The sequence below is a fragment of the Mustela erminea genome, chromosome 13, assembly GCF_009829155.1.
Source record: "Mustela erminea isolate mMusErm1 chromosome 13, mMusErm1.Pri, whole genome shotgun sequence".
Lineage (NCBI taxonomy): Eukaryota > Metazoa > Chordata > Mammalia > Carnivora > Mustelidae > Mustela > Mustela erminea.
The window spans coordinates 34486661-34630839 of NC_045626.1; the positions used below are offsets into that span (position 1 = coordinate 34486661).

General features: G+C 41.4%; 1 long non-coding RNA gene across 1 annotated transcript; it reads left to right on the forward strand.

Moving 5' to 3' along the window:
- Window positions 1–16068: 16068 nt before the first annotated feature.
- On the forward strand, window positions 16069–83365 carry LOC116572306. Its single transcript, XR_004278207.1, has 5 exons — window positions 16069–16211; window positions 20535–20669; window positions 68764–68867; window positions 82558–82696; window positions 83108–83365. It is a non-coding gene; the product is annotated as an uncharacterized LOC116572306 (long non-coding RNA).
- The last annotated feature ends 60814 nt before the right edge of the window (window positions 83366–144179 follow it).

The window sequence follows — 144179 nt, forward strand, 5'->3', positions numbered from 1 at the left end:
TGGAAGAACTTGGTAAGTGGAAGATGCGGGTCTCCGCCAACAGATGGAAAATATTGAGAAGAAATGCCGGCTCTCTGTGGGGAACTCCGACTGTGGTCTTTTATCTCCATGTTCATCTGACATGATACAATGAGTCACAGAAATGTCCAGCCCTTATATTTGGGTGCCTTAATTACATAAGAGCAGACAGAAGGAAGTGGCCTGCTAGATTTGAATGTGAGTTTTTTAGGTGATACCTTTAGTGTAGTAGGTAGGACTGTGGAAATCCCAAAAAACCTAGTCTAAGTGGTTTTATGGTTGATACAGCAGGTCATTTCACCACTATATTTTAATCAACTGATAACAAATGACCACCATGACCACCCATGTTTCCTTGTGAGGTGGGCCCTCTGCAGAACCAAAGAATACTGTTTCATCATGGACTAGACAATATGTAGCCACCTCTGTTGTCTCTGTCCTGAGTCATGAGTAGCTGGGGTGTGAGAGAAGTTTTGTCCAAGGAAACCAGTGAGGGAAGTGTAAGTACTACCTCTGAATACAATCATTTGAAGTATGACAGTTTCTCCTGTCCCCAACTTCTAATGGCTTCCATATCTGCAAATTCTACTAATTCCCAGTTAATAATTATCTGAGTCCCCATCATACTTGAGTTCACTGTGAAATCCAGTATTTCACTGGATATTCATCTCCAAGGAATTCTGAGAATTCCCAAAGAATGCTTATAACTGTTTCACCATCTGTCCCCTCAGAAAAGCAGCTATTACAGAGAATAACACTGCTTTCTCCCATCACTTTTCACCAAACTATAACTGAATCTCACAGGTGACCACTACCTTGACTACATCACTTGAAACATGAGTGGAACCCACTGTACAAGATGGATAAGACCAGCTATAAGAGTTTAAATTTTTAAAAATCTTCTATCAGGATAATAGAAGAGATCTATAATAGACAAAAACCCTTTGACAATGGTTTCAAAATGGGAAAATTTCTAGACTGGATAGGTTGTATCTCCCGTATAGTCATCCCCAAAAGAAGAATGCTTTTGACATTGTCCCACTTGCTGAAGCACTGACTTTTCCAGCACTTCAGAGTCCAGAATATGGAGGGTGGGGGTGAGGGGGTTCTTCCCAACCTCAATCTCATAAACACACCTTGGTCTATACAATAATCTGTAAAAAACAAAGCTTTATTCATAGTGACACAGATTTACATCATGATGAGGAAAAGATTGTCTAATTTTTGTTATCTACATATAATCAATATGCTTACTAAAATACTCCCAACACTGAAAAATAATACCAGGTAACAGTGGCTACACTTTATTCAGACATTACTAGGCTCCAGCATTGCTCTGCTAAGAATATTACACGTGCATTTACTCTTCACAACACTCTTATGAGATGGGCATTTATTGTTATTATTTTTAAATTATTATTATTTAGCCTTTTAGAAAAATTAGATGTAGAGAAGTTAAATAGTTCCAAGCAAGAAAATAAAGTGACAGACTTCACACATAAGTAGTGAAAGAGGACAAAAACCGCTATAATTTTAGAATAGTAGCATCCCTATATCCTGTCATTCCAACAGCCTGCCATGTCCCCAGCTCTGCATGGTCATGAAGTATATATGTTTTTATAGAGCTGTGATCCAGACCTCACTATATATATATATGTATATATATGTGTGTGTGTGTATATATATATATATATATACATATATATATATATACTCTATTATCTTCTTAAAATCCAAAAATTCAGACACATATCTGACCCTGAGATTTTCAGATAAAAGATTGTGAATCTGTATCACATTATAGAAATTCGGTTAGACTCAAAGGCTGTAGTAGAGCTTCCCTGGCCAACCCTGATGAGTAACATGTGCACTGAGTCCCTGACCAACTTGAAGTGAACATGAGCACACACATACACACTTTGACTGAAAAACCCTAAGGAGTACAATAGCACTGGATTAGTGAGATTTGATAAGGAATGGTAAAGGGAATATGAAAATAATAAACACACAAAAAGCAGCAATGTGTGGAGTGAGATGATATAGAAGTAAAGGCTGGCCTTCTGATGAAATATTGTCATAGACCAGACATAACTTAGTCTTTCTTAAAAAAAAAAAAAAAAAAAAGTCATTGGCTTCTAAATTCCCTAAAGAACAATGACATCAGATTGGAGAAAGAAGGCACACTTTGACTCAATCATAATTATGACAATGTATGTCCATTATGGCACCATTCATACATAGTGTTAGCTGTGGATATTCTTATTTCCTGTATAGTTCCCATTGCAGAGTATGACTCTACAGTGTTAAATAGAATCTAGCACATGCAACCACCAAGAATAAGATGTCTTCAGCACTGTTCTCTGTCACTTTAAGGAAATAGATCACATTAGATCATGACAAGACTGTAACTGGAAAGACAGCATGGCAAAGAAGGAAAATAAATAAATAAATAAATAGCCATCCGAAGAACTCCCTCCATTCAATTATAACCCATATAACTTACTTGGAAATTCATACTATCATTGCCAGGCTGAAATTAAATAATGAATGTAAAAATGTTCTGAGTATGTTTGCATATTAATGAGCATGCATCTAATCTACATCATCATTTTTAATGACTGCATTATATGGATATACCAAACTTACTGAAACAATTCATTATTGTTAATCATGTACATGGTTTCTAGGTTTATCTCTCACAGCAATAATGAGATAGTTGGGTTTTTTTTTAAGATTTTATTTATTTATTTGACAGACAGAGATCACAAGTAGGCAGAGAGAGAGAGGGAAGCAGGCTCCTTGCTGAGCAGAGAGCCCAATGTGGGGCTTGATACCAGGACCCTGAGATCCTGATCTGACCTGAAGGCAGAGGCTTAACCCTCTGAGCCACCCAGGAGCCCCAGAAAATTTTATATTTATCTTTATATTCTTATCTAATTATTTTTTGGGGAAAGAATATGAAAATAAGTTTGATATATCAGAAAGATTTTTACTTAAATTAACTTTATTTAGGTAAAATTATATAATATAAAATGCAGTATTTGTAAATATGTACGGTTTTGACAAAAGTGTGCAACATACAACCACCATGACAATTAAGATACAGAACATTTTTATAACTCTAAAAGTTGTCTTGAACGCCTTGCCAGTTCATTCTCATCCCCTACTCCTGGCCCCAAGCAATCACCAATCTGTTTCTATCACTGAAGTTTTTATTTATATACAGTACAGTACAATAATACTGTTTTGTGTCTGGCTTCTTTTACTTGGAATAGTATTTTTGAGATTTATCCATGTTGTTTTATTTACTCTGAGTCTGTTCCTTTTACTACAGAATAGATGTGCATTGAATAGATCCACCACAATTTATTTATCCATTTGCCTCTTAATGAGCTTTTTTTAGTAAAGCTGATGATATTATTCATATACAAGTCTTTGGATAAGAATGTGTTTTCATTTTCAGGGGTGGGGGTGTTTGTGGAGAATACCGAGGACTAAAACTGTGGAGTCACATAGTAAATGTATACCTTTGTAATAAACTGCTTAATTATTTTCAAGAATAGTTACATCATTTGACATTTCTCACCAGCAGTGTATAAGAGTCCCATTTGCTCCTCATCTTCAATAAAATTTGAAGATTTTTTTTCAGTATTAGCCATGCTGATGTGTTAGTAGTGCTGTCTCATGGTATAAACTTTCATTTCCCAGATGACTAAGGATGTTGAGCATCATTTTATATACTTATTGGCCATTTATATCTTCTTTTTTGAAGTGTCTTTTCAGATCCTCTGCACACATTTAACTGGGTTATTTATCATCTTGGATTATTTGAATTCTATATATATTCAGAGTACTAGTACCATTCTAATATAAGAAATATAAATCTCCTAGTCAACAGCTTGCCGCCTCATATACTTAAAGTTGTCTTTACAAAAGCATAATTTAGATAGATAGATAAATGATAGACAGATACATAGATGAAATCCATTTTTATTAAACTTTTCCAGTTTTATGCCTTTTGTGTCTTAATAAATCTTTGTTTACCCTAAATTAACAATAATCTCTATGTCTTCATTTACATTTTAGTTCATAATCTGTTCCACATTAACATTTGTGTATGCTAACACCTTCCTGCCATAAAAGCCAAAAGTTCCAAATATAAAATAATTTTAAACCTAAAAGGTCTATTCACCCAAACTACCATTCAAATTTAAAGCTTTAAAAATATTAATGGGCATAGGAAGTTTTGTTACTCACAAAGGCTATATGGAAAATTGTTTGGAATAAAGAATTTAAATAACAGTGAAAACTAATGACATATATATAATAGATACATATTTTATATGATATAGTATATGCAATGTGATATATGTTATATAACAGTATTTTGATATTGACAGTTTCCACTTTAAAATAACTATGGAATAAGCAGTATATTACAAAATCTGAACTCTCTCTTTGAGTCAGCTCAGATCTTGATTGAATTGAGCTAATGTGCCCTCACTATTACTGCCTACCAAAGGAAAAAAGTCACCCTCTCTGGAAGAAGATAACATTACCCAGAACCTCTCTATTTTTTTTTAAATTAAAAAGAGTTCATCATTCAATCGAAACTTAGCATGTATTTCAAGAAATTACACCAAGAGTAAAAACAGACAATAGTAACAGACCCACAGTTATTCCAGGTATTATAATCAAACATAGATATTAAAATAATTGTGATTAGTATGTTCAGAAAAATGGATGACAAGATGTAACATTTTGCCATAGAACTGGAAACTATAAAAAAGAATCAAATGGCATTTTAGAATTAAACATGACAATATCTGAAATTAAGAGCTCAATAGATGACATTAACAGCCACTATATTACAGCTGATGAGAGGATTAATGAAGTGAAAGATAGAATAGTGCAAAATAATTATAGCAGAGAGAGAACTGAATGGAAAGTATTAGAGAGAGAAAAAGTATTAGAAAGAAATGGGTCGTAGTGAGAAGTTGTAATATATGTGTAATTGCAACCCCTAAAGAGAAATGAAAGAAAATGAGGTAAAAGAAGTACAAAGAAGTCATACCCAAGGATTTTCCAAAAATTATGAAAATTTGAAGCCACAGATTCAAAACCTCTACAAAACTTTAAGCAAGAAAATTACAAAGAAAATATATCTGTGTATTTATGTCATATGTATTTATATGTCATATGTATTTGTCATATGTGTTAATACATATGTTATAGCGAAACCTATGAAAACCAAACACCAAAAAGTAAAATCTAAAAAGCAGCCAGAGAAAAAAAGACACTACCTTCAAATGAGAAACAGTGAGTGAACCCCGACTTCTCATCAGAGGATACAGAAGCCAGATAATAACATAATATCCTTGAAGTTCCAAAAGAAAACACCTGTCAACATAAAACTCTAAACCAAATAAAAATGTCCTCCAAAAGTGAAAGCAAAATAAATGAGCTATCTGATGAAACAAAACTGAGAAAATCTGGGGTTCCTGTTAAGAATCTGCCTGTTGGTTTTGGCTCAGGTCACGATATCAGGGTCATGAGATTGAGCCCTGAGTCAAGCCCTTCACGACTGAGAAAATCTGGGGTTCCAGTTAAGAATCTGCCTGTTGGTTTTGGCTCAGGTCACGATATCAGGGTCATGAGATTGAGCCCTGAGTCAAGCCCTTCACGACTCTGAGTCTGCTAGAGATTCTTTCCCCTTCTTTCTCCCTCCCCCTAGGCTCCCCCCCCACCATGAGGGCTCTCTCTCTCTCTCTTTCAAACAAACAAATAAAATATTTAAAAGAAAAACTGAGAGAATTATTAATGAAAACCAGCACTAAAGGAAGCATTAAAAAGAGTTCTGGAAGGGTGCCTGGGTGGCTCAGTTGGTTTAAGCAACTGCCTTCGCCTCAGGTCATGATCCTGGAGTCCAGGGATCAAGTCCCACTTCAGGCTCCCTGCTTGGCAGGGAGTCTGACCTCTCCACTCTCATTCTCTCTCTCTCTCTCTCAAATAAATAAATAAAATATTTTTTAAAAGAGGTCTGGAGGTAAAAAATTATTAACGAGGGATTAAAAAAAAAACGATGGGAATGAAATGCAACAGAAAGAGTAAATATGGGGATAAATGTAGGTGAACCCATCTTTTCCTAACCAAATATCTTATACGATACACAAATTTCACTTCACAAATACAATCTTTGTTTGAATGAGCTCTATTTTAAGCCACAGCATCCTGATGGTTCCTAGTGGTAAGCAATCACCTCAAACACGACATGTTTTAATGAAGTGATGCCAATGCATAACTCCTCACGCTGCCCCTCCCTGAGTCTCCACATTTATACTGTATGTTTCTCATCTTAATCACCTCATGTCACTACAATGAGGTCAACACCAATTTGTTTCAGATTGACATGGTCCTAACCTCCTGGGTTTGATTGAAAAATACAAAGTTGCCAGGACTTGTATTGTAGATTTTCCATTATACTGTAGACTTCTGAGGCACATTTCCTTATGTTTACTGTCCTCTTTCTCTAAGGAAAAGCAGAGATACCTGTAAGTCATATAAAATCATAAGGTCTGTGCCAAAATACTCATTTATTATGTGAAAAGTAATTATACCCATTATTTATCTGGTATCTCACAGCCCTACATTGAAACTTCTCTGCTCTGTAATGCTGAGGCTCTGTGTTTCTAAATTAAATTTTCCAGTTTCCTTTGCCAACCAGTATCCTGTTAGTTTCCCTAAAAAGAGGCATTAGTGAGAAGTTGGGAAGAGGGAAAAAGAAATTCTTCTCCTCTCTCGGCTTCTGGCAGCATCTTTGGAAAAGTAAATGTCTCCTCAAGGATCTTGATTGGATCTTGATTGATATAATATTTAGTAGCAAGAGACTTAACATTTGTGAAAGTGGTGAGTTCTATCATATCACCCTTTTAACTATTTAATCACTAACTTTTTGGCTATGCAGAAGATATCTAGATCTTGAAAAATGACTATGGATTACCACAAAATAAATTAGGTGGTAGCTCAGATTGTAGCTGATACTCTGGATATATTATCTTTCCTTAAATAAAACAAGTCCCTAGAACTGAGCATGCAGCAATTTATATAGCAAATGTTTGGGTTTTTTTTTTTTTCTTATATATGCCAATTTCTAAATCCAACCCAAAACAGGAAGCTTTCACCTGACAAGTTAGCAATTTTCTTCAACTGACTTGCTCCACAGCTGTGAGAATCTTCCCTGGGAAGACTTGCAGGGATTTGAGCATACCCTACAGAACATCATTCTGATTCTCTATCTTGATGACATCATGCAGACTGACCTTGATGAATAGTTAGTAGTAACTACTGTAGATGCCTTAATAACATTCAAAAGAGCCAGAGATTAGGAGATAAACCCCACAGAAATATGGAGACCTGGCCCCATGGTGACATTTCTAGGAGTCCAGTGGGGAGTTTCCCCTTATATGGCCTGTCACTAAGAAATTGGAGCAATGCATGTTGGGCTTCTTTGGATTTTGGAGATATCCTAAACAAGACTGAGAAAATCTGGGGTCATTCCAACCCATTTAATGATAATCTAATAGGCTGAGCTGTGTGTGGGTTCTGAAGCTGATCCAGGTTGTGGTGGATGTTGCTCTGCTGCCTTAGTGACCAGACTTTCCTATGAAACCCAGAACAACTGTGGCAAACAGAAAGGCTGAATAGAGTCACTGGGATTCAGCAACAGACAAATCATAGTGCTGTTCCACTAAGATTAGGGAGCAAAATAATGCTCCCTTCTGAAAATACTGTTAACTTTACAGGGGGAAAAAAGTTCTTAGGTTGGTATTGGGCTCTATGGAGATTTAATAACTCATCATGGGACAAAAACTGACCCAGTAAGTTATGTCATGAGTTGAGTGTTTCTCATCCATTAAACCACAAATTTAGAGATGAAAGGCAACACACCACTATCAGATGGAGGTGTTACATATAGAAAGAGGTCTTAGAGACACTAAAAGACACAAGTAAATTGCACAAGTGGCTCAGAATCTTCTGGCACTTTCACAAAATGTGCCTTCTGTCATCATTCCTTTAACCAACTTCTATGGCCTCATGAGAAAATCTAAATGACCAGTTTACAGAGGAAGTACTAACTCAGGCTTAGTTCCATAGATATTTCTACATGACATGCTGACATCAGTCCTAAGTGATGGTTACTGATCTTCAGTCTTAATAAGGAATGTCCCTGAAAGACAGCAGTGGAAGCAAGTCTTCTCATTGGCCAAACTTTGTGCCTGGATGGATATATGGCCAGACCTGTGAATCCACAATGATTCATAAGGAACAGATAGCAGTTTGGCTTAAGGATCAGATAACTAGAAAGAAAAAAAGATTCAAGGATGGAATTTTGGGAAGAAGTTCAGGAGAAGAAGCATGGGATGACTTTCCCAGGTTAGGCATAGCGGGAGAGTATACATTTGTTCCATGTTATTGATTATTGAAGAGTACCCCAAGCAAAGGAAATCCTCCCATATACAAAGACAAAGTGACCCCTCTTGTGGGTGTTAGCCAACCTTTGCCCAGCCACCCTTGTGCTTAGCCAATGGACTCACACTCAAATGGCCATGGGAGCAGGAATAGAAAGTTATATATGGGTCAACAGCATGAGCACTCACCTCACTAGAAAAAAATCCTGCTTCTATCACTGCTGAGTATCCAAACCTTCTAACAGGCCCTATTGGGTTATCATTTGTCAAGGGGATCATCTCAGCTACCTGATGGCAGTCTGATTATATTTTATCCTTTTCTAAAACACTGGGAACTGTGGTATGCTCTTTGTGGTAAACCAAAGTTAATTTGATAAGAAATTTTCTTCTTTGCTCAAAATTTTTCTGCCAGTACCACCACCCATGAATTAATGAGATATCTTATTCACCATCACAGTATATACCATACAACAGCAGTTCCAACCAAACAACTCATTTTGACATGAAAGTGCAGCAGTTGGCCAACTCTGTGGCATTCACTGGTTTTATGCTGTATATTCCTTCCCCCCAGGAGGCACTTAGCCAACATAAAATGATGAAATGAAATGGCAAACTCACTTTCAAAATGTGATATGTGCTCTGCAACCAGTATGTGGTACTATTTCATCCATAGCCCAAATGCCCAAGTTTGGAAATGAAGAGGTTGAAATGGGACTGCTCCTTTCACTGTTACACCTAATGAACCATATTATTTTATATAGAACATAGATGGTAGTTGAACTTTAAATTTTGCCGTGTGTTACATAATATCCAGATGGGCTTTGCATTTGAAACTAATAGGAACTAATATCACTCAGGGACAGAGACAGGGAATGATCAATGAATCTTGGCGTCATCCCTTTAGAAGAGACTGTGTGGGTCTTCCTGCATACCTAGGAGGATTCGATTTTATGAGGCAGAAGCATGACATTGTCATTGCTGTGGTGCAGAAATCAAATACAAGTAGAAGGGTATGGGTGGGCGGTGAATAGCCCGATAAATGGACTGAGCCAGTTGTCAACCTACCTCTTCATCTCATGCCTGCCCTTTCAGCTCTGCTCAGGAATGCCAGGCCCAGGGAGTCTGTTTTTCCAGCAGGCTTCCTGGTAGGTTTAATGAGTAGGAGGTATCGGTGGGGTCTGACGCAGACATAGGGAAGAAGCAGCATTTCTTTCTTGCTCCCTCTAGGTGCATCTCAGGAAGTGGCTGCCATCCTGGTTCTACCCCTGAGGACCTCTTTATACCAGTACTTGATCATGTGGCCTTTACTTAGTACCCTTGAGCAACCACCACTTCCTCCTTTTCCCTCCATCAACCCTAGAATGGTGAGTGCTTCCTACAATCATTCATTTCAAGAATCTCTATAATTACGATTCGCTCGCCATCCCCATTTACTCTCTCTTTGAAACATACAGAGTGTTTTCTTTTGCCCTGCCTGACATATCCTTCCTTTAACGATTCCATTCATCTCCCCTAGACATTGAAATACCTCAATTCATCTGAATCAGTGCTTTTCACAGTTTCTTGGAGTCCGAGGGATTTCCAGGAGCCCCCTCAGAGCTGCTACTAAAAAAACAGGGGGACAGAAAGTGTTTGGAAAACAACCCCCTCACTTCAGCATATTACTTCTGTTTCATATGTTTTACTTATTTACATTCCTTAGAGGGATTTCATCAAAACAAAGGCTTTCACTTATAATAAAATGTTTGAAACCATGGATCTTTGCCACTGATAAACATGTTGAATAGAATTTGGTCAAGGATAAAAATCTGGCTGTTGCCTTGGTAGACGTTACTTTGTTCTCGCTAGAAAGGGGTGGGGGGGATGGACACATTGCTGGAAAGTTTATTCCCTTCCCTCTCCCTCACCCTACCTCATCGATTAACATTCTATTCCCATGGCCCTGACCTGGTGCCCCTTGTTTGCAGGATATTCCTACTCACCAGAGCCTGATTGAAAAGTTTCCCGAATGCATTGTGTTTCAAAAGTGTGAATTCATCCATAAAGCCTGCAATAAAAATAACCCAAACAAATGACTTACCACGTCACATGTCCTATTAGCGAAGTACTTGTGTGGGAACAAAATGTTGTTGTTGGTTTTGTTTTCATTTTTTTTAATACAGTCAGGGCCCCAGTGGGGCATGAATGTGGAATATCATCCCACTTTATAATATATGCACCATAATCTTCTTAAAATGAGTTTTCACTTCAAGAAACATAAGGACTTAAATATGAGCAGCCTGTTTTGTGCGGTTGTGTGTTTGGCATCTCATTACACTTCAGACCATTTTGTCTTCTTAGAACAATTGAATATCATTAGTGGAGGCATATTTTGTTGCCAGAACTTGCTTGGTTGCGATTGTGCTTGTTAAAATGTGTCCATTTGCCAGCTGATGGATGGGAATTCTGAAGGGTGCCTGGTGAGTGAGCATTTGAATATCAGAACTTTCATCTCTTTCTTCCAGGGAGAAAAATAGCTTTGTTACCAACCAACACAAAGCATGAATTGTCCTTGACTTCCCCTCCCTCTTTTGTCTTTTTTGTGTAACACTCTGTTTAGCTCACTGAGTTTCTATCAAGGACCCAGAACTATTGCAAGACATAAAAGCTTCAGAGCCAGGCAAACCTTGGAACAGATCCAGACTCCTCAGCCTTATTTGCATGGTGACTTTGGGCAAATCTCAGAACCTCTCAAGTCTCAGGGTTTTAATTTGCCAAATGAACCACCTAAGGCTTACTTTTCAGGGCCATTATGATAAAAATCCCACAACCATTTTGGGCACATAATAGATGCTCAATGATTGGGAGCTAGCCGAAGTGATAGATCAGAAAAAAAAAAAAAATGCAGAAAACAATTGGAGAAGAGCTTAAAAGCAAATATAGTGCAACACTAATTAGAATATAATTGGGCACTAAAGTAAATAAGGTACCTTAAAAAAGTATCTTTGGAGGCAAGATCTAGAAGTTATAGTTGAGTCTTAATATCTGTGATAGCTAATGTTCTATAAAGTCACCAGGAACCCTGAATTCACAAGTACTGAGCCATTGCTCCTAGGATAAAAACAAGGTTAGGTTCCTATGAGCCTCTGATTTAGCATTTTCACCACCTAATGAATGGATAACCTTGTGTTATATATGTTTCTACTTAAAAACACCTTATTTAGGGGTGCCTTCATGGATCAGCTGGTTGGGCATCCAACTCGTGATTTTGGCTCAAGTCATGATCTCAGGATTGTGAGATTGAGCCATGGGTAAAGCTCCAAAAAGTTTTCCCTCTCCCTCTGCCTCTACCCCCTCTAAAAAACTAAAAAATAAAAATACCTTCTTTAATATATATATTGATAATTCATTAACATTGAACTCATGTCTAACACCACTATAAGTCATGCCTGAATAAAGCTTACCTAGCATATGGATTTTCTCTAAGAGGCACATCCCAGGCTTTTCATTCAGGTACAGTAGAGAGTAACTCAGTACTCTTCTTAAGGGCCATTTTAAATAAATAAATCAACAACAAAAGCACAGAAATATTTAAAATGTCCCACTAAATAGAACATGATAAGGACACTCATTTACAGAATGAGAGCTAAAACAAGAAAGCAGAGCTTCTTGATCAACCTCAGCAGTGAATGTATACACAGGGCAACTCAAGTTTTTTTGCTGCTTTGTGCATGCATATGTCCACAAATGAGCACAAAAATGCCATGAGTATTGATTTGGGAATTATAAATAATTTTAGCAAGTAGGTGAACTGGCAAAAAAAGGATCCTGCAAATAATGAGGATCAACTATAAATACCAAGAGGGAACCTTGGACAGAGGAAGGAATGGCTTAAAATGAGTGATGAGAGGAGACAGTCCAGGGAGGAAGAGCCGAATCAGCATAGGGAAGATCATTAAAAGTCAGGAACAGTATATGAGAACAGATCATATCTGCCAGGAACTCTCTAGCCTAGATCCCATGTAATGCCCCTGTCATTTCCTTTATATCTGATTAAATGTCCCCTGCTCAGGGTGGCTTTTTCTGACCTCCCCATTAGAACAGCATCTATCTTCCATTGCTCTCTAGACCTTTCTTCTGCTTCATTCTTCATTCTTCTCTGGAATGCACTTCCATGAGTGACATATGTAAGTTTCTAGTTACAAATTTTCTGCCTGTCCTACTCAGAATGCAGAAGCCATGAGGTCGGGACTCTGTACTTTGTTCACTAGCCCAGGTATTTGAAGAGTGCCTGCAACAGTGTGGTCATTACTAGCTGTTAAATGAAGATGTTAACCTTCAAAATAAAACTGTCAGTTCGTTTGCCAGCAAAATGGGTTTATTTGGGGGAAGAGCAGAGAAATGCAATTCAGGACACACAAGCTACAATAAAACCATAGGCAAGTCAGGAGAACAAACAAGAGGAATGCTCTTTTAGAGAGGAAAGGGGAGAGTTGGGAGCAGTTGTCATAAACAAAAAGTCTCTTGGTGTAAACTGGGAGCTGGAAGTATAGTGGCTTTTCATTGGCTGAGTTGGGACAGTCTTTCATTCGCTGGGCCATTGCTGGCAAAGACAAAATCTTTGTTCCTCCTACTAGAGTAGTAAAGCAGACTTTAGTGCAAGGTATCTCTCTCTTCCTGTTGGGGTCTATAATTGATAGAGTGGTAGGGCTTTGAGAGCTCCCTCTGCTGGCCTCCCATCTCCATTTTAAATGAGCTTTCCTTTATTAATTTTCACAAGGACATGAAGTGTAATGAATCTGAGTAACACATTAAGAATTATACCTTACATCTCAGAGGAAATAAATAGCTATTTAAGTAAAGAGTCCTATTAAATATGGGAGATTTACAGTGCTTCTGATACTATATGCAAAATTTAAAAAGAGACATGCCTGATTATTCCATGTTGGCTCAAGGTCCTTTCCTACTCCAAATCTTCCCAAAAATCATAGCAACTTCTGGCCATTTTTCTGTCTGCCTCAACTGCAGACAGAAAAAAACACAACTTCTGGCCATTTTTCTGTCTGCCTCAACTGCAGCTGCAGTCTACTGGTATGATTTGAAGGTAACTAGAAAGCTCTCTACGTTGTTTTTGACGTCTAAAATGACAGTGTGACAGAATATTTGGGGTCTAAGTGCTTTCAAAATATCTGCTATACCTGAATAACTAAGTAAACTACTGTCAGTCACTAATACTTTAGTGTAAATTAGCTTATCCTGGAGTTTTAGGCAGTAATCATGTAATTCCAAACTATAATTTTAGAGAATGAGAAAACTGAGATGCATAATGGGAACATAGTTTTATAACTAATTTAGTAATTTGAGACATGACAAAAGTGCAGGTCTCCCAGCATTCAGTTAACTACAACATTCTAATTCAGAACCTTTCCAGCAGAGGTGTTTGAGACCGTCTCCTAATGAAATTTCCAATTAGTAAATCCTTATGAGAGAAGAGTATAAAACCCCCCCAATAAAATGCAAATATCTTAACTGACAAAAATGCAAATAACTTGAAAAGGTGTTATCTTCAATCGGGTTATCAAATTAGCTATTCCCAGAAGTCAGGTCCCATCTTAAGACACAATATCCTCATATGAAAGGCAAACTGGGTTTAAGTTTTCATGGAAAGTGAGGGACTCAGAAAAGGGCTGGGAATTCTGGGCAGATCTAGGGCCAAGGTGCAGGGGGGTACAAAATGTAGAAAGTTTAAAAGGGGCATCCAGGAGAAGTCATAGAAAAGAGTCCTCTAAAGCAAACATCGGCTTTGTCACTTTCCTACATTTGACTGGGGCACATACACAGGAGACTAGGGCCCATAGAGACGGGCAGGTGGATGTAGAGAGCTGGCTCTTTCTGAGATGATCTGGTGAGTCCCTGAGACTCATGTAGAAGCAACTTGCAATCCTTGTGACTGCAAACGCTAATCAAGAAACTGATTACACCCCACTGGGAGGAGAAAGATGAGCTAATGGAGGAGCTGGGTTTTGACTAAAATGCCCTTGGAAATGCGTCATTTCAGTGCTGCCCATTTCTTTAATACATTCCACAACTGCCTTCCTAACCACATCTTACATAACACACACACACACACACACACACTCTCACGTGCACACAGAAAGAATTTTATAAAGAATTACACTTAGCTATTAATGCTTGATGTTAACTTAAAATAATCTCTGTATCTCTGTCTTCAACCCATTTTTCCTGTGGATAAGTATTGCTTATACCTTCTCAGGAGTATTTAAGTTGTCAAAAGGAGATTTGCTTTTCCTACCCCTTGAGGGTATGAACAATTATTCTCTTCTTTCATTTGCATATAGCATCAGGAAACATATCAGTGCTATGAATTAAATTGATCTACTAAAGGTAGAATTTCTGACATGAGAGCAGGCAAATGAGTGAGTTACTTGGGGGAAATGAGATCCCTTTCCTGTAGCTTCCAAAAGAAACTATATTTGCCGCCACCGTTTTATACATCCATATCTCAGCAACCTTGATACTGAGAGATATTGAACACCAACAATAACATCTGCAAAACTGTAGGTGATTAAGAGAAACATCTGGCTTTCTATTTTGAAGGCCTGTGTTTTGCTAATTTTCTTTTCAAGATGCATTAGGCTACTATGTTGGGGGAAAGAATGACATTGCTCTACACCAGGGGTCAGGAAACCATGTTCCACAGGCCAAATCTGTCATGCCACCTGTTTTGTTAAAAAAATTAAAAAAGGTATTGGGACACAGCCACATTCATTTATTTACATTTTGTATATGGCTGTTCTCATGCTAGAACAGCAGAAGATGAGAAATTATGACAAAGACCATATGGCTAAAATACTTACTATTGGCCCTTTATACAAAAAGGTTTTAAACCAGGAGATTTACCTTTTCTAACCTCCAGATCAGGTTTTGGAAAGAGGCATTTATGTGTTTAACAAGGCTTCCAGGAGAGGCTGCTATCTACTGATGTTTGAAAAATTCCACGTGGAACTCTTTTTGAACCTGCTTCAAGGAGGGCCTATGGCATGAATGGAGAAGGGATAGGTTTAAGACCATTTGCCCACCAGTCAGGCTCTAAGGAAATCCTATGTAACAGATTCCTCTTAACTTCTTGAGTCTCATATACCCTCCAGCTTTCTGATTTCACCTCCTAGTTCCTAATGCTGATTGCAGCACTTTTCCACTGAGTTCTTGGCATCCCCTTATCAGAGAGCCAGTATTTATCCTTGGCATCACTCTTCGTTTCTAGTCTTGCCACTTCTATTGTGTATGATGTTTATCTGTCTGCTCCACTGCTGACTCCAGACGTCTTTGTGGTGCTGGTCTTCTAATTCCCATCTCAGGCTGAGTATAAGCAAAAAACAGTCAACATTCTTTTTATTCCAATGACTTATCCCTTAGGACGTGTCTAATTCTTAATGTTTGATCCCGAGACAAACATGAGATTGAGACACCAAGAAACGTTTTTATGCCATGCCTCAATGGCAATCAGTGCTCTTGGAATTACTAAGTGGAATGGCACAAAGGCGCAAAATTCCAGAGCCTCAGGAAAAGCACCGTAGCCATGGTGTCAAATCACCTGGCGTACTGTGAAACTCACAATCAGCATTGTTTTCAGATTCAGGAAAGTGGTGTTCTTCCCCAACTGTATCTATTTCCCCAAGACTAGGAAGAGAATCTGCATTTGGACTTGCCATTGACAGTGAAAAGGTGGGTGATAACAGCTTCTCTGTACACACTCCACCCACCCCTCAGGTAACTGAATGGCCTAAACTTCTCTGGGCCATTAAAAAAAAAACAAAAAACAAAAAAACAAAATCTTGGGGCCCCTGGCTGGTTAAGTTGGTTAAGCATCTGCCATTGGCTCAGGTCATGTTCCCAGGGTCCTGGGATTGATTCCCACATAGGGCTCCGTGCTCGCCAGGGAACCTGCTGCTCCCCATGTTTGTGAGTGCTCTCTCTCTCTCTAACAAATAAATAAGACTTTTTAAAAAAAAATCTTATTTCAACTATATAAACTTAGAATTTATATAAGAATTATATAAGAATTTATATAACATTAAAAACACTACTGACCCTTGGAGATTTTAAATCTCAAAATTGATGTCACATCTATTTTTACAAACTGAAAAAAGTATTTAAAGTGTATATATGTCGCTATATATTATATATACTCATACAAACATGAACCTTTTTTTTATTTCTTTTCAGTGTTCCAGAACTCATTGTTTATGCACCACACCCAGTGCTCCATGCAATACGTGTCCTCCATAATACCCACCACCAGGCTCACCCAACCTCCCACCCCCCTCCGAAACCCTGTTTGTTTATTATTATGATATAGATATGACAGTAAAACAATGAAAATAGTGTCTAAGAAGGCAAGCTAAGAATCACTGTAACTTGGAGTCATTGACAGTAATTTAGATAGCCCTACTTAGCTTAAAAATTCCCAATAATACCATGGTTAAAAGTGTAACATTAAGTATTTTGTTATAATGATGTTGACAATTCAATTTTTGAATTTTCAGTAACTCCTCTTAAAAAGGTAAAACAGATGTATAAAAATTTATGGACTTATGATCTAAAATATTTAAATAGGAACTTCCCTGGCAATAGAACATAGCTGTGCCTATGTGGATTCATTCCAATCTATTACAAAACAAAACAAAAAAACCACAAGATTCTTGCAGATAGCTATTTAAGTAGGGACTTACCATGACCCTCTGAGTGCCCCATGAGACCTGATCTGTGTCATAGTCATCATTGAGCCATTGATAACTTGTGTAATAACTGAAACCCAACTCCTTCCAGGAAATCTCTATAGCCTTGTCCTCTTGGATAGAGTACCATGGACTCAAACTTCATATTTTGTCAGGTAGAATTATTACTCAATTTCAAGCAGTGGGCCTTAAGAAGCATTCTGTTCCCACTCGGAACCCTAGGGTAGACTTAATTTCTCCCAACCCCGGTCATCCCAGCACTGGCTTCCTTCTCAATAGTGAGTACCAAGAGTGCCTCACAGCTGTGCTCCTTCAACATCTAACAATTCTCTCCTCTAAAATGTGCATCACCCAATTGCTACCACCTCTGGGAAACTGTATGAGGCACTTTCAGCAGTTCATTCTAGGCCCCTGGAGTTCCTCTCAGGGAGATAATGAAGATATGTGTCAAAGTTAAATGAGAGTAAAACCCCAAGGGGTGAGAGCAAATGCAGCCATTTAGAGAGATAGAAATGACAAAAGCTGTAATATGGGGACACAATGCCTAGGGCACTGGATGATTTAGATATAGGGAGGATCTGGGAGGGGGGATAAAAAAAACTGTGACAGGGTAAGGCTTTGGTCAAAAGAAAAATAATAACAGAAGCATAAAACACAGCAACAGATGGTTACTGCCCAAGGTGATGAAGATGCCCTCCTATCAGTGATGGTGGGAATACTCAGAACCTGTTATTCATCTGAAGTAAAGAGTGACAAATCACAACAGCCTTATTATTACTGTAACCTTCCGTGAGATGGTACCGAAAGGAGTTGAGACATCAGGTTGGCTAAACCAGAAGCAAAGAGGAAAAGATGGAGGTCTGAGTGAGATGAAACATGTGTGAGGATATATTTAGAAAAGTAAATTTTAATTGTTTCCATTGAGCAAATCTTGTTTTCCCATCTAGACTGCCAGATCCTAAAGGACAGGGACAACATCTTGTAAGTGTTTGAAAACACAGCACATACAAAATCACGTCCAACTTGTCTAAACAAGAGAAAACAAATTTGTCTAGAGTCACAGCGGTGGTATATGTCAGAACACTTTGACCCTAGAGTTCTAATGCCCTGCCTACATCAAATGTGTACTTTTTTGTATGATACACATTTGATATATGCTTCATTCTTAGCTTCATTTTAAATTTCTTCTGTTTTCTGTTCTTGTTCTTATCCATTCATAATATCTTATGTTGTTACAGTCTGTGAATCTCTGTAAGACATACCATGTCCTTTCAGGTACAAAGCAGTTAAAGGAATCAAGAATGTTATTTATGTGACACACTCTCTCTCTCTCTCTCTCTCTCTCTCACACACACACACACACACACACACACACACACACACACACCCTTAGGTGGAATGATTTGTGTTTTGTAGTTATAGGTTGGTTGACCTGCCCTTCAATCTCTGGGAATTCTGAAAGACAAAATTCTATCTTTCCACATTGCTTAATAAATAAATTACTTAGGAACCTAAGCAAATGGAAACCCCTATTAAAATCCAGAGTCTCTCTACTATCCTCCTTTTTCATATCATCTCCCCTTAATACTTTTTTAGTTGACCACTTCCTGTGGGTGTCTCCTTTCACACCAAGTCCCCACTCCCTCACACCAATTTGGAGGACTCAAAATGAAGACAGAGGCACCCCCTTGGGTTTTAAGTCAAGTGTTTCTGTTATTTACTGCAGTTTCATTTCTTTTGATCATTGGGAGACGTGTTGGCATATGGGAATGGAAATTTAGATTGAGTAACTTTCAGCAATGTCAAATGAGTTATTAACAGAACCAAACTCTATGGTGCCCTAGTTGCTTTTGGAATATGGCTTTCAGTGTCTCAGCACAAGATGACCTCAGAGTTTGATGGAAGTCTACCAATAAAAAATAAATAGATAGGAAATAATAAAAATGACATACTGAGGAATTTAAAATTATAAATACCTGCAAATTCACCTCAAAGAGGATTAATCAATCATTAAATAATTAATGAAGACTTAATGTTTTGTCAGAACTGTCCTATGCACAGATGTGAATGAAGGAACAGGGAAACTTTAAGTCTTAATTGTTGAAAACATGGAAGATATATGAAATGTGACGTAAAAAAGGGTGACACTGGGAGGAAAAATAAAAGAGGTAAAATGTATATGCATAAATACATATGTCTAAACATATATATTTACATCTATGGGTCTCATTACCCTAGGAAGTGATGTAAAATGAAAGTATTAATGCTTTTGTAATGTAACACTGGGACAATCAAGGGACTGGGGTGGTACATGAGTCCTGGATCCAGCCCCAGTTTAGCCACCAATAAACTCTGTGGCTGGGAAGTTCATGTCTAGGTCTAGTTCTTCACCTGTGAAATAAGGCAAATTGGATTATTTTTAAACTGGAAGATATTTTATGTTGTGTTAGATTATGGAATATATACTACATTTCTTGATATTAAACACTGACTTATTTATCAAAAGAAATTAGAAGTATTTGAGTTGCTCCTACATTGAGAGGTGGTATTAACAGAGGCAATGGTGGTATCCTCCAAGTGTCCTTTAATAAATTGAGAGATAGCCCTGGGAAAAAGGGCAATAGAGTCAAGTTCAAGAAGGATATTTTAGGGGGTGCCTGGATGGCTCAGTGGGTTAAAGCCTCTGCCTATGGCTCAGGTCGTGATCCCAGGGTTCTGGGATTGAGCCCCACATCAGGCCTACTTCCTCCTCTCTCTCTGCCTGCCTCTCTGCCTGCTTGTGACCTCTGTCTGTCAAATAAATAAATAAAATCTTTAAAAAAAAAAAAAAAAAAGGATATTTTAGGGGCACCTGGGTGGCTCAGTGGGCTAAACCTCTGCCTTTGGCTCAGATCATGATCTCAGCACCCTGGGATCTAATACTGGTAATACTGACAAGTATAGCCCACAGGAGCAAAAGGCATTGGGGTTGTCAGAACCTTATTTCACAGGTTAAGAGTAGAAAGGAGGAGGCGCCTGGGGGTGCTCAGTGGTTGAGTCTCTGCCTTCAGCTCAGGTCATGATCCCAGGGTCCTGGGATCCAGCCCCACATTGGACTCTCTGCTCAGCAAGGAGCCTGCTTCCTCCTCTCTCTCTGCCTGCCTCTGCCTACTTGTGATCTATCTCTATGTCAAATAAATAAAATCTTTTTTTTTTAAAAAAAGGATATTTTAAAGCATGCATATTTTGAAAAAATATGAACAACAGTATAAGTGAAAAACCATACTGTTGGATTAGAATTTTTATAACAGTTCTTCACTGTCTTTTACAGCGACAATGCATAATATGTTGACAAAGTCTCCAGGATTTGAAGTTAGACCCAAACCCAGCTATAGCATTTATTAGCTACTGCACTTCGAACAAGTTAACCTCTTTAGGAATCAATGATCTTACCAGAGAAGCACAGGTAAGATTATCATCTAAATCATTCTTGTGAGAGGAAAATTAAGTAAAACAAGTATTCAACAAAGTATAAACATTCTGACACTTGTACTTACCAGATCTGGAAAAATAAATAGAATGCTCGTTACTGAATTGGAAGAGGCATCACCACAACCTGGAAAACTTGGTTGTTATAACTACCTTTAAAAAGCTAGCATACTAGTACCAGCAGATCACCATTTAAATGCAATCTAAATTTTCTTCCTAAAATTAACATTACACAAAAGGTAGACATCAAGGACAGTGAATTTAGTCTTCACTTTATTTTTTTTTTAAGATTTTATTTATTTGATAGAGAGAGACACAGAGGGAACACAAGCAGGGGAAGTGGGAGAGGGAGAAGCAGGCTTCCCGCCTAGCGGAGAGCCCCTTGTGGGGCTAGATCCCAGGACCCTGGGATCATGACCTGAGCCTAATGCTGAATGACTGAACCACACAAGCCCCCCCTAGCCATCACTTTAATCCATCTTTCTGGGAGGAGAAATCTCTATGGTTGGCCCTATCCACGTTCATTGTCTGGCCTATGGACTGTGCTTTACTGTCCTCCTTAATGCACAGGTACAGGTGATTTCTTCATCTAAAAGTCTGCAAGGTTGGTTGTGTTTTTTTTTTTTTCTTCTCTTTTCTTTTCCTGTCAAACTCTTTGAGGGCATTGGGCTGACAGTTCTGGGTCGGACTGAGTTTAATCTTTTCCTTTCAAATCAAATTATGGGGAAAATGCCAGGGAAATGGCTCCCTAACAGCTGGCATTGTTCAGAAATCACGGAGCTTGGTGAATTTGTAAGATAAGTGTCTAAATTGTGGAGAAAGGCAGACAGCTTCCCCTCTTGGGCTGATATCTGAGCAACTAATGACTAAATGACTCCATTTTGCTCTCCACACAATGGCCTGTCCCGGAAGACTTAAGAGGCTCTTGGGGTTCAGTGGCCTCTCCAAAAATCAGTCTGCCTAAAAGCTGATTTGGGGTCTTCCCCACTGCCTTGGCTCCCTATTTGGTAATTTTATAACTTTTAAAACTAGTAAGAATAGGTGAGGCTAGATACCTGCCTTGAGTAGGGTGAAATCCACTGGAACCTCCCTATCAAGACACAAAGAAAAATGGCTGAGAAAATAGAAAGCCAAACAAAAGCCAAAAAGGGAGAAACAACTTTTAAAATATTATTGGAGAGACACCACATTCACATTAAATACTAAAATATTAAAATTGATTGAGGTTGTGAAATAAGTGAATTACTTAGTCTCCCATGCATTAAAATTAATTTTTCATCTCCTTCTCCAGGCCACTTCCCACTGGCTTTCGTTGAGCCCTCTTAATATTTTATTTGCTGAAGGGAAAAGGTTTCCTTTTGACATATTGGCATTCCTGGAGTTGGTTGACTATCTCACTGCCAACTCCATGAGAAGATTTCTCAGTCCTAGTGAAGCAACAATAAAGAATAAAAAATTTGCTATACTGCCTAAACTTGGCACATTTTTTTAACCAGACCCTCCCCTAAAGACTGTTATCCACGGGGCCATTCCCTTTGCATGTTACATTCCCACCTTTCTAACTCTCTTCAAACCTTCCCAACCATTATTAGTCTGTTGGTAATTTACTTAAAGGAAAAAAAAAAAAACAAAAAACAAAAACTGAAAGACAAGTTGAGGTCACTATATTTGAGCTGCCCAAACCGGTTTTTACATTTCTTTTTTTGGAGCTCTGGGGTAGGGGTAGTCTCTTTGGGGATTTAGAACAGCCTAGGCTTGGTGGTCTCTGAATTCTGGAGCTTGCGAACGAATATGGCAGACCCTCTGTAGTTAGGAGGTGAATTCAACAGTAGTACACTGGTATCAAAAGTGGAGTGCATAAATGGTCCAGAGAAGGCAAACAAGGCTCAAATCACTGGAGATGGGCTTTGGAGACTTACTAGGATATTAATCATAAAAACCTCCAAGTTTCTGGTCTCATACCCATAAGCTAAATGTAGACTCTTGGCTGTAGTGAAAGTTTACACACATGAGGAAAGAGGTAAGATAAGGAACAAAGTCTCTTCAGAAAGAAGTAGGATTCCAAACTCTCCATCATTCCCAAAAGTTCCCTCATGGCCATGAGAGTACAGTGATGCTTTTGTGCACTGTGGTCATACAGAGTTAGATCGAGAGAGGAGTGGTGACCCTGATCTAGTCTAAAATCCTCTTTCCAAATGTGATATAACTGCAACAAATGGAAGGGACCTGGCCTCAATCAATACAGAGTTAATCCCTGAGCCCTTGGTGTTTCCCAGATGCCAAATCCAGGACCTTTGCACCAGTCTTTTTTAGGGCATCTGGTGGTAGGAATATGTCTTTATATTTTTAAGGTTCATTCTTCATTTCTTAGGTCACTCAAGAGTAGAGGCTAAGGCAGAAGCCATGCTTTTTCTGGTCACTTGAGTCCAGAGAAGATGGTATAGATACATTATCTATTCATAACAGTAATACAGTCTTGACTTGGTTCAGTACTCAGACTAAAACTTTAGTTATAAAGCAAGTAACTATTGTTGTACATACAAAATTATCAGTATGTTAGATAAATCCTGTGGTGCTTATTGGAGAAGAATCAGAAGTCATCAGCCTCTTCATCTCTCAGGGAATGTTGATCCAATTCCATTATTTATACAAAGTCACACTATAAGCCACAGGGTACAGGACTCAGCTGCCACATTGCTAGTAGTGTGCTCTGTCTTCTGTCCCCAAAAGCAATAAGATATATTGTATAATTCATTTCATGAAGGACATCAATTAAATGGAAGTTTTCCCAATCTTCAACAGAAGGGAACCCTAACCCATGTCATGGTGATAGTGGTTACAAGAATCAAGAGAAATTCCATTAACAATAACAAAAAATATACTAAGTAGAGCTAAACACATTTTTGTGAAGCAGAAATTTTCAAAGCCCTTAATATCTTCTTAAGCTTTACAAACATTTAAGAGGGGTATATACTAGGTCTGTCACAAATGTATGTGACCCTGGAAATCAACTAAGGAGCATTTCAAGTGAATATTAAGACCCAGAATGCGGCATAGGAAACCAGTTTAGTTTGCATGGCATCTCACTATTCTCCCTCAGAGTTGCCAGATTATCAGGTAGGAACAAGGAGCCAAAGGATAGTCCTCTCAACCACCAATCCCCTTTGGAAGTCTACAGTGAAGATTTGCCAGTTTTCAAGGTTTCAACAATCAATTCATTATGAATGTGCCAAAAATCACAATATGTAATTTCTCTTCTCAGATCAGATCTTCGCTTTAGGTCTAAATCTCTTAACCTGTCCACAACCCAGCTGTGATCTATTTTTTTTCACCATCAATTGCAATCGTAGCCCTTGTTCTTATCACACTTGCACATTTTTTGTTCCCATAATGACCACGGCTCTTTTAAGATCTTGTCTTTGCTTATACTGTTCTTCTTATCTGGAATGAATTGTTTTCTTCTTCCTCTCAGTCTAGTACAATCTTCATTGAGGTGACCTGATACCCTATCTCTTCTCTAAGTCATCAGCATCCCCAATGCAGAAGTGAGTTTCTTTTGCTGTAAGTGTTCATGGTATTTCAGTTATAAATTATTTTATTCATCTTTTTTTCCTCTATCAACATGGAGCTTGACATCTGGCATTTAAAGTACCTCAAGTAATTGTTAAGGTTAAATGAAACATAGGAGTTGAAGTTCTATCAATAGATTTAGACCAGATTAGAGAATGCCTTTAAAGCCATAATAGAGGACTTTGGACTTAATCTGATGAACGAAGATGTTCTGGGTTTCTTCTTAAAGAGAAGAGGTATGAAAAAAAGACAGCCTCATCCCTAGCATCCCTAGTTGGATAAGCGATGTAGCTTGGTGGTCATGGGTAAGTATTCTGAACCATACTTCCTAGGTCTGAGTCTCAGCTCTGTTCCTTCTACCAATGTGAAAGTCACTAAGCTCTGTGGCTCTCAGTTTCCTCATCTATAAAATTAGAATACATTACTCCTGTAATCATTGTGAGGTTTGGATGAAGTAATCTATGAAAAGCCCAAAGAGCAATTCTTAGTACTTAATGAGCCCTCAAGAAACAGTATCTAACATTATAACTACCCAAACGGAGAGGTGAAACGAGCATTGGTCTGAGTATTAGGAGACCTGGACCTTGCTACAGTTTGAAGAAAAGGTGCAAATGAGGTCAAGTATTGCTGGTAGAGGGGCTTGACAAGTATTCAAGAAAAGTGAGCATGTGTTTTGTGAATTTACCATTCTCTGCACCCTAGGCTTACAGGCTTGAAATCAGATGTGTAGCACAACGAATGCGTTAATCAAGCTTACTGAGACAGTCTATAAACACAGAAGCCCAATTCATTAATTTACAATGAGAAATATAACTATTAAGTAGATGGGATGTCAGTGTTTGTGGATAAGCATATTCTCTCCTGTGGACAAGTATATACTGGAAGCCAAATCATAATCCTAGAATTGTTTGATGAAAGTAAGAGAGCAGGAGAGAAAGGAGGTGACCTCAAGATATAATCAGGTTCATAGCCAGAGGTATCCCGCTCTGCTATAGACACGTACCTATCACTCCAGAGATGCCAAAACACATTCCACATCTCTTTCTTCTAGGGACACAGAACACTACATTGCCCTAGCTTCTGATAGGTGCCATGCATACCATTGTTTCTTTGCTACAGTGCAATCATTTGGATGGATGTTTTCTAAGAGCAATCAACATTTATCTGAAGTTCTGCCTGAATGCTGTGATTGAATTCTTGATATTCATAGATCATTTTTTAAGGACAGTTTTAAGATAACTGTCTTCTCCTTAAACTTTTCTGGTGAGCCTCTGGCTTCCCTGAGAGACTCAGCAGAGGGATTCTCTATCCCTTCTACTTCCAGCCTTCCCAAGTGGATCCTTCCATGCAAATCAGTTAGCTGGGGTTGCATAATAAACCACCTCAAAAGGCATTGGTTTAAATGCTTATTTTGAGCCCCTTTGTTTGCTAAAGACCCTATGGATTAGCGTTTGGGATTGGGCTCAGCTGAGTCCACTTCTCTCCACATGGAGTCAGCTGTCTTTGCCCCAGATATGGTGGAGGCAACAGGGACAGTGGGGAGCTGGGATGTCTCTACATATGTCTCTCCCCGTCCCTGTTCAGGTTAGGTCAAATCCAGTGCTCAGTCAGGGGAAAGAGACCCCACCTCTTGACGAAAGAAACTGCAAAGGATCTGTAGCCAGATTTCCTGAAACCCACCATGAATATAGGAATACATTTTGACTGAACAAAAGAACGAAGGAATGAACGAATAAATGAATGTGTCTTCAGGGAGAGAGGTCATACCAGTCAAGCACTCAAGGCAGCTGAACCAGCAGCTCTGTAACCAGTGAGACCAGCAAACCCACACACATAAGCCACAATGAGTGAAAGATGTTCCAGTCCCAGAAAGAATTTCGGAGCAGGCAGCATGCGCTATTCCCTCTCGACACTCAAACTTTATGATCCTAAGAAAGTAATCAGCAGGGGAGGTGAAAGCCCCTGAATGGAGGCTGACATCGAGTGACCCTTGCTGAGGAAGCTGACGCTGACCACTCCTGCCCAGTGATCGAATTTGATGGGTTTCATCATCTTCCTCCTGTGCCCGCTCCGGCTCCATCGATTGCATCGCCTTCAATCTCTCTTCTGTGGTTAAAGGCTGCTCCTGAGACTGCCCTCTCCGAGTTGCCTAGTTTTGTCAATTCCAATTCAGCCAGACATCCTTTTACCCTTTCCTAGACAACAAAGCTTTCTGGTCGATGTTTTTAAAAAAAAAAAAAAAAAGGGAAAGAAAACTCACAGGAGCCTCAGAAGCCTCAGAAAGTCTTACTAAACCCTTCTTTCCTTAGGATGCATTCTCCCCTGCCTGGGTTAAGGAGAGCAATTGTCCTTCTCTGCCGATAGCTCATATTTATCTTCCCTTCCAGCCTTTTGCGTCTGCCTTGGGATCTCAGACAGAAGCCTCCTTGTTATTTTCCCCGTTCTTTCTTCTTTCTGAAAATTAAAAATGCTTTATTGTACATAAAGATGGCCTGTACATTTTAACCCCGTACGTCACTTGGACCTTATTGTCTAGATCAGGAAAAAAAAATAACATCTTTTGAGGATTCTCATTAGGCCTAAATTATGGAACAAGGACTTTCCATTTTATGCTTCAAATCTTGAATGTCTCTTTAAGAGGCTGCAGAAAGACCTCCTCAAAACAGGGGACAGGAATTAATGCCATGAGAAGGACGTTATGGTTACCAAGTGTCTCCCCGTTGCATCATGTCTGTAACTCCACGAGAGACGTGAATCAGAGTTTCCAAAATCAATGCCAGACAGAGGTCCCCAACTATAGGGTAAAATCCAGTCTCCTTAACATAAGAATAAAAATTTTAAAATAAGCTCTTGTCCCTGCCAATTCGTCCAGCCTCGGCCTGTCCAGCTTCAACTTTGTCCCCCTCCCCAAGTACACTGCTCAGAAGCCAAACCTCTAGTCAAAACTCTGCATTTCCCACCTCTGTGAGCCTGAACTTGTTATTTCCTTGGCCAGAATTTCCTTCCCATTAGTTTGCCTGGTTAACCCCTTTTCATATTTTAGTCTGCATTTCAATATTTTCCTTATCTGGTAAGCCTTTCTTGAGCCACCTAAACAGTTGTTATTCCCTCTTTTTTATTATCCCTGTACACATATTATCCCCACTAACCTCACTGCATGAGAAATGTTCCCATCCGCCCATCTATCCATCCGTCCATCCATCCATCCATCCATCCATCTATCCATCATCTGTCTATCTGCATTCTCTTCTTGGAGAGGTTACAGAATTCTCTGCTGGGGTTTTTAATACATCCCGCCCTGCTTTTGTCTTTGTGCTTCTCCTGCTCATCTAGTGTGCTGATATTTGAATTCTTTGCCTTTGTTTTTGTAGCACATCTTCTCTGCTACCCCACTTTATTCTGTTTCCTCCTCATCTTCCAATATCCCTCTCAGTCGGCATGCTACTTTCAGCTATAAATATGACCTTGACTTCTTTACAACAGAAAAATCTGTCTTGATCTCCCTTTGCTCCTCCACTGAATTCCCTCTCATTCTCCTTTACCTGGGCACCTAATGCCTTAGAAGTATGATCTGCACTTCCTAGCTCTTACTTCCATGCCATTTAAATACGCCTTAGATCTTTATAATCTGATCTCTAACTTCACCACTTCACTTGCAGATGAGTTCACAAACATCAGAAGTTATTTCTTTGCAATACACCGACCATACATATGTGCACATGTGCACACACATCTGTATACACACTCATAGGTTTATATTAGATTATAAACCATTAATACCATGCTTAATCCTTCAGCCACATTCCCTCCTTGAACTCTTGATCCCTCATCCTTCAGGACCTTATGCTCCTTACTTCTTATTCTGGCTGAGAGTCAGTAGAGTGGGGGATAGTAGATGACACTTATCTCACACTTAGGATTAAAACTGGTGTTTGCTCTTACACCCGGAGCATACTAACTGTGTGTGATGGGGAGGCGAGGCTCTGGTTTGCCCACATCCTTCTGTTCCCACCTGTGAATTCCATATTCCCAAGTTGTGTTGATGACCAAACATATTCTTGGCATTTGGGGTTTTAAAATAAAATGATACATTTTGGGGCGCCTGGGTGGCTCAGTGGGTTAAAGCCTCTGCCTTCGGCTCAGGTCGTGATCCCAGGGTCCTGGGATCGAGCCCCGCATCCAGCCCTCTGCTCAGCAGGGAGCCTGCTTCCTCCTCTCTCTCTGCCTGCTTCTCTGCCTACTTGTGATCTCTGTCTGTCAAATAAATAAATAATATCTTTTAAAAAATAAAATAATAAAATAAAATGATACGTTTTAATGAAATAATATATAAACTGATAAAATATGAACACAAAAAGAAATACAATTATTTCTTTTTTCCTTCGTAGAAACTAAAGTAGAAAGATTTGATGATGGCAATTTGCAAAAAAACAGAACACAACAAACCCTCCTAAATTAGACTAGACTTCAGTAGTGGAGGAAAAAACTAATGAAACTACTAAGTGACTCTGGACTTGGCTCTGCTCTCTGAACACCTTTACACTCCCTCTATGGCCACTCCAATGCCCTGCTCTGCTTGCTCCTTCTCAGGGACTGGCCCTTGGCTCGGGCTGCCAGAACTTCATTGCCCTGGGCCCTGACCTAAAAGTTCACCTATTTGTCTGGATTATTCACACTCTGTGTTGTGTTGTGTCATGCTTCTGCTCTGACTGCCCTTTGAATACCCCAGCCCGCTTTTACTCTTCTTCTGGTAGGTGGGTTCCACATGATATGTCTCGAAGAGCCACTACTATTTTGATTTTCTTGAAATATCACCACTGACCCAAATTCCCTACTAATGATTGTTTTTTTTTTTTTTTTAAAAAACCAGACTGGGCCTTTTGCATGTGAGTTCTGGCCCAAATATGGAATGGAGTATCTACAGCCCTTTCGAGAGCAGCTGGAGGACTGTCTGTCCCCTTCCGCCATCTAGCTAGGTTGATACCTTACCCAACCATCCTTCTTGCTTCTTCTCATTCTCCATCTCTCATGCTATGGAAGACTTGCCATGACTCACCTTTGGTAATCCATGTCATGGTAGTTAACAGATGTTAAATTATTTATGATGAATTGGTTGATCTCATTTCATAAGCCTCCAGGCAGGTGATACCCAGGACAGCCACCCTGAAGGGCAGGAGGAGAGGGAAAGCAGGGGGGAGCTGTGACTTGGGAATGAGTTAGAGAGAAAACCTGAGAGAGATCATGCCCTGGGGCACCTTGTGGTGATCTTGAGGGCCAGGAGATGGGGAAGCACAGGGTCTGCAGTTGATAGTGGCTATAAAAGAGAAAGCTGGATCCATTAAAATCAACCATCTTGACAACTAACTTTAGGGTACATGAGTGTTAACATTCCCCATTAATAAGGAGACAAAGAAAAAGAAGAAAGGATGAACATATGGAAAAAACAGCAGGGATAACACAGTGATTCTTGCCTCACAAGGAGCTGAAAAATTAATGGTAGGAGGTGGGTGTGTTGCTAATGAAGAAAATAGTAAAAGAACTTTATGGGAAGTGTCAGTGAGGTCACTGATAGGAGATGAAGGGACTTTATAATCACCCTGGATCCTCATGGACATTGAAGTCAGGAATAAGAGTTTAGGAACCATACAGAGTGCAATTATGTGTGATACTAATGGAAAAGGAAAAAGCAATCTTTTGGGGGTGATTCACACAGTGAGTAATTGACTCTGGGTTTGGATTGTAATTGCAGCAACGGCACCTCTGGACAAAATGATGAGGCTTTAGGGGCAGCAATCAGGCAGGTCCTGGATCCAGCAGCTTCCTGGGGGATCCAGTGAAGTTCTGAAGGGTGGAGCCTCGCCCTGTCCTTATCTGCTCCCCTGAACTAGGAGCCTAAAAGCTGAACTCCCTGAACACAGCCTCACAAAGGCAAATTACCACAAGAATGAGCAGAGGCAAATCCACCTAGCTGGACTGATTGAAACAGTGTCTCTGTGTGTATGACAGGGCTAGGCGAGTATTCACGGAAGCTTAAGAATTCATGGAATCCCATGGGTGACCATAATCTGTGCTTTAAGATGGCTGTACTCCTTGCTACCCTCTAAAAGCCACAATTTACCCACTTAGTACGCTGGCTCACACTCTTCTCCCATCTAAAATGCACTAATCTTCCTCCAACATCCGGCTTCCAAGGTTAAGAACAACTACCTCTCCTTCAGCAGGCCTCTCCCAGCTACTCCAAGCTGCAGAGCCTCTCTCTCCCCTGGTTGTCTACAGTCCTCGGGGTCTAGTAAACAGCGGCACCGTCATTGATTACAGTTTGAGTCTTATCACCCTAAAAGATCATATAAGCTTCTTAAAAGCCAGAGCCATATCCCCAACAATATCCAGCACAGACTAAAGGCATTAATTGCCTAGTGAATACATATTGATTAATTGATTATTTAACTCACTTAACACTTTCACATTACTTGGCTTAGGCATTTGATGGTTAGGAAAAATTCAGTGTAAGTCAAACCAATTTAACTCTAATTAATGAGGAATAGAAATGAGACAAATGGCTTCTTTGGAGCAATAAAAATAGACCTGAAAAAGAAGAATAACCAATCACAGAGAAGAGATACTAAACCTAACTAGTAACCAAGAAAATGTGTTTTGAAACAATAATGAAAGACCATTTTTCACACCAATTTTAAAAGTGGAAAAAAATAACACTGATGTGGGGAAATGGGCACATATTATATACTTTGGTGGGAATCCAATGGCTTTTTAGCAATTCTACTTTTATGAACCTGTCCTACAGAGAAACATGTATTGGGTCCAAAATTGTAGATACCAAGATGGTTTTTGCCTTAAGGAAAAATTAAAAATGACCTTCGTGCCCATCAGTAACATTGTGCTTAGGTAAATACTGAGTCGTCCATATTATAGAACACCGTGGAACTAAAAGGAATGAATGCAACTGACACGGAGGGATCATCAAGGTACATGTGTAAGCAATAAATTAAGCAACTCATTAGAAGTATATATATAGAAGTGATCCCATTTAGGTTTAGAATTTCTGTGGATGTGCATATATACATGAATATGTATCTGTCTCTACATATGTAAATGCATAAAAAGAGAGCTGGAAAAATCCACGACAAAGTGTTGATAGCAATGAGCACCCTCCAGAGGAACGGAATTAGATAGGAGGGAAATGAGGAAGCTCTCTATAGGCTTCCATACAGAACCCAGAGCTGAGTATAAGCTGGAGGACTAGACCCAGGGGACTCTCAAGAGTCCAGCCCAACTCTCAAGAAAGCTTTTCTCCACTTGCACTGTGTCAAGGACAGTTTGCCCAAATACTGTCTATCTTCCGCTTCAGCCCACCATCTGTGCAGCTTCATGGAAGTGTGAGTTCACGTCACCCAGGGGGCACCATTGCTTTCCCTCCCTCACCATACAGCTCCTCCCACTCCATACTTCAGTCCTGGTCCTCTTTCGGGGTCCTCCGGACTGCGTCAGTCCACACTGATCTCTCCCCCTCAGAACTCCAGTGGCATACATGGGCATCAATCAATTGACAAATAATTATGAATGATTTTGTGACTTTGGAGGGGTAACTTTCAAATGAGCTACCAAGCAATTCAATATTGTAATGTTTACGGTTTTCTGTCCATCTGTAGCAAGTAACATAAATAGAGACATTCATTCTATTATTCCCCCACCGCCTGCCCCCCCACCTTTGTTCCTTTTTTTCTTAAGTCCCATTCCCCCACACTCTGGGAATGCTCCACTCAAAATGAGAATGCAAATCACTCATGTAGGTGGGGAGCAGGGAGATTTCTCTCTCCGGGTTTGCCAGAACCTTTCCCCGCCAAGGTACAAGGCAACGTGGCACTTTAATGAACGTGATGAAAGCCTTCCCCTCTGATGGACCGCATGGCTAGAGAGGAACCAAACACCACCCTGTGACAAACTGAACTTGGCAAATTAACCTAGCAGCTCAGCTAGAATTAGAGAAGTGCGTGAAAAAGAAACGCCATAGTAACAAGAGTCCCATCTCAAGTGTTAATTTTAGGTATTGGGCCTCTGAATTTAAAAAACTGGGAAAATAGCTCTTGTGCGCCAATCACTTTGAATCCATCACTCAGTCTCCACCCAGGGAAAGGTCAGACCATCTAGAATGGCAGCTGGTCCCAGGACAGAGTGGCCCCTGCTCAGCAGGACCGTTCCCTAGGGCTTGGACTGGTGTGCTCTTAGAAAGGAAGAGGGGCTGATAACCATTCTCCAAGTCCACTGGGTCTTCTCTGTTTTCCTCTTCTCTCTGCTTTTACTTAACTGTCTTCACTCCCCAACCTCCCCTGACTCCTAGAATTTCATAATAGATGTACAATACATTTTTAATGAATTAAATTAACATTTTGGCAACATTACAGAAATAAAAGCTGTGCCTCTGGCTAAATGTGAAATCAAAAGAGTTAATGCCTAAAATTTAGGTGTTACAGGAGAGAGAGAAGAGGGACAGAGACCCAGAGATAGGAGAGGAGAGAAATGTTCGATATGAACTGGGGAAGCCCATAGATGAAAAGTAGAGGATAATAGAAAGGTAAGCATGAGGAAGATCCAGAACCGAGATGTCTGAATTTATCATTCAAAGAACCAGTGACAGATTAAAATAAGGAAATGACATGATCAAGTTTGTTTTAGAAAACCATTCCGTAGAAGCATAGATACTAGATCAGTGTTTAATAGCCTCAGCAAAAGAATGATCCAAGAGATGATTATAGTGACTCCCAGATGAGAGCCTCTGCTAAGGCCCAGGGGTTTCCCATGAGGGGCAATTTGGAAGATGTCAGGTGGACTTGTGAGAGTTGGAGACTGGAGACGGCCATGCAGGTAGGAAGACTCATAAGGTGGAGACTTGGGGACTAGAGGGATCATGGTCATGTGTGGGGACAGAATGTCCAAGGGGTTGTTTAGATGGGGAAGAAGGGGGGAAAATGGTAATTTTGAGGTGCTATGTGGGAACTGCAAGGAGACGTAAGGCAGGACATTGAAACCATAAGCCTGCAGCTCCGTCGAGTAGGCTGTGCCAAGTTTAGGGATGGGGGTGTCATGGGTTAAGAGAAAGAGCTGAAGCCCAAACAGTAGTGAGGTCATCCAACAGGTGAGTCAAATAAGAGAAGAGTGACAGCGTAACTCCTGAGAACACTCAATTTTTAAAATCAGGCAAAAAAAAAAAAAAGTACCTTTTGACTTTTCATTTCATCTCCCCTATTTAATTTAAATGTAATTAATGTCCTTGATTTCTTTACATCTGAGTCACCTCCCCTTTCAAGTGCCTGTGCTACTTCATGACTGACTAGTTTCTCAGTCTCAATTCTTTTCTTTTCTGACAACACCACACATTCTTTCTCTTTGTGCCACCCCTGGCTTGGTATGAAGCCCCTCAATACTTCCTGTTTCTCTGGAGTATTTTTATGTCAAGATGCTGGCGTTGAGGACCTCTGGGTCTAGAGAGGACCCGACAGGAAGTCAGTCCTGTTATTTAGAAATTGGTGTCAAATAAGATACAGTTTTCCACCCTAATCCCTGGTGATGTTTTAGAATCTGTAGCCAAGGCTTTCTGGACGTTAGAGGTGGTACTCTGTCTACATCAAAGGTTCCTCATCCCAAGGGGCTGAAACCTCAAGTCTTTCCAGTGTGATTAAGGCTTTTGACATCATTTGAACACATTCTGTAGATAAATGGATGCCAATTCATCTGAACCTATAATGCTAGGATTAAAGATGCTAATGAAATAGAACAATAGAACATTTCAGTGTAGGATTTCCGAATGTTTCCCTACACATTCAGAAGACACACAAGCTTGTCTCCCTCCAAAAATCTACAGAGGCTGAGCTGGAGCTGAAGCACAAAGTCAAGTATAATATCCAGCCCGCCCATGCTGACTGCCAGCAGCATAACCTGGAAACCTCCTGTCCTCTCTGCTTCTCCAGCCGGGAGTGAGGCCAAGAGCATCGAAGGCCGCGGGGATCTCAACCGACTCCAATGGAAGTCTTGACCCTTGGGTGGGCGGAGGAGGCGCGAAGCCGCGGCTGCAGGGACAGGGTGGGCGATCCTTTGTTCTTGGCGCAGGAGAAGGAGCGTTTCCAAGGAAGAGCGGAAAAACTGAGCCCCAGCCGTGAAGAGCGAGGAGAGGACCCGGCTGCGGATCCAAACATGCCGTGAAACAGAGGAAGGAGAACAAGGGGGCACGAGAAGGGCGACCCGCTGAGAAAGCACAGGGAAATCGAGTTTGCTGAATACTGGGAAAGAAATACATTGTCTAGTAAAGAGATTTGACAGATTTCCGTAAACGAGAATGGGAGGATGAAAACACACCGAGCACTGGCCAGGGTTGGAAAGTACCCGGCACGGTTCAGGGCGGATCCCAACTCGCGGGCCTGGGGAGCCGCCAGGGCGCTGACTGCGGGCGTCCAGGTCCGCCCTTCGGCAGTCACTCGGGCCCCCTCTGGAGCTGCCTGTCAATCATGCTCCTGCGGGAGCCGCACTGTGGGAGAACGTCCTTCCCAAGGCGCTCCTTCCATTATCCCCGCTAAACCTGCCTCCGCCGTAGGGATGCACGCAGATTGCTCACATTAAGAAGCAAATTGATTATGAACTGAGTTTTGTCTACCAACAATTTTTAATATGTAATCTTGTCATGAGTGAACGAAAGTCATTAATAATACAGTAAGCAAAATGTGCTACAGTTAACCTTAAATTATAACTTACAAAGAGCATTCTTGCAGTTTCTCCTTTGATTTATGAGCTCAGTTTATTCTATGCAAATTCATGCACAGTTTCTAATAAGAGGGAGGAGGAAAGATAAAGGAGCTTTGAATATTTTATAAGCTTTTTCCACTTACCTTAATTTAGAATTATGAGGCTGAATATGTAAGTAGAGAATAATTACCTATTACTAGTCTCCCACATAGTTTATCTATTTCAGCTCTGAACATCCTGAGCAATGCAAAGCATAACTGTTTTACTACCTGTACCACTGTGAATATGTTAATGAGGCCTCCTTCCGCGTTACTTGTTGCTGACACATGAGAAGATAGACATTGTAATATAACCAGACAGTCCCGCACTGTTGTTTAATATCCCTTTTTAAAATAATATCCTGGCTGTTCCATATTTCATTCATTGCACATAGTTAAAGTGAACTTTTTAAGGAGGTTTGTGCCCTGGAAAATTCCCTTGCCTTTCTTCCCCCCTTACTGCATTCTTTGAGCTCCGGGGACCAAGGAATTAAGTGAAGGGAGTTATATTGAAAGAAGGGAAACTGATGGCCTGACAGGCAGAGGGCTCACTAGAGAAGCCTCATGCAGCAACTCTGCGCATGCTCCCACCCTCTTTTCCAGGGCAGCAGCCCCCTCTGCCACACCAGCTCCACCCTTCCTGACGCCCCAGTCACCACCCATGGGCTCAGGGGTTTAGGTCACATCCAGGTCAGGGGCAAGTGGAGAAAGAAACAAAAAGACAATCCAGGGTTTAGTTGACCTGGTAAATGAATAAGTGAGGTTAGTGATGCCTCCAGGTACAAAAATGGCTTCTCCATTGTTAACTGACTCTAGCAAAAGAAGATGCCTTACTGGGGTCTCCAGACCTAACCTGGGTCAATAGGAGGACTCCGTGACTAATAGAACCCTAGGCAGTGAGGCCATTGGCAGCGCGAGGCGGTGGATTCTCTCAAGCACTCTCCAGGTGTGTGCTTAGGAACAGCAGCCCGGACCAGGTGGCAACTGGTAGTTTCCAGACTTCAGGAGCCACACATACTCTTCTAAGGAAGACTGGTAAGGGTGGCTTTATTTTTAAGAAATCTGGACCTGAGAGGAATATTGAAACTGACCAGCCCATTTAATTTGGGAAATAGGATGAAATGGATGGCCAGCTCTTCAGCGCCCATACACACAAATGGATTCAGAGCCCAGGAAGAAGGGATTGGCCTCCACTGCTTATCATCGCCGGAGCCAGGCGAGGAGATGCGGGATCTCAGATTTGTTTTGTCTTCTTAGATTACCAACAGAAACTCTTAAGCACCCAGTGATGTGCTGAATTATCTGAAAAATAACATAGATTGAGAGTGAACTGTCCTTTGCATTAGTTAGGGCTCAAGGCAAATGTGGTACTGTGGTTTCCTCTTCTATCACAGTAAATGCTGATCAAATTTAAGAGAAGGAGCAGGCAGCTTCCAATAAAGAAAGAAAAAAAAGGGTTTTTCTCCTGCCTGGTAAATTGTATCATTGGATTTTTATAATAATTAGCAGTTCATATTGTATTATAGTGATGGTGTCAGATCAACAGCCAAACAGAATTAATGAGTTAAATATCTGTCAGTGGGAAGCTTCAGGTCTGATTAAGGGCACTGCAGGTGTGTTTGTCTGTGTGCGTGTGTTTCTTTCTTTCTTTCTTTCTTTTTTTTTTCATGGTGGTCAGTGTATTGAATTGTCAGAGAGACCATCACACTATTAAAATCAATTATCAATGAGTCAAGAAAATTATAATCTCTCCTCAATCATGGGAGGATAGCTAACTTCAGAGAATAATAACTGATATTATAAGAAGAAAAGGCATACTGAAATACAAATTTAAAACCTCTTCATAAAAAAAAATAAAAAATAAGACTTCTTCTTTAGTGACTGATGTAAGTGCATAAATGAATGAAGCAGACCTCCGACCATTCATTCCTGTCCAACTGCTGCTTCAAAATAACCAAGTAGTTTTGTGACATAAAAGTTTTCATTAAGGAGTTAATTCTGGGGAATATAAAATTTACCAGGGTTTACTAAGCAGAAGGCACTCTGCCTTGTACTTTTTTTTTTTAAATTATTATTATTATTTACTTATTTGACCGAGAAAGAGAGTGCACAAGCAGGGGGAGTGGCAGGCAGAGGAGAAGCAGGCTCCCCGCTGAGCAGAGAGCCTGATGTGGGGCTCCACTCCATCCCAGAACACTGGGATCATGACCTGAGCTGCAGGCCGACTGAGCAACCCAGGTGCCACTGCTTTGCACTTTATATACATTGTTCATTTAATCCTTCTGTCAGCCCCATGAGTATATTTTGTTATTCTGATTTCAAGTGGAGAAATGCAACATCATTTAGAACTGCCTATCCTTAATTTTAACAACTAGTATTGATTGAACACCTTCACTGAGCAAAGATTAATAAAAGACTATATCGGAAGGGGGATATACCACCCCTATCCTACCAACAAAAAGGTTTGAGTGAAGTTACAGTTATAAAGAAAAATGTGAGAGGAAATAGATAAAAAAAAAAAAGCCCTAAAAACAGAAGAGGGAAATAATGCTATGGCACAATGTAATATCAGAGCTGTCACAATGCATTATATAGTTGATTGTCAAATGAGTGGAGAGATAGAAACTGCTATTAGTTTAGAAAAGAAAGAGAAAATTGTGGGCTAAAGTGGTCTGAGAAGATTGAAGGAGAGAAGAGAGTTGACCTTGGTCAGGAGGGGTGAGCAAGATTTAGATACAACAAGAAGGTCAGTAGGACAGGACGGGACACTTCAGACTTGGACTAGGAAAGAAACATCTGCAGGGAGGGAGCACCAGTTCGGTCTGGGAGGCAAAGAGCCATCCAATCAGGTTGGAGAGGAAGGCTGACACAGACAGACACTGAGTAGTAAGGCAGAAGAAGGGAGTTGGGGTGTGCTGTGGGCTCTTAAGAGAGAGAAGAATCTGAAATGTATTCTTTTAGAAAAATCCAACCATCCCCATTTTAATCAAATCTCTTGTTGGCACCTGTTTGCCATTAATTGCCCTCACTGGTCATCAGTCATGGGGACCAGTAGCCTGTACTTTGCTTCACAAATAGCATTCTCTACCACTAATATTATGGTCATATAGAATATTTTCAAAAGCAGCTTACATAGCTTAACTGCAGTGGTCTCCAACAGTTTCTGGCCATATACACCTATCAGGAAAGAAAATTGAGCTTACTGCCCCCATAAATAAAATAGATAAACATACATATATGTGCTTATATATACTATACATTAATGTGTTGCATTTGTTATAAAACTTACATTAAAATATAAGTTAAAAATGAGAAGTAAAATCAACATTTGCATTTTCATTTTATGTAATCACAATTTAATGTTAATCTTTTGCTGAAATTGGAAAACATTAGTCATAGTAATATTTTCAGAGAAAGTCTTGAGCCTGAATATGCTTCATATTTCAGAAAACCTTGGTTTAATACATTGTGATAGAACAATTGTAAGGTCCGGCACTGATTTCAGTTTATTTTGATTCTTGGTTTTCATGGCTGCTCTAACTGTTAAGGGTACCTCAGGAAGACACACAATGCCCATGGTTGAAGGCACAATTGGTTCTGCTGAGTAGTCATGAATCCACTTTTCAATCCTAGGTACCCAAAGAGCAAAACTATTTGTTGGAATTTTGCTAGTCAATTTCTAGCTTATCTAAAGTCAAGCAGGTTAGAAAATTTTCCCTGACATTTTCAATGTGCTCTCACATATGAGAACTTTAATCATCATTTTTGGCAAGAATATCACACAGAGATGGAACCGTTTCTAAACACCCGTTGTCAGAGGGTGTTTACTTTCCCACTCATTGAGTGACCTTTCCTTACATCTGATGGGATCACCCTTATTTTTATCTGGCAGCGGGGCTACAGCAGAGTGAGGAAGAGAAGTGTGAGCATACCCCATCCTAACTGGGCGATTCTCAGAGGCAGTTAGCATTATCTTCAGTCCACAGTTTTCTCACAGGATTATTATAAGTCACTTCTCTATTCTGTGGAGGGCAGTTTCGTCAAAAGAAGATAATAAATCCACAAATCCCCTTACCTGGGCATATGTAAACTAAAAGAATTAAGCAGTGATGGCACACCATCAAACTCCCTGTGCTACAGAATGCTTACCCTCCTGTCTGGACACCTCAAGGCCACATGTGACTCTGGCTTAAGGACTGAAGAGGGTTTCCAAGCAAATTAAAAATTAAATGTTAGAAATTTAATCCTTTTACTAATAATACAAGTTCCGATACTCTCTTCCTACACCTTAGTGGATCATCTTATTCAACCTGTAATTGTGGATGTCACTCAGGAAATAATTGTTCAGTACCTGTTTTTGAGTGCATGTCATCTAAAAGCAAAGGAGTTTGTGCCTTGACCCAAGAGCTATAGTCAATTTGTGCTTAGGCCCACATTAGAGATGGGTCTCTACATGCACAGCCCCTGGACCCACTAGGGTATGGTTATCTGTCAACAATTCACAAGTAGGCACAGATAAGTCAGAATCTCAAATGAGACTTCATACATTTTTAGGGTTCTTTTTTCTTCCATTCCCTGCATACCTCTCCTCCATCCACAAACTTGGCACATACATCTTACCCTTAGTATGCATTCAATTTATATTTTAGAATTAAATGTAATCCAAAGTGCTTTTCTAGAGTAATGCAACAGTTAACTCAAATAAATGCTCATAGACACATTCACAAACCAGTGCAGACACGTGACTTGCTTAAACGTTATTGAAGGGAACCTTTGCCCAAGTATCTCCCCTAAAGACCCAATACAATGTCAGAAATGTCCACCCACCCACCCCCAGTTATTCTTAACAGGCCCTTTTCATCATGTGCTTCTAGTTGGGATATGAGCTTTGTGTACTTGAAGTAAGAGTACATAACACATTATGTTAAAATCATATTATTAATATCAATAGAATGGTCTATAATTTAGAATTTAATTATGAAGCTTAAGCTCTAAATGCCACAGACATTAGAATAGGAAGAAATGAGAGCAGACTGGAGAAGCAAAGAATGTGTTCCTGGAGGAAGGCAAACTACTCTGGGCTTGGAAGTGTGAGTAGGACTTCCCAACACAGGGACAGAGGTCCCAGCAGGCAGAGTAGCAGCTGTGGCATGATCCAGGCATGAGCGAGGCTGATGAGAGGTCCACTGAGTCAGGATCAGACTCAGGAGTCCAGTGAGTGTGTTCATGTTGGCTTTGTCTCCTAACGGTGTCTTCAGTGCCTATTCCAGATGAAAATACCTTCATGGAAGTGACAGTGCTGTCACCTGAATTTTCTTATCTCCGCATTAAACGATAAGAATGTGATTGGAATATTACATTTATGAGGCAGTTTTTGAAACCTCTGAAGGTAATCATTAGTTACTGCAGTAAACATGTGCCCTTCATGCGACTTTCCCCCAAAAGCTTCCCAATCTGGTGGGTTTGCAATTCTTGGCTCTATTATCATGTCCCATTAAGACTAAAATATGGAGTGACTTCAAGGGGCCCAAGGGGCGGGGCAGAAAAATAAATAAATGCATGATGCTCTAATTGCTATTTAACATCATGGAATTGGAAGGAATGAGGTTAATGGACCGCCCCAATGCATATGCAACCTTCCTCATTTTGAATGATTCTCTGGCACCTTTGATTACCCACTGAAGGGATGCAGCCTCCTCTGGAGGTTAACAGCATCCTCAGAGGTCTCTTTTTCTGCCTTGTAATGAAGATAATTTTTGCACATATAGAACTCACCCCCACTCTCTTCTCAGCTTTGAAAAATGAGCTAGTCAGCTTTTGTCTTGCCTCCAGCAAATCTATGGGCATGGCAGTCACACACCATGTTTTCCAGGGTGGTCTCTGTGTCCTGTAACCTGTGCCTTCATAAAACCAGGTATAACATATATAGGCTGAGAAAATATGGCCAATGCACTTAAGGGAAACTGCCTGCAATGTGCTCAAAGAAATAAATTTCATTTTACCACTAACATAAACCCATATCTAGACCTACGCATCCCCAGTCATAACAGGCCCCTCTGCTTGTCACTTCTGTCCACACATCATGCATGGGCTCAGAATCACTCCACACCATGCTCTCTTCCTTGATAAAATTCCTCAAAAAATCAACTCAGGACCTCTCAGACCAGGACATCCAGGTTTCTCCCTTTGCTCTTTTCCTTGGGTCCTTACTATTTGGCCTACTATCTATAATTTATTATTCTTTATGCATATGCTTCTGCCTCTATTGCCTGCATTCTGAAGGCACATGCAAATTTTAGTCTGTTTAGTTCACAGTTCTCTGGATCAAGGATACTCCTGAGATGATGGAAAAGAAGGTATGGAGGGGTTAAGTACTTGCTCAAGATCCCACAGCTAATAAGTGTCAGAGTCAGATTCCAACCAAGATGCTGACTCTGGAGTTCAAGCCTTTTACTACTTTTCTATATGTCCCTAAACTAATTTATGATCTAGTTAGTGAAATAACAACATTCTTAGAACAGAAAATAGTTAAGTGCTATGGTAGGCAGTTTAATTATAATTACATAAAAATTCAAGGAGCCTGGGTGTTTGTGGAAGATGGAATGGCCAGAAGTTTCCTAGAGAAATCAGGGCTTGGCTGGCCCCAAAGTGCCAACTGAGAGAGGCCACCATTCTAGGTGGAGAATTGACCTTCAGTGGTCCTGCACTGCAAAGGAACTCAGGAGGAAGGGGAAAGAGAATTTATGGTCGGCCGTGATCTAATGGACCTACCTTATATATGTGGCTTTAGAGGAACACAAGCCTCCTAAGACTTTGGAGGGATGATCAAAAAGAACATGTCCTAATAGAGGAGTGACATGAAAACTTTGTCTTCTGATTATTAACTTATTCATTCTCTTAAAAAGGTGCTTTCTGAGTACCTACTAGGTAAAAGGACCTTGCTAGGTAGTATGTAAAGTATGAAACTGTGTGAAACATGGTCCTCAACTTTGAGAATGGACATCCTACTAAGGGGGTTAAAGCATGAAAGCAAACACCCACGGTAGAAGGCCGGTGTGTTGAACATCACTGGATCATTAACGAGGCTGCCGAATTTCAGAGAGAAGTGGGGTCCCCTCCTGCCATTTTTTTTAAGATTTTTTAATTTATTTATTTGACAGAGAGAGAGAGAGAGAGAGAGAGAGATCGATCACAAGTAAGCAGAGAGAGGGGGAAAAGCAGCTCCCCGCCGAGCAGAGAGCCCGATGTAGGGCTCGATCCCAGGACTCTGAGATCATGACCTGAGCTGAAGGCAGAGGCTTAACCCACTGAGCCACCCAGGTGCCCACCCTCCTGCTATTCTATAACAATAGTGCTAGGTTTGAGCCATAGAGGGCAGGTAGACTTGTTATACAAGCGTTGGGTGATGATAGCATCCCAGGTGGATGAAGAGTGGTGACTACATTCACCTGTGTCTTTTTATAGACATGGGACACTGACTTGAAAAATGAGTTGACTGGGTTTAAAAACAAAAGAGGCATTTCCTCAAATTGTATTCCCAGAAACATTAGACTCTCAAAATGTTAAATGAAAAAAAAAAGGGGGGGGTATTTTTATTGTTTGTATGTGTGTGTGCACACACATCTGTAAGCATGTGTTTAGGTTTGGGCATGTGTATGCACATGTGTGTATGTGTGTGTGTTGGCCAAATGTTAAACATGTTGGAAAACTGAAGGATTTGAGTAATGCAGGTATTGGCCACGGGGTAATTTGAGGACACATTGTAGAAGTCCTTGGAAAGATCATGAACAGAAAACTGATATTAATTTAGCAGCACATAAAAACCCACTGGCATGAGAGACTCAAGGAGGAAAGAGCTGCTGGTTAAAACACTTGTAGAGTGATCTATATAGGACACAACCAAAGATTTGTTTGCATAAGTAAGTCTTGTCTGAAAGGTGACGCAAAGTTCTTTATGTATGTTTTAAAATTCCTTTTTAAAACTCCCATCTTCGCTCTTCTTTCCCTTCTAACTTAAATATATTACATGGAGCAGAGTTGCATTTTAATGGTCATTTCCTAGAATACAGATATTCTGAGAATTCAGACTTCTCTAAGACTGGAGGCAGTCAGAGATGCCCTCTAGAGATACTGGAAGCGAGGTGAGAGATCAGTGGTTTCTGCTCTGGTGGTGCAGGGCCCTGACTCTGAGTGGCTCAGATGATGTGCTGTGCCAGGACCCAAGCCTAAGAGAACACCTTGTTCTCTGGACTTCTCATTCTCAGCTGGTTCTCAAGATTATCTCATTTTCCTCTCCCAGAGCCATTAATGCTATCACCCTGAATGCCGGTTAAAGGGCATCCTTTGCATGACTTGGCGTGGTTCCCAGATATGTATTTCATCCAAAATATAGAGACCAAATTACCAATAAAGAAATTATGAGTGACTGCCGCTGCTCTGTCTCTGTCATCCTCCTCCACAGTTGAATACTCTTCATTGTTAGAGACTCGTTTTTTCCTGCAATTCAGCTTAAATTTTCCCTCACTTGGCTTCCTCCCATCACTCCTAATTACAGACTAATAAAGCCCTTGGATTACTGTGAGCAATTTTCATCCCTCCCTTCTCCCACCTCAACTTTCCTCCAGAAGTTTCCTGAACCTATCACTGGATTGTACTGAATGAGTGGTAACTGAAACCCACAAGTTTACTCCATGGAATTATGATCTGGGGCTTGAGGTTGTATGCTCAAGGCTTTATCTCTATTCTTAGTCATACTCCTTACTCCCAACTTTCAGAAAGTACCCACTATAAAAGGCTATGTGAGCTGAAGACTGCCTGGAACAAAGCGGAAGGCACAGCTATGGATCTGTGGAGGGTGCTTGAGGGCCAAATTTCAATGAAAGGGAATAATGTTCTGAATTAGTGAACCCAGTCGTTCAGCTTCCAACCCAGCCCGTCTGCAAACATTGGCTGAAGGGCCATTATTTGACACCTACTGGAGGGTCTTGCTTTTTCTAGCCCCTGAAAGAATCCAGTTCACGTTAGATTCCCTTGCCAGTCCCTAAGTAGGTCCCAAGGTCTCAAGCCCTACTTGATGAGATCAGACTACCCCAAGCGATCAAACATTGAGGGCGTACTTAAGGACAGTTTAAGCAATAAATTGTGTGATCTTGGGCAAGTTACTAGATCTCTCTACATATTTCTTTTGTAGTTTCAAGGAAATAATTCATAAAAAAGATTTATCAAAGTGCAGTAGGGTGAGGGATATGATAATTGTCAAGTCAAATGTTATTAATATTCATTGGAAAAAGTATCCATTGGGACAAGAGTTCAAAAGAAGGGAAGTCGAGGACTGGGATAATAAAAAATTAATAAAAAAAAAAAAAAGAGGACTTCTTAAGATGAGAGGGGGCTTAAGAAAGACCTCCAAGGATGAGTAGAGTTTAGTAACTGGATACCCTGACATAGAGCATTACAAACAAGTGAGCACCATAAACAAAGACTGATCTTTCTTAAAGAATAAGGCCTTAATTAGCATTGCCCTTCCCCCCTCATTTTATGTGTACACCTGTCATTTTTAAGATGTAAAATCCAACCCAAAACCGTATAAAGTTTTGTGGATCACCCCAAGTAATTTGAGAATAAAGGTCTACTAATACTTGCCCTATCTATACTTTAGGATTAGAAGATAACAACCCAACCTCCTATCCCTGCCACTACTACCCCCACCATTATCTGCGACTCCACCTTCCTTATCCCACTCACCTCTAACTCATAAAAACCAGCTTAAATTATGTTTTGTAGAATGGGTAACTAGAAAGAAATGGAGTTGGTTTTATTAATGACCCCAGATTGGGGGCAATGACATGGGCCTCACAGTGCCATGAAAATCAATCAGTATGGCCTGACTCTGGGGACATTCCGACTGGCTCACAGACACCTCTGGATGACAAGGAAGGCGAGGTGAAAGCGCTCCCATTGGCTACCTCTGGCCTGGAAATCAAACATGATTTATCTACATTAGTGGGCTTCATCTTTGTCTTATTATCCCAGCCACCGCTTGCGACCCAGACCGACTCTCCTGCCTTTTAATAAACAGATTTAATAGGACTGATAGTTTGGCAATTTGTAGAGTAAATTAGATTTAATTTGGCCTGAATGCCACTGATTTCTCATATTGTTCAAAACAATCTTATCCAGGGCTATGTGTCATCCCAACACGTTCTCAACTGCTACAGCTAAAAACAGCCAACTGACAGACTGAAATGAGTGGATGTGCTCTCATGAGGCTATGGCCTCCCCCTTGCTTCCTGTGACTTAATTCACTTAGAAATAGAGCCCAGTATTGGTATAATGACTATGACGATAACAAAACCAGTGACAATTCCATTGTGTTGCTCCTGTTAGGTGTCTTTGCAGAGTAAGATAGACGTAGTGTCCCTCTACATATACAATATCAATATATGAGGGATTTTGAATTATTTAGAAATAATTCTAAAATGTACTATCAATGTTCAATCCCTCTTAACAGAATGCCCAGAAAACAATTTTACTTTTCCTTGATGAGTGGGAGCTGAAATGAGCATCATCTGTTATACTGTACTGGAGAGCAGCACATAACCCAGGCCTGTGTAAGCTAACCATCTGCCTCTAAACTAAGTAGCCCCAATCTTGCATCTTGACTTCTAGTCTTCCCTTTGTCTCTTCCCTCACAAATATCTGGCACTCTTCAGTATTGTGGGGACCCTACAAGTCATAGCTTTCCTCATCTCTAGAGTACTCATTAGTTCTGATCACCAAAAAGTGTTGGGTCTGGTGGCATAGAAGTTTCTGTTCCTTTGAGGTTGGGGCATGTGGACTGGGCCAGTCAATTTCATCTCCAGTATAAGACCCCCGTGAGGTTTTCTCTCTGCCATCATGAATGGCAGCATTCTGAAGGCGGCTGCTTTGTCAGTCTGGGTTCTGAATCAGAGACCCAAGCCAACCGAGGATAACAGAAGAAAGACAGAAGTGTGTGTTAGCCATCAGGAGTTTGGGTTTGTAAGTTAGTGCAGCATAACCCAGCCTACTCTAGGAGATTTATTTCCCTACTTTCTAATTTGAACATTCTAATATGTATAGACATGGATATAAGATAACCAGCCTTTTTTTTTAAATTGCACAACAAATTACCATAAATAAACTGTTAGTGGGCTCTCAACTATAGTCCAAAATACATCAAATACATCAAATATAGGAGTTTTATTGTTGGTGTTTAGAATTCTTAATTTTTAGACTGTATACTATTTGGGGGCAAAACCACATAGAAGGCAAGTGTCTTTTTCACTAAGAAAAACGTTCTATGCCTTTCATGATGGAAGCAAGCCAATGTAATCAACCTGCCTCCAGGTAGCTGGCTGGTCACCCTGGGGAATGGTGCCATGTCAGCCTTGGTTTTTGCTGCTGGCAGATTGGGTACTCAGCAGTGGCTGTAACCAGTTCATCCTTGGTGAGTGGCAGTACATGTTACTGAGGCCACATATACCTTCCATCCCAGCCATCATGGCCACTTTGCTGATAAACATATTAGAAAATGACAGGAGTGGCTGTAGAAGGAGGCTGACTGGGATCCACTAAAGGGGCTATGCTATCTACATGATTTTTTAATAATCCTATTCTATTGGGATCATCCTTTGGTGATATGTTTACCCTATATGTTCCTCTTGATTAATCTATCTACCTGCCTCTTCCCCAAACCCTCTTATCACCAGCTCTCCATTCTGATTCTTTCCAAGTCCTTGACTGGTCACCAAAACCATTCATGGTCTATGTGCTGGTATAGATATGCAATCTTTGCCATCTTTACTGGGCACTGTCCAATGTCTTTCCCCTGGGAAGATTTTCCCGTCACTATTGTCTTTAGGGCCATGCGGAATGAGGCAATAGTGTGGCAGCCATGAACTTTTTTTTTTTTTTAAGATTTTATTTATTTATTTGTCAGAGAGAGAGAGCGCCCACGAGAAAGCGAGCACAGGCAGGCAGAGGCAGAGGCAGAGGGAGAAGCAGGCTCCCTGCTGAGCAAGAAGCCCGCTGTGGGACTCGATCCCAGGACGCTGGGATCAGGACCTGGGCCGAAGGCAGCTGCTTAACCAACTGAGCCACCCAGGCGTCCCAGCCATGCACTTTTTAATGGTGAGCGCACGTTATACAGAACCGTCTGTAAAATGTAAGTCCGATGTTCTCTTCAGCTAACTGATCATAGGGAGCTCTTTACAAGGCTATAGATTGAGAGAAAGAAAACAGTGTAGCAACAGTAGGGGCCATGGGCATCTGGGCCACCACCTCATGAAGCACACTTGTGCCTTTAGGACCTGCTTAAGCCCAATCTCATATGTATCACTTCCATCTGATAATGGAGAGCACCTCTCCATGCTCAACTTCATGGACTGGTGGATCATACAACACTAATTTGTGATGGGATGCTTAGGTCACACTGTAACTTGACCCATGGTCCAGTGTTTCTCTACCAAGGTCCAGTAGCAGCCAAAGCTGTCTCTCAACAGAATAATAATTGTATGAAGAGATAAAGTAGTTTTACTCCAGAATCTAAATCTATTCTGTGACTCAGCTGCAAGGGCTTGCCAGAGACTGTATCTGTATCTGCCATTGACACTTCCAAGTATCAGAACAGCTTGTATGATAGTCTGGACCTGTTGGAGAGCTGTCTCTTATCTGAGCCCCACTTAAAATTAGCATTTTCATGTCATTCGGAAAATGAGTTGGAGAAGCACACCCAAATGAGGTATATATTGTCTCAAAAATCCAAAGAGTTCTCCTAGGCACTGTACCTCTTTCTCAGTGGTACAAGGGATCAGATACAGCAACCAGCCCTTCCGCTGTGGAAAAACTCTTTTAACATATCTAGACCACTGGACACAGAAATTTCATCATGGCAAGAGGCCCGTGAATTTTTGTAGGATTTATTTCCCATCCCCTAGCATATAGGTGTCTTACCAGGATCTATAGACAACTTGCTACTTCTTGACTGCTAGATCCATCCAATCAGCATAATACTACCATGTGATGGGCCGGTATGGTGTCTTGTGAAAAGGAAAGACAATCAAGGTCCCTGCTGGCTGTATGATGGTGTAGTGATCGACAGCGGGAATAAGCTGGAATGCACTAGTATGTGCTGGAACCCAGGAGGATGTTCTGAAATTTGTGTAAGTTCTTATTGGCTCTGACCTTGAGAGTATCCTACAGAGGCCAGGACACTTTGTCTCGAAAATGAACGTATATAGCTGGCCCAGGACTCCAGGGAAGGTGGATCATTTGCAGATCCAGCAATTGTTCAGAACCACAGGAGAGTCAACAGAGAATGACCAAGTGTATAAGATACTAAATGATTTCTCTTTCCCTTTGGCCCAACACATCTCCCATAAGAATCTCCTTATGGCACACCCTAACCAGAAACATGCAGGAAATGGAATTCAACCTAGCTAAATTGAAACACTATAAATCTACCACAACCTATGATCACATATTCCAAGTATATACTTTTCTTTTCACATGAGTTGGATAAAAAGGGATACATGGTACATAGAAGATCCTATTTTCCTGAGGAAGATACCATCATTTCAGGATATAAGTTTTGCCTCTTTTACAATCTTAAGAGGCCACCTCTCTGTTGCACTTTGGGCTAAGCCTGGCTCTTGGACCACATGGTGGCAACCAAGTTCTCACTCTCTACCATGGATGGTGAGTACTGATACTGCCAACAAAGGACTATGAGGAAGTAAGTAGTCTCTGGACTGCAGAGAGTAGTGTAAGAGCAGCATCACAGATGAATATATACCAGGTATTAACGTCATGCTATTACAGTCTCTGCAACAAGGAAGAAAAGAAAAAAAAGAGTGGGAAGGAGAGAGAAAGGAGGAAGAAGAGAAGAAGGGAGGTAAGAAGTGAAAAAAGGAAGAAAGATAAAGAGAAGGGACGGAGGGAAGGACAGTGGGGGAAAAGGAAAAATGAAACTGCTTATATATGATTCTGGCCAGGTATCTTCCAGTTACACAAGCGGGAACAGGATCGTAGGTCGCTATAGTAGGTGATTGCGTTTTCGTTTTGTTTTGTTTTTGTTTCTGTTTTTAATTTATTTACCCCACCAAAGAATCTCTCTAGACTGAGAAGTTTGAAAATATGATATACAGTGTGTTCTAGGATGGGGTAGTCTTCACTGGCAACACTATTAATCAAGTCAATAAGGAGTCAGCCTTGAAACTTAAATTGGATGGCTTAAGACCCTCTGAAAAGGAAATACAGGATTGCAAATTAGGCAAGCTGGCATCTGGAGCCCTCCAAGACTGGCTTACAAGCAAAGGAGCTTGCTCTCCTCCAGCAGCACCACTGACCAGCTTCTTAACCTTGAGGAAATTCCTGTCCGGCTCTGGCCTGACACTCCACATATGAAAACTATGTCCCTTCTTGTTTCTGCCCAGTGACCCCATCAGAGACTGAAGGGAGTGAGGAAAGACTCTGGAGAAGGTCAGTGGGGAGAAAATTTCAATCCCATGGCAGAGCTCAGGGGCTCCCGAGGGTTTCCCTTCACTAGCAGCATTCATGCTCAGAATGAGGAGCAAGGTCATCCAGAGAAGTGCAAAGTGTTCTCCCCCTCCTCTTTCCTGAAGATAAAATATAAGTAGAACAAAATATTAAATAGGATGAAAAAAGCCCAAGAAAATATGTTTAATTTTTTTTTTTTTTAACTTAAGAACAAAGTTCAATTTGAATGTTGAAAAGTCAATAAAGTTCAGGTATCTGGAAGGTTCAGCTCTGCAGACTCTCTTAGCTCTCAGGATTCCAGAATGTGGAGGCACTGTGAGGAATAAATCAGAACAACCTTCTTTTGTCATCGCTTTGAGATGACTCATCACCATTATTTTAAATACCAACTGCTGTGAGGAGGCAGTGATGGCTGTAGGGGCTGTGGCAAGCTACCTAATGTCAGAGCTAGAGGGGACCCTAGGCGATTACCTTTTCCAGATGAAGCGCTGAAACCAAGGAGGGGAAGCCACTTGCCTAGGTCCATGGGGATCTGTAGCCTCCTGAGCCAGAGCCAATGCCTAGGAGCCAGGCCAGTGCTCTTGCTGGTACCTAGGACCCAGTTGGTGGTGCTTCTCAACTCCTCCCCTAACTTCAGACACTGTCATCCCTTTAACAAACCCAACCTTTCAATGTGTCCTCTGCCTGCCTCCCATCTCTGGGAGAAATCTCAAGAAGAGGTAGAATCTACATGGAGAAGAGACTCCATCACAGGAAAGTGGTCAAGATGCAGTCTTACATTTTCCATGCCTGGAAGGGGAGATGAGAATCCCCCTGCCTCCAAAGGACTGAGGGGTTTTGGCTTTGCCTCCATTACTTGGTCTCATCACAAAACTGGGCTTTTTCTACTCTCCAGTGACTTTCTGCTGAGTTTGTGCTGTTAGGTGTAGCTCCCCAAGACTGCTTTGTCGAAGGAGGAGGAAGTGTGGGCAGAAAACTAACACTGGAGATGATTAAAACAAAGACTGTGTCTTCATTCATTTCTCTTTTGTCCTTCCCCTCCCTCCCTTGCCACACAGGGGGTGTATGTGTGCGTGCATGCGTGTGTGTGTGTGTGTTTCTACAGAAAACTAAGATCTGAAACAGACTCTCCCCAGGAGGAACTCACAGACTCAGATCCATGAAATAGAGAAAAATAAATGCATGACCCTAACAAGGTGAATGCCAAAGAACTAGTCCAGGTAAGATGTCGCAGAGGATAAGGAGCATCCGTGTGTACTAGAATACTGGGAGGTGGCCCTTGAGCTGAAAGGATGAGCAAGGAAAAAAAGGAGAGGGAGAAAGGAGCAGCAGGATGCTGTGCATCCCAGCAGCGACTACAGCTAAGGCTTTGTAAGGGGAACATCTCACCTCATCTGCACTGTGACTCAGGAGTGGATTACTGCCATGGTCCCCTCCCATGGATAAGGGAACTGAGGCTCTTATCCACAGCCGGCTGTCCGCCCAAGGTCACATTGTACACACAGAGCCACAGAGCAGGTACCAACTCCGACAGTCTGACTGGCTCTTCACCACCCTGCACAACTTCCAGGCTGAGAGGTGGGCAGAATGGAACCTGGTGCAGGAGGGCAGGGTCAAGAGCAGTCAGGGTCAAGTCTCCAAGGCTCTCAGGGAAGCCCAGCCCTCTCCACATTGGCTGGTTTGCCTTAGCCTGATCCGCCCCCTCTGTTTATGGCTCAGCCCCACCCAGCTGTCAGCAAAGGGAGCAGATGCTCACTTAATCCTCGGGATTAGCTCCAGATCATGGAGAGTGAGCAGCAGTTGGCCAAGGTGCGAGGCAGGTGGTACCTTGCATGCACACACTTCTATATCCGGTTTCCTAAATGTAATGCAGATACCAGTTCTATCCCTGGATTCTCTCCGTAATCCATAGAAGAAGCAGAGAGCTGAGACAAGCCTGCCAACACTTCCAGCCATCATAACTGACAAAGGAGATAATGTCTTGTTATTTGGAAAATGCTTTGAAATCCATAAGTGAACAACGGAATATGGATCTCAGTCTGTGTGCATGTGTGCGTGTGTGTGTGTGTGTGTGTAGGAGACAGACAGACACAGAGATAGATATAGTTGTAAAAAGATACACTCTAGATATAAGATAGATACAGGTATAAGAGATATCTTATAGAGAGATACACTCTAAACTCTAAACTTAAGAGCTATATACTTAAAGTATAACAACTCAATTTCTGATGTATGGAATATATGTACCTATATATATGTTCTCAAAAGTGGAAAGAAATAACTAGCCTTCTAGTGAACCAAATATGTGGTTGAGAGAGAGCTAGAGACCATTGAATGCCCGGGGTCCCTAACAAGATGTGCAACCTGGGGCAAGGGAACAGCAGCCTCACTCTTCATCTCAGACAGGTGGAGCGGTGCTTGCCCTTCCTGTCTCCCAGGCTCACGGTGAAGGGATCCATGTGCAAGTACTTTAGAAAGTAGAAAATGCCAAATACATGAAAGGCATAATTACCAGTAATCATCATCATCATCATAATTTAATACTGAGGATGACAGGCATGGGTGGGGGAGAAGCAGGCTCCCTTATAATTATCTGGAAGACACAGCCGAAAGCACATTTAAGCCATATTTCCCACCTACCACATTTCCTACCTCTGTACTTGCTATTCTCAATCCCAGATTCATAAAGGAACAGTACTGATTTGTTATTCTAAGACGATTGCTGGCACAAAATCTATAAATTCGAAAGCCCCCTTTCCTCCATATTTGTTGATCTCTAGCTGGAGAGAGCTTGCATCGGCGTAAAAACTCACATTTGCCTTATTCTTTATGGAATGCAATGCCTCCCCTCCACTCAGCATAGTCTCCCTTTCTCTGGTCTCTGGGGACCACCCGGACCTCTGAGTAAAGTACTCTTGGTCTGGGAATTGACCTGTGCTAACCAAATGTGGAAGTCACTAAAATCAAGCAAGACTATTTTTAAGCTACCTTTGGGGCTCCATGCCCCACCTGGCCAACGTGAACTACTTAGCCAACTGTTTCTTCCTCCCAGGAACTGGTCTTGCTTCTTTTACAGCCAAGCTCCGTCTCTACAGTTCTTTCCTCCGTTTATGTCTTCTGTCCTCTTCGCCCCAAGAAGCCCATCTTTATCTAGGTTCCTTCTTCCCTTCTCCGCCCTCTTCTCTTCTTTCTCCTTTTTCTCTAAGGCCTGGGACAGGAAGTTACTAGAGCGGCCTCAGGTATTTTCCCTTTTCCTGTTCTCCTTCCCCCTTGGCGTGGCTACTTTTCCAGACTTCTTTTCTCAGATAGCAACTTATTGTTATTTAAAAAATAAAATAAGACTTCGGTGCACCACAATGCTTACTTTTTCCCATTCTCCTCTCCTCACAGAATTGATGTGCCCTTCTCAGTCAGATTAGGTGCTCCTGGGGAAAAGAAAGAAGTGGGCAGCAAAATCCTTGAGTTTCTAGATATGAGGGTCTAGGTAAGGGAAAAGGAGAAGAACAGTGACCCAGCTCCCCACTCGTCTCCTCTCCCTTTTGGATATTTACACTCTCCTTTCTTACTGCCCCCACAAGCCCTAGACCTTATAGGGGGCAAGTTTTCCCCAAGACCACAGCTCTCCAAGAGGGAAAATGTCTCTTAAAGGAGCAGCTGCCCTTGGCTTCTGAGATTATAGGAAACGTTGATTTCTTCTGTACTACTTTTCTTTATTTTCTGAGTGTTCTACATGAAAACTGTTTTTCAAGAAAAGAATTCAATAAACTACATATTTTAAACTTCCCTTGACAAATATCTCCAATATTTACTGTACCATTTCTCTCCTCCCCTTCAGAGACAAGCTGAATTCAAGAGAAGATTCTAGTACAACAGTTGTCTATTAACACTATGTTAATGCCTTTTAAAGTACTATTTTCATAACCAATAGACCCTTTTTGACCTTTATTTAATGCTTTTTACTATAAGTTTACATAAACTTCTATTAATATTTCTGGGACTAATTTTCTTTTTTGTGTTTTCCTGTCTTCTCTTTACCTATCCCTTTATTTCTAACTTTTCTTCCTTTGCCATCTTATTTAGGTGATTCTCTCTCTGAGGTATATCATTATCCCAATATGAAAGTCATCAATTTTAATATTGGATGTTAAGGCACTTGTAATTATTGGCATAACATGCACCTTGCCTTACCCATTCCATCTTCTTGTGAGTTTCCTTTTGTCTGGGCATTCTCGCTGCTATCCTGGTTTTCTGCCTTCGACTCTGCAGGTACAATCTATTTGCTTATACATTCGACTCTGCAGGTACAATCTGTTTGCTTATACATTCTATAGTTATTTATAATTAAAATTATGGGTTTTATTTCTAATATCTTGCCAGATATGCATTTGCATGTCTCTTTAATTACCAAAGTTGATATCAATTAATACATTTTGAGCTGATTCCTACCATTCCCACATTATCTCTCCTTCTTTTTTCAAGAATTATATCCTGGTTTTACAACTTGAATTTCTGTGCCTTCTTCTAGTATTTTCTGATTTCAGTTAGTTCCTGAGCTCAAATCCCTTGCTCCCAGTGCACAGATGGGCCTTTCGTGTCTATAACAATATGTGTTTACTGCTGTCAGAATAAGCAGCAAATTGGAAGCACTTGTATTTAACTACGAAAAACACAAGGCATTGGGTGGGGAGGAAGCGGGGGCGGGGGGGGGGGGGAGAGAAAGAGCTTCTGCCCCTGATGTGAACCCAGCGCCGGTTACTGGGCTCCAGGGAGGGGCAGAGGGTGGTGCACCTTCTCAGCTGTGATGAGCTCTGTGAGCCTCTGTTTCCAGCTCGGATACTTTGGGATTTGTGTAGCCCAGACCTGGAGGGAGGTCTTTCCTTCCTCCAAGTCAGACCCTTTTCGATTGGCCTCACCAAAGCCTGAAGCTCCAGACCCCTTGAAGCTGGTGTCTCCACAATGGACAGGACAGTGGGCGTGGACACATCCAAGGACATCAGAGCAGGAAAAGTGAAGACGGGTAGGAGTCATGTGGTGACCCTGAGGTGAGAGACAGTCCTGCTAGTTCGTGAATCACTCCCCAGGGACTCTCAGAAATAACTAGTGACCTTCGCAGGGACGTCTGATGTTGTACTGTATACATGGAAGAGACTATTGAGCCAGAAAGTTTTGGACTGCACAGTTCATGATTAAGTCAATTAGCTGTCTGTCTTCTAAGCTATTCATATTTTTCATGTTTAAAGGATTCTTTATCACTGTGCTACTCCTTTAGGCATCCAAGACACTGTTACCCAAGTATAGGCTTTAACACACACACACACACACACACACACACACACACACGCATACACAACACAGCACCCATTAATGTCTCCTACAGTCTGCGTGTTGCTCTATATACTGAGGACATCGCCTCCCTTCCAGCCTTTTTCTGGTCACCTATTTTTGGCTTAGAGTTCCCTGAGTACACTCTGGTCGGTATTCCTCTGGCTTTCCTCAGGATACTGCTTCCAGTTGAAATGGCTTCCCAAAACATGTGTGATAACAGGGTGGAGCCACTTTCTCTGTGAAACCTCTTGGGTTCTCCTCCAGTCTTATTCCCGAGGGAGACAGGGCTCCTCCTCCCTCTCTGTGCTCCTGCTCAGCTCTAAACAGACATCTACCTCACTGTCACAGACAGTGCTTCTTGTGGTTTTAACTTACATTCTTGTCTTCTTCGGCATTATTAGACCTTTGAGAGCAGAAGAAGAAGGTGTTGTTTATTTTTCTTCATAGCCCCAGAGCCAAGGACAGCTTCTGCAACATGAGAAGAGGTAGTGAATCTGTGTTTAGGATGAATGGAGAATGAATGAATGAATGAATGAGACAGAGTGACTGAGAGAGGGTGTGCAAGTCACCTGCGGAAGCAATGGAATGCCCAGCTAAGGAGGGAGCTTTCAATCTGTTGGCAGTAGGGAGCCACTGAAAGCATCGGACAGAACAAGCATTCCGAGTGCTCTGAATAAAACACCAATGAAGAGAGATCTTCTGGGTCCCCGTGCGCCCTTAACTGCAAGTGAGCTTGATGCATGGAAATGGCACCCTGCAAAACAAGCATTTAGGTAACATCCTTTCTCTGCAGTGTCCAGAGAAATTATGCCAGTTAGAGCGATAGAAACAAAGTAGAAATCATAGGCTCATGGATGATGGAGGCCTTTTTCTGCTATAATCATAGAGGTCATGATCTCAGGAGTTGTATCTAACTGACTAGGAAATTCAAAAAATAATACTGGAACCACAAAAAAAAACCCTCAAAAACCCCTTATTTCCACTCCATTTTTTTTGCCTATAATTACCAATAACCCACTATTAGACTTCAAGGACAAAAATAACTCTTAAAGCCCCAGACAGAGGTGCCAAACTAGTCTTTTTCACCCTGGAAGCATTTCGGAAAGAATACTCCCCTGGTCTTTGAGGGTCTGTAATTGTCAGCATCCCTGAAGCCCATGGGGCCACGCAGGTGGGGGGTCTCTATGCTATGATTATGCCTCGCCTTGGAGCTGTATTCTGACCCCTCTGGGGTTGTCGGCTCAGGACAGTGTCTGCCCAGCGAGAAGGGCTGGGGAAGTTGAGCAATACAGGACCAGTCCAGCAGGGAGAGGATTTAGTGTTGGGATGAGTACAGAAGAAATCTAGCGTGAATGATGGCCAGTGTTATAAAGCCTGAAGAGGCGAAGGAAAGGAGAGGCAGAAGTATAAGCTCACCAAGGAGCAGTCCAGCCTGTCATCCCTCAATAACCCAAGTACCACTGTATGTTTGCAAACTGTTAAGAACCAGATCTCGGCCACTGCCCGGGAAGGGTAGCTCTGAAAGCTGCTGACCGTACCACCACTGCCCCTTGACAAAGACTCTTTGCACTTACCACACATTGCCTTGGTGTTTCCTCTTCTCCCCATGACGTGCAGTTTCTTTCCCCAGCCCAACAAGGACAAATCCTGTTCGGTGGAGATGTGCTAATTGTCTAATTAAAGGATAACGTTCTATCAGGGTCATCTGAATTGAAAAAGTGGCAAGATGAGCAACCAGTGACAAGAGACCACATGGCAGGCAAGAAAAGTGATCCAGGAGCAAGGGCACCTGCGGTCCTTTATTCTGGAACAGGCACCATGGTTGTGGTGGTGACGGAAATGCCCTCAATGTCTGTCATGCTCCTTTTTCCTTTGCGATAGGCTTGGCAGCCCATGAACCATCCAAATAGGTAAGAAGCAGTGAGGACAGAGAGATTTGGAATCCTCTGCTTAAAACATAACTCAGGTTCTCTGTGAGATATGATTGGCAGGAGAGAAGAGAAATCTCTCCCCGGCCAGCTACCAGTTTGACGAGAGAAGCAGGATCTTCAGCATGAGTCAGAGTGAAGGAGCCCAGACTCTGGAGGTGGAGACTGAGGGGAGAAGTAAGGAAAGCAGATTACTTCTTGGGAGCCATTGAGGTGTTCAGGCTTTCTGTGAGAGCACCCCAATGACCTGCAGACTGTGGCCCACACTGCCTCTCCCTCATTTTGTATTCTAGCCACAAAGGAGCAGCCAGAGGCGAGGAGACCTGGAGAGGGGTGGCTGGCAGCCAGGGCACCTTCAAGCTGGAGCCCTTCTCAGAATATTCAAGTCCACTGGGTGAGGCGTGAACAGCAGCATTAAGAATTACAATCAATAGGATGCTTCTTTTTCATTAACACACCAATGAAGAGATGAAAAGAAAGCACTTGACTATAGCTTGTCAAATCTGGAGAACACTGTTTTGTGAGGCCAACATGTGGAACACTAGTTGCTGATGTCCTCCTTCAGGGTCTTGGGCTAAGTCCCACAGGCCGTATGTCCCTCATGCACAATGCCACCAGCGTGGCCTCTTCCTCCTCTTTCTACCTGCTTCCATAGAGAGTAGTAGAAGGATTACCAGGGCAGAGTGCCCTGTTCAGATCCTTTTCTTTCAAGAGTACAAATATAATCAGGCCCTGAGCTATGAGTAGACAGAGGAAAGAAGAAAGAGAAGCAGTGGAACTCCTTGGTCACTGCTAGGAGCAAGACGAGGGCAGGGGACCATAGGTTATGGGACCACAGAGACAAATAAGATTCAATCCTCGTCCACAAAGAACTCACTATCTAGTGAGGAAGATATCCAGAACTGATAAGGTGGTGTAAGGGCAAATTAATTGAGAAAATTCAGGGATCTTCACTCAATTTTATACTAATTCTTAAAATTATTTCTTATAACAAAGATTCCTCAAATTATATAAGCTTCAGACTCCACAAAACCTAGATCCACCATGATGTGCCAGGTCATATGACAATAATATAATCTTAGAGAATGTGCACGTAACCCTGATTTGGGTTGACATAGGGTCAGAAAAGCTGTTCAGATGAGTCAACATTTGGTTTAACTAAGCCGTTCTCATTGCTAATTAAGAAAAAGCCATCCCAATAGATGTGATGTGACATCTTATTGCGGCTTTGGGTTACATTTCTTTGGTGATTAGCAATGTTGGCCATCTTTTTATAACCTTTTAGCCACTTTATGTGGACATTTTAGAGAAATGTCCACTAAAGTCTTTAGCCCATTTCTAAATCAGGTTATTAGCTTTTTTTGCTGTTGAGTCATAGGAGCTTCTTACATATTTTCTCCCATTCTTCAGATTGTCTTTTCATTTTATTGATTAACAGGTCTAATCTCATTCTTTTACAAGTGGATAACCTGTTTTCCCACCATTGTTTGTTGAAGAGACTATCTTTTCCCCATTGTGTATTCTTGGCACCATTGTTGAACATCAGTTGACCATATATATATGCATTTCTGGACTCTCTATTCTCTTCTATTGATATATATGTCTATCTTCATGTCAGTACCATTCTGTTTTAATTACTATAGCTTTGTGGTATATTTTGAAATCAAGTAGTGTGATGAATCCAGGTTTATTCTTCTTTTTCAAGATTGTTTTGGCTATTCAGACTTTTGTGGTTCCATATGAATTTTATAGAGTTATTTTTTTAAAGATTTTATTTTTATTTATTTATTTGAGAGAGAGAGAGAGAGGGAGAGAGACAGGTAATGATACAAGAAAGAGCACAAATAGGGAGGAAAGGGAGAAGTAGGCTCCCCCTGAGCAGGGAGCCTCACGTGGGGCTTGAGCCCAGGACCCTGGGATCATGACCTGAGCTGAAGGCAGACACTTCACCGACTGAGCCACCCAAGCACCCCTACACAATTAACTTTTTCCATGTCTGTAGGAAATACTTTTGGGATTTTGGTAACAAAAGCATTGAATCTACAGAGCACTTCGGGTAGTATGGACATCTTAATATATGAGATATCACCTCCCACCTATTAGAATGGCTATTATCAAAAAGACAAAAGACAATAAGTGTTGGTAAGGAGATGCAGAAATTGGAACACTTGTGCACTGTTGGTGGGAATGCAAAATTGTACAGTCACTATGGAAAACAGTATGGAGGCTCCCCCCCAAATTAACAACTGAACTACCACATGACCCCAGGAATCATGCTTCTGAGTATCCAAAAGAATTCAAATCAGGATCTTGAAGAGATCTTAGCACTTCCACATTCATTGCTTCAAGCATTATTCACAATAGCCGAGAAGTGGAAACAACCTTAAATGTCTATCAACAGAAGAATACATAGAGAAAATGTGGTATAACAGTCTAGTGGAATATCATGGGAGGATGCAGCCTTAAGAAAGAAGGAAATCGGGCGCCTGGGTGGCTCAGTGGGTTAAGCCGCTGCCTTCGGCTCAGGTCATGATCTCAGGGTCCTGGGATCGAGTCCCACATCAGGCTCTCTGCTCAGCAGGGAGTCTGCTTCCCTATCTCTCTCTCTCTCTGGCTGCCTCTCCGTCTACTTGTGATTTCTCTCTGTCAAATTAATAAATAAAATCTTTAAAAAAAAAAAAAAAGAAAGAAGGAAATCCTATAGTATGTGGCAATGTGGATGAAGCTGAGGACATCACAAAGTCACAAAAGGACAAATACTACATGACTCTGGCATTCTCTAGCAACCGGTTAGAAATGCAAGTTCCTAGATCCCTTACCAGACCTACCAAATTGAAAATCAGGGAGTGGTCTCAGGAATCTGTTTTAATAAGCCCTCCAGGTTATTCTGAGGCATACTAAAGTTTGAGAACCACTGCCTTAGACTGAGGGGTGGGAAATAAAAATGATTTCCCTAAGTACTTTTCTTAAACTGTAGCCCTGCCCAGTGAGGAAGAAAGAATCCAATCACCACAAAAAAAGCTATTTCAGAGTCCATAGTCTCTCATGGTTCACCTCAGTCTGAGGGTTTTGAAGGGGTGGGGGGTGGGAGGTTGGCGGAACCAGGCGGTGGGTATTAGAGAGGGCACGGATTGCATGGAGCACTGGGTGTGGTGCCAAAACAATGAATACTGTTACGCTGAAAAAAAATAAATAAATTTTTTAAAAAAAGCTATTTCACATGGTACGGAAGGGAGAAATCTACATTCAGGATTGTGGTATATTTTGAAGGGGGTGGAAATGCATTAGTATATTCTGTCAGGACCAAACTTTTCACTGTTTGATCACACCTCATTTGCATTTTTAATAGCCCCCATTAGACAGCCTCTGAGCTAATTAGGCAGGCGTCTATAATAGAAGACTTCTGTTTCCTGTTTTCAGAACTCAGAAACTAATGGCTGAAGCACTGCTAAAACAATTAAGTAATAAGAAAAATACTGTGTAAGATTGGCAAAAGCACAGCTGCCATAAATCATTACAAATGACTCGCAGCTCAAAATGTTTAATTAGGGAAGAAAAGTAACCTATCACATGTTGGGATAGCAGGGGAAAACAGAGGGAGAGGGACCCTGGAACACAGAGTTGATTACCCTGTGCCAAGTGGAGATGGGGTGGGGGGTTGTGATTCCAGGGATTCTAGTACTGACAATGTATTCCTATGCATTAGGCATCTCTTACTACATCTAAGTTCAATAATAAATGAAAACGACAACAGCCCAATAAAATCAGGACTACTAAAGATAAAGACTTATGGAAATGAAATATGGGTTTGCCACGAGAGGAAGAAATGTAACAAACTGAGATGCTGGCTGGGGGCAAAGGCAAAGGGATGAATGGACTGTAAGATAAGAAGTTATAAATATCAACTACAGACCCATGTTCATTTTCAGAATTGAGATCAATAAGAGCATACCTATTTCCTTTTTTATGCACATATTTGTATGTGTCAGTCAGTTTTCTACTCTCTCTTTCCTCTGTAGCTTGATATAAGGAGAGTTGGTGATGGTTAATTGTGGGAATTTAATCTTCAGGTTATAGAATATACAGATGGAATTCTGGCTAGTTTAACGTTACCGAAACATAGACATAGATAGGATTTGGTGTCTCTGCTTTTTAGGAGAGGGTATGCATACCTTTATTAGTATGAGGGTTAGTCTCTTAGGTGGAAGCAAGATGATTTTATTACCATTATACAAATATTTGACTACAGCAGAAGGGGGTGTATCTGGATGCTGAGGAGTCACAGGGTGAACTCTGCCATGAGTATCTCTTATCCCTCAGTTCCCATTTGCTTTCATATACTCTCTTCCCTACTGTCATAGCAGAAAGCCTGCAAACTATATTTCTACACTGTTTTTCTCTGTTTGGAATACATAGAATGGCTTTGTTATTTTTTCTGACAGGACACTGAATGATACATAGGATGTGATTAATTGGACTGTAATTCAAACGTAGATCTGTTTTATTTGCAAGTATCACTATAAAATGAACTCACCTACATTCTAAATGCTGTTAATTTGTATTAAGTGTGAACTCCTGTAATTTATATTGATTAACTTATAAGTTTAGTATAATTCTGGTATACTTTGTACTCAACCATTAAGGAAGAATTAATCTCATAACTTCAGGATGAATTCCAATTTTATTTATTCTTTCATGCATTAAGTCAAACAGTTATAGACCGCAGGCTACGTATTAAGCACTGTGCTAGGCACTTTGAGGGAAATAAGAAAGGATAACACATTGTCTGGGTCTCAATACTAAGATATGTCACAAGGCTATAAGCATTGAATGAAAACAGACAGACAAATACACACACAATTAGTTGGGATTTATTTGTTCCTAAGGAAAGATCATGGTGTGTTGGAGAAAAGTAAACATTGAACTGATCCAAACTCATTCATGATAAAAACTCTCAGCAAATTAGGAATAGTTGGAAACTTTCTCAACTTGTTAAAGACTATCTACAAAAAACCTACAGTTACCATCACACTTAATGGTGAGAAACTTGAAGCTTTCCAACTAAGATCAGGTACAAGGCAAGGACGTTCTCTCTCATCACTCCTTTTCAACATTGTCCTGAAAGTCCTTGCTAATGTGGTAAGTCAAGAAAATAAAATAAATGCCATATTTTGAGATGGGATGGAAGAGGGAAGATATAAAACTGTCTTTATTCACAGATAACATGATGGTCTATGTAGAAATCTGAAAGAATCAACCAAAAAAACCTCTCCTGGAACTAATAAGCAATTATAACAAATAGTAATTATCCTTGCAGGATACAAGGTTAATATACAAAAGTCAATTACTTTCCTATATGCCAATAAAGAGCAAGTGGAATTTGAAATTAAAAATACTTATATTATATTTATATTAATTTATATTTATATTAACATCCTCAAAAATGAAATATTTAGATACAAATCTAACAAAATATATGCAAGACCTATATGAGGAAAACTATAAAATTCTGATGAATGAAATCAAAGAATTAAAGAGATTGAGAGATATTTTGTGTTGATGAATAGACTCAAGGTTGTCAAGATGTCATTTCTTCCCAATTTGATCTATAGTTTCAATGCGGTCTTAAAATCCAAGTAAGTTATTCAACATATATTAACAAATTGATTTGAAAGTTTATATGAGATGTAAAAGACTCAGAATAGTCTGCACAATCTTGAAGAAGAAAGTTGGAGGGATGACACTACCTAACTTCAAGGCTTCCTATAAAGCTACAGTAATCAAGACAGTGTGATATTGGTAAATGAATAGGCAAATAGATCAGTGGAACAGAATGAAGATCCCAGAAATAGACCCCCATAAATACAGTCAACTGATCTTGACAAAGAAGCAAAGCCAATACAACAGAGCAAAAATAGTTTTTTCAGCAAGTGGTGCTTGTTGAAAAACTGGACATGCACATGCAAAAAAAAAAAAAAAAAGTAATCTAGACACAGACCCTACTCCTTCACAAAAATTAACTCAAAGTGGACCATAAGCCTTAGGTTTATATAAAATGCAAAACTATAAAACTAGAAGTTAACACAGGAGAAAACCTAGATGACCTTGGGTGTGTACAGTGATGCCTTTCTAGATAAAACACCAAAAGACATGATCCATAAAATAAATAATTGATAAGAGGGTCCTCATTAAAATTAAAAACTTCTGCTCTCTGAAAGGCAATCTCAATATCATTGGACAAAAATATTTGCAAATTGGAGAAAATATTTGTAAAAACACATCAGATAAAGGACTGTTCTCCAAAATGTGCAAAGAACTCTTAAAAGCTAACAATAAGAAAAAAAACAACCCAATCAAAAAATGAGCAAGACTTTAGCAGACTTCTCACCCAAAAAGACATATAGATGGCAAATAGCATATGAAAAGTTTCTCTAAATCCTATGCCATCAGGGAAATGTAAAGTAAAACAACAATAGGACACCACTTCACAGCTATTAGAAGGACCAAAATCTGAACACCAAATTCTGGGGAGGATGTTGAGGGAACTCTCATTCATTGCTGGTGGGAATGTAAAATGTTATATCCATTCTGGAAGACAGTTTGGCTTGGTGGTTTCTTACAAAACCAAACTCTTCCCATATGATCCAGCAATGGTGATGCTTTTTATTTACCCAAAGGAGTTGAAAACTTAACATCCACATAAAAACCTGCACATAGATGGTTGTAGCAGCTTTATTCACAACTGCCCAAATTTGGGAGCAACCAAGATGCCCTTTAGTAGGTCAATGGATAAATAAACTGTGGGACATCCAGACAATGGAATATTATCCAGCATTAAAACAGGATAAGCTATCAAGCCATGAGAAAACATGGAGGAACCTTAAATACATATTATTAAGAGAAAGCAGCCTATCAGAAAAGACTACATACTGTATGATTTCAACTATATGACATTCTTTAAAAAGCAAAACTTTGGAAATAATAAAAAGATCAGTGATTGCAAAGGGTGGCAGGTAAAAGAGAGGAATAGAGCATAGAGGATTTTTAGGGCAGTAAAACTACTCTGTATGATATTACAGTGATGGATTTATATCATTATACATTTATCCAGATCCACAGAGTATATAACAGGAGTGACTCTGATGGTAAACTATGGACTTTGGGTGATTATGATATGTCAGTGTAGCTTCATCCCTGATTACAAAAAGAATACCACTCCGGTGAGTGAGGTTAACAATGGGAAAGGCTATGCATATGTAGGGGCAGAGGTTATAAGGGAAATCTTTGTACCTCCTTCTCAATTTTGTCGAAAATCTGAAATTTCTCTAAAAGAATCAAGTCAAAAAATTAAGCTGAGGGCCCCTGGGTGGCTCAGTGGGTTAAGCCGCTGCTTTCGGCTCAGGTCATAATCTCGGGGTCTTGCGATTGAGTCGGCATCGGGCTCTCTGCTTGGAAGAGAGCCTGCTTCCCTCTCTCTCTGCCGGCCTCTCTGCCTACTTGTGATCTCTTCTCTGTCAAATAAATAAATAAAATCTTTTTTAAAAATTAAGCTGAATCTTTTTTTAAAAATATATTTTTAATTTATTTATTTGAGAGAGAGCGTATCCACGCTGCACTCTCACATGAGCGGGGGGAGGGGCAGAGGGAGAGCAAGAAGCCCAGCACCGGATTGGATGGTAGGACCCCGCGATCATGACACAAGCTGAAGGCAGACACCCAACTGACTGAGCCATCCAGGCACCTAAATTAAGCTGAATCTTAAAGGAGAGTCTAGGAATTAGAAAGATGGAGAGAAGAAGTTAATGTAGATAAAATTAATATTTCAAACTATACACTCAGTTTCACTACTTTATTGCATCATAGTCACTTAACTTAGGGGTAGAAAAACTACAACTCGTGGACCAAATCTGACCCTGTTTTTGTACTTCCTATGAGCTAAGTGATTTTAACTATTTGGAAAAAAATTAAAAATAATATTTATGGTGTAAAAAATTATTCAAATTTTAGTGTTTATCAATACAGTTTTTTGGAGCACAGATGTACCCTTTTGTTTATATATTTTGTGTGGCTGCTTACACTTTACAAAGGTAGAGTTCAGTTACAGCACAGACAGTATGGTCTGCAAAGGCTAGAATATTTACTATTGACTCGTTGCTAAAAATCTGCTGCTCTTGACGTAACATTATCTTGCAATTAAATTTCACCATCTCAGCTCAGAGCTCAAAATATACAAGGCATTTTCAGATGCTTTGTACTTGGACCTAGTATGCCTCCTCACCTATTAGTTCCTGCTCTGTCTTGTCTCTCACTTTGCTCTTCAATCCCTTTTTTCCCCACTTCAGGGTCCTCACCTTTTATTCAAATAGCTGGCTCATAGACCTATATAAACTACTTCCCTTATTCTTCCCACTGAAAATTCCTTCTGTTTTGTTTTATTTTGAGAGGGCGATAAAATATTGAGTAGATACAAAAGAATAAAGTATCTATAGATTATAAAGCATAATAAAACAAACATCTATATATCCTCCATCTAGCAAAAAAGACAAAATACTCTCATTATTTCAAAAACTCCCTGGACATTCCTCACTCTTTTTATTATACCTTTGATATTTGAGTCTTGCCTCCTTGGTGAGGCCCTCCCAAATATCTCAAGCCAACACAGATGGTGCATGTAGCTTATAATCAGCACACAAACTTTAGTGATAGCTTGGAAATTTAGAATTTAGAAACTAGGTTTAGAAACTCAATGCATAAGATGAACTATATCTAAACCACCTCTCAATATACACAGCCTCATGTATAACTCTTTGCTTGTAACATTCTACATGCCAAATATACCTATCCATAATCTCGAGCTCTTCTTCAACCAAGAAAGAAGAGAATTTCAGAGAAGTTCATTTTCCACACTTACTGAATATCTTCAGACAATTGAAAGATGGGTGTTCCTCACATTAACATGCTACCACCATTGGTGATTAAAATCTATGAAAACAACTACAGAGGCAATTAGGTCAACTTTACAACTTAAAATAAAGCCAAAGATGACTCCCTGTTAAACTGAGTTAGTGAAATGGGAATCTAAACACTCCCTCCATCTCCCTTGCCCTAACATGATATTTCAACTGCTTTTTATAAACCCATGATGGTGGCTGAGGTTCAAAGAGACTATTGCAGAGGAAAAAGCCTTGGGCTCATAGCTAGGAGTACTGAGGTCTTGTTCTAATTCCATTGTGAATTCTCTCTGAAGAATCAAGAAGCAACTACTCTCTTGCCTTCAGTTTCTTCATCTGTAATTTCTGAGATGCCTTCGTCTCTATCATTCTAAATTCATGGGCCGTTACCAACATCAACAGGTAACAATGTCAAGTCTTCCACATCTGTGCTCATCCCCTTCTTTTCAATCTCTGCCTCACCAAAAGTGGCCAGCTACTCTACTCTGACTGTTAAATATTATTAACCAAAGAAATGATTCTTGCTACTTTGAGAGGCATCAGAATTTAGGTCTGGAGATCTTTTATGTCCTCAGCATGATCCAACTGGTGTTCTGAAGCTCAGTTGATCAGGAAATGCTGAAAAGGGGAGAATGAAACCACTCCTGAGAATTGCCACATAAACAGCTTCAGCAGTAGAGGCCATTAGAGGGAGATTAAGCCTGATTTTGATATTACCAAGGAGGAATTGGCACCATTGGTGCCAACTTCAGTCTTGTTCCTGTGGTCCGAAACAGCTTACCTTGGAGGAAGTTGCCTGCCTCCCCAACACAGTTCACATACCTTGGTTTTTGTTTTGTTTGTTTGTTTGTTTGTTTGTTTGATAAGCAACAGTTCTCTATAATTACCCTATTCTTTAAGCCAAACATTTTCTTCTTTTCCTTTCAGGTACATACCCTTGACCACTCCCAAGTCAATCCTATCATGGTTCCAGCTATACCTGCCTTACAGCAGATCAGTACTTCCTCTTCATGGGCTTTTCCCACCTCTGTGAACTTACATCTGATACACTGTTGGGGACCTGTTCCATCAAAACTTTGACCAACTACTGTATTTCACTCTCCAACTTCTGAAATACAGAAAAAAAAAATATGGATCTCTTCCTATATCTTCAGAATAAAATCACTCTCTTTCCTCTGCCTTCTTTGCTTTTTTCTCTTTCCCTTCAGTGCTAGGCCCAATCCCCCCAAACCCTGAAATCTAATAAGATACTGATGTGCACCCAGAAATATGTGTTTTTCAAAAACTGTCCCACTGATCCTAAAGATGAGCACAATGTAAAGGAACAGTAGTCTAGAACATATATGAGAATCTAGGAAGAAACCAAAATAATCCCAATAGCCAAAATAAATTTCAAAATGTTTTTATATAAGGTCATTTCCCAGTTTCTCACAGAAAATTCAAAACCATAAATGAAAAGCATGTGTAAGATTTGACTAAAAACATACATGACCATTGCACAAAAAAGTGACAGGTGATGACTCCCTCCAAAGGAGATGTGGAGCAGAAATAAGAGTAGTTGGAAGGGAAACGTTTTGTCTCCCTACAGCTGCTATCCCCTTCCAGGTCTTGGGAATAAGGGAGACTTTTGGGGTTTGTTCTTTTTTTGGGTTCTAGACTTCTAGTTAGGTAATAAGAATTTTGTCTTTATCACCTCAATTTCCTTGTGTGATGATTTAGATTCTTTAAAAAAAGAGAAAGATAGATCTCACTTGGGCCACAAGCCTAAATGTGAGGATCCAAAGATATCTATCAGACCTGGCAACACAGCTATTAAAACGTGGTACTCAGTAACTTTAATCTCCACATTGGCAAAGGAAGGGGTTCCTAGAAGTATCTACACCATCTTGAAATATGATTGCCAGAAGTCCTCTATTTTTTTTTTTTTATAAAGCTTGTCACTTCTCACACTAAAAATCGGAGACCACCCTCTTTCTCATTAAACTTGTGATGGCATTGGGAATTGCTTTGCATAACAGAATGTGGCAGTATTATTCTGGAATGCTTGACCCCAGAGAGCGGCAGCCTTTGTGTCTTTACTTTTGGAGTCCGCCCACCATGCTGTTAACAAGTACAAAAAGGCGAGAAGCTCTGGAGGATGATGTGCCATCTTAGATGTCCCAGCCACAGCCAAGCTCTCAGCTAAAAGCAACAGCATGAATGATCCTGCTCATCATTATGTGATGTAAAGTAATTGCCCAGTTGAGCTCTGCCTGAATTCCTGATGAACAGAATTGAGAGAAATAATAAATTGTGGTTTTAAGCTACTAAGTTTGAGGTCATTCATTATGCAGCAGTGGATAACTACAATATTTTCCCACACTCTCTCACTGAAAACCTCACAGAGTACAGCGGTTTAGATATTGCTTGGGGCATAAAAACAGAGAAAACCTCTCTGTGTTACAGCAGAGTGTATCGGTATTAGTAATAATGATCTTAAACCATTGTGATAACTTAAATGGTGCTTAAGGAAATAAGAATATCTGTCTAAGCTTGCATGATCTATTTTAGAAATAATCCCACTTGTTACATTTTTTGAAGATTAATACAGCAACTTTAAGGATGAGTATCAGGAACCTAGAATATTTGCTTATGTGAGAAGCTTCATTCCTGAGGAAGTTTGACAAACGATTCGTGCCTAGAAGAATTCTCTTGTCTTGAGATCAAAAGAGCCTGAAAAAGCTGAGATGAATGTAGAGTGATGTGAGAGACATCTCAAGGGTAAGGGTTGAAAAGTGGGAGACCGATCCCTAGAAGAACTCCCCTAACAGCCTACTGTGCATCCTGACATTATCATTGAGTATTACTTTCAGATAGAGTACCTCACAGAGGAGGGCTGGATCTTAGCCCCACCACCACCATGTATTCTCTGTAGGCTTTGGCTGAATTACTTAATCTCTCTCAAATGCTAGTTAAAGAACAAGTCTGAATACCACCAATTCTTCTTGCAGACAGACTCTACAAATTTCTGTTTGAGTGAAGAACATCGTATCTCCCTTGTGGAATTGCAACTGCTGGGCCAGTGTGACTTCCTGAGAGCCATGGGTTCATTCAGGTGAGGGTGGCTGACCTTTCCTGGTGTATTAGGTTCCTAAGCCTGCTGTAACAAAGTGCCACAAACCTGGTGGTTTAAACAATAGAAATTTGTTTTCTCACCATTCTGGAAGCCAGAAGTCTGAGATCAAGATGCCACAAGATTGGTTCCTTCTGGGGGTTTTGAGGGAGAATCTGTTTCATGCCTCTCCCTTACCTTCCAGAGGTTCATTGATAATCTTTGGTGTTCCTTGACTTGTTTTCACATCACCTTAACCTCTACTTTCATCTTTACATGATGTTGTTCTATGTGCAAGTTTCTGTGCCCAGATTTCCCCTTTTTAATATAAGGGATAATATAATAAAGACACCAGTCGCATTGATTTAGGGTTTACCCTAAGAACCTCATTTTAACTTGATTACTTCTGTGAAAGACCTTATCTCCAAATAAGGTCACCTTCTCAGGTGCCAGGAGTCAAGACTTCCATATATCTTTTGGTGGGGAACACAATTCAAGCTTAAATACCTGGGTCAATTGGGAGATGCTGTCCCACCCTGCAGAACCTCAGAACCTAAACACTGGCTATGCTTGATCATCCTTGGAAACAGAAAACCCTACAGATGCTTGTCCTGATATCTCCCAGAGATTGACTCAAGCTTCTTATTCCATCTTAGCCTGCAACTTCCAGAGAAAGTGTCCCACTAGCTATCTTGAGAGTAGTTATCCTGACAACCCTAACCAGCCTCAACTCCTACTGTGCCTCATTCCACCTGACACCCCAAATCTATCACCACCCCTGCAACTCACCCTCATCCTGTCCTTCACTCAACAGGCATCTCCCTGGATGCTGACTCCCCAGGCTCACTGCCAAACCTTAGCTCTCTCTATTTTTTTTGTTTTTTTTGTTTTGTTTTGTTTTTTAACTTAAGGTAGTCTTTGTTTTTTTAAGTTTTTCTTTCCTAAGTGGGAAATGACACCATGCTGAATGACAAATGTGTCTATCCTTTGCTCAGGAACTGCAAAGGAAAAAAACCCAATCCCCACAAAGTAGGCTGGAATAGCCATTTAAGGATTCAGTGACTGTCCTAGTGCATATGCCTCCTTCCTAGTTAATTCTTTTACACTAACAACTGCTTTGGGCACCATAAATTATATACCTGTTTTGACTAAAAGATGTTGCGTGACAAGTGGTAGGGCTTATCAAAATCGAGTCAACATTACAGGTGCTGTCAGCATGATAGACAGAGAGGCGAGGTATAATCCCGATGGCTCCCTGATGAAACATATACAGAGGCTTAACCTAATCCCTGAAGGAATGACAAGGAAAGTAAGGTGAAAGACCAATTAGCCTCTTTCCATATAATCTGAAACTTATTAGTTGGCTATTTTCATTTCTTCCACTTCCTGACTTACCAGGTAGGAGCCAGGAGGTGACAAAAGCCAATGTTTTCTCAGCAAAGCCATCTACCTGATGCTTTCTGGGGAAGATCTACCTTCCTTTTATTGGACTAAAATGATGTGTCTTATTTACCTGCAGCCTTTCGTTACTTATAGAGAGTTGTAAAAGGTAGCGTATTTGTCCTTTTCTCCCCCCCCCTCCCACAAATGGGGGTAAGTAGGCACTTGGGAGAAGCACTAATTTTCTAAAATGCCATCCGTCAGTTACTGAGTTCCCTTTTTGTGTTTACCCTCTGTTAGTCATTGCCGAAGATAAAAGGAAAAGAGAAGCAATATTCCATGGCCTATCAGAGTCTAGTATAGGGAAGAAAATAAAACTCTACTGTAGGAAGAGAAAATCTTAATGATTCTGCTATTTTTCCGTATGATGAAATTTCTTCTTCCTTTTAGTAAGACAAGGACTATCTTTCAGGGTTTTATCCAGCTCTGGAGATGGGATGCCCTGGGAATCCCTTTCACAGACTCATTCATTTAGCATCCTTTGTAACCAATGGCATGTAGTTGAAGAGATGCTAATCAGGGGTCACAGTAGCATCTGTGGTAATATTTGGTGGCCGAGGCCAGGAATGAATGTGCATGGCTTGCATTATACAGTTTTGCTGCAGTGAGGCTACGTGTCCATGATGGGGACTTGACTGAAGATCAATGTGACTAAAGCTGGGAAGCCATCGTGAGTAGGGTGAGGGTGTCAAAAACGTTTCCTTCATGTGAGGGCGATGATCTTTACAGTGTTCAGATGTTCCACCTTGGCCCCAGTAGCCACTCCTCCTAACTGAATTCTCCACATAACCTGTCCTCAAGGGGCTAATAAAAGCACCTCTGATGTCCTCTCCTGGGACAGAGGTCTGTCACTGTCATCAAAGGGCCTCAGCCTCCTAACAACCTAAGTAATGTCCCTAGAAATGGAGCAAGTGCGGTTAGGAGAAACCCACGCTAATCATTCTGGCTGTTGTTTCTTTTCTGCTCTCTTTGCCCACATATGCCACTTTTCCCCCTAATCAACTTCAATTAAATTTAACTTAACAAAGATTGATAATAATTATCATTGCTGTAAAGAAAAACAATCTTTACTCTTCCCATAGTGTTTTTTATTTTTTTCTAAACCATTTTCACATACTTTAATTAATTTAATCTTTAACATCTGCCCTGTGCCCAGGCAGGGACAAGGCACTGTGAGGATTGCGAGAAACAAATCTTTGCAAACCTCCTGAGTGGCTGGCATGCTCCCTCTCGTTGTATACACAGGCCATGGTGACCAAAAGCATCGGGCCTGAAGTCTATCAGACACAGCTACCAGACTGGAGCCAGGGCTCCTTTCTGGGAGGAGAAAATGGAAATCTGGCACCCTGGCACCCTGAGCCTCCTGCCTTTGCTCCATCATAGTCCATGATCTGCCTGGCTCCCCGAGGCTGCTCCCCACCCCTGAGTTTACACAGCTGCCACATCTCCTTCCGAGATAACCTCCATGTTTTTGTTTCTAATTTTAACCTCATTCTGATCCTCTACCTGCACTTCCCCTTAACTTCTCCAGGTTCGTTTATGTTGCATTTTGGCTCTCAGCTGGGTTTGCAACTCCTCCCAATTTAGCAACATCTGAAAATTTAATTAGCGGGTGGTTGTCTCCTTCTTCCATATAATTAATGAAGATGTTAAAATAAAACTGGATTAAGAACTTATTACACTGTAATTTGCAAATCATTGCCAAAGTTACCAGATAAGCTCTAACAAGGCAGAGGGGAGAGGGGTGAGGGTGTCTAAGCCATCATGGCCCTTACCTCTAAGCCAAGGGCCATATGGCCCAAGGAGAGGAGTTCAGGCTGGGAGTCAAATGGGTATTCACTGGGAGTCTGTCACTAGGAGAAACTCCCCAGTGATGAACCACCTCTGAACCCCAAGGCACAGGCTGAAGAACACCAAGGTAATTTCAGTTCAATAAACTGAGGAGTTGGGTAGACTTTTATTTGAGGATGCAACACAAGACGTGATCCATTCAAAAGGAAGGGAAGGAACGGAGAGGGGAAACCTGTATTTCTCACTGAATACTGTAATACTAATAAGTCTGTCTTGAAGCCTGAACAAAATAATAAGTCAAATCATAAAATCACAGGACACACTTACTCCTAAATGGCATTATTCTTGGCTAGTGATGAGAGCCAACTCACGTCAATAATAAGAGAGTTTCTAACATTTAAAAATAATAAGCAATGAGAAAGATCTTGCACCTAATTTTATCTCAGACCGTTCACAAAAAAGCCCATCTTTGCTTTTGTACCTTATGCTGGCCTTAGAATTTCTCCTATTCCCCTCATTCCTTCTGACCTAGCATCTCTCAGCTGAATCTTTACCTTCATTCTCTCTTCCGTACTTTGATATCCGTGACCCCACAACTCTCTCCCAGCTCCTTCTTCTGCTTGACAAACTCAATTTCATGTCTTTCCAGCAGGAACAAAAAAAGGTCCCTTACCTGATCCTATGTACAGGACAACCCCACACATGGTCCCTGTGACACCTCTGGTTCAGGTGGCTCTGCCTTTCACCTTGGGGCTCCTTGCTGGCCATGTCCACCCAGCAGGGAGCAAACCTGGAAATAGGATTAAGTGCAATTATGAAGGACAGGCACAGAGTAGATTATTAAAGGAGTTACTAGTATAAGCAATCTTAGCTTCATAAAGCAAATATTAAAGAGCTAGTGCTATAGTATAAATATTTGTGTCCCTTCAAAATTCCTGTGTTGGAAACATAACCTCCAAAGAGAAGATACTAGGAGGTGAGGTCTTGAGGAGGTGATTAGGCCATGAGTAGAGTTCTTCTGAATGGGGTTCATGACCTTATAAAAGAGGGCTGACAAAGTTGCCATGTGAGGATACAAGGAGAAGTCTGCCACTCCGAAGAGGGCCCTCAATCAACAAGGCTGGCAGCCTGATCTTGGACTTCCATCCTCTGGAACTATGAGAAGGAAATGTCTGTTGTTTATAAGCCACCAAGTCGGTGGTATTTTGTCATACCAGCCCAAACTGACTAAGACAGGTAGTCATACTTGGGGACCTTTTTCAAGAAACTAAATGTTGAAGAATATAATTCATGAATTTGGTTTTATTCCAAAGCTCTTTTGTTATGTTCAACATACAACTATGTTAGTTAGAATTGACAAGTCATGCATGACATGACTGCCTTACTGGCCCAATATGGCAGATTCCAAATGAAGTTTGGTATCAGAGACATTAATTTCTATATTGGAACCCTTTACATCAATATACTGGAAAGAAAAAGCCTATTTTGTTTAAAAAAAAAAAAAAGAAAGGAAGGAAGGAAAAGGAAATAAAAGACAAAGTAGTGACTCACTCAAGGGAATACCTTGAAACGGGTATAATTTATAAAACAAAATACCCTTAATATGACAGCAGTCAATTTAGCCTGATATAAAAGAGGGTCTGTGTTTTCTTTCATTTATATTTTTATGATATGTAATGTCTTTATAATTTCACCACTCCACATCAAAGCCGCCAACCGCTGAGCGCCTAAATAAGTAGCATGTGAAGAAAATGAATGAATTGCTAAATGTCCCATTACGTCCACAGAGAATATCCTTCTATTTGCAGTCAGGAATCTTAAATTGAGACGACAAATGAATGGTTTTCACTCCAATGGAGGGAGAGTTTTGGCAACTTTATTACGTTCAGCATTTGAATGGACTAAGGGGGAAATATAGAAAGAAATGAAGTTTTAAAAAATAATGTGTTTTTGGTATCTGAGCTCTGGCTCTAAATGTCAGTTCCTCTGTGAGACAGAGTGATGGGGACAGTAGGGGGCATAACACATGCATAAAAACTCCAGGGAGCCCGGAGAGGAGGGCCTGTCAGTGGTGTGATTTCTCCAGCACAAAGAAGCTATTTGGAGAATCTTAACAAGTTCCAATGTGTTTGGCCCAACACATTAGGACTGACATCAACAACTGAAAAGCAAAGAATGTGTTGAGCTGGTTAAAGGAAATCACAATAATCAGCAGCTCTTAGAGCACTTAACCACAGACACCCAGGGAGACCCAAGGCGAGGGAAAAGAAACAGGGCGGTGACTACAGCACCACCCGGGAGTTCATTGACTTTTAAAAAATCTGCCCAACATTCCAGAGGAAAATAGGATGAGTGCTATAGTGAAGACAAGACAGCTACCGGCCCTTCGTACCTTATGCACACTGGTCTCAGGGCATCCACTTTCGCAGACCCTAATTCATTCGTTCTTAGAGACTCAATATCTAAAACTTCTATCTTTCATGCACCAGATCCTACCTCTCTCCTCTTTCTCTCACCATTTGCAAATTTCCATATAGACTTCCTCTCAATATGGCGATTTGTGCACCCTTAATGATGGCGAGGAAATAGGCTCACTAGTGAGTTGTGGTGGGCTCTGAATCAGGAAGTGGGACATTTTCAAGGCAAGACATTTAACTTTCTGGTCAAGAATTAAGCAACCAACGAAGAGCACAGGACCCAAATAGGGCAGATGTACTGTGAGTGTTGTGATCACAGTTACAAGGTGAACAGTTAGTAACCAAGTCAATTATTGATTCTTTGACTGAGGTTGACCTGAATCTTTGTAAATATGTGAGAATCTATGTTTGACATACAGGCAGTCAGAGCACGGTAGGCAGAGGCTTTCCCTCCTATATCTTTCAGGGTCTGTATATTAAAGAAAGCGGTTTATACCTAGATAAGAAAACAAAACAAAACAACTGGGTAATTCTATTTCTTATCTAGGTATAAACTGCTTTCATTTACATGGAGGTATTTTCCTCTTTTAATGGAAAAATATTATCTGTACATAGCAAATAGGTATTAAAATTGCAACATAATGTAAATCAGAACATAAACTTTGAAATTTGAGTACGATTCTTTTAAGACAAAAGAACCAATCAAAAGGTTCTTCCTCTCTGACCTCAGTTTTCTAATTACAAGAACAAATGGATTGGATTATATAATTCTAAAGTCCCCTACAGTCTTAATATTGTATGGTCTTTAACAACACAAATAATAATATCACAACTACACAATAATGGCGTATCAGCAACAACAATCTTGTCAACAACCATTTGCTTAACGGTTATAAAACATGAGACAGTGTGCTAAGTGGCTTATGTACTTTACTCCACTTAATCCTTGCAATAACTTTATGAAGAAAGAATTACTGTTCTCATTTTTATAGATGAAGACAAGTACGTTTCCCAGCATCACAAAGCTTGTGGATGCCAGCATTGGAATTCTAACTCCCATTGAATCTCAAATCCTGTGTTCTTCACTTCAAAACAACTATTGAGTATTTTCGTTTTACTTCGCATGGTGGGAGGGGAAGACTAGCTAGGAGAAGCCAAGAAGTAGAGGTGTTTTCACTAATATTTTTTTACAATATTATCGAAAAGACCCACCTGGGAAAGAGAGAACCGTACAGTTTGGTATGTGTGCAAGTGCCAGACTGAAGAGATGAAGCAGTAAGAACGACAGGAGTTTTAAAAAGGGGAGATCATTATTAGTTTGATTCTAGCAACAGGCCTAGTTGGAAAGGGTTTCATGTCACTGGGCTTTCCAAGGAGAGGAAACAAGGCCGACAGAAAGGCCAGGAGGGGCTTTTCTGGTGGGAAAAAGCCCATTAGCAAAAGCAAATGCTGGAAGTATTGTGGCATGAATGAAGGATGAGTTTGCTTTATCTGGTTGGGAGGAAACTCATAAAGCTTGAGATTGGGGAGTAAAAAAAGAAAAGAAAAAAAGCTTAATGTATTTCCTTTGAAACTGAGAATTCAGCGACAACCAATTCACTGTAAGTTATGATTAATTTGTTCACCTTTGTAAAATGTGATCAGCACTTCTGGACATCCAATATTATGTTGACTACTACCTTCAAGCGTGTAACGGATGAACCACAGGCATTAGGATCAACCAGAACCCCTTGCTAAAAATTCAGATTAACTAGTTCTCATACAGACCCACTGAATCAGAGTCTTTGCAAAATGAGCCCAGGAATTTGTATGCCCAAATGCTTTTCAAGTGATTAAGATGCTTTATTGAAGTATAGTTTTCATGACATAAAATGCACAAATTTTAGATACTTATTTTGATGAATTTTGACAAACAGATACACCCATGTAGCCTTCATCCCAGTGGAGATATACAACATTTCTTGCACCCCGGTTTCTTGGGCTCCTTAGCAGTCAATCCCAGACTGGTCCAGGTAACCATTGATCTTGACTTCCAATCCCCATAGATTAATTTTGTCTGTTCCAGAACTTCATATAAATGGGGTCACACAGGGTATACTTTTGTATACTGGCTTTTTCCTCTCAGCATAAAGTCTGTGAGATCAATCTCTGGGCCTCAGCAGTTTGTTCATTTTTATTGCTGAGTAGTAAGTACCCCATTAAATGAATAGACCATGATTTGTTTATCCATAGTCTTATTGATAGATGTCTGAGTGGTTTCCAGTTTCTGACTGCTGTGAATAAAGTCATGTGACATACTTATATGTCATTCATAGACAAATGTTGTTATTCCACTTAGATACACAGTTAGGCATGACAGGACTGGGTCATGGGGTAGGTGTGTGTCTAGCTTTAAAAGAAAAATAATCAGTTTTCTCAAATGACTATCTGTACCATTTAATATTCCCACCATCACCGTGTGAAGGTTTCAGTGGTTCCACACCTTCACTTGATAATGTCAAACTTTTTAATTTCACACATTCAAGGTCAACCTAGTTTTTTTATGGTTAGTGCTTTTTTGTGTCCACAAGATCTAAAGATTTTCAGGGCCTTTATCATAATTCAAAACATTTCCTAATTTCCTTATAATTTCATCCCTTTGATATGGGTTATTTAGAAATGTATTCTTTAATTTTGAAATATTTGGAGGTTTGTCTATGCCTCTTATTGTTAAGCATTTTTAATTTAATTCCACCATGATCAGAAAACATATTTTATAAGATTTCAATTTCTTGAAATTTATGAGATGCATTTTATGGATCGATATATGATCTAGCTTGATGAATGCTCCATGTGCATTTGAAAATAATATTATTCTGTAGTTGTTGGGTGTGGTGATCTGTTAATGTCAATTAAGTCATGTTGGTTTTAATGTTGTTTCAATTCTGTATATCCTAAACGAATTTCTGCTTATTTATCCTATTAACTATTACGAGAAGGTATTAACACTTCATCTATGATTGTATTCAACCTGTTTACACTTAGATTATGACTTGTTGACTGTATATATTTTACTTTTATAACCAATCTGACAATCTCTGTCTCTTGACTTTTAGTTTATTTGCATTTAATACAATTATTTACATGCTTGAGTTTAAATCTATCATATTATTTATGTTCTATTAACTTCTCTGTTTTGTTTTTATTTTTGCCATTTTGAGAGTTTAATTGAATCATTTTAGAATTCTTTTTTATTTCCTCTTTTGACTGTTTTGCTACACTTCTTATTATTACTTTTCCTTGACATGCTAGGAATTATAATATGTATTTAATTTATAAAAGTATCCTTAGAACTAATATTTTACCAGCTTACACTTCACACTTGCAATTTACAAATGTAAGAACATCAAATCAGTTTATTATTTTTTTAATAAACATTCCATTTTTGGCATTTCTTTTAAGTTGGTCATAATCAGGCACATTACAATATTACATAAAATCAGTTTATTCTTATTACACCACCACCTTTTATAGTATTATTGTCATGTGTTTTATTTAGCTTTACCTTATAATGATGTCATTTTTGCTTTAAAGAGTTTATTTGCCCTCTAAAGAAATTAAGAAAAGAAAATTTGAAAGTGAGTCTTCTATATTAATTTGTATGCTTTCCATTGCTCGTGCTTTTCATTTCTTCTTGTGGAACCAGATTTCTATCTGATATCGTTTCCCTTTGGCTTGATGAATTTCCTTTAATATCTCTCATAGTGCAGGTCTGCCAGCAACAAATTTTCTCAGCTTTCATTTATCTGCGAATGTCTATTTCATCCTCATTTTTAAAGGATATTTCACTGCATATAGATTCTGGTGGGTTTTTTTTTTTTTTTTTTTTCCTTCTAGGGTTTCTTTCTTTCTTTCTTTCTTTTTTAGGGGATTCTAGAGTTTTTGTTTTTGTTTTTGTTTTCGTTTTCCTTCTTTCAGCACTTTAAAGACAACCATTCCATTGTCTTCTGGCCTTCATTGTTTCTGACTGAAAATCAACCATCTTTCATATTATTGTTCCACTATGGATAATGTGTTGATTTTTCCTAGTGCTTTTGATATGTTCTTGTCATATCATTGTCTTTGGTTTTCAGCCATTTGAAAATTATATCAGTACCTAAGTTTGGTATTCTTGATATTTACTCTCCTGCAGCTTTTTAGTACAAATGCAGACTACTGATTCCCACTTCAGACCTACTATATCAAAGTCTCTGGTAGTATGACAAGGATCTAAATTTCTAAACAGTCTCTAAATTATTTTTATGGACACTGAAGATTAGAGAATCACTAAACTACAGTAATAAAACTAGTCCCTATCCTGAAGAAATGTAGGATATTTGAAAGAGCTAAGATATATACTCAAAAATCTATAATAGTATTAGGATATAAAAATATGCCATATCAGTAGGAATGACTTGTTATGAAAGTTCAGAAAAGAAAGAAGAAAACTAAGTGGTTAGGAGGAAAGTTTGTTGGAAGACATAGCATTCAAGTAGAATCTTAAAAAATGAGTGCCATTTCAATTTGGAAAATTAGAGGAGAGTTGCCCCAGTTTAAGTGGTCATCTCTAAACACTATCAAGAACAACAATTTTACCATCCCCAAACTAATCTTGAAACCTCTATTACTGGCATAAAATAGGAGTGAGAGGCCAAGCAAAAGGAATATTTTTGACAGACTTAGGTTGAAGGTGTCTGACCTATCAAACTTTAATACAGAACTGTACACCCACATACACACAATGTGGCAACCCTATTCCAAGCAGAAAAAAAAAAAAAAAAAAAGAGAGAGATTTGGAATGTTTTCCAGCCCATTAACAAAATGCAATAGCTTCTTATTTTTTTTAATGCAACATAACCTGGATGTCAGGTTGCATTAAGATGCCTTGGGTTACGATGACATAAATAGTTCAACATAATGAAACATGACACTGAGAAATATGGGCATCGATCTGTGCCACTAATTTAAAGACGCACTGGGTTTTGCCCTGATCTGTTTTTATGTCCTCAACCAGGAAATGACACATGGATAATGGGTATTGTCTGCTTTGTTGTTCCCAGGACAGGCTGCACAGAGTTTTTCTATTATCGACACATCCTTGGTATTGACAAGAGGGTTATCATATTCTCTTTCTCATGGACTCTTGTCAAATGGTCATAACTTACACAAATAAGAACAGACTCATTGTAAAGGCAGTCTTCAGTAAAATGGATTCCAACTATATCTTCCTCACACTTCAGTCTTCATTAGAGCTGAAATTTAATCTTATTTATTTACATAATCAGTAAACTATAGTACTATGCTAGGGAAAGAGAGATGACTAAGACACTGACCTCTAGACTTTTTTAGCATTTATTAAATTACATTTTTCAGAGATGTTACTAGATGTAGCCCTAAAATTTCTGTGTTTTGGAAATACAGAGTTAAACATGTTTTGGTCAAAACTGGAGATTGAATTAATTCAGAATTCCTTGCTTCCTGCTCATGCTGGATCAGTATAGTCACAGAGCTCTTCTGTGTGAGAACTGGAACTGGGCTGTCTATAAAATCTATGAGTTGTCAAGCATTTTCCTATCCATTAAGTGGAGACTGAAGAATTCTACCCATAAACCTAGGGAAACACCTTGGAATTATTATCCTGAGGTATGGATATGATCATTGAGATCCACAGGAGAGGAGAAGGGGAAGGGGGACACATAGGGGGATGGGATGGGGAAGAGGAAGAGAAGAATAACTACAAACCATTTGAAGAAATAAATCTCCAAGAGAGATAATGAACCCACATAATAGCAATAACAAAAACAAAACAAAACAAAACAACAAAAAAAGAAAGATTGCTTAAAAATCTTTAAAATTTTTTAAAATAAGTACATTAAAATGGCTTTATAAATCAAATTTACTAATATTTCCCTTAATGTTAGTTCTTGCTGTGTCATACTTAACAAATTTTGCCTATTCTAAGGTGATGAATATATTTTTTCTATGTTTTATTCTAGGAACATTGTTTTAATTTTCAGATTAGTCAAAAGGTAACTCACAGAGTAGAAGATGTCTGCAGTACATAAAGTGAGAAAAAAGTCCTTTCCAGCATATATTCAAAATACTTACAAATAATGAGAGAAAGACAATCAAATAAAACAGTAGGAAAAAGATTGGAACGGGTACTTTACCAAAAAGGTAAAAGGCCATCAAATGGCCAAAGAGTATTTGAAAAAATGAAAATTAAAAACACTATGAAATGCTATTACACACCCAGCAGAATGTTTAAATTCTGAAAGCTATCAGTAGCAAGGGTTGGCAAGGATGTGAAGAAACTAAAATTCTTATATATATGGATGAGTTGAACTGCAGATTGCTATGCCCACTTTGGAAAACATTTTAACAGAATCTATTAAGCTAAAAACATGCATACCTTATGACCCAGCAACTCGACATATGGGTAAATACCTAATTTAAGTGAGTATTCATGTTCACCTAAAACATATTGCTATATAAGCTGTTGGCAGAAAGGGAAGCTGAGTGAAAAGTTTATGGGAACTTTCTATACTATTTTTGCAACAATTCTATAAGTCTAAAATTATCTCAAATTAAACAAAATTAACTGTTAAAAAGAAAGCCAGACACAAATGGCATAAACTCGGGAATGAATTCATATGAAATTCAAAAAGAGTAATCTATGGTATGGAGGACCCTTTAGGGGAATACTGACTCAAAGGGACATAAAGAAGCATTCTGTGGTCCTGGAAATGTTTTACAACTTTCTCTGGGTGGTATTTATATGGCAGTACATATAAAGAAAATGTAAAGAAAGAAAGAGGGTTAAATTGCTAAACGATGCAAAGAGAATTCATCTGAATGCAGTATAAAGCTATAAGGAGATGGAAATTATGAAAGATAAGGTAAAAGAGATGAAAGACAGAAAGAATATAAAAAATTTCATCTGTATCTCCTTAGGGTTTCAGGAGGAGAAATTAGAGAATAGGGAGTAATAATACTGAAAGATGTAATGTGAATCAGATAGATAATTTACAAAAGATGTCTTCCATTTGAAAGAGCACACTGAGTTTTCAATAGAGTAAATTATATGCATACCTAGTTCCGACATGATTAAAAAAATCAGTTATCAAAGAAAAAGAATCTTTAAAAATGTTAGAATTCTCACTATTGGAGTGGGAATACAGATCAGCAAGGAAGACTAGAATGATCCATATAGTAAAGGCAATATCAGTACAAACTCATGTTTAGCTTAATTTAATTCAGAGAGAGATGTTTACATACAGAAATATTTGTCAACTTGTGAATATACACAGGTTAGAATACACTACATATAATTCTTTGCTGACAGCCAAAAAGAAACAACACTCTAGTGGCAACAAATAAATCTACCATCCAAATCTTAGTCTTTAATACCATTCTCTAATAAAAGGAGTAAGACTTTTGGAGAAATAGCTGATTCCAGGATTGGAACAGGAAATATAAAGATGACCACTGAACACTTTGTAGTACCGAAAGGGGAAAAATCACAAACCCCTACAATGGTGGAGACATGTCAAAGGAACACAGGGGCCAACTGAAAGTGCTCCTAATGACCAAAGCTGGAAAAATGCAAGCAACAATATAAATAGTGTGGGATTATAACACAAAGTATAAAATAAATATTTGTGGTTCCATTTGGATATAAGTTATTGAAAAAATTAATATATGGGAGAGAAGAGACAAATTTCTGGTGCAAAATAATTCCAAGTAATTTATGTAGATACCCTATCTTCAAGGAAGTGGAACATTTAACTCCCTACTCTTGACATGTGGGCTGCACGTAGTGGCTTCCTTCCAAAGAGTAAGTGTTGAAAGGAGGAAAAACAAGATGAACTTTACAGTGGAGAAACTTGATAAACACTGCCTCAGCCAGATAATCAAGGTCAACATCAGTAGTCACAAATCATATTGTTAGTCTATAACTTTAATATGATGTAATAAAAATGGCACTTTAACTCTATGGTTTTCCTCCCTCAAACCCATATCCCTAGTTCTGTCATGAGAAAAACATCAGAAAATTTCTAGCAGTGGGGCAGCCTACCAAATATTTGATCAGTACTCCTCAAAGCTATCCAGGTCATCAAAAACAAGAGACATCTGAGAAACAGCCACAGTCCAGAAGAACCTAAGGTAACATGATAACTAAATGTAATGTATTATCCTAGATGGACTCTTGGAACAGACAATAGACATTAGGTAAAAACTAGAAATCTGAATAGACTATGGACTTTAATTAATAGTAGTGTATCAGTATTGTGCTCACTGATGATAAAAAAAAAAACAGATGTTAAAAATTTTAAAAGCATGATCAACAAAAGAAACAAATAAATACAATAAAATCCATCGCTGCTTCTTTCCTCAGCAGTTTGATTTTTAAACTTGTGGCTTTTCAAAAAGATGATGTTGATGATGATGGTGATAATTATTGTTGTTGTTGTTGTTGTTATTATTATTATTATTATTCCTGAAAAGCAGACAGTAAAACAGTTCCTGGAAGAATTTACAACCTACGGCAGGTGATTTTTTTTTTTTAATTTTCAGAATTCATCCATGGATCAACTGTTGCTATTCCATTACGATAACCATTTCTTGGCTGAGTTCAGGTCTTGAGGAAGAGCCACACCCTTGAAACAAAACAAAACACACCCAGAATAAACCATACAACCATCTTTAACCTAGCTTTTTATAGAATGTCTCAGTTCCTTATAACTCTCCACACAAGTTCTTGTGTTGAATTGAACTGTAACTGATTTTATATTTGGAGAAAGCAATTTTGAAACCTTTAAAGAGAAATAAAGGGGGAGCAAAATTGTTTTTGTTTCTGCTTTTTTGACAAAGACTGCAAGATTTAACAAGCAAACTCTCAGTGAGCATTCTTAAGAAGGTAGACTTGTGTGTATCGAGATAGGTTGGGGAGATTGCAGGCCATGCTGCAGTGACATGCAGGGGTGCACAGCTCCCATGTTGGCTGTGGGTGGCTAGAGCTCTGCCTCATACTTTCTTCACTTTGGGATCCAGCTGCCCTCATAGCAAAGTCTCTCAAAAATTCTTGAGCAGCAACACAGGTAATGTCTGCTCACAGCATATTGGCCAAACTACGTCTCACATCCAGGAGAGAGGGAAGTATAATTGTATGACAGAAGAGGCAATGAATATTTTGAACATTCTACATCTCCCACAGCTTGACAGAAGGAAGGAATAGCATATAGTCAGCATGTTTGTTCATTAAAAAAGGTATTGATGGAAAATAATGAAAAACATAAATTAGGGTTTTAAAATAAGGCAGGAAATCTGGGATAATGGAAAGTGGAGGAGACATGAATTTTAAAGATTCTCAGGTCTTTGTACTTTCTGGTATAAGGTCTTTGTACTTTTTGATTAACTTTACTTTTAGGTAAATGTGCATTTTAGATACAGTTAATAAGAGTGGAAATATAATGGATACTTTCCAATTTCAGTTGAGAAGAAAGGAGATACAAAGAAATCATATCAAATTCATTAGAAATCAGAATAGCAGATAAAACATAAATTAAGAAAAACGTAGTAAAGAGAAAATGCAAAATGAGATAACAAAAACAAGTTCGAAGATTTAAAACTCAACTATGACCAAAAGATCTCCCCATTTAACAACATAAGACACCAATATTTAAAGTTCTGGCAGTTCCTTAACATGGGTCAGGTTGTCTGCAGCCTTTAATAAACCTTGGAAGTTCTGCTCATGGATTCTCACCAGTAGCACAGACTCTTCCGAAAGTCTTAATAAAATGTGCCATTTGTAGTTTTCAGAAATTGTAACATGAATGAGAGCCAGGTGAAGTTTGTCTTACAGAACTATCTTACAAAGGCTTTTAACTCAGTGTTAATGATACCTAAAAGACACACAAAGGCATGATACCCACTAAAGAACTATGAAATTATGAAACAAACTTAGATAAGAATGAAGCAAGAGCAGAGATTTTAAAACTATCAGAAATCTTGAAAATAAATATGTAATTTTTGAAAGTTAAAGGGGGCTTAAAACTCTACTCTGGACTTGGGTGAACTTAAAGATAATTTAGAGAAAGAAGGATTCTTTTAATATGGAAAAAAAGTCATTAAGGGCTGTCTTTGGTGGCTCCAGTCGGTTAAGCATCTGACTTTGTCCCTGGTCATGATCTCAGGGTCCTGGGATTGAGACCTGCTCTGGGCTCCAGGCTCAGCGGGGAGTCTGCTTCTCCCTCTCCCTCTGCCCCTCCCCCAGGTTGTGCTCTGTCCATCTCTCTCTCAAATAAATAAATAAACTCTTTAAAAAAAGTCACTGAGGACCTAAAAAATTTGGATGAAAATTTTCTGGGGAAAAATGGAAGGAGGGGTGGAGAAACAGTACTTAATAAGATAATACCTGAGAACTAGCCAAAATTTAAGATAACAATTATTCTCAAGTTTAAAAGAAACTAAGAAAGTTTTTTAAAAATTTTTATTTATTTGTCAAGAGATAGAGAGCAAGTGCACAAATGGGGGAAAGGGGCAGAGGGAGAAGCAGGATCCCCCTGAGTAAGGATCCCCAAGTGAGACTTGATCCCAGGACCCTGGGATCATGACCTGAGCCCAAGGCAGATGCTTAACCTACTGAGCACCCAAGCATCTCTAAAAGAAACTTTTAAAAGAAAGTTAGACTATAGAACTTCATGTGTGTTTGTATTTATTTACTTAAAATATATACTAAAGATTCCAAATATACTACATATTATAGATTATATATATATATATATATATATATATATTTAAACTCTAAAAATCCATTCCAAGTCACATAGAAGTAAAACTGTAGAAAACCAAGAATTAAATGACAATTTTAAAAGCTTTGAAAAATGGGCAGATTACTCTTAATGAAAAGAAATGACAATTAGTATGATAACAAGTAAAATTCCCTTTAGCAACTGTAGGTGCCAGAAGATAATGGAATAATATATTAGAGGGAGCCGAGGGAAAATAGCTGTAAACCTAGAACTACAGAATTATGAAGGATTATAAAACCAAAGCATAATTTATTCATTCAGCAAATAATTTTTTTGGTATTTACTATATTTCAACTCCTATTCCAGGATTTGGAATACAGCAGGACACAGAAGAGACAAAGCCCTTTTCCTCAAGCCCCTTTTCTTAGGAGGACAGACAGACGAGAAATAGGTAGCCTGTCCTCACATGTGATAAGAGCTGTGAAAAGAAAAGGCAGGATGAGGGATATAGAGTGTTGTGCGGAAGAGGTCATTTATAAGGAGGCATGAAGGAAGTCTCTTTTTTTGAGAGAGAGAGAGCATGATTGCACACTAGCATGCTGGATGTGGCAGGGAAGTGGGATGTGGGCAGAAGGAGAGGGAGAGAGAGAACCCTAAGCAGGCTCCACGCTCAACATGGAGCCAATGCAGGGCTCAATTTCACAATTGACTCATGACCTGAGCCAAAACTGAGAGGCCCGCACTTAAATCAACTGAGCCACCCAGGTGCCCCAAGCAGGAAGCCTTTCTCTCTCCCTCGTCCCCTCCTGTCTGTCTTTCTTTCTTTCTTTCTTTCTTTCTTTCTTTCTTTCTTTCTCTTTCAAAAGAGATTTTACCTATTGAGGGGCAACTGGGTGGCTCAGTCCTTAACTGACTGCCTTCAGCTCAGCTCATGATGCCAGGGTCCTGGGATCAAGACCCTTATCAGGATCCCTGCTCAGTGGGAAGCCTGCTTCTCCCTTTCCCACTCCCCCACTTGTGTTCCCTCTTTTACTGTCTCTGTCAAATAAATAAATAAAATCTTAACAAAAAAAAAAAAAAAAGATTTTACCTATTTGGGAGAGAGAGAGCAAACGCAAGAGCAAGGGAGTAGGAGAAGCAGACTCCCCGCTGAGCAGTGAGCCCAACCTGGGTCTTGATCCCAGGACCCCGGGATCATCCCCAAGATGAAGGCAGATGTTTAACCAAGTGAGCCACCCAGGCACCCCTGAAGGAAGCTTCTTATGAGGCCACAACATTTGGCCAAATTCTCAAAGGAATTGAGAAATATTCCACAAAAGTGTCTGAAGCAATGGATTCCAGATGGAGGACTCATGAATGACCTTAGATGAAGAAGAAAAATGAGACACAGAGAGCAGAGGAGGAGCAGGTGGAGGAACTCTGTGTTGGTTAGAGGAGATGAAGTTGCCATCTACTGCAATTGAGAAAACCTCAGCAGATGCAGGTTTGTGGATTAAAAACCAAGAGGCTGTTTTCTAGTAAGACATTCCAAGTGAAGACAATCAGGTAGGCAGCTGTATATAGGAATCTGGAATCTGGGGGGAGAGGCTGGAACAAAAGATACATATCAGCATCTAGATATTAATTAAAGCCTTGTACCAAGTATGAACACAGACAAAGGGAAGCCTCTGAGAACTGAACCCAGGGGCAATGCCATATCGACAAGCAAGGAAGGCAGAAGGAAGGTGGGAGACTCTGTAACAGAGGCCAGCGAGATACATGAAGAACCACAAAGAGCAGTATGAATCTTCAGTTTAATAAACTTCCACTCAGGTTCCTCCAGACCTGTGAATTTTGCAGCATGAAATGGTCATGCACACTGATTTGGGTTGAATGAGGGCACTGACAGTGAGGGGTAGAAGGAGCAGGAGAGTGGGGCAGGAGAATGGAAAACACATGCTACACTTGATAATTCTAATTTTATCCTTACTGCCTCTTTGTCTGTTCTCTGCACAGCCAGTGCTGAGGCAGCTTCTATCGTAAGTTGGGTTATGCCGTGGTAAATCTGGTCATTCTGACACTCATCACACTGGTCACCATATTCATATGCCAAATGACCCCCTCAGTTTGGCCACTGTTACCATCTCGGCAGTAGGCAGGGAAGTGGTTGCAGATAGCTGACCAATCTGTTCCAGACAGACACAGAGCTAAATTCAACACCTTTGCAATTGACTCGGTGCAACCACTTTCAGTACTTAATGGCGCCTGGAATGTGATAAACATGACTATGTTCATTCTTTCTAGTTCTTTCATATTTTTTCAGTTAAAATATGCAGATGAATATATTTGTATGTGGTCATTTTAAGATTCATTCAGATTATTGAAATGTTGTTGCTTAAGCCCAACCTCTTCACAAACAGTTGTGGGATTATTCCAAATGTGTTCAAAATGTTTTCTCCTGGGGAAATTCAGATGTAGGGAAATGTTCTCCATTATGGCCATCGTGTGTCTGAAATGAGTCTCCTAGTCTACATTTCTCTGAAAGCAGGAAGATTACATTGCATCACTTTGGTGATAGCTGAACATGTTTTGCTTTTGAAACACCAGTCACATCACTTTGGATTTACTCAAAAGGGAGATAATCTCAGCAATTTCATTGAGAAAAAGTTTCAAAATTATGGTTTTTGCACAACAGCTTTCCTTTGTAAACTTAAGGAGGTTTGACAAAGAGTTTACCTAATTATACCAGGCAGTGGGACCTTGGAAGATCGGAAAAATCTCTAGGAGACAAGGAAGCATATGCTGTTATATCTGGGGCTGAGGATTCAGAAACACACTTGGTGTAGAGGGAATGAAAAGGGGCATTAACTGAAAAAAGGGCAGAGGGTGTCTGAGAGAAATTCTTTGGGTTGTCTCACATCCGATATGCTAAAATATAGATATTTGGAGAAATGTGAGAAATATCATCTCTACTGCTGTATAGGTTAGTTCCAGAAGTCCTTCCAATCTAGGAGCCTATCATAAATTACATCCCAAAGATTGTCTTAAAGGATGTGTGTGGAAGTTACAAATTCTTGAAATTATTTCTTTAAGCTAAAGATTTACTCCTCCTCACAAATCCCTAATTTTTCTGCAGTAATCTAAGACTATCTCTATCATTTAGGCAACTTTTCCTCTTGGATAAATGACTCCCCCAATCATATCCAAATAGTTAAAGTGGGACTTCCTGTTTGTTTATCTTACCTCCATGAAGACACAGAGAATACTCCCTCGTTATCATGTTTAGACAGATGGTGAAGAAATCTATGCTTCTTCCAATTCCCAAATGTTTAAATAATCTTACATATCTCAGTTCTTTATGAATACACAACCTACATACAATTATTCATTGTAGATTACAAGTACCAAATAGGTTCAAAATAGAAAATTCTGTGTTCCCTGATGCAATGAGGTTTGAGGTATATTAAAGAAAACATTGCTATTATGGAAGAGTGTGCTGTGGGAGCACAGTGGTGGCTTGCTTAATTCTCGAGAGGAGGTCAGACATGTTATTGGAGGAAATTATTGAAGACTGATTTTCAGTAAAATCAACAGTCCAGGAAGAAAAATGAAGACACTGAACTAATGCTGTGGCCATGGTTTTGGAAGTTTTGGACAAGAGATGACATACCCAGGAGAAAATCGCACAGGTCTTGGCAGAAGTCAGGATGACAAAGAGTTTATAACGTCCCAGTTTTTCTAGGACCAAAGATAAGGAACACAGGAGTATGTGACACTACCACACGTTATTTTGTTACCTTGGGTGAGTTGTCTACCTTGGTTTCCTGACCTGGTAAATGATACGGCCCAGCCTGGGTACAAAGGTTGACAGGACATTTAAAGTGGAAATGAAACTGAAAAGCTATTTTCAATATCTTAAAACCTAAATGGCAAATAGACACTTACCATGATATTGTTTGGGCTAATGTTTTCTCCTTTGGGTTGGGATTATAAAAACACTAAGTTTAAATTTGATTAATTCATTCTGATCCAAGTTCTGATAGCAATCAGGTAGGCTTATGACAAATTAATAGGGAAAACAAATAATTAATGTATACAATACTGTCCAAACATGGAATTCATGGGGTAAGTTGTAAAGAGAAATTTCTTAGAGATGAGGACCACAGTGAAGACTACTCATATTCTAGGTTTTACAAGCTTCTCTGAACTTCTTATAAAAACATACTCTTCCCCTAAAACACTTAATCCAGTTTTGATAGTGCAAACTCTTTCTGGAAAGGTTTTCGGAGAATTTAATATCAAAGGCTAACTGGATGGGGGTGCCTGCTTAAGCATCTGCCTTTGGCTCAGGTCGTGATCCCAGGATCCTGGGATCAAGTCCCATGTCAGGCTCCTTGCTCACTGGAGAACCTACTTCTCCCTTTCTCTCTGCCCTCTGCCCCATTCCTGCTCATTCTATCTCAAATAAACAAATAAAATCTAAAAAAAAAAAAAAAAGGGATAACTGGATGCATGAGTGTCTGATCTCAAAGCAATATGCTACGCCAAGAGGAAAGTGTGGTAGCATCCATCTAATGTAGTAGAAAATGGATTTGGAAAAAAAGGTTGTCTTCTAAAAAGGGCAGAGTGAAATCATTGTTTCTCTTCTTGAATTGTATCCTTTTAAACCAGAAGTGACCTTATCAATCCTCTAAAATAGCCTCCTCAAAATGCCCTCTCCTTGAAGACTGGGACAACCGTAGAAGTTACGTGGTTTGTCCTGTATTACACATTAGATGATGTGAGGCCACAGTATAGAAGACTGGATGCAGAGATGTTCCATGAAATGTTCTTCTTCCTGCAGCTACATATTAAGAAAAATATGCACATAGGAAAAGCACAAGCAGGGAGACAGAGAACACTCTTCCTCACACCTAGCGACTGGGCCACACTGCTAAATGAGAGCATGTGCACTGGCGGTAAACTTTACAACCAATCGCTCTACAGGGTGTACAAATATTTTGGTTCCACATAAAGTTAACAGTGGCCTGGAACCAAAGGTTGGGATTTTGAAACTAGATGATGGAGCTGGAATTTTCTTTCTAAGAAGTGAATATTAGGAATTGATAGTAGGATGTAATTCTACCTTAGACTTACTCTTCCTTTAAATCATACTCTCAAAGGGCATGTTTGAGTATACTCTCCATTTAGTGTTATTTGTGTTAATCAGTTTTAATATATTAAAACTGATTTTTTAATAATGATGCACTGGATTAGAAAGTTTCTTGTTGTAAGATCTGGATCTTTGGCAAATCGATTCACGCGTATATGACTGATGGAAGCTCTGCTACCTGGTGCCGCCCGTGAACCGTGAGCTTAGCTTTTCATTTTGTTTTAGTTTTCTAGTGGCTGAATCAACAGCTTTTGGAGGTTGACTCTACAAATCTAAAATTAAAAATCAATGACAAACACAGGAATTTTTCAATGGATAGACATTGGTTATTTAATTCATTTGTTCTCTGGTTTAGTCAGTTAAATTCTGGAGTTTACATTCTTTGAAATACTGAATCTTCTAGATATTGATTCTTCCCACTTTACCCCCTCATTAGCTTTTACCTGTGGAAGGGCTAAATAGCCTCAAGGTGTTAGTAAAACTTTCTTCAAGAAAGTTGGCCAGAATTGCTCTGTCTCTAAGGAGCCAGGAAACATAACATTTAATTAGCCTTTGTCTTTCAATAGAATATATACAGAAAGCAATAATGCCATTTTTTAAAGAACTTCGAGACAATAGCTTGTGTCTCTGAGGCTGACAATGTCATTCCTGCAGAACGAATTTCCATGGAAGATAAATGGGAAGTCACTCTCATCATATCTTAGAAGTATTTGTTAAAGCAATAATGATCACAGTCTAAGCCATTGCCCCTGGGATTAATGAGAGTTCAGGAGGAGTTGATGGTCCAAGATGCAGAGAAAAGTCATTAAACCCCAGATAACTATTAAGTCCCTGGAAATTCACAGTGGCTAAAAACTGGATGATAAGGCAGGCATATCACAGTGATGGGCCTGAGACAGGCAGCCAGAGTTGGGTGGGTTTAGTGAAGATGTGAATTTTCCAGTGTCCATGAAAATGACTGCTTCTGTACAGTTAGCTATCTAAAGGCATAGCTTGCCTTCTCAATTCCACATCAATGGTATGAAGCTGCAGGGTTCTACCTTCATAATAATATTCAATACCAACACTCCTACTTAATGGAAAAAACACTAACTTTTCTTTATTTTTCTTCATTCTTTTCTTTGCCACTTACTTCCATTCCATAAATACCCATTAATACCCAGTACTTGAATTCTTATACATTATGAGAATAAACCATGAGTAGCAGATAAATAGCTAAAATTTGTTTTCTAGGGTCTGTGGCAAGGTCTTCCCCGCTCCAACTGAACTAGATATGTGCAGAAATGCATATTATATTCTGGAATTGAGGGAAAATATAAATAAGTCTATTCATCCCAAGAGAGCATGTGCCAACAGGGGAGTTCTAATGATAAGAGTGAGTAGCCAGACCAACTCTATTAAAACTGAGCTTGCAGACCTCATCACACTTGTTTATTTCTGACTCTGCACCAAGTTCATTTAATGTGATTTCGAATTCTTTATCAGGAGCCTCGTGTGCGCCCAGAAGGTACATTGGTGAATGAAACAGTACGGTTCCTGCTCTGAACCTCTTTTTTCTGACAGACAGTAAGTTCTCCATAAATATTAGCTGAAAGTTATTATTTTTTTATTATTTCCCAGAGAAGAGGGATGAGAGCTTATAATCCCACCATGTTCTTAGTGATGGGTACCACTCATGGAAGTATTGAATACTTTGTTCCCACATCAAACATTCCTCATTGGGGTGGTTTAAAAATAATTATGGTAAATTCTAATTTTATTACTCTAGAAATATATTAAAAATGTAGATCTTTTATAATTCCTTCAATTAACAGTAGACACTTCTTGATTACTTTCTAATTAAATCATTTCACTCTAAGACTTGGTAATTACAACAAGAAGTTATTAAAATTAGAAAACATTTGCTAACTCAGTACTTTTGATTATTAAGCTTTTGTCATTTAATATTGCCAAACAGTCTATGAAGATATATGAGCAAAGAAACTGATTTTAATGTCTTTAGCTGCAATAATTAACTACAGGTGTCCCAAACAATGCAATGTTTCTTTCTTATCGCATATTTTCCTGTAAAATCTATTGTTCTTGTCACCAATTGGATTTTTTTTCCTTTGGCCTATTAAACCATATTTTCCCTTTATATTGCTACTCTTCCCATAGAAGAGAATAATACCCTTGAATCCCCTCTGCTTAGATATTTAATCTTTCTTTGGTGCCCTGATAAAAATATATCCACAGCTTATTATAAGAATCAGAGTTACTCTTGCCTTTGATGGTTCTATCTGAGTGATCGCCACATTACACTCTATAGGACAATAAACTTCCCCAATCAGATACATTCCTGGGAAGAAAAACATCCATATTACTGGGGCCTAGGAAATGCACTGTGTGATTTGCCATCTCTATATGTCAATAGGGTCAATTTGCTTTCATCAGATTTTTTAGGAGGTATGATATCCTTTATCTTCAGTGACTGGTTCTTACTGGGGTGAGGGAGAGGTAGGGAGAGAGATTGTTCTTTCCTTTAGACAAGAAAGAAAATTAAAGGATGTATTTCTATCTTGCTCATTGCAAATCCGTGTAAGCAAGGGGTATACACATCATCACTGATAGGAAATGGCTTTTGAAACGTAAGATTGGATTCATAGAACCAAATGATCCCTTCAAGCTATGATCAGTCAAAGTAAATTCCCCCAAATGTGATTCTGAAGCATAGGGTGAGGTGCTAATGGCTGTCTATTGGAATATCGGTTTGACAAAATGCACCTAGAAAAGATATTGACAAGCTCTTCAGTGTTCTAGCAGGAAAGAGATTCTTGAAATCAAGCCCATTGCTCCTCTGCCTGCCTTCTGCTAGGAAACCAGGGAAAGGATTGAACAAATTCATCACCCCTTAACAAAGCAATAAGTGAAAACTGATGAGTCGCTATGCTTGATGGAAAGGTGGTATCCTGTTCATGGTGAATAACAGCTCCTTACACTCTACCACTGATCAGAGAACACCTAGGGAATCGTGTTCTATTTGGGGCACAATCTTTTCCAGAGGACAATGAGAAATACCCAAAGGAGGGGAAACATGGTGTGAAGAATGAAAGGGAGAATAGAATAGGAAAGCTGAGCCCAGTAATGGAAGACTGGAGGGTGGCATGACAGGAACATTGTGGTTGCCTTCAAATATGTAAGGGGTGTCACGGTGTGGGTGGCACTACATAAAGGACCAAAGGACAAACTAGGACACATGAGTGGGAGTCACAGGGAATCTAATTTAAGGTCCAAATCAGGAGCAATATTCTTATGGTGGAATTAGCTATTTCAGGCAGTGGTGGACTCTATCGGCAGTACTCAAACAAATACGGGGTAAGATGTTGAAAAAGTGATGAAAGTTGGCTAAATGCCAGCTTGATAGGAGAGAAGAGATATGATATAAAAGAGAACACAGACTGAGAACTAAGAGCACCATGCTCCACGTTCAACTCTGAAGTATCCAGTCAAGGCAGAAGCCTAGATTTAGCCCCGATTTACTGTGACTGTGCACAAATTACAAGCCAGGGAACATATTGGTTATAGCAGACTCCTAGAGGGATTGGGGAGGAGATTTGAAGTCTGTGGATGATCTTTCATAATTCTGCCTTGGTTGTAAGAGCGCATTCTTAACTGGTAGGGGTGTGTTATAGGTACACAAGTAACTGCTGAAGACATGTTTGCATGTTGCCTTAATTATATAAATGTTTACATGCTTCTGATGGGTACATCCTGTGTAACTGTGGAAGGAAACAAAAGAAAAAAGAAACAAAAGAAACAAAAGAATTAGACAAGTATCAGCTAAGCCATTCAGATCTCAATTTTTTTTTTTTAAGATTTTATTTATTTATTTGACAGAGATCACAAGTAGGCAGAGAGGCAGGCAGAGAGAAGGAGGAAGCAGGCTCCCTGCTGAGCAGAGAGCCCGATGCGGGACCCGATCCCAGGGCCCTGAGATCATGACCTGAGCCGAAGGCAGCGGCTTAACCCACTGAGCCACCCAGGCGCCCCGGATCTCAATTTTTTTTAATGTAAATTATGCCTATTTATTATAACAATAATGTCAGAATGAAAGAAAATATATAATACATAAAAGGCATCATAAATATAAATTTATATGGACACTGCCAATAGTTATCCTAAAGTAGGAACATTTTTAAAAAATTACTTAGGTGGCTTTAGGCAATTCCTCTTCTCTGGGTCTTTACAGTCTCATATGTGAAAGGAGGGACCACGTGAGGTCATTTCTCAGGTTCTTTATGGTTTGTTTCTTATGTCTTCAACGTAAGTACCCATGATCATGAATACATTCAACAGTATACATGTATGTCAGTGCATTAGCTATGTTATGAAATGCAATGCCACAGACAATTTCACTGTATTAGTTTCTTCAGTGTACACCACTTTTTTCATCCCTGGGACCCTAGAAGATGAAAGTGTTAAAGAACCTTGGTAAATGCCTTGATCCACTAAGGAGATTCACAACTTAAGCTTGATATTTCTTGAGTTTTAACCACGCTGAGATAAGCCCAATATCTCTATTTCTGCATTACAGTTGTAAAGAAAACAATGTAAATCTTCCCAAATGGCTTATTTACATGCCTTTGAGATATAAAATCATAGAATATTAAAGTGGCAGGGGGGCTTAGAGGCCACCTAATCCTAACCCACTCATTTGACAATGAGGACGTTGAAACCCAGAAATATTAAATGACTTAACTAAGAACACAGAGGTACTTGGGGCCAAGGCTGAAGGTAGTTTTCAGGGCTTCTAACTCCTCCAATTATATTGTTTCATTTAAATGTGTCACTTACCCATTCATATTAGTGAGTTTTATGGCTTTTATATTTCTACTGAAGTTGTTGACATTTAGTTATTAACTCACATGTTAAGTAGAAATAATTTCAGAAACAATCTTGCTTAGCTTTGCCCAGCATTGTTTTCTGCTCATCTCCACAGTGGCAGACAGGGTGAGCCTGGGACCTGAGCCTTCTGTGCCTTCAAAGAATACATCTCAATGCTGGGGTATAGAAGCTATAGGCCTATACTCCAGATGCGTGGGCAAACCAGCCAGGGCAATAACTTAATTTGAACTGATGGCAGAGGCCATCCAGGAGCAAACAGCAGCCTAAGTGGGAGAGTCAGTAGCCCATTATGGGAAGAAGGAGTATGCTATTTTGGCTGGAGAGTGAAACATGCATACACAGTTCCCAAACATCTGATTGTTATGTCATGAGGACCTCTTTGTCCAGCACACCCACCCAATGGATTTGGAAAATTAGAATTGCCTTTCTGGGTAAGGCTCATATTCTATCCAAATAAGAATTCTGACAAAGCACTGAGAGAAAATTTGGGGAAAATATAGATGGTTCTCTTGGAATGCCCAAAATCAATGGATTTATCATTTGAAATGAGTATCTCTTCAAAGCCTTAAATGATCCAAATTTGACTTCTGATATTTTTATTTGTTTTCAAGAAGCTAGCAGCTTGTTTATCTGCATCGAACTAGTCAGGTGTAATAATCAAAACAATTATTAATTGTAGACAAAACTGAAACTGAGCAGATGGTTTGGCCACATGTAGGCAGGGTGTTTGACATGCATCATTTCAAGGAAATTCTGTGCTCCTTGGGTGGAATTGACCTGGGGTGGTTGGGAAATGATGTGGGGCTTGGATCAATATAGACACAAATCAGTTGTTCAGAATTTCCAACAACTTGTGACCCTCCATCTGGGTTGGGAATATACAGAATGATTGTGGAAACAGAACAGTTCTCTATCTGGCCTGACCTGCTCACCTTCTAGAAGTTCTCCCATAACTAACTCTACTCTCACAGGTAAAGGAGGGGAAGGACAATAAATAAAACCATGTTTGTAAGTGGACCCCTGGCTGATACGAACACCTCCCCTGTGTGGCTAAAACTGTAATACTGCTGGAGTCAGAGAGAGTCCCCTGAAATGAATTCTCTTGCAATTTATTGTATGTCTCGAGCTAAATCTCCGCAGATATGCCACTCCCCAGCCTGGGGAATGAGGCTTCCTCGTTAATGTGGCCAGAGTATGGTACGATTACCTCTAGTCACTCATCAATACAAATTATTTGATGTAGCTTTAATTAGCCCAAACAAGAGACCCGGTAGTTATTATAACTCAACTATAGAAAGAGGAAAAATCAACTCTTTGTTTACTTCTGGTGCCCCAGACACATGAAGACACACCAAAATAACGGCTATTTATTTTACAAGATGGAAAAAATATTGACTGCCCTCTGGTCATAGAAGGCATTTTCTTTTGGGATTACAAGTGCAGAGATGAATTAGGTACACTTAGGATCAATATCTGTTTCTCTTCTTGGCTCAAGATGGGATTTGTCAAAATTCGAGAGCAGCTTCTATTGAGTGTCAGCTACAAATCCTTCCACAACTGAGTCATACACCTATTCAGGTTGAAATATAAAAGGCAAAGGGCTTTTTCAGCTACAATATCTGGGGTCAGGATGCTGCGTCGTCTCTCTGCTTTTTCCTTTAATGAGCTTTGTTTGATGAAGTGACCTTACCAGCACAGAATTCAAGGGTCTGGTAGCAAAGGACAGTGACTCCTAGGGATGGAGGGAGATGCAGGCAGGAGCACTCACTATGACCTAAGAGGGAGTGGGGAAGGGAGGCAGGTGGACAGAAGGAACTGTGGAGAAATTACTCTGGCCAAAGATATGGTAGGATAGATGAGAAATAGTGGCAACTAGGATAGAGGAGAGAAATTTGCATTAGCCTCTGTCTAATTCTTAGGATTGAAACAACTCATCAGTGCAATGCTTAACATATTTACTGCCCAAAGGGACTTCAAGCCTTAGAAGAAGATGTCTCTCTGCTGGGGTACAGTTTGGGCAGCAAAGTCACCTGGCATGCCATGGGCCTAGGCAATGAGAATAGAAAAAGACTTCTTACAACTATCCCAGGCATGCCTGGGCCAGGCTTTGGGAGATTTGTGCTTCAGAGACCAGGAGACAGATAGACATCAGCTAATCACAGAAGCACAGGTCCAGAAGACACCGCTTAGATTCACTGTGTAGATTCACATTCTACACATCAATAATTTACCAGGAATAAAGGAGTGTTTCGTGTGGAATTAGGAAACAAAAAGAAGAAAGAAAAGGCAAGGTCTCTGACCTAAAGAAGCAAGCCTTTGGTGGGGGAGGCAAAGTTTATCACAAGGTTCTATGGAATAAGGCATAATAAAAGCCATGGACGGATAGGCAAGAATCCCTGATCACTCATCAGAGTGGCCATAAGTGCTGTGGAAATCAGACAAAGAAGAAAGCTATGGGATGTGGGAAAAGAAGACCTCTTTGAGGAGATCAGTCTTAAGCTAGACCTCGGATAGACACTGAATCTAATTCCAGTATTTTCTTAGGCTGTGCGGCCACCCTAGTGAAAATCAGTGGTTGTTGCAATGGCGCGAAGTGATATGTGAGGGGGTCTTGACATAGAAGGCTCTGTTCGCTCCTCTGGCAGTTGATCTCAGACAGCTGTGCCTTTTGAAAATCTTATGAATATTTTTAAAATTTTCTTTTTTTCTCCTTTTTTCAGACTGTTGGCTGCCGCTTTCAATTCTGTCATTTTTGCCAGTGTTCCCTTTCATCTATGGACTAGGAAAGCTCTGCGAGACTCCACTAAATTCATGTAACCCTGAATATAGGGACTAAAGAGGAAAAAAGTCCACCAGAAATCCAGAAGTCTCCATACAACCAGATATTTGTCTCATTTAAGTCTTGATGTGTGGCTAATTTCTAAAAATACTTCCTTTAGAGCAACACCAAGATCTTTAGATTCATTGCTGCCCTATCTTTTAAAATAATAAAAGTGCACATAATAACATCAAAGCTCAGCTTCTGCAGAAATGTGAAGGGGAAATATCGGGGGTCTATTCCTCTGTTGTATCAGTTACCCCTAACTTCATGATCTACCCTTTCTTCAAAAACAGTTCTCAGGCTTCAAATCCTTACATAAAGGTAGATGAATGGCATCGTGCTACTCAGACAGTTTGCATGTTAACAGAGATGTCTGAAGGTATTAAACAGAAGTTCTAATGCAGAATCTAGGACTTTTGAAATAGGTGAGAGTTTTGACAGCAAAGAACTAGAGAGATCCTGTTACACCTCATCAGAAATGTAGCCTCCCATCTTCCTTCTGCCATCCTAACAACCAGCACAGGGACTAAATCATTGTCATGCATGTCACAATGGGGATGCTTAGTGATACACATGGCTGTTGGGTGCTCTAGGAAAATCTGTTCTTTTACTTTTCCTGGCCTCAAATGCCCCAAGTGGACATCATAACAATACCCCTTACTGGTGTCAAGAGTGTGACCTAGAAATAATACACTTATTTTCAGAACAGGATTTAAGATCCTTCGGAGGAGAATTCGGTCTGAGTATAATGCGGCTGCCTGGTCTCCCTGTTGCCTCCTCTCTGTATTATACAGTGAAATTGGCTAGGACACTTCCAGCTGAGAAAGACGTGTCTTTGGGTTAGATTTAACCATACAGGAGAATTAATATAAAGCAGTAATGGTTCACAGGCCAGCTCACTCCTCCTTGAAATTTCAGCGACTGGAAAAATTAGTCTCCTGTTTCCTTTCTGTTCCCTTTTTTTAATTATAACTTGCTGAGGCACTAGCTAATACCCTTTAATCTCTTTTAATAACTACCCTATCCTCGGTTTCTCTAAGCATCCTTCTCAAGGCATCCACAAATCCAAGAATGCTCTTAAGATTGACTGACTGACTGATCTCTCAGCTCTGTTGATTTACGGACATGAGATTTATTCCTCCAGCCCTGCCTCTGCAGGAATGAAAGGAAGAGCTAGGATGTGAACTCTTTCTAGACTCAGCAAAGGGCTTGCCCTCAGGAATCTTGGGAAGAAGGCAATAATACTTTTAATTACCCCCACCCCACACTTGCTTAATGTTTTCTCTCAGCGCTCTCATAAGCATCCCACTTAGCATCTCCCAACAGTCTCACTCTTTTCTTGGGTGAGGGGATTAATAAACACTCCTTCTTGTAGGGTTTGTACATATTCAAAGAAGTTATAAAGGGAAACATATCTCTCCTGGAGGAATTACAGGCACCGTGTCAGGCCCACAAGGGGCACATCTATGGCAGCTAGCCCAGCCAAGAGCTGGTAGGTCAAAAGTCATCAAGTCCTTCTTAAACAAATGGACATATTTTGAGTAAATAATATCAAGCTTAAAAATGCTGAAATCCTGGGACCTGGTCTCAAGCTGCTTGCCATCACCAACCTTCTGCACCAAGGGTACAATTTAATAGGAGGACATAACAAGGCAGAGCAAAGCAATGATGCCAGCAATCAAGGATTAAGGGAAACATCTACTCTGATTGGCCCAGTGGGGGATAAAATATGACCCACAAAACAGGACTTCCATATGTGACATAAGAGGAGAATGACAGGTAGTGTGTAATCAGAGATACTTTGGGAACTAAGTACCCAAGAACGTCAGTGGAGAAAGACTAATGAGGATCCATGCATTCAAGGAAGGTTTCATGAGACTTGAAGGGTGCTTAATGGTCTTAATGTCTAGAAACAAATAAGATAAGGAGTTTAAAAAAAAAAAAAAAAAAAAGGACATCCATATAAACATGGAATGGGCACATAGGAGGAAGAGACCAGCCTGTTAAAGAAAACTAGGTAAAGAATATGGATCCCCTGGAAAGATGACCTAAAATCCATTTTATTGTAAAAGCCAAACGGCTGATTCAATTATTAGGAGAAGAAAGTGTGAAGTCATGCACATGAACGACACATATTTTCTTCACCAAAAGAGACTTCATTTTTCATAAGCTAGTACAGGCAGCTTCTACCCAAGAGAACCTAGAACATAGGTAAGGCATACGGTAGCATCCACCATCAATGCTACACCCAGAAATCCCACATTCCCAAGTCCCCAACCCACAAAAGTATGGTCCTCACTGGACCATACTTCTAAAGCAGCACTATCCAATGGAAATATTAAAAAGCTACAAATTCAAGCTGCATATGTGATTTTAAATTTTCCAGTAGTCTTTAATTTTTTTTAAGATTTTATTTATTTATTTGAGAGAGTGTGTGTGCATGAGTGGGGGTGGGAGGATTGGAGGGAGAGGGAGAAGCAGACTCCCCACTGAGCAAGGAGCCCAATGGGGAACTCAGTCCCAGGATCCCAGGATCATGACCTGAGCAAAAGGCAGATGCTTAACTGACTGAGCCACCAAGGTGCCCCCAGTAGTCACATTTTATTTTTTATTTTTTTTATTTTTTTAAACAATTTTCTCTTTTTTTTTTTTTTTCAAGATTTTATTTATTTGTTTGACAGACAGAGATCACAAGTAGGCAGAGAGGCAGGCAGAGAGAGAGAAGGAGGCTCCCTGCTGAGCAGAGAGCCCGATGCGGGGTTCAATCCCAGGACCCTGGGATCATGACCTGAGCCGAAGGCAGAGGCTTTAACCCACTGAGCCACCCAGGCACCCCAAGTCACATTTTAAAAAGTAATATGAAATAGGCTAAATTAATTTTAATATATTTTATTTAACCCAATGTGTCCAAAACTATTTCAACTTGCACTCAATATAAAGCAGTTATTAATGAGATAGGCTACACTCATTTTTTCATAGCACATTTTCAAAATCCAGCACAGACTAGCCACATCTTAAGTGCTCAACAGCCCCATGTGGCTAACAGCTACCACACTGGACAGCTCAGCCTTACAGACTTGACAGTCTTTAGTTTCAGCCTCTCGGGTCACGGCTTCCTTCAAAGTCTAGTCCAATCAATGAATTCATCCTAGATGCTGCTAAATATAGCTATGATTTGTTCTATGAGCCCTCCTAGATAATATTTTATCTTAGAGTGGGAATTTTTCCACTCTAGGGCAGCTTACTGAGAGAGACCATGTGGGCTGGTATAATTTGTTTGGCATTCAAACCAGACTGAGTGGGCGGAAGCCTTCATATGAAGCTCCCATTGCACTCTGGAAGTCTTCCACTCCCTCCAGTACTAGCAACAGGTTCTTTCCCACGTGTGGTTTTGCAGGGATTGCAAGGAGATGGTCTGTGCTCAAAGGATCCTCCTAGAACTGCTGGGTCAGCTGTTGGTTCCAAGGCGACCCTGAAGCACTCAGGGGAACAGGTGTCATTTAAACCTGTTCACCTCATCCCGCTCTCTCAACAGCTGGTCAGTGCTACCCTCTGGCCACCTTACTTGACCTGTGACTGATCTTTATACTTTGCAGACTAGTCACAGAAATCTGCATGGGCTCTGGAGGCCAAGTCTGAAAAACAGTAATCTTTGTATAAGGTCAGGGAAAAAGAACCCCACTGCTCAGCTAAAATACTGCCTAGGACGACATTAGTCATGGCTTGACTGGAGGAATGGACACTAACTGGGCAGACAACTCCAGGAGGATCGTGGCTGGGGTTCTGAATGTAAGCCTTTAAAAGGAATTTGAAAAACGTGAGTGTTGCACCAACGACACATTGGCCAGAAGGCAGAATCTTTAAAGTAGACTTTATAAATATAGCTGTGTTGGCTTGAATTTGAGCTCCTGCTGGGCTACTCGCAAGGTGGCTGACCTTGGGCAAATTACTCGACCTTCCAAGTCTTGGTTCCTGAAGGTCACCATTATTACAAAAGCACCTTCAGAGGGTTATGCAGATACTCTTGACTGAGTGCCTGCCAATAGAGCATGACCATTCAAAAAAAATACACAGATGATTGATTATTGTTAGCTAAATAGATAATAGATAGGTATGTAGGTAGATAGGTAGATAGATAAACCCAGAAGGAAAGAAAGGGGCAGAGGACCAAGGACAGAGAATCAGAACACACACACACACACACACACACACACACACACACACACACACACAAGGCATTCACATGTATACATATATACACATGCTTATACATGCACACACATGTACATATAAGCCTTGTGTATGCATATACACCTCACTCACAAGCATGTCCACCTACACACATGCACGGACAACCTTTCTTTGACATGCTGAATCTCAGAAAGTTAGCCTTAGTCTCCAAGCCCTGCACACAGTTTTCTGCTCCAATACGTCCTCTTGCCTTATGAACTCATAGAGTACTGTGGCCTCCGTGCCCTGTCTTAGAGCTCTGGAAGAGGAAAAATAAAACACGACCTTTTTTGGGAAAGGAAGCCCTTGCACTCTCTGTACTCAGTGCAGCAGTCATTTGACTCTCTGACCACATGATCTCATAGGATTGGGTTCTGCCCCTTGTATATAAAACAACATGCCCCCTCTATAGAGAACATCCAGAAGTACTTAATAGAGACAGTAAATTATTATTGCTTGAAAGGCCCTGATACCTCAGAATAATCAAATTCCCCTTCTTCACTCACTCACGTCAGATGCTGCATGAACCATGTGTGTAATTAGTGCCCCAACTACATTCATTGCTACATTTTATTACAACAAAACGTGGAGGGTACGAAGGTGCTGTATCAAAACAACATAGCAGGTTGCAAGGCAACTCAGTAGAATGTATAAGAAGAACCAGAAGAGGTAATTCGACAAGAAATTACTAGACCTACTGTGTGTTGTTGCTGTGAAGTCCACAAGAAAAGGAGGCATGGCCCTGACCTCTTGGGAGATTTAATATCCAACCACACGCGTGAAAGGCACTATGAGTAACACAGAGCTGCTCCTAGTAAGCCCGATTGGTCCGTGTTGAGTGCTTCCAAAGTATCTGGCTGTTTGATGAGTGTTTTCACATATTACTAAATTGAATCCTCACAAGATGAGGTAATTTTATCCCCCATATACAGATGAAAAAACTGAGAATTAGAAGATTAACTCACTTGCTCCAGGTCACATAACTCGACTAAAAGATACCAATGCCCTAAAATAGCAATGGAGTCAAAATTCCAATGGAGTATTTGAGACTGTGTATTGAATGGAGTGTTGGAGATTTTGTGTTTAATCCCTGCAGAGCCTGAAGATGGAGTTCCTCCAAGCATTGACCCCACTGAAATCTGTTCACATAGCGGACCTTTCTGACCACGTGCTCATTCTTTGCCTCCCCCATGAGATCTCTAAACTATACTTCCCCTGACATCTTGCTTAAATATCCCTGTCTGGGGCACCTGGGTGGCTCATTCAGTTAAGTGTCCAACTCTTGATTTCGGCTCAGGCCATGCGCTCAGGGTCCTGGGATGGAGCTCTGAGTCAGGCTCCGTGGGAGTCCTCCTCTCTCCCTCGCCTTTTCCCCCTGCCCCTCTGCATGCAAGCTCTTTCTCTCTCTCCCTCTAAAATAAATACATGAATCTCTTAAAAAATTAAAAATAAAAATAAATAAGTATTCCTGTCTAATATATTTAAGTCTTGTTTTCCCAGCTAACCTGTACGTTATTTGCATGTTACACCAGAAGGGAGTTGATAGGATCTGTTAACTATCAATTCTAACAGCATTGGCTGTTTCAGAGAAGGGTCTATTTATTCCTAATAACCAGATAATAGAGCAGCAACTCTCTCTTGCTCTTCACTATATTCCTAGTGCCTGGCACAGTGTTCTCGTAAAGCACATGTAGCTCAATATGGGAACAGCAGTGTGAAGAGCGTGGGGAGAGGGAGAGAAGGTACAAAAAAATGAATCAAATGCCCTACTTCTCCTCAAGGCACCAACATCAGCTGTGGGTCTGTGGCATTCCCTCAATAAATAGCATTTATAACGCGATCGGAAAGTGATACCTGCCATAACAGGAATGCTGTGCTGTGAGGTAACAGGAGTAACATTAGGAGATCCAGAAAAGAGAGACGGTGTGGAAATCAGTAGATCAACACTGGGACTTGAAAACGTGTGACTTAATGCAATTAATTTATAATACCTAGATCCTCAGCTTTTTGAGATTTGCAACTGTACATAAAGGTGTCTGCATTGATACTGACATCTGTTGTGGTTTTTAATCTATGGCGTTCCCAATGAAGAAAAGAGAAAGGATGGATATTATAATCTGACTAGTTTGATCTCTCAGGTCAAACCATATCTCTCTCACTGTTGCCTTGACCTACCTTCTTAGTGCCATGCACAATGACTTGAGTCAATTCTAAGTGTATCTTGATTATGCCTGTCCCCCACCCCAGGGCCTCTCACTCACAGAACTGTATGTGGGTCCTTCTAATACAAGTTGTCCTTAAGGTCATAGAATTAACCTGTCTCCCTTCCAAGAGGGACCTCTGTTCCTCACATGCCCCGAATGGAGTGTGGGAATTAACCATTTCTCACATTACCTACTGCCGGGTCACCTCATCTTTTGCTCATTGCTCTTGGTCCCAGTGTCACCAGCCCCTTCTCACCGTGGGGCTCCCCACAGCGTATGGCTGGCTTCACATTTGCCTGCAGCATCCATAGCCTTACCATCATCACTCTGCTGTTGCCTGTGGGGAGGTCCTACGCTTGAGCCTAACCGTGAATCAATCTCTCTTTTTCTCATGATCACCTTATGGTGCACTATAGCAGCCCAGTGCTGTCCCCTTCCCAGCGAGCACCAGTCCCCCAGGAAGCTGGGGTCAGGATGAGTTCAAATACAGCCTTACAATCCCAGACTGCTCACTCTGACCCACCCTCATGGGGCTCCGTTCTTCCTCTCTGTAATTGGCTTTTGTCACGCAATACAGACCAACCGCAGTTATGTCTGTACATGTCTGACCCCCAGGTGGTATGGCCAGGTGACCCCAAACAAGCCATGACATTTAGAAAGGCCTTGTCTGCTTGGAGCACACAGAAACCCTCCAGGGTCAGGAGGCGTTGTCCAATGCTACATCAAGTGCCAGAGTCACATTCTGAGGAGTCACTTTTGTCGTTCCAAGGATAGAAAAATCTTGCATGACTGAATTGGGAGTTGACCATTTCGTCTTCCTGCTATTTATTTTGTGTCTAAATGCAGAAGATGGTAAAAAGATTCCAGTTACTTTCTCCCCATCAAATACATGCAAGATGAAAATGACATCTAGGTGGTGGAGGGGGATAATTGATCGATTGATGAAAAATGACCTAGACCGTGAGTAGTCATTTTCTTGAATTAACAAAATATTACCTTCATAAAATATTGAGAAATAATCATTATTATCAATACTAATCAAAATAATGAGGTTATTTATTTCTATGCGGCTTCTTCCTAGATAAACTATTAGCATTTTTAATGTAAAAGCATAAATACTGGGGCACCTGGGTGGCTCAGTGGGTTAAGCCTCTGCCTTCGGCTCAGGTCATGATCTCAGGGTCCTGGGATCGAGCCCCACATCAGGCTCTCTGCTCAGCAGGGAGCCTGCTTCCTCCTCTTTCTCTCTGCCTGCCTCTCTGCCTGTTTGTGATCTCTGTCAAATAAATAAATAAAATCTTAAAAAAAAAGAACCATAAATACTCTCATATAATTAATCCAGCTTGAGAATTACTGTCGCATGTGACCCAGCTCTTCCTCAGGAAGAAGGCATGCTGGACAGAGACCTGAGGAGCAACTAGAGCTCTCTGGAGCCCATGGACAGAGCTCAGAGAGGAGCACTGAACACAATAGGGAGCCATAGAACTTGACTTGCTCAGAGTGGAAGAGCTAGAGATTTGGGGTGGATTTAAGACTAGAACTCTAATTGTGTTTCGAGGAATAGTTTTGGAGAACAGTGAGTGCAACTCGCCAAACTCTGGTTCAATATTGTTCACAAAAGTTGTTCTAGATACTCTTCCACAAACAAGAATCATTTGGGAGTCTGTTAAAAATTGAAGTTCCCAGTTCTTCTCCCCTTGTCTCCTGGAACACGAGCTCTAGAACAAGAGGCTAGGTCTCTGTATTTTTCAAGAAATTCCCCAGGTAAGCCTAGGATGCAGTTAGGTTTAGGAATGAGTCATTTCTACCCTCACAGCAAACAGAGTCCGTGGAGTCACTGCTCTGGGTACAGGCATCTGAGAGCCTCAGGCAAACCATTCCATCTTTGGACCACTCTGCTTCGTTAGAGTAATCTGTCATATAATGAGCCAAAACACATCTTCCCACAGTGCCCATCGCTGGGACCTGCTTCTGTCCCTTGGGGCCTCACAAAACAAGCTGAATCTTTTTTCCTGATAAGAGTGATCTCATCCATAAAAGCGCCAGAATGTCTTCTGATCCTGTGACCAGCCCAGCACAGCCCCACCAGGGCCTTGGCTCTAGGAGAGCTGCGAATGTCATTTTGGGATTCTTCTGAAGTGCTGGAGAAGCTGTGGCTTTTCCTTTAACTCCGTATCCATGTGTAATAGAACACTCCTCAACCCGGAGGGCGAGCTATGATCTCCTAATTCGACCTGCTCCATCTCCATTATGTTTGCACTCCTGTTTTTCCTCCTTTCATCCCACATCCTGCACATTTTTCCCCCCTTAGCTCTCTGGCAGCGTGACTGTACAGCTCTGCACATCAGTAAAGGAGCCGGAAGAGACGCCGTTGGTGCAGATTCCTCCTTCCAGGCTACACAAGGGCCCATTGGAGCCAATGCCTCTCCTCTGTGAGTAACTACCCTGGGCTTTCTCTCTGTCTCCTGCAAAGCCACGGAGCAGGGAACATGGGCACTCCATTTCCCCCCTAATGCTACCTTTGGCTTTGGGTACCAACTATGCTTAACTAGCATATGAAAAAGAAAAAAAGCATTCCCTATTATCTGGTCCAGTATGTTAAAGAAGTTTGATTTGAGATATTAAGTACAAGCGCATGAAAAAATCAGCTGTTACATTGAACAGCTCCACCTCCCTCAGGGGCGAGCATCACTTATCCCCAGACCCTCGAATCCCATACAGCCACAGCCAAAATCTGTAGCAAATAGGTGTGTTTGCTTGATCATGCTGGTCCAAATTCCACGCAGCTCCTCAAACACACGAAAGCCAAACAAAGTGCTTCGAACAATTGGCATTTCTTTGTGCCACTGTTCTTCTTAAGCATTTCAATGAACATACATCTTCTGGGTCACAGGTACCCCTCCTGCCTATCCACCTCGATACAATGATAGCAAATAACCTGAGTAGATTCCATGGCTAAAATGTTTTCAGAGAATCTGGACAATCTGACCCATGTCAGGATTTATACTCACATCTCTGACAACCCTACATGCTGCTTCTGCCTAAAACCTAGCCTTGCCCTTCCGTGACCTGATCTTTGCCCCCATGGGGACTGTGCACTAACTACGCTGAGTGCTAAGGTCTTCTGGATGCTTCTGCCCTAGGTGGCTGCCCTTCACCCTGCCACAGGCCTGGAGAACAGTTTCTGATCTTCCGACTGTGCCTTTCTAATCATTTCTCATGGAACTCCAAATCACCAGCCAGCCTTGCCTGTCTGGAGGGCTTTGGTCACAGGGCACCTGCCTGTTCCCCACCCATCTCTGTCTGACCTGGGGCCCTAACTCATTCTGCAGGAAGCATTCAGCAAAGGAAAGAGTGCACATGGGTGCAGGAAGGCCCTGGATTATGATGTATGAAGAGCATTCAGATACACCTGGGTTCTTGTCTCTGAAAAATACTGGCTGTGTGGTCCACAGGACTCTGGGCTCAATCGTATCAACCTCACTGGGTGGTTATGGAAATTAAATGGGCTAATATATTTAAGACGAATGGCAACTGAGAACTTAATAAATATTAATTCCTCTCTCTTTCTCTTTTCCTTACCCTTCATGTGCATTTGACTTGAGGAATGGGAACTTGTCTCTTCCTAATGCAGCTAAATGATCATCCCTTGCATTGGTACAAATCTTTATAAAATACAACACACATTCAGAAGCTCTTGCCCTCACAGTTATTCTGGAGTGGGCAGATCAGATGTCCTTACTGCCATCTTTCAGGTAAGGAAATGGAACCTAACAGGGTTAAGTGATTTGCCCAAGGTCCCATACCATACTTCTGTGTATAGACAATACATCTTCTCAAGCGATTGTCAAACAATCTGCGTATCTGCTAGACCATTCGCCACTAGTCATCCCATGCTCCCGTCAGGCCTTGCATTCCTTAGTAAACAAGCTCTTCCATTCCAGATTAGTTCCTCGGAGGCTTGCACACAGCAGCTCTGACAAATGAATTCACATGGAGGGGCCAGGGGCTGATAATGGTTTAATACGTTAACATTCCATTATTGACATTTTAACAAGGAGAGGCTCTGGACAATGCCTTAATGCAGGAGAGCAAACAGACTCCATCCTGGGTGCCGGCTCCCATCAATTAGTCGTGGCTGCCCAGCAATGCTTTGGGAAGGACCCCGAGGCTTCGTCTGGGCCCCAAGGAAAGCCTGTCATGACCCGTCGTCAATGTCTACCATACGCGTGGAAGGGGCAGGTGAGGCCGGCTTACCGCTCCGTGTCTCTCCAGCCAGCTCTGACCTCAGATCTATCAGAGACCACCAAGAAAGGATCCCCATTCTCCACCCTCCCCACTTTGATCCCATTCTTTCAAGTTGAGCTAGAGATGGCAAAATGGCATTAGCCAAGTTCCCTGCCTGAGTCCTATCATCTCCAGAGTCTAGCTTCCCTCATGATGCACGCTAAATGAGGTACTAGAGGTAAAACCACTGTGCCAGTGCTAAAACACTGTTTAGCTATGAGGTGCGACAGTCATGAAGTCAAGCACTACAGCTGGCCGGAAGGGTGGGGAAACAACCATTTTCGGATGGCGCTGTGCCGTAGGGAGTAACTTATTTTGCCTTGACTTTATACCGGAATGGGGAAGAGAGCTTGTTTCTAGGGTGCCTTCCCTCTCTCCTCGCCCTTCCTCTCCACCGTCCAAGAGATGAACTGAAGAAGCCTCACCAGCAGCATTCCCTCCTCCCTCCCGAGCTGGGTATTGGCATCATTATCTGCATATCAGCAATAACAGATAAGAGCGGCAGATACCGATGTTTCATTACCTTTGGTGCCGCTGGGGATTGCTGCCCGGATATTTGGATTCACATGGCTTTCTCTCTCTGAGACTGACTTTGAAAAAAAGTGAATTTGCCTCAATAGGTTAACCAGTACAGATCTGGGGGACAGAGCCCCTCTGGCCTTTGTACCACTCTGGGTCCCATCCCAGGGCCATGCCTGGTGTCCCCTGGTTCTGTCCGCACCAAGGCCACAGTCACTCCATTGTTTGCACTGCTAAGAATAAGCTTAGCAACCCGGCATGATATAAAGCCCTGCAGAGCCCTTAGCTGTCTTTCCAAATTGTCACTCATTGCTTCCAGAACACGGGGCAATCTACTCTTCCCCACAGGGACCAGGCACACCCTCACCCTGCTCACGGCTCCTGGGCTGTCTACTCTCTCTGGCTTGCCCAGTTATGAGTCTCCACCTGCTAAGTTCCATCATTTCCTCAAGTTCCACCCCATAGGGCACCTTCATGAGATCCAGAACAGTCTCTCTCAATCACAGGTCATCTTCTCTTCCTTTTAAATACATATACCGCAGTCAGTAATGATTATGGAGGGCACACACAGGTCCTACACTGTGCTAATTTCATAGCCACGATCTTAGAGAATCCTCATCATAACCCTATGGCTAGGCACCACTGTTGCCCTAGGCTTACAAATCATGAAACAGAGGCCCAGAAACATCAAGAGATTTGCCCACAATAAGGCAACAGGTAAATTCCAGAGCTGAGAGTTATGCCCAGCCTTTGGCCTTCAAGGCCCATACCCAGGACCACCATGTTCCACGGTTTATGGAGCCCAGCTCTGAGCCCCAGGAGCACTTCTCCTGCAGACAGATTGTATTCTTTCTGGTGTGGAAGCTCACTGTTCTCCTGTCTCCATCCCCTTCCCTTGATTATAAACTCCTGCATAATCAAGAAGAGATGATCTCTTTCTCAACTTGGTCTCCCCAGCACACAGAAAGTGCTGAGTAACCCTCCAGACTCACCACCACCTTGGTCTATTTCCCGTGTACTCCACATCCTGAGCCTGTCTTCTCACAGCCTAGTCTGTTCACGTGTTTCAACCAACAGTTCTCCCAGCAGCCTCTCCCCACGTACCATGTTCTTTGCCCACATCCTCCTGACTTGTGCTATGCCATTGATACTCTTCATACTCAATCGTCTCTGCCTTTCCAAATTCTCTCGAAACTTCAAAACTCTACTCCAAGCCCACATTCTCAGGGGACTCCTTCCTAACGCTCACAGTCCACACTAACCTCTCCATCCCCAACCCACTAACATGTAGGTGGATGGCTCACCAGCTCCTTCACTCATTGATAACTGGTAACATCTGCCATGTGCTGAGGTCCATACTAGGCATTGTGAGGACACAAGAAAATATGGCCCATGCATAGCCCTTCATCTCAGAACTTCAAACACCGGGGAGACCAGAGTTGCCCATGTGAAAAGCCAAAAAAAATGTCCTGTCGCTTGTAAGTTTCAAGTGGGCCATTCAGACAAAAACCTGTGTCCCATATACGCTAACTATGAACTTAGGAGAGGACAAGGATCATTGTGCATTCTGGACGTTAAGCTGGAGGCTCTCTGCAGGAGGAGGGGCCTGGACAGTAAATCCACTCTGGGCAAGTGGCAAGACAAGGGAGCATGTTCCGGGTGGACAAGAACACAATCTCTTGGTGAGTATGTGAAACAAGAATGACGTGTGAAATGGGCAATGAGGCGCCAGGTGTGATGGGAGGACAGATTAGACAGGACAGGGAAAATGGAAGCTCCTAGAGGCACTTACCTAAGACCCACGCCCATGGGGAAAGTCTCTTACTCAAGCTCTCATTCCACATATGAGAAATGGAAGCCGAAGATAGCAATGTGGCTGAGGAATGTGAAAGTGGGCTAAAAATCGGATCCACAGACCTCGTGGTCTGTGCAGCTAAGAGGGAAAATACCGCAACTCCTTGGACTAGATCACTGACATGGAGCCTTATCTGAGAAACGTCACATCTTAGTGTGATCACGGGGCTTAAAGATTAGCAGTTTGCCACCAACCTGGTGGCTCCCTGGGCCAGGTCGTTTTAAGTTCCTGGAGCTTGAGTTTCTTCATCTATGTAAAAAGCACAATAAAATTTAAGGTTATAGCTGAATTCAAGGATCCTGGTAGAATTTCACAAGATGGTGCTTTTCTAGAGTTTAAGCACAGTACGAGCACATAAGAAATTCTCAGTATAAGTGACCTTTTATATGAAACACGGGGGTGATAATGCCTCTCCCAAGGAGATATACAGTCTATGCAGTTAAATAATGAAGAAACCAAAACCAAGAGTTTGGGGGACCAGGAGTCTATTTTAACTTAGATCTATGGCGGCAGCACAGACCCTGCCTGCCAGCCACAAATCTGTAACTCCTCTACCATCTAGCCCAGGGCACAATCCATCGTAGATATTTAATAAAGGTTTCTGAACTGAATGGATTTAAATTGGATCAAATTTAATTGGATCCTTTGTTTAAAATTTAAAAGTCTGCCTCTGAGAAGTGGCTGAATGGAGTACTTCTTGGTTTTGGAGATTGTTAATTCTGGCAATCAGACTAGACCTGGCTTTCCTTCATAGTGATAATTCCCGACAGAATGCCCCACTATGTTTTCCCTCCTCCACTGCTCAGAGAGTTGATTGAACATGAAATCCACAGCTGTGGTTGGCGTTTGCTAGGCTATGTCGCTGGCGATTACAAGTTTGTATTTTCTAGAGCACTCTTGTCATATGCCCCCAATGTGCCAAAGATGGTAGGTTTATCCTCAGACCCGTTTCCACGCTGCTTTGACTTCCTCTCCATCACAAGGGTGAAAGCCTGGAAGCTGTAGGGCCCAGCATCACAGCATCCTAGGTCAGCTACAGGCCGCTGCTATGAGGTGCTCACTGGGGACTGGGAGGCCGGATGGAGGGAGAAACCAACCTCCTCTGGCCCGGGCCACAACAGGCGACTTCTGGGGACCTGAAGGCTCTGGTAGTCTCACTGGTGGTGTGACCAGCAGGGTATGAGCTCCTTGGCTCCCGCTGGCCACAGAGGGCATGGTCCAAGGGCAGCAGCATGTGCCTCCCATGGGGCTCCAGCCACAGTAGGGCACCAGGGCACCTATGCTTCTATGTGCTGGGTAAAACCAGCCTACCATGTTTCTCTTCCCGCCATTCGAGCACATGTGTAAACAGCTGCCTATATTGAATCCTCTTCTGCTTGACATAGCTCGAGTTTTCTGTGTTTTGCTCACTGGACACTGACCGATCAAGACCACTGAAAACCTTCTCAGTATATTATAAATTATAAAAGAGACTTTTCATTAAACTCTTAATGATCGATCATGACAAAACAGTTTAGCACTTTCAAGAGCAGCCCCTTTCTAACAGTCAGCTTCACAGAAAACATTTGACAGGCAGAAGGGCTTCTTCCAACTGATACATAATGGAGGAAGTTTGCACCCCTGGGCCCTCCCCCCGAGGCTGGGACAACCCAGGGTGGAGGTAGCCCACAAGTGGCCAGCAGTGAAATGAAGTGAAATGAAGGGCCAGCGTGAGAAGGGGACAATGGGCTGCTGCTTCCCCGGTGGAGATGGAAAGGGAGAGAGCAAGGAAGTTCCTTGGGCCACTGAGATGACTCTGCCAACCGGCACACGGTCAGCACAGAGACTGGCTCTTCAGCGGAGCCCTAGCAGGCCTCTGAGGTGAGTAGTAGCCTCAGGGAGGGGAGGGGGGACTCTGTTCCTGAGCCAGGCTAACCTTGAGGCTGACACTCAAGCGGAAGGCCAATGCTCACCTCTAGGCAGGGTCCAGGCTGATACCCATGCAGCTAGTGGAAAGAACATTTCTGTACTCTGCCAGGCCTCTGCCTCTTTCGCAGAGCAGGAGACACTGGGCACTGGGGGAGGCTCTAAGGTAAAGTGCAGATCATGGCCAGATTTGCAGCTTTGAAACAATGTGTGCCTTAAAGTTATTGCGTTTTCCTTTGTTTTGTGTTTAGAAGGAAAAAAATACCAACAACAAAAAAATCCAAACCTTTAAGAAATCTAATTATATGTTTGAGTTATAGACTGGTTTTTAACAACAACAACAAAAAAAATTAACAAAAAAGGGGGCTCATTAAGAGTCTTTTGTCTCCAAAACAAGTGTGTTTTCCTAAGCCATAGAGCAAGCAAATTCTAATTGCTGGCTTCATTATACAGAAAAGTCTAAGTGTAACAATCAGAAGCCTTATTACACATACATAATTGAGTTTCATTGCAACTTATGAAAACATAAACTCTCTTAAACACACTTGCAGAAAATGTCGCATCATCAAATCAACACTTTTATTATACAAAAGTAATTGTGTTTAAAGACACCAAACATATGTTACTTATACAAAAAAAAATGAGTTGTACTATGATTCAGAAGTCTAAATCTTGAATCTGAGAGCAATGTTTTGTTTGCAAATGCAGGGCAAAAAGTGGGGGGGCAAATTACAAACTTTACTAATGAGATGTAAGGGAGCTTGTTCTGGAAATATTCTACTTCGGAAATTCTGAACTCTCAAATCCACTATTCTGGCCCCATCTTCCACAAGTCCTTGTGTACCCGAGTCCTTCCAAATCTGTTCCTCGTGGTATATCTGCTCATCGGTTTGAGTTCCTTCTCCACTCGGTCTACCCCTGGATCATCTGAATTGTCTTTCCCTAGCATCAATAGTCCCTTTGTAACCTTAGAGCTCCATGTTCTCACCTGCCATAGCCACCCCTCACTAATTCCCGCTACTTCTTACACTCCTGTGCCTGGCCTCATGGAGCTGCTGGACAGTCCTGTCCTGCCTGCCTACCAGGGACTGGTGAACTCCAAGTCCTGCTGCTCTGTGCCTCTGTTCTGCAGCCTTTTCGCTTCTCCAAATCCCTCTCCACCTCAGTGCCGGCTGTGTAATTTGTGGGGCCCCGTACAAAAGGAAGATGCAGGTCTCCTTGTTCAAAGAGCAGAGAAAAAGCTGTCTTGCTTCCATGGGGTTTTATTTGCTATTTAATGCTGTGCTCCCTCCAGTGCAAAGCTACTTACTGGCAGGTGAATGCAGACCCTCGAAGATGCCTGGACCTTGCCTCACATCTCCATGCAGGGGTGTATGCCTCATTTCACCACCACCCCCATGCCCCTCCCTGGGCTTAGGCAGATGAGAGAGAACAAGGGAACAGGAAGCAGAGAACCTGTCCTGGGAGGTAGAACCACACATGTGAGCCAGGCTCCAAGTCCCCAGTACATGCCCTATTTTCTCACTGAACTCACTTAAAGGACACATCTCAAAGATAAAACTATTAAAATTTCAAGATGGAAGCCACAAAGCATTAAAACCCAACTGTGAGGTCCTGTGTGACTATACTGGGCCCTGGTGGGGCCTGAAGGTGCCCCTTCCCAGCTCTTCCCCGCTGTCCTCACAGCTCAGGATCCCTACCCTGCGCCTCCCTCTCTGGGTCCCCCTGGCCTCACCAACTAACCTGGCTGCAGACAGGCCAACCCACACTTCACAGGTTAGGTCAGCCACCGTCCCAACTCCTTCTGCTCTTGTCCAGCCCGCCTCTGCCCTCACCTGCACTACTTCTCTGGCAGATCAAAACACTAGCGCTCACCCAAAGGTAGGCTCTGTCCTGCCCTACAAGAGCCAGTGGATGTCTCTTCCTACCATCTCCTTCCTCAGTACACTGTTCTGCTCCTTCCCCAGTACACTGCTAAGGGGTTCACCAAATCTTTTATCTAAGCCCCCAACATAGCAGTAGAGGGTGTGACCATTTTATCCTCATTTTTATTTGAAGCTTAGGAATTTCGAGTAACTTGCTCAACATTACACAGATACAAAGAAGCAAAAGCACAATTTCAGCCCAGACTCCCCCAATAGCACTTAGACACCAAGCCTTATGTCAAGCATTTTCCGAACCTCCTTTCTACTGGCTTCTTTCTCCCAAATGGAAATGAAAATTTGCTCCAGGAGCCCACATCCAACAACAAAAGAAAGCCAAAAGGACCAAAAGATTTAAAAAAAAAAAAAAAAAAAAAGATATTGTTTCATGACCAGCTTAGTTCAACTATCCACTGTGTCTTCCCTGTATGACCAGACTTCTTCATACCATGGCGTATGCTCCCTGCGGTTGCCTTCTCCCTCCGCACATTCCTCTCCTGGAGAAGCCTGTGCCTGGTTTGGGCATTAGGGATTTTCTGCAGTCAGAGTTTTTCATTTGTCAGAGCTTCTCCTCCTTGACTTCTCTCCAGCCTAAAACACGGGCGTCCCCCTGTTTCTGAGCATTCTCCTGGGCCTGCCTTGCCTGGCTGGGTCTCATTCTGCCCACGTCGCTCAGGCCACACAGAATGCTGGTGTCTCCAAGCCACGCCCTGCCAGCTCCTGCTCTGTCCTCTTCCTCAGTGACTTCCAACTATGTATAGGCATCTCCTAGATGTCACACATGTGCATAATCCCACACATGTGAGAAAGCAGGAGCCATCACTGTCTACTCCAAGGAAGATAGAAATCAGACACTTCACACTTAGCTCCTTGAATCCTCACCAGCTCTTCAATGTGATGAAAAATCTAGAGTTCGTGATAGCTCTGGGCCCTCTTTCTACTTGCCCTGCTGAGTGGTCCAGAGCCAGGATTCCAGTCAGCCTGCCGGATTCCAAGCCCAGTCTTCCACGCTGCCCAAGTGCCTCTGCCTCTGGGACACATCCGTCAAATTTCACATACTGATTTCTTCACAGTACATCTTAGATACTAGAAAGTTAAAATATCAAGATCTCACTTAGGTGGACATGTTCCCCTTGGATTTCCTATCTTGGTTAACAAGATAGATATTTGATCTTGCTGTTCCATTTCCTTGTTCAAAATCCCTTAGGGGCCCTCTAATTCCCTCAGAATAAAGTTGGAAAATTTTCTCCAGGGCCTACAAAGCCCTCCGTGACCTGGGCCTTATCTACCTGGCCGCTCTTCTTCAGCTGTGTCAGTTGAAAGCATTCAGATGTCCCAGTCTGCCTGCAGCATCCCAGGGCCACACAATCTGTCATTTGTCCAGGCTTTCCCGTGACAAATAATTATTTATTTGTGTACCAGGCTTCTATGTACCAGGCTTGGTTCTGGGTACCTTGGGCTGTTCCAGTGAGCAGAACAGCAGAGATCTCTCTATATTTGAGCTTATAATCTAGTGCAGGACAGCAGACAACAAATAATAAATACTAAAAAATGATTAAAAATTTAAAATAATAATAATAATAAATGATAATAAGCTATCCTGTATATAAAAAAGAGGATAAGTAAAACAGGAGGAAAAAAAACAGAAAATGACATAGGGTAAAGGGGAATCACGAGAGCTTTTATGGTTTATAATTAAAGAGCATAATGAGGGTGAGTCTCATGAGAAGGCAACATCTGAGTGGAGACCGAAGGAGCTGAGGGAGAGAGCCATGTGGGCTCGGAAAGAAGAGCATTCCTGTAAAAGGAACAGACAGTGCAAGAGCCCTATGGGGGAAGAGGGCCCTAAAGATCCCCAAGGAGGATTGGAACAGTCAGTGAAAGGAGAAAATAATAGCAAAGATTAGAAAGGTTAAGGAGACCAAGTCATGGAAGGTCTTGAACTTTGGAGGGCTTCGTCTTTACTCTGAGTGAAATGCGGGGACCACTGAGGACTTACTGATGTAACTGACATCCGAAAAGCACCACTCTGGGCTCAGAGATGAGGGCAGGGGCAAAAGCAGGGAGCCAGAAGCCTCTCCCAGGGACCCAAGCAAGAGATGACAGTGGGTCAAACAAGGGTTGTAACAGTGAAGGTAGCTAGAGGCGTCTGAACTTGAGCACATAATGTCTCCTTAGTCTGGAATGTCTTTCTCCCCGATCCAGCCAGGTGGCAGACTCACCTGACCTTCAAAAATAGCCTCATCTCTTGGAAGCATTCTCCAATCTGTTATCCTTGGTTAAATTCAGAATTTCCTCTCTTTGCTGTCCCTCTGAACTCCAATAATACTACAGGCATTTCATTATTATAGCACATATCTGTCTCTGTCAACATTATTGATGTTATTGTCTATCTCCTCACCAGACTGTGGTTGCCTTGAGGCCATGCTGTCTTAGACTTCTTTGTATGTTCAGGATGCAGTTTTCATAAATGCTCAATAAAAGCTGGTGATTGAATAAACGACATAAATATAAAAAAGTAAGCTATACTCTCTCTCGATCTGGGCACCAAACCCAAGTCTTGGGGAACTCAGGCACCAGTCAATTCTCAGAAGACAAATACTCACGGTAATAATCCCACACAAGAGCCCTGCCAGATGGGGCTGCCAAGACCAAGATAGCAACCCACCACCCTTTCCACAGCTACTGAGTTAGGGGAAATCAGGAGGGTTAGTAATTGATGTGCAAAGTAACAGGCTAGGAAGAGGAATGTTTTCGGATCACCTCCTATTAACCCTGTTGGTGAAGGGAAGGATCCCTCCCCCTGAGTAGTATGAGTCATGAAAGACATGACACCTTGCATAGGACAGAAGAGATTAACTTGTGTTTATTAATCACATACACTGCAGGGGTGGGGGTAACCAAATGCCATGCAGGGCTGCACGGGGCTTCCCTCAGGAATAGTGGGAACAAGTAGGGATTATAGGAGGCAAGCTCTGTAGTGATGAGGAAAAAGTGACTCCCAGTTTCTAAAAGTGGATGTAACTGGCTTGTTCAAATAATTTCATGGGCTGACCTTCAGGTTGAAAATCTGGTGTACTGGTCCTTCAGATGAGGGACCTAGCCAGCTGGAAAGTCTTTTTTCATTGAATCGAGGACATATTGGTGGGGGAGGGGAATGGAACTCATGGGTAGGTCTTTGGGGCCCTATGAGGCTTAAGGATGTGAAGGCAGCATTTAATATTGCATATTCATTTCAGGTCTTACATCACAACATGGAAGTAAAGGAAATGCTCAGTGTAGGACTAAAAAGTGAAGGATATAGAAGGAGACAAAATTAGGAATGGTTTGCAACTTGAGAGCAGTATTGGAATAAGGGATTGTCACTGATTTATTGGCTCCAGAATATGACTAATAACAACATATAGTCTGTTAGCAACACAGATCATGACTTGGGCCACAATTCTAGGTCTAGATGAGTGAGTTCATTCTAAAACACACTAGACAGACAACTCAGTGAGGCTCTGAATGGACTCCCAACCCGACTCTGAAACTTCATGCAAAACTGAGCAGAGCTAAAGTGGAAGTGGGATAAATTTATGGACCCAACTTGAGTGGCTGACACAGGGTCTTCTGGGGAAACTTATTACGCATTTTTAAAAAGATTATTTATTTATTTATTTGAGAGAGAGAGAGAGCATGAGAGGGGAGAGGGTCAGAGAAGAAGCAGACTCCCTGTGGAGCTGGGAGCCCGATGCGGGACTCGATCCCAGGACTCTGGGAACATGACCCAAGCCGAAGGCAGTTGCTCAACCAACTGAGCCACCCAGGCGCCCCCTATTATGCATTTTTAACACAGCATTCAGAGCAATATTCTTAGAAACCTCAGAACTCCCACCCATATACTCATACACTCATACCAGTGCTTCCCCATTTCCTGAACAGTAAACTCCAAATTCCTAAACTTGTTGGTAAATCCCTTGTAAGAGCCAACTCTACTACTTATCCTTAGCTCTTATTTCTCTCCTACAAGAATCATCCTTTGTCGGGATACCTATGTGGTTCAGTCGTTAAGCGTCTGCCTTCAGCTCAGGTGATGATTCCAAGGTCCTGGGATCAAGCCCTGCATCTGGCTCCCTGCTCAGCAGGAAGCCTCCTTCTCCCTCTCCCACTTCCCCTGCTTGTGTTCTCTTTCTCACTTGTGTTTCCTCTTTCACTTGTGTCATTCTCTCTGTCAAATAGATAAATAACATCTTAAAAAAAAAAATCCTTTGTCAGGTCTTTCCATCTTCATGAAAGTTTCCCAAAGAAAAGACTAACATTAATGACCCTTATGATAATTAATCTCCAGCTGTAAGAAATACTTACAAGGTACCTACTAAATTCCACACTATGCTATGTGTTGAGGACACAAAGCAATACAGAACAAACTCTTGCCTTCAAGGGGCTACATACCTAGTTGAGGAGAAAGGCATATTCTTAAGTAAGAACAATGCAAGGTAACATATTCTAGGTTGAAATAACTAGTACAGGGTGAAAAATGGGAAGCAGAAAGAAGAGGAGGTCATTGAATTAACCTGGGGAGGGGGTCAGAGATCTATGTTTTGCCTGTCCTGCCTCACTATGTATGGTATAAAAGCAGGGGTAGCATCTATTTTTTCACAGCCAGAGCCTAATGTTGTGTCTTGGATTGCTGATTGATTGCACGTTTGACTGATATATTGACATTTGCTTGCTCCTTTGGAATCTTTCAAATATGCCTATTTCTGTTCTCTAATCATATCAGTAACTTTCAAATTAACTCGTCTTAAAGGGTCTTAGCACCCTTGGGAAATTTAGTATTACTAACTTAATATCCTACCTTCTCATGCTGGGAGGTAGGTATTATTACTGCCATAATTAAAACCATATTAATTAGATCTTTTCAGTCACCTGGATTTCAGCAGACTCTAACACTGGGGGTTGGGTAGCTGTCTATGCTGTGAGATATCAAAGGCATGGGAAAGGTGTCTCTGACCCCAACATATCACACCCAGCTGGAATTCAATAGTGGCTAACATTGGAAATCAATCCCAATAGATAACATAACTCTTACCCATGCAGGAATTGTTTTTGGAATGTGAATGCCTCTGGTCCAATCAATAAGTATTTGGGGGCTTGGGGTTTTGTTTGTGATCTTTTTAAGGGCTTCTCCTGTGTACCAGATGTTGTGTTGGGCATCATGGGGTTACAACATTGATCAAACACAGCCTCTTCCTTTAAGTACATCACTATCTGGTTAGTTGGAGGAGGTCTGCTGTTCTCCAGCCCTGCAGTGGATATGTATAAGGCAAGAGTACATAATTAAGTGATAATTATGGAATAACTGTGGAAAGAGGACTTGATTAGGAAGATCTGGAATCTAGTCTAGATTTTGTCATTAAGACACTGTGTGACCTTGGGTATCACATGCTTCCAACAATTTTCCCTGAGTCTGATGCCCAGTGTTCCCATTGAGTGATCTCTAGTTGGAGAGGGTCAGAACACCTGGGTGATGTCAGAAGATACAGAGCCCAGAGCCCAGTACTGTGCCTGATCCACAGCCAGCACCATATCTTAGTTACCAACTCTGTCCTAATCCCAACCCCAGGATTTGAGATGATTATCTCCCAAAGGAGAGTAGGCAAAGGAACAAAGGTGAGCTGGAGTGGCTAAGAAAACCTCAAAGAGAAGGAGGACTCTATAATGGACTTAAAGGAGTAGGTAGCATTTGGAAGGAGTGGGATGGGGATGTCATGGCAGAGCCATGAGAAAGACCAGCACGTTAAGCTCACTGTGAATGATCTTTATCAGACATAATTCTTTATGTGATGGTTTTAGGCACATTTTGGGGACAACAGCAGTTGTGTCTAAGGGGATGAAGACTTCGAGTTGAAGCCGGCAGCATCCCAGACACACACTGCGTTGCATGATAGCACCCTTGTTTGCCTGTTCTAGGCAGAGAGGTAGAGGGTTTGCTCTGGAAGTATAGCAAGGCAGGGAGACCTGGTGAGCTTAATCCCATGTCCTAGTCTCACTTTGTAGCTCATTGGTTCCTACTATGTGTGACAAGTCAGCTCAAGTCTGTGAGATCTCTTGGGACTCAGATCAAAAACAGTCTCCATGAGAACATCAACTCTAGCCCCTTAGCCACTGCACTCAGGTCTTTGGTGGTGTTTTTTTGTTTGTTTGTTTGTTTGTTTAATTTTTAGAAGATTTTATTTATTTATTTACTTGGCAGAGAAGAAGAGCAAAAGCAGGGGGAGAAGTATAGGGAGAGAAAGAAGCAGGCTCCTCCCTGAGCAGGAAGACCAATGTGGGGCTGGATCCCAGGACCCTGGGATCATGACCTGAGCTGAAGGGAGATGCTAAATGACTGAACCACCCAGGTGCCCCAGTGTTTGTTTGTTTGTTTGTTTTGTTTTGTTTTATTGTCTGTTATTTTCAAGGAGGAGTATATGCTGGAGGAGACAGATAATGTTTCAGAAGCATCTCCTCTATGGGCATCTTACTTATGGTACCTCATTTCATCCCTGTTGGAATTCTGAGGGGTAAGCATTAGGCTGCCTATTTCACAGATGAGAAAAATGAAGCTCCATGAGGTTAAGTAATTTTCCCAAGGTCCCAGCTAGGAAGTGGCTGAACCAGGACTTGCACCCTGCAAGTAGAGCCAGGAACAAGGTAAGACAAGTAAAAAACCCAAGATGTAAAATTTCAGGAAGCCCTCAATCTCACGTTCTGACCCTATAGGATCCCAAGAGGGAGCGTGTGCCTTCATGATTGTCCTGGCCCTACCCGCAAGGCTGTCTGACTTAAAACCCATACTCTTTCTCTTACAGCACACATTCTCTGCCACCAGCTTTTCAACAATAACATCAGCCCCTTAGGAGCCCATAGGGAGAAATAATTCCTAGGCAAACCCTGGCCTAGGGATCTTAGCTCCCAACCACACGCTAACTAACCATGATCCCAGATGATGCTGAGACAAGCCAGAGCAGGGAAATGAAGATGGATAAATCACTGTCAGCCAGAACTGCTCCTGGAGGGGCCACGTAACACTCACATATCAAGAGACACTTGGATATGATGTAGCCCCTGCCGGACCTAAGAGGAATGTTCTCTATATATCAACTTTCAGAGAGTCAGACACTTGCAAGGGACGTTGTGCACGCCCGTAACCCATGGACATCCCAGTTCCTTTATCTTGTCCAGATGCTGCACATAGTATTCTCTTGGGAAAACCACCCTACTGGGATAGGAAATTTAAAAGTTTAAGGGCAGAATGGTCACTGGACCCCAGCCCAGACCCAGTCCAGAAACAGACACAGCTGTTGCACAGAGGGCCTTGCTCCCCTTCCCATTCCTCATGCATTTGGGACAAAGAGAGACTCGTGTGCCAAATGGCAAGCTGCAGATATTAAGTTGGACAGCAGGGCCATAAAGCTCCCACAGAAGGGGAACATTAAAGAGGCAGTGTAAATCCCTGGATGGCAGCACTAAGTCTCTGTCAACACTGGCATCGGTTTGTGCAAAACACACGGAGAATCAAGATGCTCACTGTAGTTACATTCAGAGCCTCTGCAGAAGAAGAATGTGAAAGAATAAAGTCAGAGAAATGCCTCTACTCGTTGATTGCTGTACGTGCTCACCTGGTCTCAACCCATTTCCCTTCCATGCAATTCTGTCCTCCAGTCCTTTTCATGCCAGATCATCCACTCATTGTCCCTCTCCCACTCGATTCCACTCCCATCCAACTCTCCCCCATCTACCCTATATCCTATGCTGATTACAGCTATTTTGTTCCATCTTTTTCCATATTTCACAATTCAACACAGCCTGAAACTGTATAGCCTAACCAAGGTAGCCCACCTCATACACGACAATAACTTTAGTAATCTTCCTGAGTTGGTGTGCTTATTATGGAAAAAGATATGAACAGGGAGAAATTGGGACCCCACTTAGATGGACTCCAAATCTGCCTACCATGTTCAAAGATCCTAAATTATTGAGTAAGGTCAATATGTGAAAGAATTTCTGTGGTTCAATTCTCAGCCTTTCTTAATTGGACATTTTAATCAGCATATAAGCTGGAGACATGGAAAGGGGGCAAGCGAATGGAGCTAATGTTTGCTGGCTACCTCCTGACTGCTATGAACTAGAATTTGCTTTACATGCAGAATTTGATCTCATCCAAACTACAACCCTAAAAGGTATTATTCTTATGCCCATCTTATAAATAACTGAGGCTCAAAGGTAAAAAAAAAAAAAAAAAAAAAAAAAAATCCTGCTCAAGTTACACAACTAAGAAGTGCTTGTAGACACAACCAGACTGGCCACATGGGCCCATGATCTTCTGCAGAGCTCCTGTTGTATGTAGTTGAGGACATGAATACAGGGTACGGTGAAATGAGCAGTGGCCTAATGCAAAACTATCCCTTTGGCTGTAGATGACATAAGCATGGAGCAAATACAGAAGCTGAGATACACAGTTTATGAAACAGCAAGACCCATTTCTAGCTTATATGAAAAGCAACCTTGCCCATCCTAGTCATCCTAATTTTCCTTCCTTTCATATATTGTTTCCCTCCTCTAACTTGTATGTGAGCTTCAAGAAGGAGAGCACTTTGCTTTGTTCACTGGTACATACCTAGTCCCTAAAAGAGTGCCTGACACACAGTTGTGCTCAAATATTACTCTTTGTTGAATGAATGAATGAATGAATGAATGGTACAAACACATTTGTAAAGGAAGTTCTTCATATTTGAACAATAAGCAAAAAGTGATACCTAATAGAGAAACTGTTCTACACAAGTATAAGATAGGAAGTTTATGACTTTATGCAGTTTAAATTGTTAAAGTATAAATATGCTAAAACGGCAGAGACACACGTACCCCAACGAAACTGCTGGGTGGAAATCACTGGCATTCTGCAGGACAAGGAAAGACTGGAGGGTGCTCAGGGAGAATGCTCAGGCTGGCAAGAAGACTCTGGAAGTATCAGAACTTTTACTAAATTAGCTGAAGTTCTGCCATGCGGGAAGGGTCATAGGCACATTGGGTACAATTTTAAAAGCAGAACAAGGACCTCTGGGTGGAAATTACATGGAGTCACTTTATGTTTCAACACAAGGATGCCAAATCCACCATTGTGAAATTGTTCAAAAACAGAATCAGTTAATTCTCCCCAGAAAGCTTTTTGCATACTGGGAAGTGCTGAAACAGAGGCTGGATATTGGTTGTCCTGGTTACAGTTTAGTCATTAGGTAAAGATTAGAGTAAATGAACTCCGAGCTCAGAAACTTGGTGATTCTATGTTTCTCCTGGCCTTGCTTATCTGGGCATCCCTAGAAGCATCTAGCAGAACACATCCTGACAGAACCCAGGCCCCTGACATCAAAGCCCACTGATCTTGGCCACCTCACTCTCTCTCCTGCTGCGGACAGTCATAATCCCCCGTGCAACCTTCCCACAGCCCTCCCGCAGACTCCTGCTGCAGATGCCCCTCTCCTCCTCCTCCGTCCCCTTTGCCTCCTCCCTTCCACATCCCCATCATCTATGCATGTCCTGAGTCTGGTCCCCCCAGAGCCTGCTCTATGCCGCATGCCCACTAATTATTTATAAAGGAAATCAATCCCTGTTTATGTGTCAGTGAATATGAGACAGAATGTTTCACCCCAGTGACAATACACACATCTCTTGAAGGACATTTATTACAAAGTAAATCCCCAAGAATCTCAGGTATCATAAAAACCCATAAGGAAACATAATAAAGGGTAACAGAAACTGTAGTAAGAGTTGGGGATTACAGTCTGGTTAGAAGAAGTCACTAGAGGGTCCTGTTTCGAAGTTCCAATTGCTCTGTAAGAATACTGTGTTCACTTATAATTTCTATTGATTTGCAGTAACTTTTGGTATAGCTTATGGAGATAATGGAAGGCTATAGGTCTCTAAGCCCAATCTTGGTGCTGCCACTGATTTGGGAGTGAGGAAAACAGATGTCCTTCAATTCTTATCATGTTAAGAATACAATAAGGCTATCTGTGGTAAGAGATAAGCCCTAAAGAAGAGGCTAATCGTGGTCACTGGGAAGATGTGGGCATAAGAGCATAATCAATTGTGTAATAGAAATAGTTGCCAGAACAACTCGCCTCCCCCAGTAAATGCTTCTTCCAAAAGCATAGATTGCAGGAATATAAGCTTCGGGACAAAAGGCTGGAGTATGTTTGAGGAAGAGGGCAGAGATGAGAGGCCTTGGCAAGGAAGATTCCAAAAATACTCAGTGCCTCAGCAGTGAAATACAACCTCAACTCTTACTATTGCTACTACCACTAATACTAATAATAATAGGAGGAGGAGGAAGATGAAGGAGAAGACAATCATAGGAATTATTATTTTATGTTTATCATGAGCTAGTATGAGTATTTGTAAGTTGGAGCTATAATTCAAGGTTATTCTAAATTATTACAAGTTACATTGTTAATCCACATCATGGGCTGTGGGAGGCCAGGGAAGCTGCTCCAGGCCCCTGGTGGCATAGCCCCTCAGTTTCGCCATGGTTCATGGGTTCTATCAACACCCATGGCCCTCAGAATGGCAGATACTCACACCATGTTAGGGAGGTCAGCTTCCTACTGAAGTTCAATGCAAAACTTCAGATGTCCCCATGGTTCAGAGGAAGAGAGGACCAGAGAAGGAGTGAGCAGTCTGTTTGCCCATCACTGAATTCCAGGCTGCAAAGCCTGTGAGGAACATTCAGAAAAGCATGCTTCTGATTCCCATGTGCCCTTCCGTTTGAGGCCCATGCTGTCGCTATGCCGGCAGGCCTCTGTCCCCTTACCCAGATCTCTTTATGAACTGGATCTGTTCTCCCTGTCTCCCAGTCTTTTTTTTTTTTCTTAAGATTTTATTTATTTATTTGACAGACAGAGATCCCAAGTAGGCAGAGAGGCAGGCAGAGAGAGAGGAAAGAGGAGGAAGCAGGCTCCCTGTTGAGCAGAGAGCCCGATGCGGGGCTCGATCCCAGGACCCTGGGATCATGACCTGAGCTGAAGGCAGAGGCTTTAACCAACTGTGCCACCCAGGTGTCCCTCCCTGTCTTTTATCAATACACACACCTGGGCTCGATGTCCACAAGGTCATGTTCATCAATGACAAGTTATGGGCCAAGAGACACTACGATGTCTTAATGGATGATACGGAGCAAACTTCCTCTTCGAAAACACATACAGAGACCCTCATATGCAGCCAACTCAGGCCCCATTCTTCTGGCAACAGAACAGCAAATCAGTTTATTTCCTCAAACTCTGCTTCTGGTAGAATTAGGACTCTTACTAGTGAAGTCTGAGGGTCAAGAACAAAGGGGCGTCTGCAGTGTTTGGGGGTCAGAGAGCTACCCTGCTGCCCTTACCGCCACTCTCTTGTTCATTCATGTGTATGAATGGGTGCTCTCACACCCAGAAAAGCATCACCAGTCCTGGCTGTGGGCCAGGCAGCGGGCATAGGGACTGGAGAGCTGTTGGGCTGGCCCCAGGCCCCAGGCCCCTGGTTACCATCCCTTAGCTGCCTGTTTTCCTGTCATTAAGCTTAATAAGCCAGTTGTTACATTTTCCTAACTGGACGGGTTTGGTCGTAAAGCAGAAGTACTCTTCCCTGTTCAGGGGCTTTCACCCTTACTGACTGAGTTGAATAATTTGACTTAATAAATCAAGAGAATTTGCTGTGGGTTTTGCATACTTTTTTAGAGAAGGTACGTGTGGGTATGGCTGCCGTTCGATCATGTATTTAATTAAACTAATGAGTTGACATCTTTGGCGGCAATGAGTCCAAGCGCAAATACCCTCTTGTTCTTCAGCCCCCAGGCTTCACGCAGTAAGAGTCTTGAGTTTACTAGAACTCGATTTTGAGAAAAAAGCTGGTACTTACTTGCTATTCTTCCATTAAAACATTGGGGCCTAGTGACCCCCAAATCAAAGGATTTGACCAGTTTCAACTTTTGAAGTCAGTCTTGCCTAGCCCGCCCATTCCCAAGCGAGTGCCTCAACCCTCCCGTCATCCATCCCCCAGAGCCCTCACTCACTCCTCGCTCTCACACTGGGCACTCGCTCTCACACACTCCTTCCCACTGAGGAGACCACACCTGATGACATGGGGATGGTGACCTCCTGGTGAGAGAGGCAGTTCCACAGGGACTGAACTTAGAACCTAGGGGATGAAATACCAGTGCTAGCGTTTCAGACCCCAGGCAGCAGGAAGAGAAGACTTTCTGTGTGAGGACAGCATGCTGAGAGTCCCTGAGGACCCCCCTACCAGCCTAGAGCCAGGGCTGCTCCACGGAAGGGGGAGCGCGACTGCTCAGAGGGCCTGCCAGGCAGCCCCGCTGGCTCCTTCATCACTTGTTGGAGTCCATTACTTGTGTTTTCTGTGGCTTTAACTGGCTTTGAAATCTTGCATAAAGCAAATGAAGCTGTAATCAAGGTCTTTGTCACTCTCCCATATTTGCATGTAAGTGCTGCAGTTTGGGGACAGCTCATCAGTCCTCGGCTTACTCAGAAAGAGAGTTTTTAAAGGAACAAAAGGAAAACAACTTTAAAAGGATCTTAAGCATTTCAGGCCTCTGCGATTTTGGAGACACAGCAGACAAAAATATTCTAATCCCCCCTTAGTTTACTTTGCATAATATATTGGTCCAAACAAGCTGAGGACTGGACTCCAAGCAGAGAGGAGGTACCTCTGCAATGCTAATGGGCTGCTTCACAGCTCCAGCAGAGAGGGGCAGCCCAATGTGTGTACCCTCAGCTCTCCAGGCAAGGAGAGCAGCCTGAACTCAGCTCAGCAGCAGTCATCAGGAGGGAGCTCCCTGAAGTGCAGGGAGGCACCAGGCCTTACAGAGGCGGGTCTCATATCCATCCATAGAGCATGGCTTGAGGTTTTAGAAACAACATTGTAGAATCATCTAGGTCCTGACTAAGTGGTTTGGACTACATTCATGGGTTTTGATTTCTTTCTGTAGCACCATTTATGTTTTCAAAGATATATTTAAAACGAAGAAGCCCTATACGTTAAGGCAGGCAGAAAGGAAGCAAATCTGGGGTCCAGGGTCTCTCCTCTTCTGACAAGAGCCCTTCCTACAGCTCTCCCTAGAGACATCCCTATGGAATCACTAGGATCTCTCAGGGTCATTGGGTAAGTCCCCAGATTAGATGGAAAGTAAGGTTTCCTCTAATCGCAACAAATGACAACTCTGAGCTAGCAATCCAGGCTTCACAGAAGGTGTGAAACTCCTTGGCTGATTCTACAAGGAAAAGGAGGAGAAGAAAGTTGCAACCAGTCTCCCAGTATTATCAAAGACAAATATTATGAAATAATCGTCAACTGTTCTGCTTCCTAGAAACCTGAACACCTGTTTCTCCACTGTGATGGCCATTAGGGACATTCGTTGGGAATTTCCAGCTCTCCATAATCTGGACGTGTGGTAGGATTGTACTTCCTGCCCCTCCCCTGGGGTTGAATGGGGTTCTAGTTCTGTAACTAGTTCTGATGAATGAACATTAATGAGCATTTTACCACTGATGCCAGACCCTATAAGACTCTCTCTTCTCTCCAGCACAACAGCCAGTGTTCAAGATGATGTCTGCCTGGGCTCCTGGGCAGCTGGAGTGAATGAGTCCTCCTCACCCAGTGTTCCATGGTGGGTATACAGCATGAAGAAAAAGAACATTTTTGTCTTTCAAGTCACTGAGATTTGGTATTTGTAGGTAATGCACAATCGAGCCAATCCTGAGGAATACATCCACTCATGACATCACCACAGTTTCATAAAACAAAGGTCAGATTGATTGGTTTCATGCCAACAAAGCAGCCAGCCAGTTCATAGCTAGTACTTGCTAACCCTAAGAAGTGCCCTTGTCACATAACAGTCTATAGAAAAAAAAAAAAAAGAAAGAAGCCTCTATCTTCAGAAGCTTGCTGTCTTAGCTGAAAATACCCATTTCGTGTAGGCAGGCAATGGGAAAGGTTTAAATACTAAAACATGAGGTTATTTACAGAGCAAGAACAAACAATGCTAAAATTTATATGGAACCACTAAAGACCCAAAAAGCCAAAACAACCTAAAAAAGAAAAGCAAAGCTAGAGGCATCACAATGCAGGACTTCGAGTTATAGTACAAAGCTGGAGTGATCAAAACAGTATGGTACTGGCACAAAAATGGACACATAGATCAATAGAACAGAATAGGAAAGCCAGAAATGAGCCCATGACTAGATGGTCAATTAATCTTCCACAAAGTAGGAAAGAATATCTAATGGGAAAAAGACAGTCTCTTCAAACAATGGTGTTGGGAAAACCAGATAGCAACATGTAAAAGAATGAAACTGGACCACTTCCTTACACTACACACAAAAACAAATCCAAAATGGATTAAAGACCTAAGTGTGATATAGGAAAGCATTAAAATTCTAGAGGAGAACACAGTCAGTAACTTCTTTGACACTGGCTGTAGCAACTTCTTTCTACATGTGTTCCCTGAAGCAAGGGGAACAAAAGCAAAAATAAACTATTGGGACTACATCAAAATAAAAAACTTCTTCACAACCAAGGAAATAATTTACAAAACTAAAAGGCAACCTACAGAATGGGAAAAAATATTTGGAAATGGCATATCCTATAAAGGGTTAGTATCCAAATTACATAAAGAACTTTTAAAACTTAACACCCCAAAAATGAATAATCCAATTAAAATATGGACAGAAGACATGAAGAGAAGTTTTTCCAAAGAAGATATCAAAATGGCCAATGGACACATGAAAAGATGTTCAACATCACTGACCATCAGGGAAATACAAATGAAAATCACAATGAGATATTACATCACACCTATCAGAATGGCTAAAATAAACAACACATATATACAATGGAATATTACTCAGCCATCACAAAGGATGAATACCTACCATTTGCACTGACCTGGATAGAACTGGAGGGGATTATGCTAAGTGAAATAAGTCGATCAGAGAAACACAATTATCATATGGTTTCACTCATATGTGGACTATAAGGACTAGCACAAAGGACCATAAGGGAAGGGAGGGAAAACTGAATGGGAAGAAATCACTGAGGGAGACAAACAATGATAGACCCTTGACTCTGGGAAACAAACTGAGGGTTATAGAAGGAAGGGGGGGCCTGGGAGGATGGGGTAACTGGGTGATGGACATTAGGGAGGGCATGTGATCTGATAAGCACTGTGTATTATACACAACTAATGAGTCGTTGAACACTACATCAAAAGTTAATGATGTGCTATATGTTGGCTAATTGAATTTAAATTTAAGAAAAGATTTAAAAATTGTTAAAAATTAGAAAGACAGAAACACAAGAGAGAACATGTGTTGGTGAGAACGTGGAGAAGGGGGAAGTCAACACTGCGGCACCTTGATCTGGGACTTCTGGCCTCCAAAACTGTGAAAAAATACATTTCTGCTGTATAGGCTACCCAGCCTGCATCATTTTGTGATGGCAGCTCAGGCAGACAAAGAGCATGGGAGGAATACAATTCTGGGTTAATCTTCCAGGAGGACCTTCTGCAGGAGGCAGCACTTGCTCTGCCTTGAGGAGGGAAGCTGAGAGTAGGTACAACTGCCATCTCTTTTACATGTATTATCTCATTTAATTTATAACATACAATAATACAACATACCATTTCCTATTGCAAGTGAGGCGCAGTGAGGTGGAAAGCTTCCCAGCCCTTTCCAGCCTCACGAAGCCAGACAGAGGGGAGTTGGTTGGCAGAATGGGCAGGGGAGCTCTAGATGGTTGGGGGATGACATTTTCACTTTCAGAAGCAGAGTAACAAAACACACCAGAATGGGACCAAGGAGCCTTATCTAGAAGCAGTGGGATGTACACTGAGGTAAGAAGGCTGGGATGATACCAGACATGGCCATCTGCTGAAAAAAAAGAGGTAGTGGGGAATCTCCATAGAAATATTTAAATATTTAATCTAAATACATATTTAATATGTATCTAAATCTTTTAGAATCTGATCTTGGAACTGTGATTGGATGTGAGTAGATTCTTCATAGTCAGTTATAGTTTTTTTCCTGGCCATCTTAAAAATTGATCCAAGTCAGTTTTAAGATGTCCTAAAAAGCCCTTTCCACTGTTTTTCAATTTGATGTATTTCATCATCTTGACACAGCCTTGGGACAGAAGCCTGATCCAGGAAAACTGGACTCTACATTGACTGCTTTCAGACAGTCAATCTAGAGAGGAAGAGGGAGGGAGGGTGCATGAGTCATAGGAAATGCCCAAGTCTCATTATTGCCCAAAATGTCATACTCCAAAATAACAAAACTTTAGTGCCCCTGACTGAGACTTCTCTGAAGCTTGAGTTTGCTGGAAAGAATAGTGGATTGCCACTCTGCCCAGCAGCTGGCTCAGCCTTCTTTCCTGCTGCTTTAATAGCCTTTGAGGTAATAACCTGTTTTATTAAGACAAAGACCCAAACCCTTTAAGCCCTAGCAGAGATGAGCTTAAAAATGAGAAGCTCTGGGTGGCCATGTGAGCTACTGAATCTCTTCCACTCCTGTTTTCCTGAATTTTATCCTCCTCTAGGGTAGGAGCTCCTAAACCAGACCACAGAGAAACTTTGGCATCCCACTGCTCACTTGAAATATCATACAAAATATTGGATAAATTTGCATGTTTCCAAGGAGAAGTTCTCTTCGCAAAGTATCATTTTCTCCAAGGACCCTAAGCCTGTAAAAAGGGTCTCAGCTCTAGGGGGTTCTTACCTTGACTCCCCCTTGACACCACTGGAGTCCAGACAGCCAAAGTGGCTCATCAGAAAAGGTGCTGAATGTGCACACAGGCAAAGTCATGTACAATCCCTACCTTGACCAATACCATCAGCAAGGGATTGCAATACTCTAACTTCAGTTTCTTCATAGAAGTTTCACACTCCTTCCTTTGCAGGGCTGTGGTCAAGATCGGAGGTAAAGTGTATAGCAGGCACTAAATGAAAACTATTCTTCTTTTAATGTTCCTGTCCAATCTGCAATTAAATAATACTATCTTCTCAGAAGAGCTACAACCTCCATGCACCTCCACAGAAATCTTCCAGGGTAATTTCAGTAAACACTGTTGTGTGGATCTGTCAGGGTGGAGAATGTCATTCCATGGAGGGTCTAATGGGCACCCAAAAACCAGGAAGCAAAGCCAAAGAAACAATCAATGCAGTGGTGGGTTTTTCAGGCCACCTGTAGGCAAAGACCCACCATCATCTCCTCATGATGTGGGGGAAAGACCACTGTTACAGGAGCCACCACAACCACGCTCTCCTTTGAGCTCTACAACTCTTCACCCTGGAGAATTCTTTCAACCAATGACTTTAACTCTTTGGTAGAATCAGAAAAACTAATACCTGCCTTGCCTTTTACATAGGACAGTGATGCAGACAAAAGAGAATCTTGATCACATGAAATGAAATAATGAGTGTGAAACAAGTCTGAAAGCATTTCAAGGGCTGCAGAAGCAAGGGATGGTCATTACCATCAACATTGCGATTTTCATCATCGATCCACAAAGGCATCTTCACAGGACAAATAAGCAAACTGGGTTAGAGACAAAAGAATAGTGCTGCCCAAATAAGCAAAATGGTCTGGCCTCAGACAGTGGGAGGCGAGCCATCTGTTCCCTTTCTCCTTTTGATTTTCCCCAAGACATATGAGGAAATGTCGCCTGATTCTGTATGTGGGCACTCATCTCCTCTATGACCAATGTGCACCAATTTCCTTGTTTTATATATTCATAAAATGACACCCATTAACAAGCTCCTTATGTCATCCCAACTATGAAAGCCGCCACCTCCTCCTGCTGCCGTGGCTGCTGCTCCCCACTTCTTCCAATGCATATGTGTTCCTAGCTCTCCTTCTCTGGCCATGCTTTCCTACCTTTTCTATCCACAGGGATACCTGGTGAATTCCAAGTAACAAAATTCCTGCTCATCCCTCAAAGTCCAGCTCAGAGGCCACTTGATGTAAACGTCTCTGTCTTCAGCCCACCCCTCCCCAAGCTGGCCCCTCTTGCCTCTGCATTCCCAGAAACCCACAGAATCTGGAAACACTGGCCATATAATTTGCACTTTTGAGAGTCAAACAGGTACTTATTAATTATAACCACCAAGGTAACAGATACAGAGTCTGGGCCAGGATACTGAAATACACAGTCCCTCTATGTCTGGGCTACAGATGCTGGCCCTTTACCATGTGGAGCCTAATGCTGTGATTTTACTGCTCCTTGTAGGAGTCTGTTTCCCCAACTGGCCTCCTATTAGACCAGACTCCTCTTCCTTCTCCACCACTGTTCCACGTTTACCTAGTGCATTGCCTTAAATCTGCTTCCACATGGAAAGAATCTGAAATGGGGATTTGCATACAAAAGCTTACTGGGGCTTACTCTCAGGAAAACCACCAGTGAGGGAGTGAGGAAAGCAGGACTGGGTGGGGAGAGAAGTTGAAGTGTGATGTAGCAGCGACTCCAGACCATCCTACAGGCAGCTCTAACACTGGGGTGGCCCCTCAAATGGAGGCAAGGGGCTTAAGACTTGGTACTCTTGAGCCAATCAGGTGCAGTCTGCCTTCAAGAAGGGGGTATACTATACTTGGGAGAAGGTGTGTGTATACCAGTGCCTGGGAATCTTCACTGTCATCTTAGTAATCTGTCTACCTGTCCAGAAGGGGGAATAACAGTGCACAGCAGAACCCATTACAACTGGTTACTACCAATCAATGAACTACAAAGTTAGGGACACATAGGGCTTGATTGTCAATTCTCTTCACTCCACTTGATTCTCACTGATGGTATCCCTTCTTCCCCTGTCCCTCAACTCAAGCAGTGCAGAACCCCAGTTCCCACCAGGATTCTAAACCAAGAGGGTTGTCCTGCACTCATCCTGCTACCCCCAGCCCCTGGAGACCCAGGCCCAGAGAAAGACAAACCCAAGCTCAATGGAGATGAGTCTGACATGTTCCAAAGCATATTATTTGGAAATGTAAAAAAAAAAAAAAAAGAAGGAAAGGAAAAAAAAAAAAAAAAAAGGAAAACCATTTTGTCCTCCCAAAAGGAATACTTTCAATGGCTGATTTCTAAAAGTAGTGATAACTGGTCAGACCCCAGAGGAAGTCTGCCCGTGTTCCAAGCCTGGTTCTACCTCTTATTATGTATATTTGGACTAGTTGTTTAACCTTTCTGTGCAAGTTTCTTTCCCTGTAAAATGGGCATAATGCTGCCCTCCTAGTGGAATTACTGTGGGGATTAAGTGAGAGAGTACACGCATATAGGCTGTTTCCCATTTCCCCTCCAAATCCACACTGCATCCCTCTATCTTGCTTGGTCTGCATTCCCAAGGGATTGGCCTACACTGATTGTAATAATGGGATCCCTCACCCTCTGGCTTCTGAGCAGGTCTAGCCAATGGCACGCATGGGACAGAGACCTGAGGGGTGACTTTTGTCTTGGCTCCCTCCCTCCACAGTGACCTCAGTCTGGTCTGCATCCCTCAACCAAAGGTCATAGCAGCTGTCAAAATGCCGCCTCCACACAACTCTCTTTTTTCAGGGTCTAGTGATGGCTCCCCACCTCTGCTCCTTCAGGTCAAGGGTGGTAAGTCCCTGACTATTACTTCCCCACAGAACACTGCACTGTCCTGCACGGTGTCCCTCTGTCCTCTTATCCTTCCATAAATAGAACTTATAACTAGTTTCACTTTTTTCCTGCTAGATCTTGTATATAACTGGCCTGTAGCCAGCACTTGCTAATTGTTCGGTGTTAACAACAGTGAAATTTTGCCCACAGATGGTTTGGTTCGTACAGCCCTACTGGGCATAGTTCCCATCTCTCTGCCTGAACCCAACTTCACTGAATGCAGCTCCAATCTCAGGGTCGAAGAAGGACCCTGCAGCATCTGGAGAGTTCCTGGTCTGTTCCACTGCCTCTGCTAGGGTTCCCCTCCTCGCCACTGGCTGCCTCAAAACCCTGGGCTTTGTTCTGTTTCCCTGTGGGCCTCTCACAAGCTCTCACAACCTACATGGGGAAAGAACTTTCTGTCTGTTCTCCAGAGTACCCAGCATTCCTGGGTGGCCTTCTAACCTACCCTTTCCTCACAGGGATCTGTGGCCAGCCCGCCCCTCAACCTACTTCAACCTTTTCTCTGTGCCCTTGAAAACCACATTTGTCAAACCTACTAGCTATCATATATATTCAAATGCTTACAAAAACCTATACTGGAAAGCCCTCAAGGCCAGTCTTCTATGTAGCCAGACCAAGCTACCCAGATCTGAAAGACAGCAAAGAGGACAGTCACTCTTGAGGTTAAGCTGAGCCCCCGCACACCATGGGCTGACTGAGAATGTCAAGCCAACAAGAACTGACTGTGCCATAGGAGCACTGACCCCAGAGCAGGAGCACCGCATCATGACCTCACAGCTGCCCCTACAGAGAGGATAACCCCACTGAACCCAAAGCCCAGAGATTCGTAAGACCAAAGCTCATTTTACAGTGTATCACATCAGCTAGTGCCCGTTATTAAGCAGGAAATCACACTTATGTGTTGGGTCAGCAGTCTATCCATTCAGGGAAGAATGGATTTTTCTGAGAAAATGAAAATCATTCATTTACTTTCAAATTTTATTGGGGGAAATTTCTGTGGAATTTGAATACAGATGGGAGATAAAAGATGCTGGAGTACTCCATTCTTACGTTTATTAATGAAGTAGGATACATAAAAGGCCCATTAAAATTACATAGAAGCCTCATAAGCATCTTTCATATCTTCTTACTCAGTCATTTTCATGTCTTGAGAGCAGCATTTCTGTGAGAAGGCATTACCCAAATGGAGTGGCACCCACACACACATAAACACAGTTTAGTTGTAGCCGTCCATCCATCTAGCCAGCCAACCACCCATCCAGCCACCCAACCATCCATTACTTCAGGAGGAATATGCTGAGTACTGAGTATGTGCCAGACATTGCCCTGGTTCCTGGGACTGTAAAATAAGTTCCCTGCTTTGCAGGTGCCTACACTTTAACGGGGAAATGGAAGTGCAAATAGGCAATTAGGGACAAAGGAGTCTGTGGGTTCTGACAGTTCAGGTAAGGACCATGGAACTCAGACCTGGGACAAAAGCACCAGGGAAGGCTTCTAGATTGAGACCTAAAGGTAGGAAAGGATTCTCCTGGTGAAAAGGAGAGAGAGAAAGAGAACAGGCTGTTTCAACCCAAAGAAGGAGCAGCCCAATGGCTCAGGGAAGGTCTGCAGTAATTCAGTAAGACTGGAGCAGAATGTTTAAAGGGAACAGAAAGGAGGTAGAGAAGAAAGGAAAAGCTCCAGGCAAATGACAGCAAGAAATGTGACTGGACAGGTAAGAAAAAGTCTAGGCTGATGAGGGAAGCTTTTCTGGAGGTGGTGAGTTTTAATCAGGGAATTGAAAAACCTGGTTATGCTGGGTGCGTTCTGGGGTGAGGAGGACATGGCTGTGGATACAGAAAATCACCTGTGCTACGGAGACCTAAACATCATTCATGTACTCCATCTACTCTCCAAATTTTAATTGGCCCTCTAGTATATGATAACACTATGCCAGGCCCAACAGAGGTCTAAGATGAATCAGACATGAATCTATGCCTTTCCCTTATACTTAACCCAAAACTCAAGCTTCACTGTCTTGAAAACTATGTGATAATTAGAGGTGGAGAAAGGTGTTGAAGCTTGTAGGGGGAACTCAAAAGTTTGAAGGGGAATAAAGTCCCCTCTTTGACTTCAGAAACCATTACCATGGGAAGAAAGAAGTGACACTTGCTGGTCCTCTTTAAAACTGTCTGACCTTTCCACTGACCACATAGGTCATTATCATAAAACAATGACTAATTGAGCCACCCCTCCACTGTCCCTCTTGACCCTGAAGCTCCTGCCTGGTCCCATGCATCAGCTCAAAAAGGCAGAGAGCACATTCCGTGCTGGGTGGGTAGGTCTGGCTGTAACACTATTTGGCTGCCTGACTTTCATATAGTTATTTAATCATTCTGGGCCTCCGTGGTTCGAGTCTCTAAAATGCAAATGGTAACATCCACCTTGCAAAGTTGTTTAAATAAATCATAGCAAATCATATGTATTTATCACTGTTAACTTGTTTAAAGAAAATGAAAACAGTTGGGCAGTGAGTGTCAACAGGTCTGTATAAATTCTGGTGGAATAGGATTTGGTGGAGCCAAGTCAAGGGAAAGTTTGGGAGAAGAGGGACTTTGAAAATCATCAGAGAGGGTCTGTGTGGGTCACTTTAGCCATCACCTTGCATGGAGGCAGAGTCCTTCCAGGCATTAACTTATTTATGGCTTCAATAAATAAGCATTATCCCTGCCCTCGCCTCTGTTGACCCACTGCCAGGAATTGTTTCCCATCTTACCTTCCAAGGTTCTGTCAGTGTTGTCCCTCCTCCAGCACCCGACATGCCTCCACCCATCCCCCAGCCTCTGTCGCAAAGTCATACTTTAGTGGTCACAGGCTTCCCAGGAAACTGAGATTATTTACATCTCTGACTCTTCCTGGAATGTGATCTCTGACATCAGAGATCATCTCTCCTTTTGTGTCTCTAACAATATTGGATGCCTAATAAATGTCTGTTGGACAATCTGTGCATCATGCTTTGCAGTTTATGAAATTATTCCATGTTTACCATCTCAGAAAATTTTAGGTGCCCTCCAGAATGATCCTAGGAATAGGCTGGAAAGACCCATACTTCAGCTTAGCATAGAGCTAAACAAAAAATCACAATGAAGTGCTGCGTGAACTTCAGTTACCTCTCAAGAGCATGGATTCCTAAGTCTATGCTGTGGGCAAGTCACTGACCTTACACACTGGGAGAGCGAAAGGAGATAAGATACAGGGAAAGGTGACATATTTAATTAGAGAGACAGAAATACTGCATTCCAAATCTTTCAAAGGGCTTTAGCAAGGCCCCATGGAAAAGGAGAAAAAGTGGAGATCTGAGTTATAAATAAATAAATGCACAAGATTCTAACACTACCCCTGCCATCTACAAGCTGTGAGTGATGTCTAAGAGACAGGGAGAGAAAGAAATCGACCCAATTGCTTAGAGTCTCTTTGCTCCTCTTCGAAATGTGGACAGTAGTATTTGGCTTGGACTATTGCAAAAAATAATTTTTAGATGTATGCTAAATACACTGTTTTCAAACAAATACTCAATAAACAGTAACCCAACCCTCTCCAATCCTCCCTTGGAGTTTAGAAAATGGGGTAGCATCTTATTGGAAGAGAATTAGTAGGGGCTTTATGAAATATGTAACATGTTAACTAGACCTCCATGGCTGTTCTACCAGAGATGGAGATAAAAGGCATTTCAGGAGAAAAATGGCAAGTACAAAGTGTATGGTTCCAAGAAGAGCTGTGTGAGACTGAGTTTGTGCCTGTAGTCTATGTGTGTCTAGGTACCTGTGTGTACAACTGTATGGGAATATACTTGTGCTTATATATGTGTGTATACATGTATGTTTGTGTATATGCAAGTGTGTATTTGTAGGAATGTGAATGCACTTGTGTATGTGCAGCAGAGAAATGGAAAATGAACTTGGCAACATGGAGTCAGACCTGAGAAGCCCCCATATGGGCATGGTTCACAGAGTAAGCGGTTCACTCTGCAGCACTGAGTGGGGGAGGGATGGGGCAAATTGCTAGGCAGCAAAGGGCACGAGCACATCAGCCTTGCAGAAGACAGGGGCAGCATCAACTTTATGGCTCATTGGAGGGAGGGCACACATTGGAGGGAGGGATTCCACATAGCATGGGAAGAAAGGGCCAGTTACTGAAAGAGTGAAACAGAAAATACTTTTCAGATGGCCGGTTCATGGAGAAAAGGAGGAGTTAACGCCGAGTCCAAGCTGTGCAACAGAGTCACTAGGGAAACAGGGTGCTGCCCAGTGGGTTTATAAATCAGAGGGATATGGAGAGAGTCAGGGCCAAGTAGCCAACTAGGCTTTCTAGTTTGGGAGCAAGGGGCAGCAATCATTTTAAAGCTATATATTAAAGTTCAAATTCTCATTAAAAAGAAAGAAAGAAATCCTCTCCTGGATATCCTATCATATGAACCCTACTCCAGTATATCTTCCAGATTCCTAGGTTTCCCAAGAGAACACTTATTTGAAAGCAAATGCCAGGGGAGAGGTAACACCCTCTCTGTAGTTAACCAGTGGCCCAGGGAAGAGGTAATGCTTATTAGTCATCAACCAGAAAACTCTCAGAAGACAGACCCCTGTAGACAGGGATGAAAGAATGATGCAAGCAAAATGCTCAAATGCTTCGGGGGCAGCAGAGGAAGTTATGTGCCACAGGGCAATCAGAGACATTCCCATGAGGTCCTAGCATTTCATCTGGGGTGCAAGTGCCAAAGGCAGAGGCAGGGAGAAGGTGGGCATTACACATTTTGCCAAGGGACAACCTGAGGGCATCAGGGACCAACAAAAGAGCAATTTCCTTAGTCTTCAGCACATTCTGGAGTATTGTTATAAATAGGATCATGGCTTTAGACTCCAGACTGAGGTGGACACCCATTACCTTGCCCACATAGAGTGAGCTAGGCATGGGGTCCTGTCACAAGGTAGCCCTGAGCCTTGTTTGCCTCTTGCTCCCTCTCATCCTGATAGACCACATAACATAAATGTCGTCATGGTCACCCTTTCCCTAGTGAATGAAATGGATCCCTGAGCCTTTCAAGCACAGGAGTAAAGCTGACAGCCTCAAGGCCAGCTTCAAGGCCAAGGAACTCAGCTTTGGGTGCACCCCACTCAAGTGTCCGTGGAAAGCCCTACAAAGGCGGGCACTCAAGGGTCCCATGTTGGGGACATCACCATCTATCCCCCGATTTCTCCAAATGTGATTGCTTATTTCCTTCTAAACCACATGTAATTGTGGGTCAGTAGGCCTAGTACAACGCCTTCACAAATATTGAAGCATATAAAATCACATAGTAGCATCTCAGCAGGTACCAACTCTCTTGATAAACAGCACCCAGAGAAGAAGCATATTCTGGAAAGGGAAGAACCCCAAAATCATTAATTCTGGGTTCTGGAATGAATCACATAATTTTACTGGAGGATTACTTATTTCGAAATTTTTGTTGACTTATAGAGTACTGTCCATTCACTCAACTGAAATCTTACTGAATACCTATCAGGAGGCTTGGAAAACTGAAAGCTTAAACAACTTGAGACTCCAGAATTCCAGCCTCCCCCACCAAATGCTCGGGCCCTCCACTAGCCCTCCTAGGCCAGCATCGACGCTCAGCTTCCGCAACTCATGGCAGAGAATGTACTGTTTTAGTAAAAGCCCAAGATGTTTTCAGGTAGGTAGGATCTGCACAAGTTCATCCAGAGTTGCTTAGAACTTTACCGAAGGGTTCTGGGTTTTGGGTTTTTTGGGGTTTTTTTGTTTTGTTTGTTTTTTGTTTGGGGGTTTTTTTGTGTTTGTTTTTTGTTTTTTTGTAAGAAAAAAGCTTTTTAAATATGTATGTGACACAGTCTCTCATCTCTTCCATGTGATGACAGCTAATATTCACTACAGATTTTCTGGTCTCCTTAGTCTTTGTCTAAATTTCATGTTAAATAGATCCTTGTCTTTCAACTTTCCATGGGTGAAATATATCTGAGGGGATAAGAATAAACCCACAAATCAAGCCGCACAAAGACAGATAGTAATAAAGCGTGGCTATTAATCACAGGGAGGCAACCTGGATCTACCGCGAACAAGTGATCCTAAATTAGCGAAGATATTCAATCAGCAAAGAGGCCCAGGAAGCCCAAAAGCCTCATCCAACTCCTCGTGTTCGTAACTCTCACTCCTGGTTGGCCGTCATCTCCAGGTTTCTAGGACGGGACAAACAATCTGTATCATGCTGCATTTTGTTTTGTTTGTGTAATGATATACCCTGTCACACTGCTGCTATACAGGTCGGGAACAAGGAAAAGGGGCCAGGTTGTCGGCAAATGCATTGCTGGCTGGGTTCCTCCCTCGTCAGCCCGTGGAAGGAACATTGCTTTACAATCAAACTTCACACAGAACTCCTTCTTTTCATGGACTGGTTTCTCACCCCAACACACAGCCCATCCCAGTTATGCTTTAATCACTTTCTGCGGAAGAGTTTTATGTCCTTTGGTTAGTAGCAACAATTTCATAATTACTATTTTTTTAAAAAAGGGTATCAAGTCTTTGCTAAAGATTCATGTTTTGTATGAAACCTTCTGAAGACTTTTCAGAGAAACTGGTACTTTGAATTTGGCAGGATGCCATGGCCAGGTCAGTAAGAACCGGCCACTTATATTGGGGAAAGCTGAGACATGAGCTTGGGTAAGAAGAGTAGATTTATATTCTGAAGAAACTAGAACCTGGGAATGTTACAGAGACGGAGGAGCCCGGGAGCATTCGGGGGAACATGCTACTTCAGGGGGACTAACCTGGAGGCCATGAGCGGGGCGCGTCTGCTTGGAGCAGGGGCCTGGAGGCAGAGTTCTCGACTGGGGCCTTTTGCCAACAGGCAGCTGTGCCATGGTGAGGGTTTTCCCCATGCTGGCTGAAAGGAAAATGGGAAGAGAGATTAGGCAGATCCTAAAGACCAATCCGGTAGGAAGGGAGAGAGGAAGGGATAGGTAGCCATGGCCCTGAGGGCACAGAACTGGATGACTGGAAACATGGCGAACGGTTACAATTCTGTTTCCATCTGCCGAGGTCAAGAAGAGTGTGTCGGTAGGGAGGGCATCCAGGGTATAAGGGAAACAAGAGCCATAGATCGGGCATGCTTGCATGTTCCCTTCATTTATTAAAAAATGACCCATTTGCTACGCTAACTCTACCACACTGTACTGGTGCAAACAAACAAAACCAAGAAGAAAACATTAATCTGACCACATAGCCAGGTTAAGAGTGGAGTAGGATATTCACAGATGTCTGAAAAACAGGACAGTATGTAACATAAATACCCCAATGCCAAGGGTCCATAAAGCTACAGTGAAGCAAATGGAGTCTCATCACCTCTGGACGGAAACATACTGGAAGAAACTTGAGAAAGGGGAGGAATGAGGTAAGAAAGGCAGGCAGGATGGTTACCAGGGCCACACCTGCCCAGCGCGCCCTTCCATCTTTGTCTTAAGGAAAATACAGCTGCATGCAAGTTCTGTGCCTTTTAACTCAGGGGTCCTGCTCACAGGTAAGTGCAACCCAGTCATGGTGCCAGGCTCAGTTAATGAAAGTGAGCTGTTCCTTCTTCCTTGCTGGGCTGAAGGGGAGTGAAGAAGAGGCTGGCAGAAGCTGGCAGGCCTGACGTGGGAAGATGGGTAGAAGGATGAGGGGTTCTCTCTTTTATATTAAGTATTTTTCATGATCCGAGGAAATGTTACCTCTCTAAAGTCCTGAAAAGCCTCACTGTTTATCCTAAGCTAACAAAGAATTTCAGCTATATTCTTCATGTTGCTAATCACTTTAAAATAATTTGGAGCATATGTGTTATTCCCCCACCTAAATCCCAAGCTTCTTGGAGGCAGAGTCTGGGTGCTATCTATCCACAAATTTCATGGCATCCGGTGTTAAGACACTCAGTAAAGAGTAGCTCACTATCTCGCTGGATTTCCATGAAATCTGGGAAGAATCCAAGGCCCCAAAAGGGGAAGATAGTATATGAAAGGGGAAAGATACTCTAAACAGCTGTCTGTCACCTGAAAGTCAAAGATAGAAAATGCTGCATCCTCAGTGAAGGGAGGGAAACTATCACCTTCTTCTCCACTTAAAGGCAAATTCCACAGCCCTGAGCATGACCTAGGACTTCAGATAGGAATAAGGAAGTTATAAGCCAAGGGAACTGGAGGAGTAGGAGGCTACGACTGACTGGCAAGTCCCTTTGAGAAGCAGAGAGTAAGAGTTGATTAAAAGAAGAGAAATTCATGGATTTGTCCTAATTCCACGAAGGAAAACTTTTCACATTCACCATTATTCCTCCAGCACTTGGCACGACTGCTGATAATAAAAGTGAGCTGATACCCGTGAAGCCATGGATAATCCTTAATGGATACTGGGGATGGATGGATGAATGCTGGGCCAGGTGGGGGTGCAGGCTTAAAGGAGAAGGGTCAGGAGAAAGGGAACCAGATCCCCTGTGTTTGCTCAGCCACTTCTTCAGCTTAGGAGGAAAGGAAGAAACTCAGGATTCACACTCGGACCAGGATAAAAGGGAAGAAGCAGACTCCTTTATGCCATACTTCTTGGGACATGGAACTTGTGTGCGTGAAAAAAATCTGAAATATTCTTTTTTTTTTAAAGATTTTATTTATTTATTTGACAGAGAGAGAGATCACAAGTAGGCAGAGGGGGGGGTGGGAGCAGACTCCCTGCTGAGCAGAAAGCCCGATGCAGGGCTCAATCCCAGGACCCTGAAACCATGACCTGAGCCGAGGGCAGAGGTTTTACCCACTGAGCCACCCAGGCACCCTCAAATGTGAAATATTTCTTAACAAATTTTTTAATTTGATTATAGTTGACACAAAATAGCTTTAGGTGTACAACGCAGTGATTCAACTTCCCCACATTATGCTATGGTCACAAGTATAGCTACCATCTGTCACCATATGATGCAATTACATAGCATTACTATATTCTTTATGTTGTAACTTTTATTCCCATGATATATTCATTCCATAATTGGAGGCCTGGATCTCCCACTCCCCTTTCCCGGCTCCATTTTGCCCTTCCCCCACCCCTCTTCCCTCTGGCAATCATCAGTTTGTTCTCTGAATTTGTAGGTCTGATTCTGCTTTTTGTTTGTTTGTTTATTCATTTGATTTTTAGATTTCACATATGAGTAGAACATAGGCAGTCATTTCTTTGACATGAGCCATGCAACATTTTTCTAGATATGTCTCCCAAGGCAAGGAAAAGCAAAAATCAACTATTGGGACTATCAAAATAAAAAGCTTCTGCACAGCAAAGAAAACCATCAACAAAACAAAAAGGCAACCTATTGAATGGGAGAAGACATTTGCAAATGATATATCCAAAAAGGGGGCAATATCCAAAATATATAAAG